At 41.9% G+C, this 144,179-nt stretch overlaps 1 protein-coding gene across 1 annotated transcript; it reads right to left on the reverse strand.

Annotated features, from left to right (window-relative positions):
- Positions 1-30,255: 30,255 nt before the first annotated feature.
- LOC142141169 (glycoprotein-N-acetylgalactosamine 3-beta-galactosyltransferase 1-like) lies at positions 30,256-86,119 on the reverse strand. Its single transcript, XM_075199340.1, has 5 exons — positions 86,043-86,119; positions 61,481-61,630; positions 41,317-41,511; positions 34,662-35,323; positions 30,256-33,200 (listed from the first exon to the last, which is right to left on the reverse strand). The coding sequence occupies exons 3-5, from the start codon at positions 41,507-41,509 to the stop codon at positions 32,982-32,984; spliced, it is 1,074 nt and encodes a 357-aa protein (XP_075055441.1). The 5' UTR covers positions 41,510-41,511; positions 61,481-61,630; positions 86,043-86,119; the 3' UTR covers positions 30,256-32,981.
- Positions 86,120-144,179: the final 58,060 nt, after the last annotated feature.

Raw genomic sequence — 144,179 nt, forward strand, 5'->3', positions numbered from 1 at the left:
TTGTTTTACATCAAGTAAGACTTGCCTGCTTCTGTGCAGTGTTCAACTGTGATGATGCATTTTACCTTTCTCCTTCTTATATCCTACATTCTTATATCCAAACTCTCTCTCCTACACCAGCTATTTGGACTGATAATTTATGGGCAGCATGGTGGTGTAGTGGTTAGCACTTCTGCCTTACAGCACTGGGATCATGAGTTCAATTCCCAACCATGGTCTTATCTGTGAGGAGTTTGTATGTTCTCACCGTGTTTGCGTGGGTTTCCTCCGGGTGCTCTGGTCTCCTCCCACACTCCAAAAACATACTGGTAGGTTAATTGGCTGCTAACAAATTGACCTTAGTGTGTGTGTGTGTGTGTGTGTTAGGGAATTTAGACTGTGAGCCCCAATGGGGCAGGGACTGATGTGAGTGAGTTCTCTGTACAGCGCTGCGGAATTAGTGGCGCTATATAAATAAATGTTGATGATGATAACACTTGGCTCATATCAGCTAAGCATTTCAAAAGAATACATGCTCCAAACTTCTAATTTTGTGTAATGTTGCTGAATTAATCATCATCATCATATGTCTCCTGTCAGTTATATATGCATCTGTGTCCAGGTCTATCTCATTCACAAATACATGACTATGTCCTTACTATACTATGTCTATGCTTGCCTGCCCCTTCCCTCCCCTATTCTGCCTGTTCAGTCATAAGGAGTCATAAGTGTAAAATCGGTCAAAATCTGTATGTGACATTTGCACACTTTTTTTTGTACGCATGCGCAGTAAGAATATGTATATTAGACTCCTAGTGGGCAAGGCATCTATGTTGGCTACGGTTTAACACTGTAACGTGTCTGCAACCTCCATCGGTTACCATCCAGACCATTTCTGCTTCTTATTTTACCATCTGCTGTTTGCTTCCTTTGTGGAGTGTTTTGCAGAACTTCTGCGGCTGTTGATTTGTTGACACGGATGCAGGCGCGGGCTGGGAGAGGGAAGCCAGGGGAGCACACAGACGGCCACATCACATGACACGGGATGCGGCTGCGTCATTGATGATGCGGCCGCATCGCCTGTCATGTGATGCGGCCGCATCTCCTGCTGGGACGCCCAGGAGAAATTCTGCCCTACCAAGTGATTTTTCTCTCTCTCCTCAATAACTGCCTACTCCGCACTCAGTTACTGGGCCAGCGGTTTTGTGGACCTGCTAGCCATCTTCCCAGGACTCACCCCATCTTCACTGTTATAAGGGCACTTGGTGGGAATCACTTTGTATATAGCTGCCTAATCTTTCTGAAGCAGCCCTGTTGCTTATTAGAAAGCTAGGGGTGCATTGAGCTGCATTGAGGGGTACAAGCTGCTATTTTGCCTGCCCCCCCTAACTTAGAACCCAATAGCTCTTCATATTGCAATATATTATGGCTTGTGTATTTGCACCATGGAATGGTCCTTTATCAACTTGATTATTACTGAAGGGCCTCCCACCCATAAGCTAATTCACATCAGCATTATGCTCCTATTTTGTGGCCATTTTCCTGTATGATCTGAGTCCTATAGCTTCATAAAGAAACTTCCTTGCTAGAATCACATAACGCCTTAAATTTGTTCTACATATGTTTTTTCAACGAACAAGGTACTGCTATTCCACATAACAGTTACTGCTATGCAGCATACCATATAGCTTCACCTTGACTTTCTTTGATGTCTGGTGGCAACATTTGGAAGTGCATTATTATTAAGCCTGCTATTGCTCTCGGTTTATGACTGCAGTGGTGCTCTGCTACCTGTATCCAGCGTGTGCTCTATTTTTACCTTTGCACATTGGAAGTGTTCTCTTGCCTTGTTCACTCTTATTCCATCTGCTGGTGCCCATATTTCCTCACTGCAGTGGTGCTCTATTATCTGAATTCAATGTGCATTCTATTTCTACCTCTGCATGTTGGAATTGCTCTGTGGACTAGAGCCGCAATGGATGAACCATGTATCCTTACTTTCTCTATCAGTGGATGTGTGTTATTCTTCTATGGTGTTGAAGCATAATATGCTTTTCATTGTTGTACTTATCGTATCTACATCTGTGGCACTTAACTGCATAATACCTCAATACTTTGCTATAGTTGCTGTTACTTAGATTAAGCTAGTTCTGAGATTTAAACCTGCCTCTCCCCTTACTTTGATTTGCTTGATGAATAACTTGTATTCATCATGTTGGTGCCTTGTTTCTCCCTGCACTCTTCGGGAGGGGTTTGTTGACAGGTTACCTGTCCCCCACATTTATGTAGTTATCCCTTGTTTACTATTAGTACTGAATACACTGATAACTAGCTAAACATAATGTAAATCTTGTAGAGTACTATCTCTCTATGCCAACTATGTAATTCCTCCACTATTGTGGGAAGAGCCTGCATCACCTGTGTTTTTTCTCTTTTTCGTTTCTCCAATTATTGTCATTTAATTGTTTGTCTCTCAATCACTATATATCCTACCAGGTGGCCTGATAGGGCATGGATAGGTTTCTCAACAAGCAATCTGTGACAAGAGCCTCAGCTAAACTAGACACTGCAAAAATGGGCAAACAGAAACAAGGTTCTGGGACCAAAGGAAACCCTTACCCTGTCCCCTCACAGACCTTACCCCTATACCTGGTGCTGACTTCCCCCAACCCCCCCAAGCCAATTGGGCCCCTCCCTGACAGCTGAAACATCAAAGGAAATCTCCATCATCATAATCACCCTGATTGATACCAAATTGGAATCTCTCCAGAATTCCTTTGATTCTGTACTCCAGAAACTTTCTGAACACTCTACCAGGCTCTCAACTCTAGCGCAACACACTAGTGATGTGGAGGATGAGGCTCATTCCAAACATTCGCTAGTTCTCTGAAAAAATAGGCAATTTGGAAAACAGGAACCCGAGGAATTGCCTTTGGTACATAGGTATTCCAAACCATATTACGTGTAAAGACCTGTCCCAATTTTTGTGTCATGACTTAATACCAGCCCTCTATTTGCAGGGGGAGCTAGAGTTGCCCCAGATTGAAAGAGTTACGCATGGGGCCTGAGAGAGACACTATTTGGTATTTATGCAATTATAATTTTTTTCAATACAATTTTGTAAAACATTTATTTTTTATATGTACTGTACATATTTTTATATTTTTTTCATATAAATTTTATTTATTATATTAATTATTATATATGATCACTGTGAGGATACGTGTTTCTCAAATCACTAAGACACGGTATTAGAGAAAAATTGAAGAATGATTTATTCTGCAGAACAGGATTAAATACCGCACGGCACCCTAAACAATAGCAGGAACAGCAAGTGAGGAAATCGGTTCAAATAAATCCAGTGGGATATGTTGCACAATGAATCTCTGACAGAGCATCACCTCTTGGCCAAAGTCAGTCACACTCTTGTCCAGCTCTCAGGATAGCCTCTTTTATCACCTCATAATCCAACCTTGGGAGCTGCCTGACCAGGGAAGTTGCAAAAGGTCTCGATTGGTGGGCTTCTCACCCTATTCAGTCCCCTCACCTACCTCCCCCACGTGTCTTCCTCCATGTGACCGCTGTAGAATCCAGCTCCTGGCTGTCTGTAGAGCTCACTAGGGGACAATAGGGAGCAAACAGAAGGAACAATGTTATCTTAATTCACTCAACTCCTAAGTGTTCCCTGTGGAGGTGGAATTTAACCCCTGAAGTGCTTTTCCAAGTAGATGTTACATTTTCATCACTAGTACTTCCTGAGAACAACAGAGCTAAAAGTGCTGCCCGGGTATGGATTAGAATAAGGACTTGTAACTCTGGTTCCATACACCCTGTCCATTTCTTTACAATCACTTTCAGTGCTGTCTGCTTCAGTTTTTTGGCTTTTTGTCTGAGAGAGATTCTACCCCAAACAGATCGTGTTCTGTGACTGCAAAATTTATGAACTTTAGAAATAAAGAAAAAATCCTATCCGCCTATAGAAAATTGAAAACCTTAGTTATAGACGAACACAGGATTCTGATTTTTCAGGATTGCTCTCTCCATGTCATGCAGAAATAGAAGGAATTCCAGCCCATCTGCAAGTATCTACCTGATAAAGGCAACCGCTTTGCACTTATGAATCGGGCAAAGCTGCTCATCATAGAGAATGGCTGCATTTACATTTTTGATGATCCCCAGGCAACTAGACTACACTTGCAGACCCCTTCTCCCTTGCCAGGTTCTCCACTGGCTCAATCTAGGTCCCTTACACTACTCTAACTTTCCCTACAATTGAATCTAGAACAACTCACTAAGGAATAGAGAGAATACTAAGGAATATTTACACTTGCCATTGTTTTTTTCTTTTCCTGCTCTCCCCAATTTCGTACTTAAAATTACTTTATTTCTTGTTCTTATACTGTTATTGTTTGTTTTATTGTTTATAGGGGTCCCTGGTATACAACCCAGGATTCACCCTCAACATTGTTTGGTTTTGGAATATTTTGAAATTGAGTAAAGCATGTCTGTTCACTGTTCTTCTATTTATGTTTGCTGATTCTATTGAGTCAATATGTAGACTTTAATGAAAGTCACCCTAGTTTATCTCTGCAGAGGTCCTCACTCGATAGCTGGGATGAGTGGGACCTTACATTTGTAGTTATTGATTCTTCGACTAAACATACACTGAAGGGGGTAGATTAGCGTTGCCATTCACTGCTGACACTCACCTACACACTAACTCCACTCCTCAGTTCACATTATCTTCATGGAATGTGGATGAGTTATACACGCCTGTTAAGAGGACATGGGTAGTAACCCACCTCAAACACTCTAGCAGTTATATAGCATTTCTGCAGGAGACCCATTGGAGAGATGGATATGATTTACTCCTAAAGCAAGATGGATAGGGGATTGTAAATCGGCCCGCTTTTGAACCCCGGGGGGGTGGCAATTGTGCTAGCCCGCCATTTACAACAAAGCATCTTGGATAAAGAAAAGATGATGAATATAGGACCAGCGCTAATGACTGACATCAATCCATATAGTATGTAGAGAAACAGAAAACATTCGTATATAAGCGATTTTCTTAATTCAACGTCTCTCATATGTATTTTCTCTTTCACAGCACAGTTAAAAAAGTTTAAAAGAACGATCTCTGATGATATGTTGTTCCCCTTCTTATATATTCTCAGGAAGATATGTGATATAAAAACAGAAAAAAAGAGATCATATTGCAATCTCGTATGGGCAAACTTATCCAATCCAGACACCTTGTGTATTAAAACATGCAACACCGAACCTCACCAAGTGAATATTTCCAAAGTGTCCCCCTAAGTATATGCTTTTATAGGGACTTTTCAGTATTTAACGCATACCATGGTGTCTTGTTCTAAAGATTAGCCTCACTTCAGACTAACACTGTTAGCTGCGAAAAAATGCACTTTCAAAGCATCTGTTTGAGCCGAAAAGGACAGGAGTGAGTGAACTACACACGCACCAATATTTATATAACTTCCGTTAATGGAAAAGGGTTGGCCAAGGAGATGGAAAAGCTGAATGAACATTTTAAAGAATTGAGGGGTAACATCAATGACGTGAAGAAAAAGTTAAAAAAACTGGAGAAAATTACCAGGACTTGTTTTACATGTAAGAGAAAGTAATGCTTGAAACCTGTAGCCAGATTAAACTTTAAAATAATTATTATTACTACAGAAGTTTTAAATATTTTATTTAGTGCATTAAGATGTTCTGCAATTTCTACATCCTGTTTTTTGTGGATCATGTTTACAAATATTGCCCGAAATAAAGGCAAAAGCAGTTTGCAGACACAGGGTGGATGCAGTGGTAATCGTTAATATGATTACCGCTATTCCGATAACCTCTTCACCTACAAAGAAAACCTGACATTTTTAAAAAGCGATGTTAATATTTATAGACTTACCTTTAAAGCGACTCTGCAGATCACTGATGGACCCGAATGCTGACCGGAAGTGATTTAAATTACTGTCATCGCGACTTGTATTCATCTGAATTTAAAGTGGCAATGTCTGGCCCCTGCAGGTTAAGTGTTTAATCACTTAACCCGCCATTGGTGGGAGAGTATTCCCTAAGGCAGTTCAGGCTAAGAAGGGGGGGGGGACAGGTTGCAGTGTCGGAGAAGCCTTATACAGACATACACAGAGTGTAAAATAAACTCACACCTGGCACCCAATAGTATTGTTATTGCACCACATGTATCTGGGAGGTTTCCTCTGGTATTGGTCGCCCGCACCCACCAGCTAGCCAGGGCAGAAAGTAATTGCTGCTAAGGCCACTAGAGGCACTCTTCACAGTCACATTTTTACCAAACTCTCTAGCACTTACTACCCTCTCCAGGGAACCAGTGGTTAATTGGGCTGGTAAATAGAAAACAAGTGCCCAAGTACATCAGTAGATAAGAGGGCAGGAAAGAAGCAGAGTAGTGCCCGGCTTCCTGGCTCCTACCCTAGATCCTGTGACATTAAGGACTCCCAGTGTGGACCCAGCAAAGATGGTGATTAGTGCCTTATGAGAGATCTAGTGCTTGAGAAGGAATAACAGCAGCCACTGCCACTTACTACAATTAACTATAATTCCCGCATTAAACCCAGCGCTGGAATCTGACCGCTATCAGTATAAATAAATGTTGGGAGAAAGTAAGACCAATTTTACTGGGTATAAGCGGCTAGTAATCTATTTTACAGATTTATAATCTTAAGAAAAATCATAACACATAAATCACAAATCATAACACTTTGAAGTAGGAGTGAAACGTGTCTTTCTATTTGTGTAGCAGAAAGAGTAGATTTCATATTCCAACTACTGGCAACACATCATGCAAGCCACAAGTAGAGTAAATGTTATTCAAATCATAACACTGATGTTGACGCTAACGTAATAACCTGGCAAAGAAAGAGTTAATATTGTTTCTCATCCTGCAATATCACAAAGAACCACTGGAGGGCAGTAGGACTCTATTCTTTATTCTTGCTTAGCAATAGTTTCAATAAGTGATTTAGTGCTTTTTCTCCTTGATAAACTGCTACCAATTTCTTCTGGTGAGCCTTTCTTTGATTCGCACAGCCATGAAAAAATATGTAGATAAGCAGCACTCAAGGACCACTCAAGGAGTTAAGTAAAGCAAAACTAAAATAAGGCATATTGCCCCAAATAAGGAAACTGCTTACGGATTAAATATTTAACGCTACATTGACATAAATTGAGTCTGCTGCTTGGTCCTCCTTCAAGGCTGCTGTGTGTGGATTCTTAGGGAACAGAAAGGAGGCCAACTACGTGTCCATTGTGAATGAACTATTGGACAACTATTAGAATAAGGGTTGTAGAATGTGACTTAAAATTCACTTTTTTACATTCCTGTGACAGGATGGACCTCCTATGCCACCCTACCTTGTTGTTGGGGATTGGCTGGGCTTGCATTGCCACCATCAAATTTCTTTATCCCAATTGCGCCTCCCTAAATGCAGTAGGATGGGCTTTACTGCCACCATTAGACTCCTTCACCGGCACCTAGAACCACTTCTTTCTGGGTAACTCTCGCTGCTAGTGTACCCCCTTTCTGGGTACCTGGGCTGGTACACCTGACCTCTTCCTTTTAGATCAGGGTTGCTGTGGAGGGTTCCCCTGACTTCTCACAATAACTGCAAAAGCACAATAGCGGACAGAGCGTTGTTATTAGATGCTGGATCTCAACCTCGGAACAGACAGATAATGGATTCGATTGGTCTAATCTGTAGGTCACAGGAATTGATACAGGTAAATATTTGTCAAACCAGGATTTTGAAGCAGTGTTATTTTATTAGCTCAAAGAGTCCTGATAAGGACAGTTACATGCTAGTTTAAAGTACTTGTGATTTCCAGAAACTCCAATGGTATAATATAATAATAATAATAAACATGGTCAAACAGGACTCTTTTTATACAGATTCTGACACACATGTTAGCAGGGGGTAACCTAGCCCCCTGATCCTAGATGGCAACACAACATCTGAGATATTACATTTAAAGTTTACCATCAGGATCTAATATATTCTCTAATCTTATATTTAGATACAATTTAAATTTAACAACATTAATCTGTGATTTTCTAAAGTACTTGCTGGTTGCACTATTCATGTAGTTCATCAATTTTTTAAACAAGACAGTATAAAAGAGGTGATGCCCCCCTCCTGTTCAGGCTCAAAGAGGTCTTGGTCACTCAAAAAGGAAAGGCCTGATTAGCATGATCTTAACATGGCATTGCCCACCTTTAGAAGCTACAATACAGATTTCCTCCAACATATGGCTACTGCATCAGAAATCAATAAATTTCCAATACAGAAATACAGCATAATATCAAAAATCAGTACATTTGCAATGATATACAGTAATGCAGTGCGCTATTAATTAAAATAAATTTATATAATAAGTTATTTCTACGTGATCCATCCACAATTCCCATCTAGACTCTTACCTGAGAACCTAGGTAGTGTGAAGTGATGAACACGGGGAACGTTTTCACCAAGACATTCTGACAATTGGGCATCACTACCAAGGATGCTGGGACCCTGCAATCATGGGGGACTACTGCTAGTTCCTTTTTAGAGAGACCTGCAAAACACTGTACAGATGGAAAGTGTAAACATCCCATTTCCCGAAAGCAGAATGACTTTACTTGTTATTTTTTATATACAATTACAATATGGCTAGTTTGGATTGTCATCAGTTTCTGAAGTTTAGTTTCTGCAGTTTTTAAGCGTTTCTGTAGTTTTAGTAATATTTTATAAATAAATGTGATAAGAATAATTTAATTCTATAGAGATTAATTGAAATTTTCACTTATCTTACTTTTTTCTAGAGATGGGCGGGCTCGGTTCCCCGAGATCCGAATCCATCCGAATTTCGCCTATCCGAGTACCCAGCCGAGCACGCTCGGTACTCTCCCGTCCATTCGGAATCGAAATCGAGGCAAAATGTCATTGTGACGTATTCGGATTTCTGAGCTCGGTTCTCGCGAGATTTGAAAAGCATAAATACCAGCCTCCACAGCAATCCATCGCCATTTGACAGAGGGAGAGAGCAGGGTTAGGTCACAGGCTATATCAGCGCAAGGACAGAGCAATAATTGGACACATTATTGTTTCTATTCTATATAATTCTAATATTAATACCAATTGTTACAGCAGTAAGAGGAGGATAGAGGAGCGTTTTTTTTTTTAATTTCTGGCACTCCAAGTGCTTTTGGGGTGTCCCTTATTCCCCATTGTTTTGCAGTAATTTTTCTGGCTGTCAAAAGTCATATTTGTCAGCAGTATCTAAAACAATATTTAGCACTACAAGTGCTTTTGGGGTGTCCCATATTCCCCAGTGTTTTCCAGTAATTTTTCTGGCTGTCAAAAGTCATATTTGTTAGCAGTATCTAAAACAATATTTAGCAGTACAAGTGATTTTGGGGTGTCCCATATTCCCCAGTGTTTTACAGTAATTTTTCTGGCTGTCAAAAGTCATATTTGTCGGCAGTATCTTAAAAAATATTTTGCACTACAGGTGCTTTTGGGGTGTCCCATATTCCCCAGTGTTTTACAGTAATTTTTCTGGCTGTCAAAAGTCATATTTGTCAGCAGTATCTAAAACAATATTTAGCACTACAAGTGCTTTTGTGGTCTCCCATATTCCCCAGTGTGAAACACTAATTATTCTGGCTGTCAAAAGTCATATTTGTCAGCAGTATCTATCTAATAAAATTTTGGCACTACAAGTGCTTTGGCCTCATTAAAATGGATTCAAAGCAGTCCACATATGAGCAGAATCAGCAACCCGGTTCTGTCACCAGTCCCGATGGTAGTGTTCCCAGTACGTCATCTGGGAAAGGCGATGTCAAAGTAAATAGTCTTTTTAAAACAGGGGAAAAAACACACACCCAAAAAAAATTTACCGTGTTGAAGCGAAAAAGAACTGTAATTGAGGAAAAGTTAAGTGCTGATAAAAAAAAATTGCCAACATGCCATTCTACACACGTAGTGGCAAAGAAAGAATGAGGACTTCGCCTTCCTCAATTAGTGGCAGATCCAAAAATGTTACTGAGCCTTTTTCTTGTACGGTCACTCTTGACCAAGCAAGACCAGGTAATTTGGAGTCTAAAAGTGGTGCATAACTATTGCTACGCGTCAAAGCCGAGCTGCAAGAAAACAGTAAGGCATTAGAGGATAATGTATGCTCTGAATCAGAAATGACACCAATCCCTGTGGAGAGTCCATCCACCAGTGGTATGTCTAATCGTGAGCATTCTGTTAGTTTACCCATAAAGAAGGGCCCTTTCAGCAGCTCTGCTGATTTGTGCCTGAACAGCCCGAGTGTGGCCGGTGATACACCAAGTGAGGAAGACAATTTGGAATTAGAAGAGGATGAGGGGGAGATTTGGGTAGCCGACGAGGGCGCTGATGAGGATGCGGTTGATTGTGTAAGTCCTGCTCCAGTGGCAGCAGGGTGGCAGCAGTTCTGGCACGTGAGGTTCTGGCACCAATTTGCACTTTTCAAACACAAGCAGAGATGACGCAGGTGGCAGACCACAACAGTTTGACATCTGGGCTGGTTTGAAGGATTTGACAAAAAAAGTGTGACCTTGCCCATAACTGCAACCAATCCTACTATTAACATGGAAAGGCTGGTGGAGGGCCTAGCAGGGATTAAACTGTATTTTTTCTAATTTGCACTAATACGGTTTGGGTGTAATATACACCCAAAGTCGAGTGCTCAATTGCTAAGAGTCATTGATGAAGAGGAAGACAAGCAGGCTTGTCTGTAAAATTTGGAGGCAAATTCTACTGCGTTATATAGGTAACACCCAAAGAGAAGAGCTCCATTGCTAATTGTACTTGCTGAAATAGAAATAATAGGGCTGACACTCTTGGTCTAAATCTGCAGTTACATTTTATTGTACGATAGCTCACTCAGAAACATGAGAGGTGGCAGGGTTCAGTGATAATCTACCTCAAACAATGCGAACTCATTTCACCATCATAGAAGTCTGTGTACTATGATGTAATTGCCGATAATGGCCTTCGAAATGGAATTAGTAGTTCATTTTAGGGCAGAGCTGTCATGATTTTTGGCCAATTCTTTTACAGCAGAGCAAATATCAAAATGTTGTGCGGAATCATCTGCATCACCACTGGGTGTCTTGGGAAAGCAATTTTTTGTACAACAACCAGTTGCCAGAAAAACTGAAGGAGAAGACATCTAAACAAGATGTTGATAGGTCTTGGATCCTTGCAGAGCAAATTAAGTATTTCGTCTACAATTTAAATATATTTAGCACATTTACTTTATTTTATGTCACACGTTAATTTTCTGTAGCTCCTTGTCAAAATGTATTATTAAGGCAATCACTTGACTCAAGCTAACCGTGTCTGCACTCTCTTCATAGGTGACTACTTCGCTGGACTAAAGTACATTCCCCTCAAATGCTAGTCTGCTTACAGCTGCTGCATTCTCCTACATGCTGTTACAGAAAACAGAAATTGACCCTAAATTTTTCCAGGCACAAACAGCATCTCCTTCATGTCATTTTTTAAAAGTTCTGTAACACCAAGTTGATTATGTGTGCAAAACAGGAAATGTGATGGAATTCAACCCCGCTGTAATGCTTGAACAATATTGGGGTCGTCATCAGAAATGACATATCCTCAGGAGAGCCCAAGCAGGATTAGACATCTTTCAATGACATCCATTAGTTTTTGGAACAGATTGTCAGCTGTATGCCTCTTAGTGAAGCTGCTGATACACAGAGTAGCCTACTACTGAAAAATGTGACATACTTGGGTACATGCTGCTGCACAGTCATATAATCTCTACTTTGCCCAGTTCCGCTTGCCCATATATCTGTGGTTAAGTGTACAGTGGGTAGAATGGCATTTTGTAGCCCAATGATTACATTTTTAAGAACTTTCTGGTAGAGGTGAGGAATAGCTTTTCTAGTAAAATAGTGTCGTGATGGAATTTGGTAATAGGGACAGAACACCTCAAGCAACTGTCTAAAACCAGCTGCATTAATAATGGACATTAGACGCAGATCTAATACTAGCATAGACCTTATGGCGTCTGTTATCCGCTTTGCGACTGTGTGACAGATTTCATACTTGCTTCCTCTTGCAAAGGATTGTTTAACTGTAAATTATTGGTTATGGGGATATTGATGAAGGTGTTAGGGGGGAAGATTGCTGGTGCTGGGATGTAGATGAGAGAATGGAGGTAGATTATGCTGGACTGCTTGTTGTTATTTTTTTAACCTAAGTTTCTGATTTTCCCAACAGCTTTCCAAGAACTCGCTGCAAAATGACGTAACATGGATGAGGATCCCAGATGGTTAAGGTCCCTACCTCTACTGAGTATGGCTTTAAAAATGCTACAAATGGATAGACAACTGTTGTCATTATTTGTGTAAAAATAATTCCACACTTAAGAGAAGGATTTTTGGTCTTATGCCCAGGCATGACAATGGCCTTTTTCTTATCACTGGCAAGAACTGCAGCAATTTCTCTTTGAAAGTGTATGAAAATCATATTGTGACCTAGGAGGTGGTCAAAATTGAATGGAAATGACTGGAAATTAGTGTTAGTGAGGTTAATAATAATGTAGGTACAAAATAATACCTAAATTATGTTATTTTAGGCCAAATTTTTTTTTTTAACAAATTGCAAAACAAAACCAAACAATACCAAAACCAAAACACGCAATGGCGGTTTGGCAAAACCAAAACCAAAACACAACGGTAATCCAGATCCAAAACCAAAACCAAAACACGGGGGTCAGTGAGCATCTCTACTTTTTTCACATATAACTATTAACGCTTTTCTTATTTGTATGTATCTAACAAATGGGACATTATAGAGACAATCTTATTTTTCCCATAAATTCAGTATTCCTAAATTGGACGAAAACACGTATTCACATGCCAGATGCAGAGAATATTGTGTTGTCACTATGGGAATAGATTGGCCACATAGCCATAGTGCTTGCTAAAGAGAAGCAGCTCCTCAAACATTGAGGAATGGGCCTGTATGGTTTTGTTTATCTGCAGGTGGATGTAGGACCATGAGGATTTCATAACTGGTCATTGTACTGCAGCAAAGTATTTTACCTTTAATGCAACTTATATTTACAGAAAATAAATGCACACGCTTTGGAAATTTTCCATTACCAGATTCTGCTAGGGTTCTCTAAGAAACAATTGTTAGGATACTACAAGCTACTGCCATTTTCTCTTATTTGGCTAGTTATGGCGGATGACCTTATCTATTTCACATCACCAATAAAAGTAGAACTTTAATATGATGATCATCATCATCATCATCAACATTAATTTATATAGCGCCAGCAAATTCCGTAGCGCTTTACAATTGGGAACAAACATTAATAAGACAATACTGGGTAATACATACAGACAGAGAGGTAAGAGAACCCTGCTCGCAAGCATACAATCTATAGGACAATGGGAGTTTGAAACATAAGGGCATGTGCTACATCATATTGCACACTGAATCAGCTAGATTGCAAAGGTAAAAGTATTGAGTGGGCTGTGTGTGTAGCAATGTTGGTCAGAGGGTTGTTATCTTGTGTTAGCTGTGTAGAGCCTTGTAATAGGGTAACCTAGGGAGATTAAGATGATGGTTGAGGAATATCATAAGCTTGTCTAAAGAGGTGGGTTTTCAGAGAATACTTCAAGGTTTGAAGACTAGAGGAAAGTCTTACTGTGCGAGGGAGGGAATTCCACAAAGTGGGTGCAGCCCAAAAAAAGTCCTGTAACCGAGAGTGGGAGGATGTGATGAGAGTGGAAGAGAGACGCAGATCTTGTGCAGAATGGAGTTGTCGAGTTGGGAGATATTTTGAGACAAGCGAGGTATGTCTGTGCAATTTTGTTGATGGCCCTGTATGTTAATAGAAAAATTTTATATTGGATTCGTTGAAATACAGGCAACCAATGTAGAGACTGACAGAGTGGCTGAGCAGAGGAAGAACGGTTTGCAAGGAAAATCAATCTAGCCGCTGCGTGCAAAATAGATTGTAGGGGTCCAAGTCTGATTTAGGGAAGACCAGTAAGGAGGGAATTGCAATAGTCGATGCGGGAGATGATAAGTGCATGAATTCAAGGTTTTTGCGGTGTCTTGTGTGAGATATGTGCGTATTCTGCAAATGTTCTTTAGATGTATGTAACATGATTTATAGAGTCAATGTGGGGAACAAAGGATAGGTGTGAGTCAAGGATTACACCTAGACAGCAAGCTTGCGGGGTGGGATTTATGGTCATGTTATCAACAGAAATAGAAATGTCAGGCAGGAAGCTTCTTGTTTTGTGGGTGGGAATATTATTAATTCAGTTTTTGAAAGATTGAGTTTGAGTTGGCGAGAAGACATCCAAGATGAAATGGCAGAAAGACAGTTAGTAATGCGAGACAACACAGATGGAGAAAGTTCAGGAGAGGATAGATCGATATGTGTGTCATTCGCATAGAGATGATACTGAAATCCAAAGGAGCTTATTAGTTTTCCAAGAGAAGTGATGTAGATAGAGAATAGCAGAGGACCTAGGACTGAGCCTTGTGGTACTCCAACTGATAAAAGAAGCGGAGCAGAGGTGGATCCAGAGAAATGAACACTGAAAGAGCGACTAGATGGGTAGGATGAGAACCAGGATAGGACAGTGCTTTCAAGACCTAGGGATTGTAGCGTTTGTATGAGGAGAGAGTGGTCAACAGTGTCAAATGCAGCAGAGAGATCCAGGAGAATTAGAAGCGAGTAATGGTGTTTAGTTTTTGCTGTGATCAAATCATTGACAACCTTTGTCAGCACAGTCTCTGTGGAGTGTTGAGAGCGAAAGCCTTGCTGAAGAGGATCCAATAGGTTGTTTGCTGTAAGAAAGTGTGTGAGGTGAGTGTAGGCAATTCTCTTGAGAAGCTTGGAGGGGCATGGGAGCTGAAAGATGGGGCGGTAATTTGCAAGAGAGTTTGGGTCAGAATTTAGTTTTTTTTAAAATGGAAGTAATCACTGCATGCTTGAATAGTGATAGAATAATACCAGTAGAAAGAGATAGATTACAGATTTTAGTTAGGGGGGAATGAGCACAGGAGACAGGGACCTACTTATTTGTGAGGGAATGGGATTAAGAAGACAGGAGGTAGAGTAGGAAGATGAGAAGAGAATAGAAAGTAGAAACTTCCACTTCATTTGTGGGATCAAATGAAGAGAGAGTGTCAGAGGATGCTACAAAGTAATTGAACTGATTGCTTGTCGAGGGAGATGATACCATTTCAAGTCTGATCTTATCTATTTTGTCCTTGAAATAGGAAGCAAAATCCTTGGCACTGATGGTAGTCGGAGGATTTGAGGCGGGAGGATTCAGAAAAGATTTAAATGTGTTAAAAAGGGGTTTGGGGTTAGAAGCCTGAGCATAGATGAGAGATTGGAAGTATGTTTGTTTTGCAGTGTCCAGAGCATTTCTATAGGAGTGGTAGATACCAGTATATGTGATGAAATCATCAGAGGTACAAGATTTCGGCCAGTGACGTTCTGCTTTACGAGAAAGTTTTTGTAGATTTCATGCTACTTTAGTGTGCCACGATTGGCAACGAAGTCTACGCAGAGTAAGTAGTGTCGCTGGAGTCACTTGATCAAGGGCAGTTGCTAGGGTTTGGTGAACATGGGATACTGCCCGATCAGGGGAGGAGAATGTAGAAATTGGGGAGAGAAGGAGTTGGAGAGAGGTGGAAAACTGTTGAAGATCAATAGAGTTGATATTTCTGCGGTTGTGAGGAGGCTTGGAAAAGTTTGACACTAGGGAGGGTAAAGAACTGGGGGTGAGCGAGTAGCTAATAAGGTGATGATCAGAGAGGGGGAAAGGAGTTTTAAGGAAATCAGAAACTGAGCATAGTCTAGAGAAAACAAGATCTAGACAGTGGCCATCCTGATGAGTAGTGGATTCAATCCACTGGGAGAGGTCAAGTGTGGAGATTAGAGAGAGAAGTTTGGAAGCAGCATTGGAACGTGGATTAGAAATAGGGATGTTGAAATCACCCATGATGATGGTGGGGATGTCAGAGGATAATAAGTAAGGTAGCCACGCAGAGAAGTGTTCAAGAAATTGTTGGTGTGATCCAGGGGGGCGATAGATGACAGCAACACGCATAGAGAACGGGTTTAAAATCCTAACAGCATGTACTTAAAAAGATGTGAACATGAGTGATAGGACATTTGGTAGATCTGTCAATGTGCACTGTGGGGACAGAAGTACTCCAACCCCCCCTCCTTGTCTGCCTCCTGGTCTGAGGGTGTGGGTGAAATGAAGACCACCATGTGAAAAGCCTGCAGGTGAGGCAGTGTCTGATTGCGTGAGCCATGTTTCTGTTATTGCTAGAAGGTTGAGGTTGTTCGAGGAAGAGATCGTCTACGGAGGTAAGTTTGTTACAAACAGAGCATGCATTCCACAGGGCACATTTAAAGGACTTTGGAAGAGAGGGGGGATAGGTGAGGCGCTTGAGGTTTGCTGGATTTCTGTATTGTTCAGATATATGCGTGTGGGAGAATTGAAGGGGACCTGGATTAGGTGATATATCACCAGCTAATAGAAGCAGGGAGGAAGAAAGGTAGGAAATATGGTTGTAAGATGTGTGTCTTTTAAAGTTATTGAATTTAAATGGGAAAAGAGTTCATGAGTGTTCACTAGAGGTGAGTGAAGTAATGAAGGGGCAATGTGGACAGAGGTGTGTGTTGCAGGACGGATGAGGGATGATATAGTCCTAAAGATAATGCCATGAAAAGGGAAAAATAATAATATTTTGGCAAGCATTGGGATTTATGAGTCAAATAGCAAAAATGAGGGAATTAAAGGAATTACCTATTTGCAATGTCCTGTGTAATCAGAGAAGTAGTGCAGAGCTAGGCTGCAGCAAATGTAGTTTATTCATGGATGTCTGGATAGTATAGAGTAATGATGTGGGGAGCCATGTGGGGTAGTGGGTGGAAGTGTTGAATGGAAAGTGATATAGAGCAGGTGATTGAGTGGCTGAGTTTTTGCAGAGTCATGAGAGAGGAGAGTGGCTCAAAGTCAGTATCATTTCTTCCTACTTGTGATGGCAGAGAAAACCTTAAGTAGAATTGAAAGTACAATGATGAAAAAGGGGACTGAAATAGCTGTAGTGTGGATAGGGAGTGGCTGAGAAAGTAGTAGAGCAGGCTGATTAGATAGAGGGGATTTTGCAAGGGAATTAAAATGACAGATAAAACAAACATTCATTAGCTGAGTAGACAATAAGGTCAGAGTCCAAAATAGTCCTCATGTTGTGTGAAGCTTGTAGCCAGGGAGAGAAGGACATATCAGGAGTAGATTATGGAGTTTCAGATGAATACTGACTGCTGTCCTTGTGTAGCTATGATGATAGACAGAATGTTCTTCCCCTGTTTCTTCTTGTTTACCTCCAGTATAACTCCAATCTTTGCTATTTAAATTTTTTACACTTGTAACTATACACGTACAGCTTTACACACTAACTATGCAGCCATTCTACAATGAATATTTCTGGTTAACAAACACATGTGATCAGTGTTCTTCAATCAAGCCCTCAATAAACTCCCCCAACAAACACTAGCAATAAAAGGTTTAAACAAACAAAGAGTGAAAGGACAGCATACCATTAGAAATAAAAATGCACTTTGATAATTCAGCCCAAACACTGGTGCAATAAGATTGAAGTAATTTTCTGTTAATGAAAGAGAGGAAGCAGAGATAAGACACTTCTCATAGCCTGGTATAGAGGAAACTGATAACTAATAATAACTAATAAGAAGTCCAGCATAACTCCAATTCATGCTATTTAAACTTTTTACACTTGTAACTATACACTTAGAGCTATACACACTATGCAGCTATCACTGGCTTGCAGCCATTCTACAATGACATATAGCTTGGTGGTCCTGTGTTATTTAACTTTTAATACCTACAACGGGCATCAAAAAGTCCAACTGGAGGGTGCAAATTTGAGCCTGCTTAGAGCCGTGTTGTGCGGCAGCTGGAGGGTGTGATTTTTAGCCTGGTCAGAGCCGTGTTGTGCGGCAGAGGGGGTTCATTTTAGAAATGCGTAACTTATGTGAAGATAAGAGCAGGTTGTGACTTTGTTTACCTCTATATTGCAATGTTTAAATCAAGCTGACAAATATTAGTGTGTTTCACGCAAGCGCGACTGTATTTTCCCTGCATGTACAAAAGATTGCATTTACACCCCTTGCATGTTGATATGGTTTGTCCGGGTGTAGTTTTGCTCTTTTAGTTGTCCTTGCTCCTAAATCTATTAAAGTAAAGTGTTTTGTCGGAAATTGCAGGAGGCGGTGGCCGGTGTGACTAGTCTGTTAGTGCTAGATCTTTTCCCCGTTGAAGTGGCTATGAAGCATCTTTTTCTGGTGTCACAATTAAGGGGCTGTCCTGTCTATCAATTAGGAAAAGGCCACGTATTCCCCTGCTATTAGGCTTAATAGAAATTTAGTTTTGCGCTGGGTTCTGGGCTAAGTGAGTGCCGGTTATTGGGAATGCTTAAGCTGATGACTTGACCATCTTTAACTGGGAGATATTTAGGAAACTTGCTCCTCGTGCTGATCTTAATGGTACCCCTTATTGCCTCAGCTGAATGATGTGGTTCGGGGGGTGACTGCTACTGTTTATGAAGCCTTATTATTCAGTACAGATTTTTTGCTGGCCTTTTGAGGCACTTAGATTTAGTACTAACTCTAACCTGCTTCTGGGCTATTGTCTAAAAATGTTATTGTAAGAGATGCATCCCTGATTTGCAAGTTGCACAAACCTAAAAGAGATGAATTTGGCGGGTGGCGCTGGGTCTCAATGAAGACACACCCGGATCCTGTCATCTGCCCAGTAGCACTGACTACTTACTCGTTGGCTAGACCTAATGTTGGACAAGTTTGGTTATAGGGCTGAAAACAGCCGATTCTGGCACCCATTCTTTTAGTAACAGGGTCCTCCGTGAAGAGCATCAAATAATTAGACACATTAGACCCACTAAATTGTAGTAATCATTCTCCCATTTTGCCAACCCAGACCGTGTTCATTCCTCACTTTTAGAGGTGATGGCATGAAGGGATTTACCTTCTTATGGGTTGCCTATCCCCCTTCTCCCTTAAGCGTTTAAATACTGGTACATAGATGCATCTCAATTTTTATTAATTTTGTGGTGATTGATTACTGGTGCTTAATTTGCCATTATGCATTGAATTGACCCTTGGGCCGTTATTCTAATTTACAGATCATTTCCCGAAGCCCCTTTAAAGTTTTAATGGTTGGCCACTTTTTCATTTTCTGGGCTACCAGACATTCCTCGGCATGGGATAATATGGCTGCCAGAGGTCAAGCTCTAGATTTCTTAGTGATTGATTTAGGGGGTAATGATTTGGGTAAGGGTAAAGCTGTTCGTCTCATTTGACATATCATAGCTGATTTTCAGCTCATAGCCAATAGCTGTCCGGCAGTTAAGATTTGTGGTCCAATATCATCCCTAGATTAACTTCTAGGGGTGCCCGTAGTGGACATGTCATAGATAAAGTTAGACGACAAGTTAACCGGTCTGTCTCAAATTTTATGAGTAGCTCAGGGGAAGTGGTAATCCAACACTCTTATTATATTCACCCTCATCTTTATAGATCCGATGAGGTGCATTTCACTGACTAGGGTTTAAGTGTTTTTGGTAGAGTTTCTATGGTCAGGTGGAGGAGGGCAATTTGTCCCTTAAAGGAACACAGCTTTTGGCGGGTAAGCAGTGCAGTCAGCAGTTAATACATGGGGCAAAAGTTCATATTTGGCTGCAGGATTCTTTCCTCTTTGATCAATGTTTCTGTTAGGGTCATTTGTGCAAATGCCCTGGGTATCGTTTGCGCGAACGTACCCTCTGTCTGTTTAGTATTAGCTAGTTAGCTGAACTTGAGTCTGCTTTTGTTGCCACCATCATTTATACAAATAAAACTGTGACCTTAGTGTGCCAAAATTCAAACCCCTGTCTGTTTCTTATTTCAGGTATTAAGTAGTTTGACAGAATCAAGTGAATTGTAACAGGTATGTTCCACCTAGATTTTTATCATACTGCTTTTAAAACCCCCAGAAGAATGTGTATTTGTAGTAGCTGTAAGCTGCTGCAAGACTAAAGGCTTGTGGAAAAGCCAGAAAGGGTCCTGGGGTTTTATGAGGGAAAGAGTTGGGTATGTTCCATCAGCCTGTAGCCGGGTCTTTCAGGTGACCTACTAACCTGCTGCTAATTAGGAGGTGCACCTGAGCAGTGCAGGTAAAAAGCTGCTTCTCAGCACAGTCTCTCTCGCTGCCTGGGGACTGAGGCTGGTGAGTCTCAGTGAGAGAAAACCTTGCTACTTTGCCTGTGACTGACCCACACTGCTCTGTTTATGTTTTGCTTTAGTTTGGTAGCAAGATTTGACATATGTTTAGTTAGAGCCGGACAGCAAGGTCTTTATTTTGAAGTTATCTTTTATTTTTGTTGCTTAATAAAACTTAAGTCTTAAGTCTAGTTGTACTAAAATCCCTGGACTTATGTGACATCATTGCTCCTGTTTAGCTCCATCTATCCTAGGAGATGGTATCTGATCCCTTCACACTGTCACAACTTGATGCAGAATTATCTTGCAAGATCTTGCAAGATCTGCTGCACACCGCGTAGTGCTGGCACATAAAATTTGTACAACCGAAAACATTTTGTGCGGCACAAAAAAAAAATTGTACGACCACACCCACTAAAAATTTGTATGACCACACCCACAAAAATGTGGGTGTAGTCATAGAATTAGGGGCGTGGCTATGAATCACTTGGCATGCTCAGGAAATCATCTTACAGAAAAAAACTTGCATTGTTGTGTACACCATTGAACGGTCACCAAAAAATTGGGATTGTCCCACTAGAATCACAACATTCTCCTGCTCTCTCCTACCTGTTCTTCTCACTTTCACCACCTGTGGCTGCAGGTTTCATTAGTTGCGGCTTATCTGGATCCTGGAATGTTGGGGGCCCTATTTGGAAAAAAAATTGGGTACAATTAGAAAATTACAGCCAGCCCTGGCGTTAAATCAATAGCACCCACGATTAATAATTAGGCCTTCCTCCAGCCCCAACATTAAAATAATAGTATTCACATTTAAGAAATAAACCTATTTCCCTCCCTACAAACAGCCCCAGCAATAAATTATTAGTATTTACAGTTCAAAAATATACCTTTTCCCGCAACCATCACTGACATTAAATAATTTATAGACACATTTAATAAAGAGACCACATTCTCCCCCACATTCAGTAGCCCCCAAACCACCCCATCTTAAATTAATAGTCCGCACTATAAAATTGCCCAACCATTACCCCACAAACAAAATTGCACCCATTAATTAGCCACCACCCACCTCACACTACATTGCCACAAGCCCCTTGTGCCATCACACACACATTACTGTGCCCCTTCATCACCATGTTGTGCCCCCTTATGATCACACTGTGCCCTCCATGCTGCTTTTCCCCCTTCAACTGGCCCCCATCATCACACTGTGCCATGTAGCTCCCCCTCTCCTTCAACACTGTGCCATGCTGCCCTCCCTCTCTGTCATTACTGTGCCATCTCTCCCTTTTTCTTCATACTGTGCCTCTCTCTCCCCCACTTTTTCTTCATACTGTGCTTCTCTCTCTCCCCCCTTTTTCCTCATGGTGTGCCTTTCTCTTCCCCCCTTTTTCTTCATACTGTGCCTCTCCCCCCCTTTTTCTTCCTACTGTGCCTCTCTCTCTCCCCTTTTTCTTCATACTGTGCCTCTCTCTCCCCCCTTTTTCTTCATGGTGTGCCTCTCTCTCCCCCCTTTTTCCTCATGGTGCGCCTTTCTCCCCCCCCGTTGTTCCTCACACTGTGCTTTTCTCCCTTTTTTTTTTACTTACCTTTGTATTAGCTGTTTTCCTCTTTTCACTTTTCTTCTGTCTTCTCTCTTCTTGCTTCTTTCTTGGTCCTCTCTGCTCTGCTCCTCACTGACTATTGGGCGTGACTTTATGACATCACGCCCGGCATTCAGGGTAAACAGAGCAGAGAGGAAGAAGGAGGGACGCCGGCACCGCGATCACGTAAGTATCTATTTTTATTTTTACTACCCTGCTCCCCCCACCAATGAAGGGGTGGATTTCATGTGACCTGTGTCCCATGTACTCTCATTCCTCAAGAAACAAAATCTATGTTTAACACACAGCAAAGGGTTAAGCTGCTATTCTACTACACATTTACGGTCCTGTTAATGACTCATTTGTGTAAATCCAATTAGCGACATAATTTCAGAACCAATAGCTCAGACCTGCTGGAGTCTCCTCCACACTGGACTGTGGGAAGAACCAAGTGGAATTTTTCTTCTAATTGGGCCTTTGGTGCCAGTGTGTTCACACCAGTTGGAGAACATCCAGGTGTCTGGGGTGGTTTGACTGAAAGTGGGGAACGTCTGCTTTAAGTGGCAGAAGAGGTAAGTCTGACCCTATGACTTGCAATTAGCAAAGAGCCCCTCACGGGATTACTGCAAGGGTGCTCACTAACCAGCAAACTGGGAGGGGACGTGCTGCAATGATGTATGCTGAGGACACATATTGCAATACAAAGCTTTTTCATTTTTCTCCAGTAGCTAGGGAAAATTGGACAAAAAAATCACAAAAATATAATTTTCCAGATTCTTAGTTTTACAATTATATAGAAATCCCAGAAAATGATCCTAAAAAAATATAAAATGTAACCATCAACTACTCCTGAGGATAAGGTTACTAAAGATATGGAGTTATAGAAATAGGGAAGTGTTTTATTTTGTTTTAATTTTATTATTCATTTTTAACCAGGAGAAATATTTGGGAGCAATCAGAGACCCCAATAGGCCTACCTTTATTTTTATTATTAACAGATCCAATGCATACTGAATATATTAGTAACTACAGTACAATAAGTTATTATTAGATTTATGCCATAATGGAATTAATATTAATGTCTCACATGGGATAACTGATTCAGCTATCCCAAGTTTGGACCCAGGCCTGTCAAAATCCTTAGTGACATCATGTAATCACATGGAGACGTTACTGGGATTTCCCAGTACAATGGTAAGCACTCTAGCGCTATTGCACAAACCGGGTAATGGCCCTATTGAGCCCCAGGGCTATAATTGGTAGCCACAGATAAATATAATGGTGAGTCACACAAAAGTTATATACCCTCATCTTCATTTTGATGTTTAAAAACGTCAATCTGCCGCATGACAGGACATGACGTTAAGGGCTTAATGCAAGGAAATATATTGGCTTGAAACAGTTTTATGTTATCCATTATCCATTAATGCAGGTATCAGCAAATTTAGAGGCTTATGCCTGCTACCTCTTTACCTGTCCTGTATAATTCCAGTCCTTTCTGGACTGGCCATAATTACATTATGCCCTGTCAATAATGATGTCACACACATCCCTTGCCACATCCTCAAACTATTATATTGTGATATTGTGTTATTTTTTCAGGTCATGGTACTTCACCCATTTATATACAGTATATAGATATGTTTTTTATCTTTCTAGCGTATAATAAATTGTAATGTATTGATTTTAAGTTTGCGCTTTTTCTGTTTTTTTTTATTATATTGTGAGATGATTATAACATCTCAACTTCTCATCTGTTACTATTTCATGACCTTTGTACTTACTAAAGAACCGGACGCACCTAGCATAGTACACGCAGAAGTTTAGGTGTGTCCTTATCCTCAGTGATTATGTAGGTTGTGTTTAGTATAGAGATCAATGATATCTACAGTGACAGGCTTTTATCTCTGTGTGGGTGAAGCGAACTGCACATGACGCAATAGTTTGGCCAAACGTGTACATGATCTGCCCTTTCAAGTCCTGATGTGATTTTTCATTTTTCATCTTTTTATATAGAGATAAAAAATATGTGCACTCTTAATAAAGTCTTTAGGGAGTTTTATATGGACAAAAAGAGGGAGGCATTTTTTTCTGGTTTTTCTTTCTTTTTAAGTTAATTTTACTTTTTTCACATTTTTTTTTAACCAGGAGAGAGCACTGGGAGCCTACACCTTTCTCAAATTTTGTTATAGGGTCTGGCATTCCACCCCTGCTACTAATAGTTTTTCCTGATTTAAAAAAATAATTTGTGAAAAAATAAAAGCAGATTGAGGCCTTGCAGGGGGTAATTCAGCATTTCTAGGTCCCTTTCACTTTCTGGCTCCTTATCCTTGTTCTACCTATTTCAGAAGCATTTATGTCCTATTAACACCACCTTTTTGCCCCTCACTTGTTGTTTCTCCCCATTGTTTTCGCTTATCTCCATGGTTCTTTACAGCCCATCCCCGTCTCTCTTTTCTCCCTTGGTACTCTTCCAATTCCTTTCTCCGACATTTTTTCCCCTCTCTATCCTTCCATGTCCTTTCCTGCAACTTCACCAGTTCTCTCCCCCCCCCCCCCCCCATGGTTCTTACCATATCTGTCTCTTTTCTGTCCTTTCACTAACATTTTCATGTTACCTTTAGTAGATGAGTGTTTTCATCCCCATTGCCAATTCCTTCCAGCCCTTCCCTGGTTCCCCTCTTCCCCTTATACTTCGTATTCTATCATGTTTCCAAACTTCTCCATGTTATTCATAGTAGAGGAGTGCTTTCCTTCCACCACTAAGGTTTTCTCACTATCTTTTCCCACATACATTTTTTATGTTATTCATAGTACATGAGTGTTTCCCCCACCTCAATTTTTCCTACTTCTTTCTCTATCCTGTCTCCCAACTTTTCCATGATATCCATAATTTCTCCTACCACTTTCATGTTATTCATAGTAAATGAGTGTCATCCATTTTTGTCTGCGGTATTACTAAATAAGTATTCCTATAATAATCATTATACCCTAGTGTCAATGGGGAAAATAGATAAACATTCATATTTTTATTTAGCTAATTATTTTCAAATTAAAAGGTGGTGTCCCGTTGGCGCTCTCAAAACGGAATGTGATGATTCTATAGATATTTAAACCTTTTATTGTTTAGGTATCATGAATCAAATGCATAGACAGTAGGTTGCAACCTAGATATGCATACACAAGGTGGTAAACACTGCAACAGGTGTATCAATGGTAAAATACATCCATAACAGGATAAATATGCATGCATCAATATGGGTTCAAACCCTTGATTAGCTGGGCTAGGAAAGCTGGATATGCAGAGTCCAATATTATAAAGTCAATCTCTGAGCAAATAAACACTGCAACTTTATAATATTGACTCTATAATATTGGACTCTGCATATCCAGCTTTCCTAGCCCAGCTAATCAAGGGTTTATGAACCTATATTGATGCATTCATATTTATCCTGTTATGGATGTATTTTAACATTGATACACTTGTTGCAGTGTTTACCACGTTGTGTATGCATATCTAGGTGGCAACCTACTGTTCATGCATTTGATTCATGATACCTAAACAATAAAAGGTTTAAATATATATAGAATCATCACATTCCGTTTTGTGAGCGCCAAGGGGACACCATCTTTTGTTATACATAGACCTTAAATGTTGGAACTTCCCTTATTCCTCACGGTCCCTCTAGGCTGCTATCCCTACATCCTTAAAGGGAGTGCTGACCACACCTCTATCTCCTTTGACCTAATTCTTTTCAAAAGCAAAATAACTTAATGGTTACTTTTAATCCCTGGCGGTACACAGCACTCCTCTGAGCTATTAATTCATAAATTCATTCACAAACCCATATTTGCAGTTTTATTTGACTAGTAATTAGCTTGCATATAACAATATTCATAAACAGAAAACAAAAAATAACCATGAACATTTGGTTTTATTATAAGGTACTACTAATAAGTAAAGTAAAATGTAGTATACAGTTAAAGTTCAAATAAATCGAAAAAAATCAAATATCAGGGAGAATATCAGCGTCTGCTGTTTATAGTCTATTGTTGGAACACCACTACTCTACCATTATTATCCTACTATAGATGGCTTTGGAGGACTGACACTATTTGAAGTGCAGTATATAAATTGTTTCATTGCTGAAAAGTTGCACTACGTTATGTCAAAGTTGACTAATTGGATGAAAGAAAGTATATTGATTAATATTGTTTTACTGTGCGATTGTGATCAGTACACCATGGGTAATGTCGTAATTGCACGATAAATAACGCACGCATACACTTACACATTCACTTGTATATGGTTCATTTTTATAATGGTACCAATCCACAGTCGTTTATGAACAAATGTAGCAGAGTTTATAATGAAATATTATAATGTTATATACACGTTAATGAGATCTAAGGTTCAGGTCACAGGAAACATAGCATGTCTGGTACCATTCTAATCCACTATTTGTCCGCAGACATCCAGTTCAATCACCGAAAGGATCGCACCTTGCGTATGCTAGTTATGAATGATAGGGAATAAACGATTAGAATGGTATTGTCTGTGTAATGCAAATAGACCAGTTTGAACTAGTTCTTGTGGGAAGATTAAGTATGCATCTTCTGGAGAGCTGACCCTCACCCTTGGATGGCATTGTTTGAACTGGCCAAAGACCTGCATTACACTGAACCTTCCTGAAGCCTGAACCTATGGAAACATGCAAAATCATCTGTATTGCTTTCACTGTATCACTGACTGTATAGAAGCAGGGGCTCTGGGACCAGCATGCAGTCACTTTGACCACAGACTTCAGGACTGAATGACTGTATAGCTGGATCCAGCAGTGTGCAGCACCGAGCAGTGTATGCATCGACTGTATTTATTTATTGAACTTATTCTTTTGCTTTTGCTAATAAATCGCTTTGTGCTTTGGAACCACACAAATCGCATAGACAAGTGGATAAAATAACTTTAATAGTTAATAATCATAACTACTGTAGTCACTTACCTTATACAAACTGTCAGTACTGGTCTGATGTTGAGATTTATTTATGTTAGTTATTTGGCTTTTCCCCAAAATGATGGCAGTTTTAAATCTGTAAGACACAAATATGGTACAAACCCAGTAACTGTAGGATAAAGGCTGTCTTTTCCAAATGTGGGGCCGTGAGCAATATCTATTGCATGGTGCATGTCTTCATACCACTGGAGGGGGTTTTCCTGTTGGTACTTCCATTGTTTCCCCTCATGCCCCCTACACCCCCACCTTGGTTCTATCTTTATCCTTTCTCCCAATTTTTTCACATTATTTATAGCAGATGAGTGCTTTCTCTCCTTCCACCCCCAAATGCTTCTTTTACCCCAATGGTACTCTCTCTATCCTTTCTCCCAACATGTTCCATGTTATTCATTCCCATTTCCTTCCAGCCCCTCCTCATTTCTCTCCACCCCACGTGCTACTCTGTCCTTTTTTCATTTTCATGTTATTTGATAGTATTTTTTTCTCTCCCTCCCATCCTGATTCTTTCTTACTCTCATGCTTCCCTGTCTATTTTTTCTCCAAACATTTCCATGTTGTTCATTCTAGAATAATGTTTTCTCCTCCTTCCCATATATTTTCATAGCAGTCAAGTGTTTTCTCCTCCCTACCCATTCTATCATTTCCCACAGTATTTTCATGTTATCTATGGAAGAACTTGTTTTCTTCCCACCCCTGGTTCTTTCCAGCCCCTCCTCGGTTCTCTTTTCTTCTTGTTTGTTTCTTGATCCTTTTCCCCAACATTTTTATGTTGTTATTTCCCACATGCATCCCACCCTGGTTTTCTCTACCCCGTATGCTTCTCTCTCAATCCTTTCTCACAACTTTTCCATAGTAGAGGAGTTGTTCCATCCCCACCTCCTATGGTTTGCTCTCTAGCCTTTCCTGCTACATTTTCTTTTTATTCATAGTGTTTCTACCCCACTTTCAGCTGCTCCCTGTTTATCTATTTAATAATATTTTAATAGTTTTTAATATTCCCACATGCCTCCCATCCTGGTTTTTTCTACCCCTTATGCTTCTCTCTATCCTTTCTCCCAACTTTTCCATGTTATTCTTAAGAGATGAATGTTATTTTCCTCCCGCCCCATCCCCATTCTTTCTCTATACTTTTTCCTACCATTTATTATTATTATTATCATTTATTTGTTAGGCGTCACAAGGTATCCGCAGCGCCGTACATGGTACAAACAGTAGACTATACAGGGTAAAACAATACAGAACAATAAACACAAAGTACCAGAACTTCAGAAACTCCAGGCAGGCAAATACTGTAAAGATGGAGCGGAAGAACAGGTGTGGAGACAGGAGGGGAGAGGGGCCCTGCTCATACGAGCTTACATCCTAAGGGAGGGTAGACAAAATCAGGCACAAGAGGGAGCCAGTGAAGCAAAGGGGAGAGTAAAAAGGAGCCAGGGAGAAACAGAAGAGGTGAGAGGTTAAGTGGATGGTTGGTAGGCTTTAAGGAACAGGTGAGTTTTAAGTGCCCGCTTGAAGGAGCACAGATTGGGTGAAAGATGGATGGAGTGAGGGAGGTCGTTCCAGTGAAGGGGGCAGCTCGGGAGAAGTCTTGTATTCTAGAGTGGGAAGATGTAATCAGAGTGGAGGAGAGGCGGCGATCATTGGCTGAGCGCAGGGAGCGGGCGGGAGTGTGAATGGAGAGGAGGTTAGAGATATAAGGGGCAGTAGACTGGGAGAGAGCCTTGTAAGTGGTGGTGAGGAGTTTAAAAAGGATTCTGTAGGGGAAGGGGAGCCAGTGTAAGGCAAGACAGAGAGGGGAGGCAGAGGAGTGGCGTGAGAGGAAGATGAGTCTCGCAGCCGCATTAAGTATAGAGCGGAGGGGGGCGAGGTGGGAGCAGGGGAGGCCAGTAAGGAGGAGGTTGCAGTAGTCGAGGCGGGAGATGATGAGAGCATGGATGACAGTTTTGGTGGCATCCTGAGAGAGGAAAGGACGGATGCGGGCAATGTTACAGAGTTGGAAGCGACAGGCTTGGGCAAGGGATTGAATGTGGGGGGGCAAAAGAGAGAGGAGTCAAGAGTGACTCCTAGGCAGCGGAGTTGGGTGACAGAGGAGATAGTGGAGTTGTTAACAATAATAAAGAGGTCATGGTGGGAAGGGAGTCTGGGTGGGGGAAAGACAATGAGTTCAGTTTTGTAGATGTTCATTTTAAGAAAGCGTGAAGACATCCAGGAGGAGGTGGCTGAGAGGCAGTCAGTTACACAAGAGAGGAGGGAGGGAGGAGGAAAGATCAGGAGAAGAGATGTAGAGTTGAATATCATCAGCATATAGGTTATACTGAAGACCGAACGAAGAGATGAGAGCTCCAAGAGAGGAAGTATAGAGCGAAAAGAGTAAAGGGCCAAGAACAGAGCCCTGAGGGACTCCAACAGGGAGAGGGGAGGGGGTGGAGGAAGAACCAGACGTGGATACAGAGAAGGAGCGGTTAGCAAGGTATGAGGTGAACCAGGCATGAACAGAGCCAGAGAGGCCGAGAGAGAGAAGAGTATGCAGCAGGAGGGGGTGGTCCACGGTGTCGAAGGCCGCGGAGAGGTCGAGGAGGATGAGTATGGAGTAGTGACCCTTGGATTTGGCTGATAGGAGATCATTAGTAACTTTAGCCAGGACTGTTGAAATTTAGGAAGCAAGACTAAGAGCTTCTCTGCTCACTCTGCAGGACGTCTCCACCATGATGGATGTCAGCAGCACAACTACAACATAGGTAAGTACAGTGGGTCGGGGGTGACAGTGTGTCTGGGGACAGGGGGCCATATTGGGCCTGCGGAGGGGGTGTCATAATGTGTCTCGAGACAAGGTGTTATAATGTGTCTGGGGAGGGGGTGGCATAATTTGTCTACGGAGGGGGTTTCATAATGTGGCTGGAGGGTTGCGTGATGCGGCTGGTGTGATGTGCTTGGGTGGTAGAGTGATGTGGCTTGGGGAGGGGGCATGATGTGATTGGGGAGGGCGTGATAGAAAAATCCAGTACCAGATTGTGAAAGCTGCAGTAAATGGTAGGTGGCAGCAATACCATTTTCATACATAGTACATCATGTCTAAAGAGGCGCAGCCATACTCCATGTGGTCACTCTCCCAACACCGTTACTATGCCTCTTCATCTGCGCCACTGATCTGTGAAGGGGGTCCACAAAGTTGCTGTATCAGGGACCCAAATTCCTCTTGGCAGCCCTATGCATGCCATTTCCCCAAAAACTGGCCCTGTGCAGGAATACATACAATATATTTCCGTGTGCTAGTTAAACAAAGTGCACACAGATCTTGGTGTAAACAAAATCACTCCTTAAGGAGTGTAGTTTATTCTGGAAAAATTAGTATACACACATTTTCGTGGGGTGTGGCTTCTTCATCCGGTGTTGACAGTTAACAGGGATATGTACATATTTACATGTTGTTATGTATACAATTAATAAATTAATTGATAATAAAGTATTTCAAAATAAAATTTAAATAATGGAACCATTAAAAAAATGCATATAAAAAACACTACACATTAGTGCATTGTTATAACACATAATAAGAGTTGGCACAATTATAAATTGATTATAGTTGTTACAAGTACTGCTAGGAAAAATCATATGATGTCAAAATATCAAATATCAACATGTCATTAAAAAATAATTAAATTTAATTGATTAGTAGGTACAGATATTTGGGAGCTGATAATTCCAAAACTTTTTCAGAATGATTTCTTGAATAACAACTTGTGAACATTTACAACAGTATTCATAAAAAGATTCATTATACAGACTTGTAATTATAATGGTACCACATGAAATTGTACATATATATACTGACATATTTAATTAAATTAAAAAAATAATTTCCCAGCTAAGATTACTTAACTACATCACTTGCTATCTGGCAACTTTATATTTATGTCCTGTAGGTGGCGCACTCAACTTGTATAAATATGTAAACTGTCAAGGACAACCAGTGGTTTCAGTGCTGTGACTGGGATAAACTTGGTCTGGTCCCCTGCCACAGGTAGAACAAAGCACTCAATCTGACTGTGGTCCCCAATGTCATGGAACAGACTTCCTCCAAGAGGGGCTAGCTATATTGGAGCAGATGAGACATGATATTTCTCTTTCCTGCCTCCCAGTAGCAATAGATCACTGTGTGATGTTAAGTGATCTATCATTGCAGAGAGGCAAGGGAATCATGGGTATATTGCTTCCTGCATCTCTGTGCCCCCAGTATTTAATTAAAATAATAAAATCTAATGAAAAAAAAAGATTAAAAGCTAAACAAATGTTTCGGTCACCCATTTAATTCCTTTCCAAGCCCATCAAAACAGTAACAACAAATCTTGTTTGACACATTGCATTTTTCTTGGCTGTTATACAGTAATGCAGCACTGCACTGGTGTCACACAAAATGTATGTATGTTATCCTAAACCCACAAAATATTTCCATGTTCTCAATCTGTGATTTCCTACTGGGTCTATATTTTCAATAATTTACTGTATTATTATTATTATTATCATAGATTTGTAAGGTGCCACAGTGCTCCGCATTGCCGTGCAGTAGGGAAAACAGGACATACAAGGCAGACAAAACAACATTAGAGAGCTTATATTCTAAATGGAAGAGATCACATCTGAAACAAGAGGAGCGAGTGTGGCTTAGAGAGGGAGATTGGGACAGCTGTGAGGGTGTATTAATGTGAATAGTATCATCAAGGAAAAAGTCAGCTTTAAAAAAGAGATGTTTTTTTTTAAACCGTCTTAAGATTTGAAGGCTGTGGTATTGCATCTGGAGAACAAGCCTATCTTTTCCTGTTACGACAAGGAGATGCTTTGAAAATTAAAGAATTCAAGTTTGATACCAAAAGAACGCCTTATCTGCCCCAGATAAAAGAAATATAAAACTTATCTGCATAAACAAAGAAATAAGAAAGTTATTTCCATTTAAACTAAAGCATATAAAATTACTTAAACAATAATTTGCAATTATATTTGCCTATTAAGCATTTATACATTTTAAGAAGCCAAAAAAACATTCTCACAATTTTTGGAAGCCTGTAACGTAAACATATTTAGCACTGCATGTAACTGTTTAAAATGTTGACACTAATGCTTTGTACACAGGCATTATAAATCAAGTGCTTAAAGTGCATTTAATGTGCATCAAGGGGCCCCAAAAAATAATGTAAGCCAATGGCCCTGTACACACATGCTTCCTGACTACCTTTCATTTCAGTGTTAACACTTGGTAAAATATAATGTAGTTCTATAGAAATGCCCTATGTAAAGTACATATACTACACCATAAGTTTTGAGTTTTGTTAATAAATTAATTTCATATCACTATTTTCACTATGCTTCAATGAGCGTTCTTTTTCAACACCCATGTGTGTGTGTACATATATTTATATATATATATATATATATATATATATATATATATATATATATATATACACACTCTAATTTTTCCCACCTGAACTACTGCAGCAATTCAAGAGATGTGCACTAACTAGAAAACATCAATCACTGACAGTATGAAATGAGTTACATTTACAATCTATAATAAGGCACATTTTGGGTTTTAAGTTTAAACGCCCTAACTGGTTATTCATCATTCTCTACAACTATTGTTACAGTGTCAAATAACATCAAATCTGTACTTCTATTTGCTGTATATTCATGTTAGAAGTGGTCTAGGTTCATTCTCATGGATATGAAAAACATACTGCACATATATCAAAGCTACCTGGCCATATTATTCCAGTATCTCTATATGTTTAAAAGCAAATCACAAAAATAAGTAAAATGTATTTCACATATTGAGCCTGTGATCTCTTTAGTTTTAGCAACAAAGTGTCCAATAATAATTGTCCTAAAAGAGTCATGTTTACATTCTTCAGTACTTGATTCACATATCGTTAAAGTATGTCCAAAAATGTTTTTTAGAAGGATAAAGGACACTATTTTCTTTATTAATAGTTTTCAAGTTGATCTTTATATGGGAGACACAGTCATTCCATTAAGAGGTAGTATCATTTGAATGCAGAATTTTCACTTTCACTGTAGTCTTCTCTTCATAATGTACTGGCAGTCTTTCTGCAGTCTCTGGCAATGGGGGCTGGTAACGATACTGGTATCCATATGCCCTCAGGTGGTAGACAAAGTATTCTAGTATGTGCATGAGTGGCGGATCAACATAATGAAAGGATATAGCCAGGTCTGAACAGCACTGGGGACCCTGCAAGACAATAATGTATAAGAAATTCATATGTATAATTCATGGTACTAAAAAAACAAAAAACAAACATTAATTCAAAGAACAATGTAACCTAAAATAAAGGTAGCACATACAAAAGAGCTACTACTAACATTCCATACAATTATCAGAACTGAAGATATCTGAAATAAAGTTGTCATAACGGAGGAAGACATTTTTCTAATGTACAACAGACTTTTAGGCTTTAAGTCAGTTAAAAACACACTGCGTGGAGCCTCTCTGTATGAAATGTCTGGTGAGAAAGATCAATAGTTGGTACTTAGTTGCATAGCAGGTGTAAATACAATGCCAAATATTTACACTTACATAATGCATAATTTGCACCAAATGTTGCTCCAGTGCTTAAGGCACATCCATGCTGTTAGAGTGAAAAATCAGAAATAAATAACTGTGAGGAAAGAGGACCTAAAAGCAACACACTCTATGAAATACATATATTACAAAACACATATTTTCTAAAATAGTTACTTCCCTTGTATAGTAAATTCTGCAATCTATCTTTAGTGCTCTCTCTTAACATCCAAAACTGTAAGCACTCAAAAATATAATGGGGGAGGGGGAAAGGGAGATTATTTAGAGCACTAGGTGTACACAGTGCATAATGCTTTGATTCTGCACTGGTGCTCTTGGATGGTCTGCCCAGCACACATCAAGGTGCATGCCTACCCACAGCTCTACGGAGATGCCTCTGCAACCCAGGAGTGCACCAGTGCAGAGAGATGAAAATGTCTCCAGTGTAGTGCTGTGCAAAAGTGTAAATGTCACATCACAGTTCAGCGGCCTACCACTGTCATACCACTCCTTTTTAGATAAAATAAACTTTTCAGCTTTTCGTCTAAAATTTTGTTTGGCTGGCTAAGCTTTACACTGCCTACATTAATCATGAGCGTCTATGGAATTCTTTATTACATGTGACAATTTTGCGAGTGTGCAGCTTTTTATTATATAGCACGGAGTGTGTCTGCAAATGTGCTTCTCCACCAATGGGCACTGTGGAGGCAAAAATCGACTCCCAATAAAAGTATCGGACAGAACCTGGCCTCTGCCAGCTCTGAGAAAGTCCTTTTGTGGAGTGAGAATGGCCGTGCTCCCATCCACAAAGCAAGTAACGTCTGCTCCACACATTTATCTGATTTCAATAATCTCTCTCCGCAGAAGAGAATGAGGCACACTGGCTCCTTACTTCATTAGATAACCTTCACTCTTCCCCTCACGTTCTGCAATCACTGCCATCTTGCTTTGTAAGCCCATGCACCAAGTCTAGATGCACAGTGTGTTCAAAGATGTCATGGATGTTTTGAATTCATCAATGACCTCAATGAATGCACATGTGAGTTGAACCAGAACATACACCTAGTGAGAGATATATTCATTTTTAGTGTTTTATTCCTCCAGTCCTAGCAATATACTTCATTCACTTACCTCCACTATAGGATATAAACAGTAACTCCAATACCAAAAGCTCTTATCAAAATGTCCTGTAAGATGGTAGTCCGGTGTAAATGGGTGGAAAGTTTCTCTTTTTTCAGTGTCTCTAGAGTCCCCCGCTATTACACCCATTTTCTCCATACACTGCCCCAGTGCTAAATCCTCCACAGATGTGGTGTGTTCGCAAACTCCAGTGCGGAATCCCTCCACAAAGCGATTCACAGCTTCCTTGCTAAGTACATAACCAGCTCCACCACTCATGTAGCCCTGCTTGGCAAATGGTTTGAAGCGCTTCCCAAAGTAGATAGGCTGATCAGGTGTATAATTAGAGAGCATCCAACGCAAATTTTCCACCACAACATACGTGTCATCATCTGCTTTTAAAAACCAGTCTGCTTTGTCTTGGTAGTTCTTATGCACATATTGAAAAGCTCTAATGGTCTTCCAGTAAAGCTGATCCCGTCCTTCCTTGGTATCCAAACCAACCGTTGGGAAGCTATTGTTGTTATTGGAACTCATGAATAGAGCCACATTGCAGTGACGAGTCCAGGAGTACTTTAAATGAATAGCTTTTGTGTCCAAGTTATTTGGTCCAGTCATGATCCAGCAAAGTATTCTGACTTTGTGTGATAGCTCATCACTTACTATTTGGTTACCTATAAAAGCCAAATATAAATTAATAAGAGACTTGGATTGCCTTAGTAGTCTGCTAAGAACCAAAATGCCAAGATCAATTGTCACATTTTACAATTATTAGAGCCTATGTATGTCTTGAAAATTGTCAAAGCAATAAATGAAATTCCTCAAATAACTCAATTACTTAAAAGGAACCCATTTGCGACCATACCATTCAGACTACTCTAACTAATATGTTTATAGTAGCTAAAGTGGAAGTACAACTGCAATAATTTCCAAGACAGTTTTCTTGCTTCTTGCTGTTTCCACCAACACGATGCAGATTGTTCATATTTTAATAGAACAGAAGACATATAGATTATAGAGTAGCAAGTGTTAAAAATGGCATAGATACAATCTTGTACAAGAAAAAATATATTTGGAACTAGGAAATGACAGACCAGTGAGTCTGACTGGTCATGCTAAACAAATATGATTAATTTTTAAGGGGAGATAAGTTTCAAACTGGATCTTGGTAGTGCAACTGATATGATATATTTGGATTTTTCAAAAGCACACGTTATTGTTCCGTATATAACAGCATGGTGCATAAATGACAATAGCAGGTCTTGGTATGCTCATGCGTAGAAAAATGGCAGAAGGATAAAAGATAAAGTAGTTAGAAATGGAACATATTCAGGATGGGCTAAAATTCTAAGTGGTGTACCACAGGGAAAGTCCCTTTCCTTTCAAATCATTTTATTAATGACCTTGTAAATACTACTGGGAACAATTTAAATGGAAAAAGATTTACAGATGACAGAAAGCTGAGTGGCAGTACAATGCTAGTCAGCAGCTGCAAGGCAAATAAAGTCCTGGGATGCATAAAAAGGGGGATAAATGCATGTGATCATGTACAGCGCTGCGGAATCAGTGGCGCTATATAAATAAATGGTGATGATGATGATGTGATCACTGCTATCACATCTTAAATATGGGATAGAATTTTGGGCTCATCGTTGTAAGAAGGACACAGGAGAACTGGAGCAGATAGAGGGGTGAACAACCTCCTTAATAAAGGGAAGGGTTAAACTATAAAGAGAGGTTAGAAAAACTTGGTTTATTTACTTTGGAAAAAAGCACCTTAGAGGTGACATATTGGGTATATACAGTGTCGGACTGGGGCATGAAGGGCCCACCGGGGGACTGCAACACTAGGGGCCCACCAGAGGGGGTGTGGTCAGCCATCATAGAGGCGGGACCTGACACTAGAGGGGGAATGGTCAGTCCACGAAGGACAGCTAGCACCTTACTGTAGTATATAAAGCATACAGTGTGTGTATAAAGAATATAGTCTTGACCTGCCCCTTAGATTGGGCAGAACAGTCACTAAAAAGCAGGATTGTCCCACTAGACCAGGCTTGGTTAACCTGTGGTACTCCAGGTGTTGTGAAACTACAAGCCCCAGCATGCTTTGCCAATATATAGCAGCTTATTGCTGTAAGGGTATGCTGGGACTTGTAGTTTCACAACACCTGGAGTACCACAAGTTAGCCAAGCCTGCACTAGACTCAGAACATTTGACAGACTGTCCTACCTGTTGTTGTCACTTTTACCACCTGTGGCTGCTGGTTTCTTTAGTTGCGGCTTGTCTGGATCCAGGAATGTTGAGGGCCCTATTTGGAAAAAATAATGGGTACATTTAGAAACGCCAACCAACCCTGCCATTAAATCAACAGCACCCACATTCAATTATAGACCCAAACCACCTCAGCATTAAAGGTCCCATCACCCCCTCCCTATAGTGTTCTCTGTGCAGCCCCCCCTCACTATAGTTTAGTATAGTCAGCCCCACTATAGTTTAGTATAGATAGGCAGCCCCCCTATACCACATAGTAGTGCCCCCAAAACAATGTTATGCCACACAGTAATGCCCCAAAGTTATGCCACCCAGTAGTGCTCCAAATGTTATGCCACGCAAGTGACCACAATACACACACACACACACACTATAGTATGAATAAATGGTTAAAAAATATACTGAACTTACCTATATGTTGATATTGCTGCAGGGCAGGCTCTGCTCCTTCTCCCTTCTTCATACAGCGGGAAGATCAGCTGACAGGGGGAGGGGGAGGGGGCGGGTCACATGATCGCAGCTGCGATCGCAATTGAGCAGTGGGGACGCCGGGTCCGTCCACTGGTAAAACGGGGTGTGGCTGTATGGTATTTGGTGGTTTAACCGGTAGTCCGCTGGGCCAGTCCGACACTGCTAATAAGGATGCATGGAAACAATAACAGTTCCAAAATCAGGGGAGGGCCCCCTCCTGTTGCTGCAGCAAACCTTTTTTTTTTTCAGATATTTTCCTTTCAGTCACCTGTTTAAAGCACAGTGCAATAAACATTATTCTGATATAATGGGCCTACTGCATTACAGCATTGCAGACACCATTCCACTACTGGTGTTTGTGACTCAGCGGTGTCTGCTGCGTCACTACCAAAAATCTGTGTATAACAGGCTACTATACTATTTATGAGAGCACAAGTCTCATCATGGGAGAAATGAATATCGCAGCCAGACTTTATTATAACCTGGCCATTGTTATCACCCTGCTTCCTCCAGCACCTTCTCTACGACATCCTCTTCTACTTTCCTTTCTTTGGTTCTCCACACTCTCACCGGGAGCACTCTGACTCCCCCAACTTGTCCTAGCCCCCACACTCCTTCCTCTCTCTATAGCCTCATTCCAACACAAAAAAAAAAAAGATAAAACTAACTATAACACCAGTCACATAAAACACAGAAATAACACAGACAGGACTTAACGTTTTTTTTGTTTTTTTTTAAAAAGAAAACCCCTGTAAGGATAGCAAACAATCATGGGCTGGCAACATAAAACTTACATAATGGCGATGCTCCTCTGTGCGGCCGTGGGTACTGACAGCTCCTCTTCCCCTGCTGAAGTTCACAACACACTACCGCGCAGGTGCAGAGAGCCGTGTCTGGGCAGAGATCCCAGACACGGCTCTCTGCGCCTGCGCGGTAGTGTGTTTCTTACACTGCCGCCGCAGACGACCGTCTACGAGGTGCTCCCTGCAAGCTCCGCCTCAATGTCGGAGGGGGCGGGGCTTAATCGCGCCCGGGCCTACCGGTCTATAGCCCGGCTGGCCCGGCAGGCCAGTCCGAGGCTGGGTATATATAAATATATTTGCGGTTAAATGATTTATTTAACAAACTTTTCACACCACCAATGGAAAAACAAACAGGTTCATCATGAGCACACGAAGGGGATCTTTACTTTAAGGGTAGATAAGCTGTGGACACAAGGTGGTAATGGCAAAGCCACAGTGTGTATATATGGATTGGATGCCTTTCCTATAAAAAAATGGTAACTGTAGTCGAGAAGAATTTGTGTCTACCCTGTGAAGTTAAATTAAGTTGTAGTTCAGCCTTTAAATAAATCAAGCTATGCAATTCACACCAAAAACATTGCAGCCAAACAGGAATCATCATCAATATTTATTTATATAAAATAATTAATACATTATGTCTGAAGAAACACCTGCTACTTTTCTCATTTTATATCACTGAGAATACGAACACTGCAATATTTAAGTTTTTAGTCAAATGTAGATAATAGTCTAGTCTTTTTCATTCTGTGGTAGGAAGGTGGTTCCGACGGGTTGGGTACGAAATGATGATGCTGATTGCAGTGACGACAAAAATACCGACGTAAAAATTCCTATTTCCATAATGACTATAAAAAGCAAAGACAGCATTTTCTATGCATGTCAGTTGGCATATCGACTTGAACTTTTCTGCATTTAAAACGGCAATGCCAACAGCCGTTTGGAATGTGAAACTGTCTACTATGTTAAATTACCTAGTAGTGCTTAGCTGTTGGCATTGCCGTTTTAAATACAGAAAATTTCAATTCGCTATGGCAACTGACGTGCATAGAAAGTGCCGTCTTTGCCACCGTTCGGAATGTAACATAGCAGGTCGGCGATTTCTCTTCTCAGTTTTCTGGTAAGCCTGCATTTGCTTTTTAAAGTCATTATGGAAATCTGAATTTTTACGTCGGTGTTCTCGTTGTCGTAGTGATCAGCATCATTCTGATGATTACCAACGGTTCAGACAAAGTGCCGCAACAGCAACTTTAGCACTGGTTTAATGAACATTCAAACAATAGGATTGGGAGTTAAAAGAAGCTACCAGTTCACCTTCTGTAATGCAGTCTTCTTATTTCACATATATCCTGTGTATTATGGTTAAGCTTAACAGCTTTGTACAGTAGCTATGATTTACGTTAAATTGCATCTGAAAGTTTCCCATATCCATTTAATTGTCTTGAAATGCAAGCAAACATGTATGTGTTTACAGTCATGGCCAAAGGTTTTGAGAATGACACAAGTATTGGTTTTCACAATGTTTGCTGCTTCATTGTTTTTAGACCTTTTGTCAGATGTTGCTATGGTATACTGAAGTAAAATTACAACCATTTCATAACTGTCAAAGGTTTTTATTGACAATTACATTAAGTTGATGCAAAGAGTCAATATTTACAGTGTTCACCCTTCTTTTTGAAGACCTCTGCAATTCGCCCTGGCATGCTGTCAATCAACTTCTGGGCCACATACTGACTGATGGCCGGCCATTCTTGTCTAATCAATGCTTAGAGTTGCCAGAATTTGTGGGTTTTTGTTTGTCTACACGCCTCTTGAGGATTGACCAAATTCTCAATGGGATTAAGGTCTGGGGTGTTTCCTGGCCGTGGACCCAAAATTTCGATGTTTGATCCCTGAGCCACTTAGTTATCACTTTTGCCTTATGCAAAGGTGCTCCATCATGCTGTAAAAGGCATTGTTCCTCACCAAACTGTTCTTGGATGATTGGGAGAAGTTGCTTTCTGAGGATGTTTTGGTACCATTCTTTATTTATGGCTGTGTTCTTAAGCAAAATTGTGAGTGAGCCCACTCCCTTGGCTGAGAAGCAACCCCCCACATGAATGGTCTCAGGATGCTTTAATGTTGGCATGACACAGGACTGATGGTAGTGCTCATCTTTCCTTCTCAGGACAAGCCTTTTTTCCAGATGTCTCAAATAATCTGAAAGGGGATTCATCAGAGAAAATTACTTTACCCCAGTCCTCAGCAGTTCAATATTTGTACCTTTTGTAGAATATCAGTCTGTCCCTTATGTTTTTCCTGGAGAGAAGTGGCTTCTTTGCTGGCCTTCTTGATACCAGGCCACCCTCCAAAAGTATTCGCTTCACTGTGCATGCAGATCCACTCATGTCTGCCTGCTGCCATTCCTGAGCAAGTTCTGCACTTGCAGTGCCTCGATCCTGCAGCTAAATCAACTTTAGGAGACAGTCCTGGCACTTGCTGGACGTTCTTGGGCGCCCTGAAGCATTCTTCACAACTATTGAAGCTCTCTCCTTGAAGTTCTTGAAGATCCGATAAATGGTTGATTTAGGTGCAATCTTACTAGCAGCAATATCCTTGCCTGTGAAGCCCTTTTTGTGCAAAGCAATGATGACTGCACGTGTTTCCTTGCAGATAACCATGGTTAACAGGGAAAGAACAATTATTTCAAGCACCACCCTCCTTTTAAAGCTTCCAGTCTGTTATTCTAACTCAATCAGCATGATAGAGTGATTTCCAGCCTTGTCCTCGTCAACACTCTCACCTATGTTAAGGAAAGAATCAGTGACCTGATGTCAGCTGGTCCTTTTGTGGCAGGGCTGAAATGCAGTGGAAATGTTGCTTTTGGGATGAAGTTCATTGTCATGGCAAAGAGGGACTTTGAAATTAATTGCAATTCATCGGATCACTCTTCATGACATTCTGGAGTATATGCAAAGTGAAATCATAAAAACTGAGGCAGCAGATTTTGTGAAAAATAATATTTGTGTAATTTTCAAAACTTTTGGCCATGACTGTACACTATTCTTCGGTCACTCTCGCCATTTGAAACCTATGGGTTATAATAGATTAATTTGATTAGTTATTGATGATATCATCAATTTACCTCTGAGATGAGTATGAGGGATTTCATCTAGTATATGTAGGTCGTCCATAGATTTCCATGCGCGAATTACTAAAGGTGGCTCTGTCTTGGAGCTGTTTAGGGTGGTTTGCACCAATAGCAAAACTGTGAAAAAGCCCACCATGATACCAAGACTGAATGCCATCAATGAAATCTTCCCGGAAAAGTATGCCATTGCTGTAAAGGAAAACAAAGCAACACAATACAGGTCAGAAATAATGTTGACATAATGAAATTGATTGGTAAAACTAAAGAGAGCCATGTTAGAATTGTTAGACAAATTTTTGTATTGGCCTGAATTAAATTTATACATATTACTGTAATTAGGTCACTTCTAAGGTGCATTTTTTCAAAGTAAACTATAAGCTATGGGAATGTAACTAGCTAGCTCAAATGAACACATATCCATTAGCATTTGTGCTGGAGGTTGTGAATGTTTATGGTACAGCTGCATTTGTTTACATGCTGTCTGCCCTGTTTACTCATGTTCACTGCAAGTGAATGCACTGAGATCAATGATCACTTTCCTCAACTCAACCACAAATTTTAGCACTCATTGTCTTGTCAGACATTTTTTCTAGTTGATAGCTGGTTTGAACTTAATAATTTTGCTTTTCTCTTTTACTCTCACTTTTATAATAGCAAACTTCTCTCATCACAGGCCCAGAAGAGATAGACAAGCCAACAATGTTTTCTTGAAAGATACTGGGAATTTCCTGGGAACTGTCGGTGTCTTGCATTGACAAGTCCCTAATACACAAAATTTGCAATGGAACCTGAATCAATTAAAGCTGGAGCAGTAACTTCTTAATCAGCCCAAGACAGATGAAATCATATGGAGATATAACACTCAGGAATTAATTGAGAAAACTCTACAGATCTGAAAATGGGGCTTTTCTCGACCCAGCCAACTTTACAGTGCCTAAGTCCAGAAATTTTCAACTTGTTTGTTAGGCTTTTTTTGCATGGGCATTCTGGTAAGACATGTTCTATGTGGGCAGCAGGGTGGGCACATCTGCCTCACAGCATTGGGGTCATGAGTTCAATTCCCAACCATGGCCTTGTCTGTGTGGAGTTTGTACGTTCTCTCCATGTTAATGTGGCGAGATCTCATGGGACGTGGGGTGGCTGATTAGCATGTAAAGGGCATGTGGGGAGGCTGATGGTTATGTAAGAAACATGTGGGAAGGTCTGATGGCATTTAAGGTGCATGTGGTGGGGTCTGGTGGCATGTGGGAAGGCTGATGGGTATGTAAGGGGCATGTGGGGAGTTCTGATGGCAGGTGGAGAGGTCTGATGGGCATATGGGAATATCTGACAGGTATTTCTGGGGCATGTGGATAGATTTGATGGCATGTTGAGAGGTCTGATGACTTATGGCGAGGCTGATGTGTATGTAAGGGTAATGTGGGGAGATCTGATGGGAATGTGAAGAGGTTTGAGGGGCATGTTGGCTATTTTTCACTTTTTTTATCCCCACTTCAACAATTCCTTCGATAGCAACTGTGAAGCACTGTGAACAACAGTGAAGAGACTGTAAATAACCCTTTGAACCCAATTCCGTTGGACAAAGCAGCAAGGTTGAGTTAATTATTATTCTGAACATTTCGGCAATGTTGCATATCTTCTTTATAACTTAGCAAGATATTGTAAATTATGTTATATGTTCAATCAATGGTGTGTGGTATTTATGCACAAGTTTATAAAGTGTATATGTATATGCACACATATATAAAAGGTAAAGTTGGCCTTTCGACGTATCTATTGATATTTTTTGGCTCTTAGGCTTCGAATGGTTGGTCACCCCTGGTCTATATGTTCATAATGTCAACACAGTTAAAATATCGAAATATGTAGTGTCTACACATTTTAAATGTCGACATGAACAAGTAGATGTAAACAAAAAATGGCAATACATATAAAAAAATAAAACAAAACCAAAAGAAAACACGTCAATAAATGTAAAAAAAAGTGGTGTAGCAGGGAAACCCACAACGTGGGGTCCCCCTGCCATAATACCAAACCAGCCCCAGGCTGGTGAGCATGGGAATAGATTACCTACGGAGATCAGGTCCACAAGGGAAAAAAAGCGCCCCTCTTTCCCTGCAGGTTTAACCAGCCCTGTGCCATTCTGATGCTTCTCTTTTTTTTAAAACTTTTTTTCTTTTTCTCTCCCTTACAAATCACAAGAAAACAAACAAACAAATACATTAAAAGAAGGACTCACCACAGAGTAACAAATTTTGATGATATATTCATAGGTTATTTATTATATAAAGATATTAACAATATGTGCACAAGACCGAGTACCCCCCACCCCCCTTCCTATAATAATAATATGTATTTTCGGATGACCTGATGTTCCCTGAATAATTATTATAATATCTAGAAGAGTACCATCTGAACCATATTTTACGATACTTTGATTTAGCATTCCTGCAAGTATAGTACACATGTTAGGCTGCCGGTTTGATAACTAACTTGCAGATAAGATGACAGAGGTCTTCCCCTATAGCAGCCACCTTTCCCATAGAGCTTTATGTGCTCACAGGTACTCGGATGCCCCCAGAACTTAACTCTTAGCATAGTGCAAGTTCAATATTCCTTACCACAGCAGGCCAGGGGAGGAAGAGTAGATGGTAACGGATGGTCAGACGTAAGCAGAGGTCAGGGGTCACAAGCAAGGTAGAATGGTCAGATAACTCGCCAAGGGTCAGGGTCACAGGAAAAACAGCGGAGTCCAAGATACAGGCCAAAGAGTAAGGGTCACAGGCAAGCTGGCAGGATCCAAGGTACAGGCAAAGGGTCACAACAGCAGGTCCAATAGAAAACAGGCAGAGTATCCACAGGAACTGGGACAAGCAGGAACAGGACAAGGGCAGGTCAGCAACAGGGTAACTCCATGCTATAACCAGCAGGGAGGCTAAGCCCTCCCTGTAATAAATACTGGAACCAGCCAATCAGGGCTTTTCCCTGTAATCACCCCCAGACAGAGACTAATTAAATAACGAAAACCTAATTAGCCCGCAGCCTTGCTGTCCCTGCGCATGCACCCGGCTGCCCTGAGTGCCGGGGCGTGCTAACTTGCAAGAACGGCACCTGGCCATTGCCTTAGCAATGGTTGGAGCTGAAAAACAGGATGTGACATCACGGTCTTCATGGAGACGGCCGGGACGCCAGAGCCAGCAGGACAATTCCTATATATCTTTTGTGTTGCACAGTGATAATAACAAGCACTTTCCATTTATAAAATTCTATCGGGCCAGGGACAAGCCAGGCCTGAGTTATCACCACCTTGGCCAACGCCATAAGATTAAAGATATACCTAGCTATATACTCGTTTGCAATATCATCTAAAGAAAAACCATAAAGGCACCATTTAGCGCCCATTGGGCCAAGGGAACGGTACTAAGAACAAAGTCCCACACCTCCGACCAAAATCTGTTTACTACTGGGCAATCCCACATCAAATGCCAAAAATCTGCCACCGTGGAACAACATTTGGGACAAGATGAGCTACTACTCTCTCTACCTTATGTAATATATAAAAAAGAATCTGTTGATAACAAAGACAGGATGTAGCATTGTAGAGACTTTTAAGCAAATGATACCTCTCCTCATCCTGAAGAGCACACAAATCTACTTCCCATTTAGATCTGTCTAAACCATCAGGGGCCATTGAAGAGTTAAGCTTTGCATAAAGGATCAATATAGTATTTCATGTGCTCACCATATGTAGGAGGCTCTTAAGAGGAGATGGGTGTTTCAACTTGGAGGGGGTGGACTGGAAGTCAAAAGCGTGTTTTAATTAAAGGTAGCAATAAAATGTAGAATTGGGGATTCCCTTTTTCTGAGATAATTGTGCAAAATTTTTCAAGCATCCAGATTCATACAATTGCCCCATAATCGAAATATCATATCTACGCCATAAATTATGCTCTTGTAGTTTGTGAAGTTAAGGGAGAGAAGAGTTATTCCGTAAAAGAGTGGAAGGATCATAACCTTGGCCTCCAAGTATATGATGGGAGAGGCGCCAAATATGCACAGCTTGATTAATGGTGCATCCTGACGGGAACATTTACCCACCAGTAATACCCCTAAGGGAGACAAAGGCATAGCCCCAATCCCAAAGGACCCCACTTGCTCACCTAGAAAACCCAAGAAAGCTACTCGAATCTGCGTCCTCACCAAACTAATCAAATAGATAAGCTGGGCTGCATTATAATATAATCAAAGATTTGGAAGGACCAAGCCTTAGACCTACACTGAGTAAACAAACAAATCCGGGCCCTACCACCCCCCAACACAAACGAGAACATAAGCCTATCTACATTCCGAAATACTGATTTCGGGAGATACACTGGTGAGTGTTGGAGAATATATAATTATTTTGGCAACACAAACATTTTGAATAAATTACTCCTGCCCATAACAGTAAGGGGAAGTTTTTTCCAAAAGCGTGATTTAACTTTAAAATATTCTGAAACTGGATCAAAGTTCAAAGAAACATATCTGGTTGAAAATCTAGTTATCCATATACCAAGATATCTGAAACAAAGAGTTCATTTCAAGGAGTGTCTATTAGAAATGTCGGGGGTATAACACCATGAAGCGGAAAAATATATGACTTGTTCCAATTAATCAATAGGCCAGAAAAACGCCCAAATCTGTTAACTGAACTAAGAAGATGGTCAAGGGAGACATTCGAATCAGACAAAAATAAAACCATATCTTCAGTGTAAAGAGCTATAGAGTCCCAAGCACTTCCGACCGGGAGCCCAATAATATGCGGGTGAGCTCGAATTAAACATGCCAGGGGCTCTGTGACAGACTCGGGCCTTATATTGAGAATATCCTGCCAACCCGGTCTGTCCTCAGTGGGCCAACTGAACAACCATGGCCCACTCTGTTATTAAATGCCGCCCAATGGCCAGATCTCTTATTGCTGTGGTGTTCAGAGAGGGAGGGGAGAGGCAGCTCACAGGAAGTGGGAATCAGCTGTGGACCCTGTGACATCAAAAAGTAGTAGAACGGGTTAAAAAGAGGAGGGTCAGGACCTTATCTAAAATCAGGAGGGGGTCTCTCCCTGTTTGCTAACTATTGTTCTAGCAAGTCTGCAACACAGTCCGAATGGCACCAGCACCGCAGGGGGGAGACCACTGATGTCATGCACTATTTCCACCCCTGTTACCACCCAAACTTTCCACACCACCAATCAGAAGAGGACAATGAGTGGGGGGTTGTGGAAGGGACAAAAGGGGAGCTGTCTGGGGGAGGGAGGGAGTTGTTGGAGAATCTTAAGAGAGTGAGGACTTGGACTGTTGGAGTGTAACCGTATTCTCGCAGGGCCTTAAAGGAATGCTTAAGGCAGGAGCTTCTTGACAGAGATCGGACAGTGTACCTCTAGGACTGATTCTGTTACCACTCCATCAGGAGACACTCGCAGATTCTGGGGAATTGGTGAGCCTACATCGGTAGGGAGACTATACCCAGGGTCCCACCAAGCTGGTGGAGAGTTGGCCGAGCGGCTGGGATCAGCAAGATACACAGACCCACCTTAAGGATCAGAAACCGTGGCCCACTTGGATTGTCAGCTGTGGATTTTATTACCAGGAGTTTGGGCCTGCTAGGAATCTGTGCTTGGAGGTAACCTGCTGGGGACTTTGTTGGGGAGTTTTTACTTGCACTGGTGATTTTCTGACACTTGATATATTTGGTGGGGGAACAAGTTTCTCCTTGGGGAGCACTGTTGTATTTTACTAAGTGTGTACACTTTGTTTAATAAAAGGGATTATTATTTCTTTCCTGTCTCCTTACCTGTGTGACCTGTGAGCCTAGAGGACAGGGTATCTAGTGAGCTTTGGTTCTAACCCCGGTGTCCTCACAATTTTGGTGGCAAGCAGTGGGGTCACACAGTCCCAACATTTGGGTAGAGCGCAGGAACTCGTATCCAGATACGGTCAGGCTCTGTAAGGACACAAGGCAACAGTCTGTCAGCACCTGTGTTAGTAAAAAAAAGAACCTAGCTGGGAAGTCAGCAGGAATGGCCACAGAAGCAGAGCAGATCAGTTTAAAAGCCACAGAGAGATTCTATATGAAATCAAGGAAACAACACTTGCAGGGGTTCTGCAGAACCAAAGGGGTGGACTTTGATGACACAGATGTGCGTGAAGTTCTGGTGGCCAAACTAATGGAATGGGAAAGGGCTCACCCTGAGGAGATGGAAGAGTCAGAGGTGGAGGAGGAGGAGGAGGCCAAAGGCCAGCCACAGAGACCCCCCAGTGGAACACAACCCAGACCACCGTCCGGCACTCCAGCAGTGCTTCAAGATTGGCTGACAGCACTGGGGAAAAGGGCAACCCTGCATGAAAGGGCAGCCGTACTCCAAGCAATGTTGGGGGTAGCAATTGAGGTACCCCAGATGCAGAGAAAAGAAGGTCGGGGAGAGGCCCGGTTGAGACCTCAGCTGGGATATAGTGGAGTCCCAATTTTTAAAGAGGCAGATGCAGACATTGATACCCATCTCCAGGTTTTTGAAAACTTGATGGGAGTCCATGGGATTGAGGAGGAAGAGTGGTCCAAATATCTGGGACCCAGCCTGACTGGGAGAGCGCTGGAAGCTTACCAGGCTCTAAGCCCTCAAGAATGTGGGGATTATGGTACGGTGAAAAAGGCGCTGATGGTAAAATTCCAGTTAAATGCAGAGACCTACAGATACAAGTTCAGGACTTTAAATAAAGGAGGGTCACAGTCGCACCAGGAATTTGCCAGCCAGCTACAGAGGGCCTGTGAGAAATGGTTGGAAGGTAAAGGGGCTTGCTCCACTAAGCAAATTAAAGAGCTCATTATGCTGGAGCAGCTGACTCTAAAAATGGCCCCAGAGATCCGGGAATGGCTGGCGGACAGAAAACCTGAGACCATGGAGGAGGCAGCAGGGCTAGCTGATGAGTATGTGGTGAGTCGACCCAGGTGGAGAGCCCCTAGTATGCCTAGTCAAGCAGCTGCAGGGAGGGGGAGCCGACCAATTCCAGCAAGTCTAGCGACACCTGGAGGCCCCTTTATTAGAGAGAACTCTGCCCGGAATCCAAGAGATGAACCAGTCCGATCCAGACCCTGGGACCTGAATCCAAAGAGGTGCTATCGGTGCAACCAGGTGGGGCACTTCCAGAGAGATTGTCCCCGTACCAAAGGTCCGATGCCAGGAGCCAGAGCTGCACCAGTGGCCGCTGTACAGTATGCTCCAGGAGATTTTGAAATCGGCATTGAGGCCGAGCCACCCTGTCCTGATGTGCCAGAGGCAAGGGACGGGGTGTATGTGGTGAACCTGATTTTGGGGGAGGGGAGGCAGAGCCCTAGGAATATGCAGGGTCGTCTACAGGATGTGTGGGTGGAGGACTGCAAGGTCCAGGGGTTGAGAGACTCAGGAGCATCCCTGACCCTGGTGGAGCCTGATATAATTAAAAGATCCCAAGTTATGGAGGGACAGCAGGTCCGGATTTCCACGGTGGGGGGCCATATTGCAGATATTCAAGTGGCCCGGGTACATTTGGATTGGGGGGCGGGATTTGAATGGTGGAGGTGGGCATCCTGGATGGACTACCAGCAAAAGTGATTTTGGGGAATAATTTGGGCCAGGGATTGGTCACTCACTTTGTGCAAGCTGTGACCCGCAGCCAGAGCCGAGTGCAAGCCACAGCTGCACAAGAAGCCGCAACGCCAAGGAGACCACCAAGACTAACCCCAGAAACCAGAACCAAGGAGCCAGAGGCAGCACCGTTGGTGAGTAACCCTAAAAGATCTGATGTTGTACCAGAAATTGATTTGGGGGAGGAGGACAGAAGGGAATTTAGGAAGGCCCAACAGACTGACCCATCCCTATCCAAACTGAGGAGTGCAGCAGACGCTGGGGGAGGGGAAGTGGCAGGCAGTAAAGTAGTGTGGGACAAAGGGCTGTTATATAGGGTAGTCACCCCCACCCTAGATCAAGACCCAGGGACAGAAGTGAAGCAGTTGGTAGTACCCTGGGCTTACCGGACCCATTTATTAGCGCTGGCCCATGACATTCCAGCAGCGGGGCACTTTGGCACCAGAAAAACGTTGGCCCGGGTGTTGCCGTCTTTTTTCTGGTCTCAAGTCACCCAGGATGTGAAACGGTACAAAGCCTCCTGTGACACCTGCCAGAGAATAGGGAGAGCCCCTAAGAAAGTCCCACTACAATCCCTGCCTATAATTGAGGAGCCCTTTGCACGGGTGGCTATAGATATCGTAGGTCCATTAGCCATCCCCAGTTACACCGGAAAAAGATTCATCCTCACCCTGGTGGACTTTGCCACCAGATACCCAGAGGCAGTAGCCCTGTCGTCCATAGACGCAGAGCATGTGGCCCAGGCTCTGGTGGACATTTTCAGCCGGGTAGGATATCCCAGGGAAGTGGTTACTGACCAGGGGACCCAATTCCAAGGGGACCTAGTCCAGACCCTATGGAAAAAGTGGGGCATTAAGCCCCTGCGAACCACTCCGTACCATCCCCAGACCAATGGGTTATGGGAGCGTTTCAATGGAACGCTGAAACACCTCCTGAAGGCATATGTACAGTCTGAAGGGAGAGACTGGGACAGGGCCCTGCAGCAGCTCCTGTTTGCATACAGAGAAGTGCCCCAGGAGTCCACCGGATACTCTCCTTTCGAACTTTTGTATGGCCGGAGGGTACGAGGCCCCCTAGACCTGGTTAGAGAGAGCTGGGAAGGAACGTTCCAGGCTAATGAGCAGCCTATCCTTAAATATGTAGAGAAGATGATGGAGAGGATGAAGAGGGTAGCGCAGCTGGCGCAAGGCCATTTAAAAGGAGCCCAGGCAAGACAGAAAGAGTGGTACGATGCCCACGCTCAGGATAGGAAGCTGAACGCAGGACAGAAGGTGATGGTGTTAGTCCCAATGAGACGGAATAAACTTCAAGCCACCTGGGATGGCCCATACAAAGTGGTGAGGCAGGTAGGGCCGGTCAACTATGTAGTTGATGATGAGGAAACCTGGCTGAAAACCTTCCACATCAATCGACTAAAAGGTTATGTGGAATGGCAGATGGCAGCAATGGTGGTGTATTGTCCCCCCATGGGTCCCACAGAGGTTGACCCCCTACTGGAGATGATAGGGGAGATGAGAAAGGAAAAGGGGGTGGAAACAGTGACAGTGGGGACGCAGCTAGGAGAGGGACAGAGGCAGGAAATGAGGGAGGTGCTGGAGAAGGAGCAGGCCCAATTTACCTGTAAGCCCGGGCATACCCACCTAGCCACCCACCATGTAGACACGGGGGAGGAGAAGCCCATAAGGCAGGTAGCATACCGCATGACCCCCACAGTACTGGCCCAAGTACGGAAGGAGATAGAGGAAATGCTGGCCTTAGGAGTAATTAAGAAGTCAAATAATCCATGGGCTGCAGGGGTGGAATTGGTCCCGAAGAAGGATGGGACCACCCGCTTCTGCGTGGACTACCGTAAACTAAATGAGGTCACCACCACTGATGCTTATCCCATGGCCCGAATAGATGAGCTACTAGACAGGCTAGGGGCAGCGAAGTTTGTGTCCACTTTGGATCTGAGCAAGGGCTATTGGCAAATTCCCCTCACCCCCAAAGCTCAGGAGCGGTCAGCCTTTATAACCCCACTGGGATTGTTTGAATGTACGACCATGCCCTTTGGGATGAAAAATGCTCCAGCCACATTCCAACGGATGATTGATGACCTGTTGGGGGGGTGTCAGGAATTTGCCCAGGCTTACTTAGATGACATTGCCATCTTCAGCCAGACGTGGGAGGATCACTTAGTGCAAGTGTCAGAGGTCCTGAGGAGAATCAGGCAGGCAGGGTTGACCATTCGCCCAGACAAATGCTTCATGGGCATGGCAGAAGTGCAATACTTGGGGCACCGTGTTGGTGGGGGAATCATACGCCCTGAACCGGCAAAAGTAGAAGCCATTGTTCAGTGGCCCCGACCCACCAACCAAAAGCAGGTACGAGCGTTCCTCGGGATCGCAGGGTACTACAGAAAATTCGTGCCTCAGTATAGCACTGTTGCCAGGCCCCTGACTGACTTGACAAAGAAAAAATACTCCAGACATATAGAATGGACCCCAGAGTGCGAGGGAGCCTTTGACGCTCTGAAGGCAGCATTGACCCAGTCCCCAGTGTTAGCAGCCCCAGACTTCAAGAAACGATTTCTGGTACAGACAGATGCTTCAGGGTGTGGACTCGGTGCTGTGCTCAGCCAAGTGGGGGGGGGGGGGGGGTGGGCATGAGCACCCAGTGGTTTATTTATCCCGAAAGCTGGTGGATAGAGAGGTAGCCTATGCCACAATTGAAAAAGAATGCCTGGCCATAGTGTGGGCCCTAAAGAAATTACAACCCTACATTTATGGGCAAGAGTTCACAGTAATTACAGACCACAACCCCCTTTACTGGTTACAAAGATCTTCTGGGGAAAATGGGAGGTTATTACGGTGGAGTTTAGCATTACAAGGTTATAACTTTACTATCTCGCACAAAAAGGGGAAAGACCACTCAAATGCGGACGGACTCTCCAGAAGAGAGGAAGAGAACCCTTCATTAAGGAACCCACCGTGCCAAGGAGAACATCTGGAGCCCGACCACCAGACTCCAACTGTCCCCTTGATTTAATAAGGGGGAGGTATGTGACAGACCCGGGCCTTATATTGAGAATATCCTGCCAACCCGGTCTGTCCTCAGTGGGCCAACTGAACAACCATGGCCCACTCTGTTATTAAATGCCGCCAGGTGGCCAGATCCCTTATTGCTGTGGTGTCCAGAGAGGGAGGGGAGAGGCAGCTCACAGGAAGTGGGAATCAGCTGTGGACCCTGTGACATCAAAAAGTAGTAGAACGGGTTAAAAAGAGGAGGGTCAGGGCCTTATCTAAAATCAGGAGGGGGTCTCTCCATGTTTGCTAACTATTGTTCTAGCAAGTCTGCAACACAGTCCGAATGGCACCATCACCGCAGGGGGGAGACCACTGATGTCATGCACTATTTCCACCCCTGTTACCACCCAAATTCTCCACACCACCAATTAGAAGAGGACAATGAGTGGGGGGTTGTGGAAGGGACAAAAGGGGAGCTGTCTGGGGGAGGGAGGGAGTTGTTGGAGAATCTTGAGAGAGTGAGGACTTGGACTGTTGGAGAGTAACCGTATTCTCGCAGGGCCTTAAAGGAATGCTTAAGGCAGGAGCTTCTTGACAGAGATCGGACAGTGTACCTCTAGGACTGATTCTGTTACCACTCCATCGGGAGACACTCGCAGATTCTGGGGAATTTTTGAGCCTACATCAGTAGGGAGACTATACCCAGGGTCCCACCAAGCTGGTGGAGAGTTGGCCGAGCGGCTGGGATCAGCAAGATACACAGACCCACCTTAAGGATCAGAAACCGTGGCCCACTTGGATTGTCAGCTGTGGATTTTATTACCAGGAGTTTGGGCCTGCTAGGACTCTGTGCTTGGAGGTAACCTGCTGGGGACTTTGTTGGGGAGTTTTTACTTGCACTGGTGATTTTCTGACACCGTGGCCCACTTGGATTGTCAGCTGTGGATTTTATTACCAGGAGTTTGGGCCTGCTAGGACTCTGTGCTTGGAGGTAACCTGCTGGGGACTTTGTTGGGGAGTTTTTACTTGCACTGGTGATTTTCTGACACTTGATATATTTGGTGGGGGAACAAGTTTCTCCTTGGGGAGCACTGTTGTATTTTACTAAGTGTGTACACTTTGTTTAATAAAAGGGATTATTATTTCTTTCCTGTCTCCTTACCTGTGTGACCTGTGAGCCTAGAGGACAGGGTATCTAGTGAGCTTTGGTTCTAACCCCGGTGTCCTCACAGGCTCTATAACTAATGCATCCAATGTGTAGGGTAGAGCGCACCCCCGCATGATCAGACCAAACAGGGAAGATGTGTGGCCATTAACCGAATATATTAATTCACATACAATCGAGGATCAACTCCAGATTACAGACTAGAGGAACTTTTTTTATCTTTTTGATAGGTCTAAGTGCCGCCTGTTATGGCTGACGGCAAGTGTCATAAACTTGTAGAACAGGTCACAGAGGTCTTCGCCTATAGGAGCCGCCTTTCCCGTAGAGTTGAACATGCTCACAAGTACTCGGATGCCCCCAGGTCTTAAGCTCAAAGTAGTACAAGTTTATAACCCTACCTCAGTGCAGGCAGGGCCAGGTGGAAGAATAGCAAAGTCCACACGGGCCGAGGTCAAGGGGTACAGCGGGCAGCGGTGGTGTAGTCCAGGCACAAGGTCAGGGCTGGCGGCAAACAACAAATCCAGGTAACAGGCAGAGATCAAGGTCACAGGCAATATAGCAGAGTCCAGTACACGGTCCAAGGTCATACACTGCAAGATCAATCCAATGGCAGAGAAGAGGAACAGAGCAGGGAGCGGGTAAGTTTGCACAGAGCAGGAACTATAACCGGCAGTGAGGCCCAGTCCTCACTGCCTTAAATACTATGATGGACAAATCAGAAAGGAGGAGGACAGGGCTGACAATCACCCTCAGGACTGGCTTAGAACTAGCATAGGTCATATCACAAACCAGGAACATGTATAAATGACAAATAGAATCATGCGAGAGCTCCCCCTGGAGTTGGAGGATGTCCCTACTCCCTCCTACTCTATGCCACAAAGGTAACAGTGCATTGTAACTAATGCACATGCTCGGCTGCTACCTCACGCCAGGATGCGGCGTACCGCCGCGGCTCATAACTCCGCCTTCTTTTTTTAAAGCAACGCCAATATTTCCAAGCTGACATGGGCGGGAGTTATTTAGCATATTTGTCTATGGACCAGTTGACCAGTAGGACTGTCCCAGCGATTTATAATGATCACCACATTCAAGTCTTCAAGGGTAGTGAAATTGCCGTTACATTTTTCCAATACTATAGACATTTGAACACCTCTAGGGTGCAATATTCGCCCACTCAGTTTGCTGTATATTTAGACTCCATTAAACTTCCTAGACTTTCTCAGGATTCGGTATCCCTCTTGAAAGCGCCTCTTACATTGGAAGAAATAGAAGCTGCTATATCTTCGTTCCATAACCATAAGGTGCAGGGAATAGATGAACTTCCTATAGAGCTATATAAAAAATATAGAATTTCCTTTGTTCCACAACTGCTGGACACTTTTGAATATCTTTTTGAGCTGGGCAGTCTTCTGCTTTCAATGTCTGAGGTGGTGATAATGGTTTTACCTAAGTCTGGGAAAGATCCTTTATACCCTGAATCCTATTGGCCTATTTCTCTACTGTGTACGGATGTAAACATTTTAGCCAAGATTCTCTCTTTTAGGCTGAATTCTGTCATTACTGTGATAGTTCACTATTCCCAATATTCAACGACTTTATACTCATATTCAGCTACCCCATGCAACCAAGAAGGGAGCAGTGGTGGTGTCTCTTGATACCACCAGGGCCTTCGACTCAGTGGAATTGGTGTACTTATTAGAGGTATTGCATCGATTTGGGTTGGGGGATGGGTTCATTAAATGGGGCTATCTATTACACTCCGCTCCTGTTGGAGGAGTATTGGTTAATTTTGGCGCTTCTAGTACTACAAGCACCAGCATACTCATGGCTTCCAGGACATGCTAACACTTGTCACCCAGGGCCTAATGGGTCCTGTAGTGCACAAGGAAAAACGTAAATAAAATAGACAATGTAAAAATTATTTTATTTGAACTAAAAGTACCCCAAAACATTCCTCATTTACCCTCTTTATTTCTCACCCAGATCAAGGCTCTTCATCTATAAATCCAGTAATCCTTGGCTTGGCAAAATAAAAAACCCTCATACATGACGCAATACTAGCTCCTACTAGCTCCCGGTGCAAAAGTGCTCTTTCCGGTGGATCAATCCTATACATACCATGGGGATTTCCCATGGCTTGAACCCTGGACTTGAGATCAAGCGAAGGCTCGGTGGATAAATTGCTGTTGTACGCCTGTTTTATTCAGCATCTTTTTTATATTGTCAGTGAAAGGTAAGAGCTGAGGCATGTTCTATTTCAACTCTTTTCGAGTTTTTAAGGCAGCCAATGAGATCAGCTAGTTCCATCTTAGATCTTCCTGAAGTTGCATGCATTTTCCACTATAGTAATGCAGCCCTTTATCATTGCTCTGCATTCCACAATGCTTGAAATCTTTTGCAAGCCATGGCAAGACCTTCAATGCCAGCGAGGTGATCTTGAATGTATTAGTTTCATCACCTGAGTCAGCTACTAGCTTCACAGCATCTACTACATGCAGAAAGTTTGATGTAATAGTAAAGTCTTCCATCTTCTCTAAAGTGGTATCTCTTTTGGCATGTAACAGTAGTCTTCCCATTTTTTGAATTTTCTGAGGTATGTACCCATGTTTGCTGACATCTGATCTGACCAAGTTGTTGAGATGCTGCCCCTTCTACATGATGCATCTGTCATTCTAAATGGTGAATAAAATTTCATCTTGGGTCGTGTCACTCAAAAGCTTCCAAAAACAACCGTTGATGTAGGCTGAGCAGAAGCACATAGAGACTGGACACTGTTTTTACCAGGATTGTTTATGTCACATCTTTGGTTTAGCTTACATCTGCTTCAGCTATTTTCTTTTTTTCTTTTTTTTATAAACATTTTATTTTTGCAAGGTCACATGTGAAGTAGTTTAGAATTGACATTATCAGTACACAAATTGAAAATAACAAGATAAGCAAACGGGGTCTATGACCAGCGTAAAGATAGAACTCAACACATCAACCATACATTTATAGATGAAAAGAGAGTGACCAATAGATTTCCATACAGAGGGAAGAGAAGAAGAAAAAGGGAGAGAATGAATAGGATATATAGAGAGAGGGGTAAGGAAGGGTAGCGGTAAAGGGAAAAAGTGGCTAGATCCAATGTGAGGGACGTGAAGAGCTAGGGAGGAGAGAGAGATAGTAATACTCAGTTATGTGAAAGGTGAGCGAGCCTGCAAAAGAGGAATGCCACCGATCCCAAACCCTGATGAAGGCTCTGGAAGAGTTGCGGATGATACTGGTCATGTACTCCATTTGTTGTGTTTACCAAACTCTAGGGGGGGATGCTGCTGTCGCCAATCCACTGCTATTTTGCATGTAGCCGCCGAGAGAATGTGTCTAATTGGTTTATTCTTCCCCCAGAGCAGGAAGAAAAAATTTGGGCTCCAGGGGTATATCCACCTGAAGAATTGATTGGATCAATTGTCTGATCTCAGTTCAAAAGCTTGATGGTTTTGGGAAATGGCACCAAAAATGAAGGAATGTGCCGTCATGGGAGCAGCCCCGCCATCACCGATCAGAAGAGTCAGGAAGGATTCAACAAAGTCCCAAAGGCAAATAATACCATCAGTGTCATGACCTGCGTCATTCAGCTCCTGTCTGCAGGTACTTTCTTGGATCTTTGTATTAATTTGTATCCTGTAATTTGTATCCTGCCTGTAGTACCACTGTCCACCAAAGGGGCCACTGTGGTACTTAGACTGCTCTTACCTGCCTTGTTATTGCTGGAAGCTTAAACACCTATTTCTGGCCTATATAAGCCTGCCTGTCCCAAGCAACCTTTGCCAGATCATCTGTTGCATTTACCTGTGTTGCTGTTCCTGTTCCCTGGCTCCTGTTCTCTGAGTTTCCAGCACGTCTATCCGCAGATCATCTCAGCCACTGTGTCTACTCCAGTATCATGTGGTAACGCTCTGCAGATTATTGATACCTGTTGTCTGAAGTTCCCAGCACATCTATCCGCAGATCATCTCAGCCACTGTGTCTACTCCACTATCCTGTGATAACGCTTTGCATATTATTGCTACCTGTTCTCTGAATCTTCAGTGCCTTGCTCCGCAGACCGTCGCACCTTGTGTACCATCGCCACTACTTCATGGTAAAGTCCTGCGGACCACCACATTCTGCATCTGTTATCCACTGTGTTCATTAGCTATTTCTGCCATACCCTACCGTACTGCAACCTGAAACTTGTGTAACCAGTGTTAATAAAAACCACTTCATTTCACTACATTCTCTCTGTGGTTTTTATTGGGAATACTGACAATCAGTATAGCACCTTATAGCTATTCTCCTTAATTCTAACAGATAGAACTGGAGGCAGCACTTTCATGGATCTCACACCATTCCTCCTCTAGAAACACGTCACGAAGGTCCCGTTCCAAGGCTAGTTCGTGGGGTTCCCGAGGGCCCAAAGTAGAGGGAGCAAGCTTTTCTGCAAAGTGTTTGGATGGACACTGCATCAGATTTTTAGCCTTCTGTGTTTAAAACACCACTGACATTGGGTGGATAATTGTTGTATATAGAACAAGTCTCAATCTTTCTTTTTGTTCTGTTACCCTGCAATGGTACATCACTGCTGCTGTTGCTGATGTCTGAACCACTCTCTGTGAAGGGTCAGACACATACCCATCTCCACTGCTCTCCAGGCTACAATAGGAGCCACCTCCACCTGGCTGTGTCATACTCCACTGTCCCTACCTTCCTTGCAGCAGGAGAAGGCTGCGATAATCACTCTCTCTGATTCCCGTTATGAGTAAGAAAGAGGGAAAGCTGTTATCCCCTTTTCTTCTGGTGAACCGAGGACCCTGGTGATCCTATGAAGCGTAATCGAATGTCAACTTAGCTTTATAACTTAGCCCAATTAGCAATGGTCACATGACCAAGTACAAGAGAAATAATTAAGATATTCACAAGTTAAGTTTGTCCCATGTACCGGGATACAGTAGAGGTACTCATATGACTGGGATCTAATAGCAATTAGTAGTGCTACAAATGAATTCTGCACAGAGCGGAACTCCAATAAAGATTAAATCCTCAGTAGTAAATACAAGAGATAGCCGATTGTTCACAGAGCAGCTGGCACATTTCAACTGTGGTTCCAACGGCCAATTTACTTACAGGAACAATGCTTTATCAATTTTTCCACAGACTCTTTATGTCAGCTCCTGCACTTGTAAGTTATCCGATCCAATCACAGTATTTCAAAGTATTCACTATGCAGTGAGCGGCATAAGATCAAAGGGTCCTCTAATTGTATTCAATAGTTGCATATTTGATCAAAGTCCAGTTAAATGTAACAATTTGTATCAATACATGATTCACACTATGCTAACGCATTTCTTCACTAACATACAATGATTTCCTTAAAAAGCACTCTACTTACCTACAGTGAATTTCCTTAAAAGCCCTGCAGTATCTCACTAAACTGAGTAGGTATTTCCACGCCTCTTGAGTCTCTTTTAAATATCTCAGCCAGCAAAATAAAATCATGATTTTAAATGTGAGTGCTATAAGAGACACATACTTACACTCAGTCTGCACTCAGCAAGGAATGCACCAACCCTCCAAGCTTCTCCCATCAATAAATGCAATACCTCATCAGATGCTGCTATCCCATTGGAAGAACCCATGCTCTTTCCGTATAAGTGGGCACATTCACACAAAAATAGGCACCTGACATCATAAAACAGCATTATCATTATGGGTCCACATTTTTATGATTTAGAAAGGAACTTTACTTTTTATTCTGCCCTTAGTCTTCCTAGAAATACTTGTTTTAGGCGAGTTTGGCACCAACAATGAGGTTTTCATTCTACCTTCAAAGCAAATTAACACTGGATGCTGCCTCCTTCTCACTCACAATGTTTGGATATGGGTTGGAGCCTTATTTATTCAGAATTATGTATTTGTAATTATGTTATTTGCCAATGCCCCAAAAGTAGTTTTAAGTATTACAAACTATATATTGTTTACTTTTTACATGTATTTATATAGCACCAACATAATGCACAGTGCTTTACAGTTGGGAAACAATTAATAAAACAAGACAGGGCATTGCATTAACAAACCGACAAAATGGTAAGAGGGTCTTGCAGGTTTACACACTATCCATCAGCACCATCAAGTCCTGAACAACCCAATGTCAGGATGATATATTTCCAACCCAACCCCAAATATCACATTATTATCCATTTCTGTTAATGGAACACCCTGGTATGCAACTCAATTTATCAATTTTCCTTTTTTTCTCCTTTACATAGCTAACATATAGGCCATGCCACATTATATCAAACTGTGATATAATGTAATACTGACATTACTATAAATATAACAATTCTATACCGTTATCATGTACATCTTATAGAACTTAATTATTTTACATTTATTGTATTACACCATTTCTAATTCATCATAATTCCTGATTGGCGTGTTTTGTGCAAATCAGGTGCTACACCCAGGGCCACACCCATTTTGGCCAAGATGACGCCTATTCCCGTTGTACAAGCCCCCACCTAGAGCTATGAATCTGGGTTGTTCTACGATAATAAAGCTTTTGGCGGATATGCATTATGTCACAAATCAAAAAAGTTATGTTTAGATTTCAAACTTTATTCCATCTTTTAACAGAGATCCGAAGCAAAACAAGTTAAGAAACCCTGATATAAACGATGAGTCACTTGAAACTTTGTGTCGTAAGAATATACTACTATAGTACACAATTGTTTGCATTTGTCTTTCTATTATGGAAACTGCAGTTATTTTTCCTGAGTTTCCTAAAACTTCCAAAAACATAGCACATCCCTTGGTCAAATCCCATCCTTGCTATTTCAACAGAAATGATTTACAAACGATATTGTCTGTCTTATTTGTTCTGCCTATTTAGCCTTCCTCATAGTTGGAGACACAGTTATGTGTTCTTTGATCTATTCTGGTTGCTCAAACACAATATTTCCTTGAACTACGGGACATGCTTAGTTTGTACAAAGTGCATCATTAACATTGACCTACTGATTATCTTTAGAAACTGAAAGTACTATGTTCTAATGTATTATTTGTTTTAGAATGTGTATCTTATAGTATATTCCATAATACATTTTTAAACACACAGTTTAATTCTGTAAGCTTTCAATTCCATTGCCTGAGATTCAAACTACTCAGCTTTTCTTATAAATTTAAAATATACCTATTGACATGGGCTGGTTAGCAAATATTAGCCCAGGGTACTTTACTCTCTATTACAACATAATGAAAACTTTTGTTAGGTTTATTAATATATTTCCCAGATACTGCTAGCTGGAAGGAAATGATCTGGAAACTATCTCCATATTGGTAATTAATTCCAACAATGCAGTCAGCCTAATTAATACTGACATTATCCAGCATCTGACCTCGTCCAAATCAAATGCACATATATTTATTAAATCTATTATTCTATACTATAACATGCCAATTTTTCTATATCCTACCAAGACCCCACTTCTTGTCCCCCATTTCACGCTACTGATAAGCCACTAAACAGTTGCAAAGCCTGCTTCTCTCCTAATGCACCAGATCATTTTTACTGTCTTCTAATGAGAAGCTACAATTGGTCTTGAGGCTGTCTCAAGTATCACAAATCCTGTAGGATGCACTAACACTATCTGAAGCAAAATGCAAGTCAAATAATCAATTTAAATTCCTGCTTTTATCAATCCTATGGAAATCAAAATGGATAAAACATTTTTTTTTAAAAAAAAAATAAACAACTTAGGCAAAGGGGCATATTCAATTGTTGGCATTACTGGCCAAAGCAACGTGGCACGCGCACTATTACCATCATTACGGTAATAGTACGCATAAATACCGTTATTACGGTACCTTTCACGCTGGATTTCAGCTCGCGGCTCAGGGAGCTGCAAGCTGAAATCCGTCTAAGTATTACCGTAATAACGGTAATACTTTTTACGCCGCGGAAAACTGGAACAATTGAATATGCCCCAAAGTGTCTGATCTAAATTACTGTCCTGTTTTTGCTCAAATGCATTTTAATAAATCAGTCACTTACACTTACTTAGTTCACGTGCTACTCAAGTCTTAAAATCACAATTCTTTGGTTTATGATTTATCCAGCAGTTTAATTGACTTTAACACAGACAGGGGCTTGATAGATACAGATGTAACACCATTGCAGTCTTCATATATACACTGAGTCTATTAAGTTATCTCTGGAAGTAATACAAGTTCCAAGAGTATTTATGTAACATATCTGTATACAGTGAGTAAACTATTCTACAAGCTTTGCCTGTATACAATAATTGTAATTACCTTATGTATGCAGTTACAGATGAATTAAAAACGTTCCAATGGTTCAACCTCTCAATAATTATCTTTGCAGTAAATGAGCAAAGGTTTAATGCCCCTGTTGAATATCTTGATAGACTGAGATGGATGTGAGGATACCAGTTCTTGAAATTGCTGTAGAAGAAAAAAGGATAAGAAAGGTACATGAAAAAAGAGTCACATCACAATATACTGTTCCAGAAAACAGTAGTGTGTAAGTATATAATAACATTTTGCACAGCACACTGCAAATCTGCTAACTAAAGACTGACACATCTATACTCACATATTAGCTACATACAGTAGAGTGACTGCAGTTTAAACCACTGCACAGTTACACTCAGTGTCCTCTGGTTTAGAGCAATTATACAACTGCTTCCTACTGGTGGACGTCAGAGGTCTTTTGTGAAGAGACAGCAGTAGAACCAATCAGATAGCCAGACCTTGCATTCCATGGTGTCACTACAGGCTCGCCCAGTGCATGGGAAGCAGGAGCTTTTATTGTCATTATGAGCGTAAAATCCCTCAACAACGTGTTGCTGGCAGGTGATTGTGCAATATGAGTGTGACAAAAAATTAACATGTGGCAGACTGCAGCGTTCTATATTTTGTCCATTGTTTTACAAGTTTTGGCAGTGCAGGGACTCTTGCATTTGCTATTCATAGGGTGTGGGTGACAACCGTAATTGCCGGAATGCCGGAAAAATTTGGCTCCCTGCAGCGCCCTCTGCTGCTTGGTGTCTTGAGTGAAGCTTTCTGTGTTTTCTCTCACTATATAGTACACATAGGGCCTTCTGTTCTGCTACACAGATATGTTCTCTGCAATATGTGGAACAACTATTCCACACATTATACACACACACACACACACACACACACACACACACACACACACACACACACACACACACACACACACACACACACACACACACACACACACACACACACACATCCATTCTACCTGCCTGAATATATGTCGGAATGGAGCGCTGAGTGCATTATCCATCCATTCCGGCTGCCTGAATGGAGCTCCGAGGACCTTAACCATTTATTCTGGGTGCTATAGCTATCCATTCCGGGTGCCGGAATGAGTCTGTGAGTATCATAGCTATTCATTCTGGGTCCCGGAATGGGGTGCTAAGTACCTTACCCCAGTGGTGGATCCAAGGGGGGGGCGATCGGGGCAATCGCCCCCCCTAGCAGGGACTTGCTGCCGGCGGCTGCACACTATGTGCAGGTCCGCTCGGCAGTGACAGTGTGCTGCCCGGCTGCTCTGATTGTGTTTTAAACACAATCAGAGCAGCCAGGCAGCACATTGTCACTGCCGAGCGGACCTGCACATACTGTGCAGCTACCGGCAGCCTTAAAAGGCAGAAAGGGGGCGGGGCCTAAATCGCCCGGGGTAGAAAATCTTTCTAGATCCGCCCCTGCCTTACCCATCCCTTCTGGCTACCAGAATGGGTCTCCAAGTACATTACACATGCATTCCGGCTGCCGGAATGGAGCTCCGAGGACCTTAACCATTCATTCCAGCTGCCGGAATGGAGGTCTGAGTACATTAAAAGCCCATTATGGGTGCCGAAATGGATGATTAATATAAACAAAGCCTTATTCTGACATTCGGAATGGTTCGCTTAAATACTCAGACATCTATTCCGGCACCTGGAATGGTTGGCTAAGATGTTGAGACATCCATTCCAGTATCTGGAATAGATATCTAAGGTACTCATACATTCATTGCGGCAGCCGGAATAGATGGCTAAGGTACTCTGAGCCCCATTCTGGCAGCCAGAATGGATGGTTAGGGTACTCTGAGCTCCATTACGACTACCAGAATGGATGAATAATGTACTGAGAGCCCCATTCCGGTACCTTGAATAATTGTCTAAGATACCAATTCTGGCACCCAGAATGGATGGCTAAGGTGTTCAGAGCCCCATTGCGGCAGCCAAAATGAATGATTAAGGTCCTCTGAGTTCCATTCCAGCAGCCGGAATGGATGGTTAAGGTAGTCAGAGCCCCATTCCGGCAGCCGGAATTAATGGTTAGAGTACTCTGAGACCCATTTCAGCACTTGGAATAGTTGTCTAAGATACTCAGAGCCCAATTCTGGTAGCCGCGATGGTTAACTATGGTACTCAGGCATTCCTTCCAGCACCTGGAATGAGTGGTTAAGGTACTAAGACATCCATTCTGGCAACCGGAATGTATGGCTAAGAAATCGAGACATCTATTCCGGTAGCCGGAATGGATGGCTAAGGTACTCGGAGCCCCATTCTGGCAGAGGGAATGGATGGTTAGGGTACTCTGAACCCCATTCTGGCAGCCGGAATGGATGGTTAGGGTACTCTGAGCCCAATTACGACTGCCGGAATGAATGCTTTAGGTCCTTGTAGCTCCATGGTGGCAGCCGGAATGGATGGTTAGGGTACTCTGAGCCCCATTGCGACTGCCGGAATGGATGAATAATGTACTCAGAGCTCCATTCCGGCACCTGGAATAATTGTCTAAGATACTGAGAGGCCACTTCTGGCAGCTGGAATGGATGGCTACGGTATTCAGAGCCCCATTCCGGCTGCCGGAATGGATGGTTTAGGTCCTTGGAGATCCATGCTGGCAGCCGGGATGGATGGCTAAGATCCTCGGAGCTCCATTCCGGTAGGTGTAATGGATGGATAATGCACTCTGAACATACATTCAGGCAGGCAGAACGTATAACTAAAATATATCGCTATGATATACAGAAATATATATAAATATATCATATATATATATATATATATATATATATATATATATATATATATTTAATATATTTTTTCACATACACACTATACAATATATATGTAATATAATATGTGTAATAGTTGTTCCACGCTTATTACATGGAACATATCTGTGTAGCAGAGCAGAATGCCCTATAGAGGCAGAGAAAACACGACAAGCTTCACTCAAGACACCAAGCAGTAGAGGGCTCTCTAGTAAGCTGACTTATTCCGGCGTTCCTGCATTTCCGGCTAATCCCCTATTCATATTTTACGAGGTGTAGAGTCAGCTGAAAGTCCCAAACTGTAACTAATAATCCATAGTTCTATTGTATCCAAACAGGATCACTTGTGGTCCTCTCACATTGCTCTAACCACTTACGTTATTACACTGTCCTGCAAAATGTAAATATTTATTTTATTAAGAATGGAAATATTACTAATTTGGAATTGGTAAATCATGCAAAATAGCAGTCCCCATAGAACCTATGGGGACTGCTTTTGCGTACATAACAGTGGCACAGCAATCCTATATTTATTAATAACTTCTATACTTAATAATGCGGTTGGATTATCAGCTCAAAGGAAATTGTTTAATAAGACTTTTAATTATAATATTCCACTAGTGTCTGTTTACTAATGTAAAACACATTTTGTCTTTTTCTTAGAGTACATTTCCTTTCCCATAAGGAAAATTGCAAAGTAATTGTACTTGTGATTGTATGAAATACTTAGTAGTGTTGATGTGGAGGGAGCATATGAATTTGCTGCATTTTAATGAGTTTTTACACAAGTATTATCACTCAGCTGTCCCATCAACCTTTTATTGAAAAATTGTGAGTGAACATGTTCTGTCGCTGCAATAGGTAGGTAATCTTCAAAACCACTTGGTCTTGATAAATAGACCTCAAAATATTATAGCCTACTATGATCATCACAGACATGGTAACATCTCGCACATCTGATCTAGCAGTTCCTGCACATCTGACACTGCAGCACTCTCATTGTTAGAACCAACCGTGCTCATGTCAGACCTGAGGCGCCAGAGAAGAAATATTAGTTTGCATGAATCTATGACCTGTAAACTGGAATTGTTCTAGGGAACATGATTGCCACCTAGCAACAGCAGGTGGGTTAGACAGCAAGCCTCTATGCTGAGACAGGGAAAGTGAAAGAATTTTCACTACCCCTGCTTGAAACATAGTGGTGCGAGCGCTCCCACAGATCGCGGTCATGTGAGAGTGCGCCAGGGCACAGCTGGTCAGGTTTTCTGGAAGCTTCTTTAACCAAAAGCAACAATTTATTGAACTTTAACTGACAACTTATAATAAACTTGGAAAAACTCCAAAAATGAAAAGGCTCCAAAAATTAGGAAATAATTCTAATGCCGGGTAGTAGGTTACTTCTGCTCCCTATTGGTGGCTACATGAGGCTTCTTTTGGTCCCTTACTGCGACCATAGATTCTCCAGAGGAAACAACAGTCATAGGAAAAGGAGAAAGGGTGGGAGATATTGCTAGGTGGCAAATCTATTTCCTAGAACAAATCTAGTTTGCAGGTCATAGATTCCTGCAAACTACTGTTTTGTTCATCGGGGGGCTTGCCACCTATCAACAGTAGTTGGGCAGACTACCACATACCTGGTGGTTGCTCTGAGAAGCTCGATTTTATGTAGAGTGGTTGGTCTCCAATAATGTCTGCAATGATATGTCTTTAGCCGTCACTTCTGTGGCTCTAAACTGGATTGTATCTATTCCTGCATCTTTCATGGTCGCCACAATCCATCCTCTGATAGTAGAGGATCTTGTCAGGCAAAAAGGTTTCATACAGGTAAGGAAAAGCTAGGTGATATTTTCTCTCATGGGAGCTGTCAGAGCCAGGTAGGTGAGCAGGCACAAAGCCACACAAAGGTTAGGCTCTGAACAGTCATATATAACATGAAATTCAACTATGGGTTTATTGAATGAGGAATTCATACAGGTACATTTTTCAAGCTGCGGATTGAAAAAGTGGAGATGTTGCCTACAGCAACCAATCAGATTCTAGTTATCATTTATTTAGTACATTCTACAAAATGACACCCTATAGGCTAAAGCCATTAAAGATGCCAACTTACAGGATAATTGGCCAGTGTTGGATTCCTTCTCCCATGAAGCTAGGAAGGAGAGGAAATACAAATGGAGAAATAGTTTGCTGTCTGTTAAGCTTTGGGATCATGATAGCTAAAGCAGAACCATATGATTTTATGGTAGCTGACACTAGACCTGACTCATATTTAGAAGATAAAAGTCCAATATTAAATGGAGTAATAATGCCCTGTGAAAGGGATTCCCTTCAGATCGCCAGAGGTTGAATTCCTTAATAATTGCACAGCATCTAGCTCATGTTCTGAGCCTAAAGGAGGCATTAAGTAGTGCTTTTATGGTGGATGCAAGGACTACATTTGTTAACTGTCGCATAATATTGCCATCCACATAGATTGGTGAAGTGTCTCCAGTATGTCTAGGGTTCCCTGGAAGCAGTCTCTGGATAACCCTAGGGATTCTTCAGCCCTATGCATAAATGGCTGATCAGAGGGAACCAGACTCTGGATAGCCATGTGGGGTACACCACCACTATTTGACATACCCAGTCCACCCTTTTTTTCTGCAGAACCTTTAGGAGAAGGGCATGGGGATGGAATGCATAGAAGTGAGTCATATTCATCCTCTATACTCCTTTCATCCATATTCTGGATACAAAGCATGGGATCTGAGTGTTCATGGGGCTGGCAAAGAGGTCTATATTTAGGTTCCTGGAGGTGTGAACTATTTTCTGGAAGATTTGACTATTCAGTGCCACTGAGTTTAGGGAATTCTTCTGCGGGATAGAGAATCTGCTAGTTCAGTTCCCCTGAAATGTAAGTTGCAGTCAGGATTATGTCTATCTGAACTGCCCAGTGCCAGGTTTCTAATGCTTCTTTGCATAAGTATATTGACTTGGTTCCCCTCATATGATATTGCGGTCGTGTTGTTCAAACACAGCTTGACATAGACACTTTATGTGACTGGGACTAGAGCTGTCTGAGCACGTAGTTCTCTGCACGTAGTTCAGTACATTTATGAACAACTGGGATTTTTCAGTTGACCAGATGCCCCTTACTGCCCCTTACTGCTTTAAGCATCCCCTGCCTCAGCGTATTCGGGAGGCTTGTTGCCTAAGCCACCTGCTGTTGCTAGGTGACAAGTCTCCCGACAAACAAAGACACTGTTCAATAACTACCCAATACCCAGTGCTTTCTTAGGGCCTGATTCATTATTGTAGGCAAAATGAACGTATTGTGCATTTTTTTAAAAACGAATGTAAATCGGGCATACGCACACCCATATACGACTACAAGCGGATGTGGAGAAACATCTCTCTTGTTGATTATGGGTGTACGTACGGCACTTGCCATGTAGAGACACACAGCACTGTGTGTGTCTCAATGTGGACTAGTCTGTGCACTGTATAGTCCACACAGAAAAATATTCAATTATAGCCACCTGTTAACAATATAGTCATTAATGAAAAAAAATATTTTAAAAATTGTTTTTTTTTACTTGCCCCCCCCATGAATTATTTTTATCAGGAGGTTATTAATGTCTACTATTCATAAAATGCATTTTTACAGTTGCTACTGATTGCAAACACAATCTTGCATGCACAATCTTTTGCGCAGCAGGGGGGGGGGGTTTGCTCCGGCGCCGCGATCCTGTGAATGTACGAGTACTCTCATGATCGCGGCCACCGGCGTCCATCTCCCCCCCTTCCTGTTTGCGTCACCCAACATTCAGCGAGAAGCGACGCACGGAAGAGAGAAGGAAGAAGAGTGAAAAGAGAAGAAAATAAAATAAGAATAACAGAAGGCAATACAGAGGTAAGTTAAAGAGTGGAGGAACGCAGAGAAACACAGGGGGATGAAGAAGGGGGGAGATACAAGGCACAGGGGGATGAAGAAAGGGGAGGGGAGATACAAGACACAGTGGGATGAAGAAGAGGGGGAGCAGCATGGCACAGGGTGATGAAGAGGGGCAAAAGCAGCATGGCAGAGTGTGAAGAGAGGTAAAAGCAGCATGGAGGGCACTGTGCAATCATAAGGGGCATAGCATGGTTGTGATGAAGGGGCACAGTAATGTGTGTGATGGTACAGGGAGCTTTTGGCAACGTAGTGTGTGTGAGGTAGATGGTGGCTAATTAATGGGTGATATTTTGTTTGCGGGGTAATGAAGGGGCAATGTAATAGTGGGGACTATTAATTTAAGATGGGGTGGTTTGGGGTCTATTGAATATGGGGGTGAGTTTGGGGAGAATGAGGTCTCTTTACTAAATGTGACTATGAATTTATGGCAGTCATGGTTCCAGGAAATAGGTAAATTTATGAAATGTAAATACTATTAATTTATTGCTGGGGCTGTATGTAGGGAGGGAAATAGGTTTATTTATTAAATGTGAATACTATTATTTTAATGTTGGGGCTGGAGTGAGGCCTAATTTTAAAACGTGGGTGCTGTATTGATTTAACAGTAGTGCTGGTTGGAGTTTTCTAAATTTCATGTACCCATTTTTTTACCAAATAGGGCTCCCAACATTCCAGGATCCAGACAAACAGCAACTGATCTAAAGACACCAGCAGCCACAAGTGGTGACAATGACAAGACAGGTAGGAGAGAACAGGACAGTCTGCCAACTGTCCTGAATTTGGTGTGTGACTGTCCCGCTTAGTCAGGATTTGGTCTGACTGCAACGATAGTTGGGAGGTATGTCCTACTTCACATTGTACTGTTTGTGAAGGCAGAACTGTGTGCACCTAATAGTAGTGCTCACAGAATTGACTGTGTAATTGTTGAAAATGTGTCTAATAACCATATTACATCATAGGAGTCCCCCCTGTCCTAAGTGCCTAGGGTCAACCCCGAGCTTTTTAATCAAGCTCTGGTTAGCATGAGGAATTTGGTAGTTGCCCCCAGTACCTGGACAGGACACAGCCTGCAGAGCAAGCCGAGGAGTTCTAAGTCTCATGAGATTTAGAATCTTGTGAGACTAAGAGCTTCCCTGCTCACTCTACAGGAAGTTCCCACCCTGATGGATGTCAACAGCATCAGAATCATAGATAAGTACAGTGGACTTGGGTGTTTTAATGTGTTTCTGGGGTGGGGGGTGGCGGGATGTGGATGAGGAGGGCCTGATAAATGTAATGTTTTATTACAATGTATGTATCAATGCCCCATGTTGACCAAGCCCCCAACATAATGCGGCCACGCCCTTGGCGGTGCCACCGCTGCGCAGCGGCACACAGTTTTGTCCTGCTCATCAACAGTGATGGGCCTGTATGCTTCAAATGTCAGGGCTGGTTTTTAGTCCCAGTCCGGCCCTGCGGTCCAACATTTATGTTCCTTAATGAATAGGGGCCCTTAGTGTACATTTCTCTGTCTCAATGGTGTATGAGTCTTAGTCCCCTTATCAACTGACTTAAAAAAATCATGCCTTCACTGGCATTTTATTAATGTTTTTTCTCTTCTACCCTAAGCTATCTTTTGTCCTCCAACTACTCTCTCTTATCTCCATGTGATAGCTCTGCCTTCTCCCTCTTTACCTAAACTCAGCAGCACTTAACATTAGAATGGCTAAACATGTGACATCATTAGGAATTTTACTATCTGAAGGGAGACCAAGGAGATGAAGGGGAGACCTGTGTCAAGACTTTACTGCAAATCAGATCATATAGATCCATGTGAAATGCCCATTCTATGTTAATAGATCAATTTTATACTGGGATTAGATCTTGTGAATAGCTCAAACTTATAGACCTTTCTCATGAGTAAGAACAGGATATTCACAGGGGGATACCAGCTAAAACTATTACTTTTCTATATATACAGGCAATACAAATAGTATGTGCATTATTAGTGCTTATAACTATCCCTATCATTATTAACCAACTGTAATTTGCCATTTGGATGCATTTCTCACTATCTGCTTGAAATACATTTTTAGCCTTCTCTGAAGGCTTGACCAACTGATTATATGTTGTCAATCATGAACCAGCTGCACTAATCTCAATATACATAATTTTCATATATCAGGACTGTGTACCCCTCTGCTGTGACATAGAAAGTACCGAATGGTTAGATATCTGAGCATTAAACTGTTATGAATTCCAGTGCATTCACAAAGAGCAACGGAAGTGTAAAGCAAAGTGTCTTTATTCAGGTAAATAAAGAAAGATAACTCAGATCCACTGATAAGAATAGGTTCCTAAGGAGACTGTATAGTATAAATGGCAGGAACAGGTATTATAAGTTTTACCCCAGTCCAGAAGACACAAGGCTGTCCAGGAAAGCAGACAGAGTCCAGGGATCAAACAGAGATCAGACAAACAAATCCAAATAGCCAGGCAGAGATCAAGCGAATAAGCGAGGTCCAGAAGTCAGGCCAAAAGATTAGGACAACAGGCAAAATAGCGTGGTCCAAGGTTTAGGCAAATGAATCAGGGTCTCAGGCAAGCAGGCAAGGTACAGGCAGGGGTCATACACAGAAGTTCAATCCAGAAGGTAAATAACAAACAGAACAGGAGCAGGTTAGCAGCAGCCAGGAACAAACGGGATGAACTGCACATAGCACAGCTTGAGGCAGGTATTTGAAGCAGTGCGACAGGTACAGTTCTAATTAGCATCAGACAAGGAGATTAACTCCTTCAGGCATGTTGCAGCGTTCAGGAGCAGGACAGCACCACCTCTGATGGATTATAGGTACTGCTGCCAGATGCAAAACAAAGGCAGTCGTAACATAGCCCCCCCTTTAAGGAGCGGATTCCAGATGCTCCATACATGCTCCCTTCAGGTTTTTCTCCTCTTCTTTTTCTTTTTATAAGATCTCCCTGGAGACACAATTGGGCTCTTCTCTAATGGAGTACAGAGAAGACCCAATTCTTCAGAAGCAGAAGAATAGGCAAGTTCGTCCACTAACTCTCTAGTATCCTCCACAAATTCACTTTCAGAGTCTGAGTCCCAGCCTAGAGTTGGGAAAGGACCTTTTATTTAATCACCAGATGATGATATACCCAAAAAGCCAGTCACCAAGGTTGGTGTTTGTTGTGAATGAAGTGGCAAAGCAAGGGTTTTTCCATTTTTGTTAACCTTCTCCCTAGGTGACCTAGACCGTCTGATGGAAGACACATTCATAGAGGTCTTATGGACAAGTGCAGGAACTGATACACAGGCTGGAATGGCCACAGAAAAATCGTGATCAGATGACTTGACTGTGGATTGAGTGTACTTCTGACAAACAGCATTAACAAAGTCCATGGTATTATGAATAATGGGGTAATCGGAATTTAGTAATGAGAAGGCCCAGGTTTGTGGCTCCCCTCTAAAACACATAATAATTGAACCCACTTGGTTAAATTGATCAACAAAATTATCCGGACATTCTTGAAACTGTTTCATGGAAAGTTCAAGTACCATAACAAACTGTTTGATGTCTCCATCAAAGAAAACTGGAGGAGGATCTGATGACTCGGAAGTCGCTTTTGGGCGTTCAGGCTCAATAGCAGACTCCAGGGAGTACCTAGCTTGTGCAGCAGTCTCTGGAAAGTCCTCGGCTGGGACGGCAGAGCAGGCGTCCCTGGCTGGGACGGCAGAGCAGGAGTCCCCGTCTGGGACTGCAAGTTTGGCACACCTGACGGGAAGCCCGGACTTAGGTTAGCAGCAGCCAGGAACAAACGGGATGAACTGCACAAAGCACAGCTTGAGGCAGGTATTTGAAGCAGTGCGACAGGTGCAGTTCTAATTAGCATCAGACAAGGAGATTAACTCCTTCAGGCATGTTGCAGCGTTCAGGAGCAGGACAGCACCACCTCTGATGGATTATAGGTACTGCTGCCAGATGCAAAACAAAAGCAGTCGTAACATAAACTATTTATTTCTGAGTTTGTTTTGGGTAATCAAAGTTGGGGAAAGTCCGGCTCTGTACTTATGAGCAGTCAGTGGACCGGTGATTTAGCATACTGCCTGGGCTCTTACTACAGCATTGGACAGCAGGTGAACAGTATTCTGCTCCCCATTGATTGGAAGCCCCTGATAAAGATCCTATGTTAAGAAGGATTAAAACAGGCGCAGACTTTCTATCTTATCAACTGTGGGCTACATAAAATATTTTGTATATCTTTTTTAAACTGGGTATTGACTTCTCCATTTCTTGGATATTTTACCTGCTGCCCTGTACCAACCTTTGAATTCTATATTCCCTAGCACACACACATACACTAGGGCTTTTTTCTTGCCAGAACCTAATGAAGCTACCAGTATGGAGTGTGGGAGAAAACTTACATATACCAATTACGCTTACATATACTAATATAATAATAGGTTTTAATGTATTTTGACACTTTGCAAATTTTATTACACATGTACAAATGTGTGAATAGGCCTTATTAGGCTATGTGCACATAGATGTTTTTGTGCAATTTCAAATTGATTGTGGGTGTGTGTTGGTTCATGCCATTGTTGGTTTGGAAAATGATTTGGTGAAAATATACGCAATGATGAGGACTTTCAACGACACAATCTAGCCCCTTCTGATTGGCTGTATAACGTTTGACCATGAGCTGACACTACTACATTCATTAGCATCATGGCTACACTAGATAAGTTAGTGTCTGTTTATTCTTATTACTTGTCATTTCCATATGGTTTACTGCAGGACAACCAATTCCCATTTAATTATAAAAGGGATAAACAATGGATATATATTTTTTTTTATATATATAACTATGAATAAGACATTATTCTCACCTGTATATCTGACCACATTACCCTGTTTGTGCACAACATATAACTTATAAAATGTGTTTTTATTACATTATTAGGTTATGTTCAAATGGGGTACTACCAACATATACCTAATGCTTGCATTAGAACTACATGCAATGGTTCATGTGGCAAGAGTACTACTCTATTTGAGTTGCTCGCACCACAAGATGTGTCTGACTGTTTTACATCCGTGATCAAAAGGTCATAACCACTGGTGATTGATGTGTTAGTAAAAGCATTGCTTTTAATGCAATGTTGTATCTTTTTTTTTTTGTAGAATATCATAATGGAAACATTTCATACATGTATCTTTTACCAACATGCACAAACATGTGAATTGTTCCTTGTATAAAAGCAAGACCAAAATATTGGTGAAAAATAGCAACATTATTACACATTGCATGTCATTAATTTTTTGTAAAAATAAAAGCAATTAGACATTATGCTAAGAAATTGTTTGTAATACACAGCTTCCCAACCTTGGACAACCACAATAGCAGGACATTAGCATTATCTTTCAGATCATCCATCCCATTTATAATACCACTGGACTACTCAGTTTAAGAGATTTCCATTTTAATTGATTATTGGGTCATTTTAATCCAATGTGAGGCTTACTAGTAGTTTTAAACTGAACTGCTTAACTTGAAAATCTGCTATTTGGATTAGATAAATAGGATTAGAGTATTTAAATTTATGCCACATGGATTATAGATCTTGCACAGAGTATTTGATCTCACCCAGAATCATTAACTCCAAAGTGCTTATTTAGCCTTAATTCAGAATCCCGGTGCACCTAAATTAATAGAAGAAGTGTTTATTTCTTTACTTAGCATAAAAATGTGCATTTTCCAGTTTAAACCAATTCTCCCAGTTGAAACTTTGCCTAGCCATTAGAGACTATGGGTCTAATGCAGAGTTGAACATATAGCGCTCCTATCGAAATGCTCTGGATACTGCAAAATAAACATACTTCCAAACTGTTATCTATGCTCAGGCTTCTAACCCCAAACACCTTTTTAACACATTTAAATCTCTTCTCAATCCTCCCACACCAAACCCTCAGTCTACTATCAGTGCCCAGGATCTTGCTTCCTACTTCAAGGACAAGATTGATAAGATCAGACTAGAAATGGTATCCTCTTCCTCGACAAGCAATCAGCTCAATTCCTTCCCACCACCCTCTGACAGCCTCTCTTCATTTGACCCCACAAATGAAGAGGAAATTTCTACTCTCTTCATATCTTCCTACTCTACCTCCTGTCCTCTTGATCCTATTCCCTTGCAAATTGGTAGATCCCTGTCTCCTGTGCTAATTTCATGTCTAACTAAAATCTGTAACCTCTCGTTCTCTACCGGTATCTTTCCATCACTATACAAGCACGCAGTAATTACTCCTATTCTGAAAAAACAAGATTCCGACCCAAACTCTCTCTCAAGTTACCATCCCATCTCTCAGCTCCCGTGCCCCTCCAAACTTCTAGAGAGACTTGTCTACACTCACCTCACACGCTTCCTTTCCGCAAACAATTGGATCCTCTTCAGTCTGGATTTCGTTCTCAACACTCCACAGAGTCTGCGTTGACTAAGGTTGTCAATGATCTGATCACTGCTAAAACTAAACTCCATTACTCTCTTCTAATTCTCCTGGATCTCTCGGCTGCATTTGACACCGTTGACCACTCTCTTCTCATACAAACACTGCAATCCCTAGGTCTTCAAGACACTTATCTGGTTCTCATCCTACATTTCTAATCGCTCTTTCACTGTTAATTTCTCTGGGGCCGCTTCCTTTATCAGTTGGAGTACCTCAAGGCTCAGTGCTAGGTCCTCTGATGTTCTCTATCTATACCGCCTCTCTTGGAAATCTAATAAGCTCCTTTGGATTTCAGTATCATCACTATGTGGATGATACCCAAATTTATCTATCCTCTCCTGATCTCTCGATATCTGTGTTGTCCCGTGTAACTGACTGTCTTCCTGCCATTTCATCTTGGATGTCTTTGAACCAACTGAAACTCAATCTTTCTAAAACAGAGCTAATAAAATTTGCATCCACCAACAAGGACATACCTGACATTTCTATCTCTGTTGATAACATGACCTCAAACCCTACCTTCACGCTCGTTGTCTAGCTGTGATCTTTGACTCAGAACTATCCATTGTTTCTCACATCAACTCTATATCTAAATCATGTTACATACATCTAAAAAACATTTGCAGAATATGCACATATCTTACACAAGATACTGCAAAAACCTTAATTCATGCACTTCTCATCTCCCACATTGACTATTGCAATTCCCTCCTTACTGGTCTTCCCCAAAACAAACTCAAACCCCTACATCTATTTTTCACGCAGCAGCAAGATTGATTTTCCATGCAAATAGTTTTTCCTCTGCAGAATCACTCTGTATGTCTCTAAACTGGTTGCCTGTTTTCTACCGAATCCAATATAGAATACTTTTACTAACCTACAAGGCCCTCAACAAAGCTGCACCAACATACATCTCCTCTCTTGTCTCAAAATATCTCCCAACTCGGGTACTCCGTTCTGCACAAGATCTGCGTCTCTCATCCACCTTCATTACATCCTCCCATTTCCGGTTCCAGGACTTTTTTCGGGCTGCACCCACTCTATGGAATTCACTCCCTCGCACAATAAGACTCTCCTCTGGTTTACAAATTTTCGAGCTTCAAACAAGCTTATATTATTCCTCAACCACCCTCTTAACCTCACTAGATTACCTTATTACCACCCGTTACACAATTTCACACAAGACAACTACCCCGGTGACCAACATTCTTGTGTGACGGGATCATTTAGCTTACAAATCACTTTTACCTTTGCAGTCTGGCTCGACCAAAATGCAAAATGTAGACTTAACCTCATGTATCAAACTCCCATTGGCCCATAGATTGTAAGCTTGCGAGCAGGGCCTTCTTACCCCTTTGTCTGTTTTACCCAGGTTGTTTATTAGTTTACTGTGTTTGTCCCCAATTGTAAAGCGCTACGGAATATGTTGGCACTATATAAATAAATGATGATGATAATGATGATGATGTCCATTTGCATAGTTTAAATTGCTTGGATTTGCACAGGAGAGGAAAGGGGCATTCTGACCTAGGCTGAGTACGTTAAGGGTGTTTGCAGAATTTGTGAATGAATGCTGACCTGAATGTACAGTCATGGCCAAAAGTTTTGAGAATGACACAAGTATTGGTTTTCACAAAGTTTGCTGCTTCAGTGTTTTTAAACCTTTTGTCAGATGTTGCTATGGTATACTGAAGTAAAATTATAAGCATTTCATAAGTGTCAAAAGCTTTTATTGACAACTATATTAAGTTTATGCAAAGAGTCAATATTTGTAGTGTTGACTCTTCTTGAAGACCTCTGCAATTCGCCCTGGCTTGCTGTCAATCAACTTCTGGGGCAACATACTGACTGATGGCCCCCCATTCTTGCCTAATCAATGCTTGGAGTTTGTCAGAATTTCTGGGATTTTGTTTGTCCATCCGCCTCTTGAGGATTGATCATAAGTTCTCAATGGGATTAAGGTCTGATGAGTTTTCTGGCCATGGACCCAAAATTTCGATGTTTTCATCCCAAGCCACTTAGTTATCACTTTTGCCTTATGGTAAGGTGCTCCATCATGCTGGAAAAGGCATTGTTCGTCACCAAACTGTTCTTGGATGGTTGGGAGAAGTTGTTCTTGGAAGATGTTTTGGTACCATTCTTTATTCATGGCCATGTTCTTAGGTAAAATTGTGAGTGAGCCCACTCCCTTGGCTGAGAAGCAACCCCACACATGAATGGTCATAGTGTGCTTTACTGTTGTCATGACACAGGACTGATGGTAGCACTCATCTTTCCTTCTCTGGACAAGCGCTTTTCCAGATGCCCCAAACAATCTGAAAGGGCATTAATCAGAGAAAATGACTTTACCCCAGTCCTCAGCAGTCCAAACCCTGTACCTTTTGCAAAATATCATTCTGTCCTTGGTGTTTTTCCTGGAGAGAAGTGGCTTCTTTGCTGGCCTTCTTGACACCAGGCCATGCTCCAAAAGTCTTCGCCTCACTCTGCATGCACTCACACCTGCCTGCTGCCACTCTTGAGCACGTTCTGCAATGTGGCGCCCCATTTCCGCAGCTGAATCAACTTTAGGAGACGGTCCTGGCACTGGCTGGACGTTCTTGGGCGCCCTAAAGCCTTCTTTACAACTATTGAACCTCTCTCCTTGAAGTTCTTAATGATCCAATAAATGATTGATTTAGGTGCAATCTTACCAGCAGCAATATCCTTGTCTGGGAAGCCCTTTTTGTGCAAAGCAATAATTACTGCACGTGTTTCCTTGCAGATAACCATGGTTAACAGAGGAAAAACAATGATTTCAAGCACCATCCCCCTTTTAAAGCATCCAGTCTATTATTCTAACTCAATTAGCATGATAGAGTGATCTCCAGCCATGTCCTCATCAACACTCTCACCTGTGTTAACGAGAGAACCACTGATCTGATGTCAGCTGGTTCTTTTGTGGAAGGACTGAAATGCAATGGAAATTTTGTTTTTGGGATAAAGTTCATTGTCATGGCAAAGAGGTAATTTTCATCTGATCATCTGATCACTCTTCATGACCTTCTGGAGTATATGCAAATTGCAATCATAAAAACTGAGGCACCAAACTTTGAAAAATAATCTTTGTGTCATTCTCAAAACTTTTGGCTGCGACTGTAGATGCAGATACACCTTTTACTGCTTACCATTTGCACCAGCCTAGGGGTTGGTGCAAATACATGATGGTGGCGATCGCCAGCACTAGCTAACCGCTTCTTATTGGCTGATTGCTAATTCACCTCTGAAGCTCCGGGGTGCTTCATTCATTGCTCAATAATATGATATAGGATTTTGTGTACGAATTTAATAAAAAAGTTTCTACTTTCTTGCTTCCGCAAGAAGGAAAGTTATATCTGTTGTATTATATGAAGTCTGTTAGCGAATTCATTTTTCACTATGAAAACAAATGTTTACAAAGTTTTATTGCACTTATGACCTCGTCCTGCATTTGCTTATGTGAGTGTAAGTACATAAACATGGCACATATGATACAGATGTAGAGCTGTACGCCTCTTGAGATGTGTGTGACTCAGCATATATGATGAGATTCTAGATTTGCGTGCAAATTTTTGTCAATGCCGCTCAACTTACGTTCAACTCTGCATTAGGCCCTATGTTGGAAAAACAAGAGATTTTGCTGAACCTTTTATTTACATACTGAAACAAAATGTCACGCAAAGGATTCACTGTCCAGCGGGGTCCGGTGCTCTCAAATGCCTCTCTCAATACTGTTCTCCTCTCCTGTCAGACACCGTGGCTCTCTTGCCAGGGACGCTGTCTTGCTGGCTCTCCTGCACATGCGCAAAACCAGTTTTTTTTAAACCCCCTTCATTCCATTGGCTAATCAGCAGTTCGGATTCCTTATTTAAGGCACCTCCTACATACCTTAGGTGCTAGATCTTCAGGTCTCCCTACCTGTTTGGACATTCTCCATTATGGCTCCAGTTTTACCGACTGCTACACCTTCTGTGGCTGGATCACATAGAAATAATTTATTGTATACATTTATTTGAATTAGTGGTGCAGGTGCCAATTTACATAATTGCAAATGTACTTAATTTTTATATTGGTATGTGTTTTGTATGGAAATGTATTCATTTTGGAGACAATATGTTTGGGTTTTGTACCTTTGGAAGTCCCAAGTAAGCATATAAAAAGGGAGTGGGGGGATGTGCTTTTGATACTGGCTGGAGACAGGTAATCTCATGTCAAATAAATCTTTTTATCACTAAATGACAGGGTCGGAGGAACACGGTAAGTGGTGTAAGCAAGGTGGGTGGGAATGCCATGCCTGTGAGGCGCTCCCCACTGCTTGCCATTTCCGCTTGTACGCCAGCACAAACTAAAGAAAAAATAGAAAAAAAAAACCTGCCGGTGCCCTCCTCCCCCTCCGCTTCTCACTGACATTGTCAGGAGTGACATTGTCACATCCCGACATTGTCAGTAAGGAGCGCGCAAAGAGGAGCAGTAAGATGAAAGAAGAGAAGACTGAAGAGAATACTGAAGATAAGAAGACAGAAGAAGAGGAAGAGAAGAAAAGATAAGTAAGAAAAGAACAAAGGGAGCGCTGGATAAAAAAAAACAGTTCTAAAAATAATAATTCACTCTTCTACCAGTGTGGGTGACATGGTACTATAGAAAGCTCTGCATAAAACATGGTGCTAATATCACAAAGATGTTGTAACTATTTACATATTTTTTTATTCTGGTGGCTGATGACAGCTTATATCTGATGGTTTCTACAGGTTACAGTACATTTGTTCTAATTGCACCACGGTACCACATGAGCCCACAGGTACACACTGATTTCTGTAATCTAAAATAACAACATTGATCACTGTAAATGCAGCTTAACCGTAGTTTCTGAAGTTGTCAATAGCAGAAATTGTCCCTCATAATATTTCTGATTTGTGATAGTAACCAGCCACACAGTGCTATTGATATTTTCACACAACACACAATTAAAGTTATGGAATTCTACCCCTATTTGTCTCCTGAGACGTCTTACAAAAATAGGTACATGTAGAGGTATGGCCCACCTATGCTGGTATTAATGTTTATGTGTGTGGTGTGTTTATGGGGCGGGGGTTTCCGTCCACTTTTTTTTAGATTTTATTCTCCACTTCATGGGAACTAAAATATTTTTATTTATTATAGTAACAAAAGAGTTCACATGCAAAAATATAAGCTTACATTGGTGATATCCATGGTCATCTGTTGGGGGCCACCAAGCAGGACCGACAGAATGCGGTAAGCATGGTGGGGGGGCACCATTCCTATGAGACACTCCCCCTGCCTGCTATCCCCACTTGTCTGCCGGCACAAACAAAAAAAAAAAAAAACAGTGATGACCTCCTCCCCCTCTCCTCTGCTCCCTCCTTACTGACAGTGTCGGGCGTGACGTCATCACGTCCCGACACTGTCAGTGAGTAGAGGCGCAGAGAGGAGTCGCACACTGACAGAACAAGAAGAGAAGACTGAAGAAAAGACAGAAGAAGAGGTAAGTAAAGAACAGAGAGGGCACTGAATTAAAAAAATAAATAAAAAAGAACAGAGGGGGCAGCAATATGATGCAGGGGACAGCTATGAAGGACGCACAATGTGATGAATGGGACAGCAATGGAGGGCGCACAATGTGGTGAAGGAGGGGGAGACAGTGATGATTGAGAGGGCACAGTGTGATGAGGAGGGGGCACAGTGAAGCAGATGGCATAGTGGGGTAAGTAGGGGGTATAGTGTGAAGCAGGGGCACAGTGGGATAAGCAGGGGGTTTAATGAAGGGGGGGACAGTGATTATGAAGGGACACGGTGTGATAAGGATGCACAGCGTGATGAGAAAGGGACTGTGATAAAGATAGCACAGTGTGACTTTAAAGGGGGCACAATATGATATTGAAGGGCACCGTGTGATGATGAAGGGGTAGTGTTATAAAGATGACACCATGGCACAGTGTGATGAGTGTGATAAAGGTGCATTGTGTGATGTTGATATTGAAGGGGCACAGTGGGATCTTAAGGGGGCACAGTGTGATGTTGAAGGGGGATCCAGAATGATGATTGAGAGGGCACAGTATGGATGGAGGGGACAAAAAGTGTGATGAAAGAGGGGGCACAACCAACTAATTTGCCAGAATTGTAAAATCTTATTATAAAGAATATATATTTTTCATTTATATTATTCATATAGCAATTCATGTTTGCTGTTTAAATTATTTATTTGTATTACTCTCTTTAGCAAAGTTTATTATATGATTGTTTTAAAAGAAAAAGAAGTATTGAATGAACAAAGAGTTCATAAAAGAGGTGGATGCAAAAGTTAAAATGCGTTAAAAGTAAGACTAGAGAAAATTTTATATCCTGATGGTAAACATTCAATATAAAACCTTAGACGTTGTGGTGCTGCTAGCAGCAATGTAAAAAGGTGTTAAACCCTTCCAGCCTGAGTTATGTACAGGCTGAATGAAGCACTTGGATTGGTTAGAAGCAACTGGATTGGTTAGAGGGGTAGGAGTCTGGATTACCTCCTGCCAGGGTATCTGTGTAAATCTGTATAAAAAGCAGACTGTTTAGCCATGTAATTTATTATTATACTATCTGCAACTTCTGGAGAGATCGCTAGTACAACAACTGGCGTGTAACTTTCCTTACTAGAACTACATGAGCTAATAAAACATCACTGCTGCAATCCTGCTTTGACGACTACTTAACTGTGCTGTAATTCCTCTGACCTACAGATTAGACCAATCTAATCCGTTATCCTGCTGTTCTGATGTTGGAACCCTGCATTCAGTACCAATGCTCTGCCAGCTACCTGCAGCTCTGGCCAATTTGATAGGCCAGGGGGAACCATCCCCAGCAACCCTGATCTGAAGGCGATACGTCAGGTGTACCAGCCAGGTGCCCAGCAAGGGGGTACACTAGCAGTGAGAGTTACCCACAAGGACGCGGTTCTAGGTGCTGGTGAAGGAGCCTAGTCGTGGCAGCAGCAATAGACTGCAGTTAGAGGGTGCATTTGGGACAAAGAAAAGTGGACAGTGGCAAGGCAAGCACAGCAGGTCCCCAGCAACACAGGACAGGGTGGCATAGGAGATACATCCTGTCACACCTTCCCTCTGGCATTGTCATCTGGATTCTGTGCAACTGTTCCTTACAAACCATCTCAGTGTGTTTCTGTTACCATACACCTGTGTATCGGGTCTCCTGCATTCCCGGTATCCTGCAGATTATTACACCTCTTGCCATTCCTGTCTCTGAGCCTCTCTTCCTTCCAAGATCTATTGTGTTTAACTCTTCTGCAGATCTCCTCTTCGCATTGTTATTTAGCTACTTCAGGACTCCAGTGTCACCTCTGCCTGAAGACCATTGCAGTCCTAAGTGGTCCTAACTCAGGGCCTCCAGCTCCCTGGACCTCAGTGCATTTCTACTCGCAGAGCATTGCACCTACAAGTGTTCTGATATTACTCACCGGCAAACCTGCCTTCCTGCTCCTTCTGTATCCTGCAGACTGTTATATCATTTACCAATCCTGTCTCTGGGCCTCCCGGCTCCCCAGGACCTATTGTGCATCAATCACCTGCAGACTGCCTCACCAGGTTCCATTACACCAGGACCCCAGTGCACACCGCACCTTGCTGAACCACTCATCTTTGTGTATCCCAGTACCACTTAGCTGTATCTGGTGCATCCCTCTTCGGACCACCATCTCTCGGGTTATCCTCTAGATCTCGCTTGTTACCCCCTTAGAGGGTCACAACCTGCGGAGTGGGAGCCACGAAGTCCATACCTCCTTGGGGAGTCCCTGGCAAACACCACCGCTTTGTGAGACTCTGCACTGCCCTGTCTGAGGGTAGTGTCAATTAAAGCAGATTCCGCGTTCCTTAGTAGCCTTCGGATTGTGACATAAAACCAGTCACTTATTAATATGAGTAAATCTAGAAAAACTAGAAAAAGGTAGCCATTGACTTCGCTCTAAAATATAGTGAAGATAGAGATGATCAAGGAGGGCTTGATTCATTAAGGTATGCATACTGAACATAATGTGAGTTTTTAAAAAATGCATGTGAATCAGGTATATGCACGTTCGAATTCAACAAGAAATGGATGTGAAGATACGTGTACTGATGAATACGGGTGTCGGTCTGCTCTGCTCTACTAGACAGCCAGTGCAGGAAACGTCACTATACATATGAGGAATATAAACTCACAAAACAATGCGCAGAAAATTTAAAAAAACTATACAATTAAAGTTCCACGTTAACCATATATTAAAACTTTTTTGTTTTTTCTTAAATTTTTGTCTACAAAATACATTTATTAGGATGTTATTAATGTCTACTGTACTTAAAATACATTTTTATAGTTGCTTCTGATTGCAAACACATGTTGTAGCATGCATAAATATCTGTCATCACTAGTAATTGATACTTAGACTAGAACTGGAGCAAGAGATACGGCTAAAGTACAAGGACTTTTGCGGTGCCCAGAGCTTGAATCGGACGCTGCTGTGTGCACTCAAGATTGACACGCCCCTTACTGTACATCAACTACGGGCAAATGCCCATTCCCTGCTATGTTCCCTCACTGAAATCGTAAGTTGTAATAAGGGTCCTTTGCACTCGGAGGTAAATTGCGCATTGCTGTGTTCTGTGGCGTATGGTCCGATTCTGGGCATGAGCAGAGTAATTGTGCGGATTTTACGCACAAAATCGTTTATGTTCCTTGATGAATCAAGGCCCGGAAACTTTTATGGTAAAGTTAACATTAAGCTTTATCAATTCTGCCAATTTTAAAATCAGATCTCCAGCAATTGAATATTATCTTGTAGATTCTTATCCAAATAAATAAGTCTGATAATAATGTTCCTCTCTACTGGTCACTGTAAAATAGATTCACAATAAAATATAAATTTTTACATAGTAATTGTTGGCGCCATAAATGTACCCTCAGTGATCGATGTTTGAACTGAAGTTACAGATATTTCAACTATTGTTCATTCTCACAATTCTTTATAAGGTATTTTATATTATAAGGTCAATTTGATTAAATAAATTGTCCATGATGCAATATATTCCAAAAATTCCTGACCTTAAAGTTAACCCCCTCACCGTTAGATGCATAATAGAAACACATTGGACCATAGTATTACAAGGCTCACAGTGGATACATGGATGCCCTGACACCCACTCCTGGTGTTCCCCAACTCATAGGCAAACTGAGGGGGGGGGGGGGGGGGTCAGTGTGCCTGGATACCCCCTCCAAGCCTGGGGCACTGTATAATTGAGGTGGCTGGACCCTGCCCCCGCTTTACACGGCTCTGCTCGAAAAGAGAGAGCTGCGTGCACCTAACAGTAGTGCATGCAGCCAAGCACTGTCTAACATTATAGCCACGTCCCCATGAATGCTGGTCACGCCCACTGGTGGTGTAGTGTGGAAACCCCTCTCTACAAATCCTGCGTTTGCCCCTGCAACTCTTATCTGTTTTATCTTCCCTCTCATGTCCGACCTAACTGGGCTTAGACATAGGACTTTCCAGTAGCAGGATTGCTGTGAAGTGTCGGGTAGCTTATCATATATTTGCACATGTGTGTAACTAAGACCTCAGCATTTTATTTACAAATGAAAGGCAGTGTTATTTGGTATTTTCTACTGGATGACAGAAGTATGCTGGGGGGTTGTGTGTTTCTTTTCTACATAATTCCTCCTTTTCTAGCACTTGCTGTTACTTATAAATTGATTAAACAACTTCTATTTTGTGTCTAACAATGCTTGCAACAGACATAATGGATTATTGTTTTATTTTTATAAAATGTGTGCCCAAAACAAGGTCATGTGATCAGAGCTTCTATCACAAATTGCGGGGCTCCATATAAATGAAACAAGCAGCGTCACACCATCACTTGGCTGCAACTGTCACTCACTGTGGTGTGGGAGAGGAATCTGTCACTGGTGCTGGTGGAGGGGATTTAACCCACTGGGCCAGTGAAGAGAAACTTGCTGCCACAGAGATCTTCGGTGAGCAGCGGGCCCCTTACATTATTATCCCTATACCCCCCCTGATGGTGACCAGGGCCGGTGCTTGGGTTCTCAGCGCCCTAGGCAAAATTTCAAACCCCCTTTCGCCCCCCTCCACCATAGTTTGAAAATAAAATATAGAGCATGAGGTGGCAAACGGTATAAAAATGACTATTTGCCACCTCATGCTCTATATTTTATTTTCAAACTATGGTGGAAAAAAATGACAATTTTATTGGCACCTCATGCTCTATATTTGACTTGCGAACTATGGGGTAGAAATTCTACCCCATAGTTTGCAAGTCAAATATAGAGCATGAGGTGCCAAAAAAGTCATATTACCCACCCTTTTTTGTTTTACCTCCCTACTTGCTAGATTGTACTTTGGGCACCCTCTTTTTAAAAAATAATAAATTATAAATAAATAATTAGATTTTATTTACTTACTCTTTTTTCTCCTGAAGACTGGTCAGTAGATGCAGGAGAACTCTTCAAACCTGTTCTCTCTTCTCTTTTCTCTCTTCTCTTTTCTCTCTTCTCTTTTTTGTCTTGTCTTGTCTTCTTTTCTTTTCAATGCCTGCTCCACAGGAGGCGGAGCGATGCATGCTGGAAGGAGAGTGGGCGTCTGAAAGAACTTTATTCACACTGTCTGTCACTGACAGAAAGTGTGAAACTTACTTCTCCGAGGCACCGCCGGACATACTGTCAGATGAAAAGAAGAAGAGGACCGCGGACACTGACAGACAGCGGCGGCACCCTGTCGCCGCTGCACTTTTCTCCCAAGCCGCTGACTAGATTAGAAAATCTAGTCAGCAGCGCCCTGCAGGTCCCGGTGCGCTAGGCAACTGCCTAAGGTTGCCTAATGGGTGACGCTGCTTGTGATGTTGGAGGTGGATCTAGTGTTTTCTAGTGTCTGTGAAAGACATTCTATTGTTTTATAAATGAGTCTTAAAACATTGCTGTTTATATTGCTCTAGTCTTGCACTAGTCTTAATATTCTGCTCATAAACATTGTTATTAAAAATAAGTAAATTTAAATTGCTTATGTCTCAAACCAGCTAGTTTTGAAACATTTCTTGGGGTAGAGTGCAATTCTGTCTAGCTGTCTCAGGCACAGAAATGCCTTCTCCTGACTGACTACACCTTCATTTTCTAACTATACCTTCTAGGGTAGGTATCATGTGCTATTTCTATTACTTGTATGACAATCAAGCAAAAACAGCTACAAAAAAACAAATAATCAAATTACACTACAAATCAAATATGCTAACAAAAATCTAAATGTGTTACGGACATTCTCCTGAAAAAGTTTGTGGTTGTTACCTTGTAATCCACAAGCATCCTATATCTGCAGGACAGAACTTTGCACTTGCTTCTGAGCCTTTAAGAATCCAATGTCAGGAAGTACACATCCTATGTAAAGTAGACACCCATAAAATGTAAAAAAAAAAAAAAAATGCTGAACTTTAATGCGCGTTTCCTGTTTTCAGCTACTGAAACAAGCCAAAAGTTTGTGAGAATGGAAGTGAAATCTTGGTTCATTTCAAAAATACAAGAAGGTAAACGTATCATATGGTGATTTGCAGCTTTTTTATAGACGGGTTTTAAACCCAAAAGCTGCAGTTTCATCCAGCAAAGCGTTCAACATCACCGTTCCGATTTTTTATTTTAACTACATACAAACCATTGATCCGACAACGCAACAATAATGTTTTGCCTCGATGCAGATCCAAGGACGCGCGAAAGTAAGGAGCCGGCTTGCGAGCCTACTCGGATCCTTAAGATCGGGTGGGCTCGGTTTTCAGAAAACTGAGCCTGAGCATCTCTAGTTAGCACACATTTGTATTTGTATGAAATTGTATTAAACATTTGAAACACAATATCAATTAATATTTATTCCCTTCTTTTAGCCATTGATGCCTCTACCTCACCACTATGTCCTCTAGCTCATCCACATCCGCACCGCATCTCATTGGTGTGTTTGGGCCTGAACTAGCAGCGGTGCTACCAATACTGTTTTCCCCAGAGGTAGATGTTACGGGTATACATGACATAAGTGTTGCATTTGGGCACTCATGCCGATTACATTTCTAATGATTTCTCTTAAGGTTCCATTAATATAATTTAAAATGGCATGCGTCTGGACATTATTCATGGTGCTTGATTCAAAACATTGGCTAAACGATTTAATACACTGTTACTAATATGTTGGTATAAAATCAAGCACCTATCCATACAGTCTCCATTTGCAAACATTTGTGATACAAAATGGGTCGGTCTGAAGAGCTTAGTGGCTTCAAGCGCAGTACTGTGTTAGGATGCTACCTTTGCAATAAGACGGTTTGTGAAATTTCATGCCTGCTGGATATTCCACAGTCAACTGCAAGTGATATTATTAGAAAGTGGAAGCATTTAGGAACAACAGCAACTCAGTCATGAAGTGTAAGACCACGTAAAATCATAAACCGGGGTCAATGACTGCTAAGGTTCATGGTGTGTAAAAGTCACCAACGCTCTGCTGATTCCATAGCTGAAGAGTTCCACTGGCATTAATGTAAGGACAAAAACTGTGTGACAGGAGCTTAATGAGTGAGAATAGGTTTCCATGGCCAAGCAGCTGCATGCAAGCCTCACATCACCAAGACCAATGCCAAGAGTCAGATTCGGTGGTGTAAAGCACACTGATACTGGACTGTGGAGTCATGAATCACGCTTCTCTGTTTGGCAGTGAGATGGGCGAGTCTAGGTTTCGCAGATGCCGGGAGAACGTTACCTGCCTGACTGCATTATGCCAGCTGTGAGGTTTGGTGGAGGAAGAATAATGATATGGGGCTGTTTTTCAGATTTTGGGCTAGTCCCCTTATTTCCAGTGAAGGGTAATCTCAATGCTTCAGCATAGCAAGTCATTTTGGACAATGCTATGCTTCCAACTTTGTGGCAACAGAGTAGGGAAGGCCTTTTTCTATTCCAACATTACTATGCCCCAGTGCACAAAGCAAGGACTACAAAGACATGGTTTGATGAGTTCAGTGTGGAAGAACTTGACTGGCCCGTACAGAACCCTGACCTCAACCCCATCAAACACCTTTGGGATGAACTGGAACAGAGATTGCGAGCCAGGCCTTCTCGTCCAACATCAGTGCCAGGAATAGACGGTGATGTGTAATGGATTATAACACCTCACAAAACGCCATTTGATACATATACCCCAAAATTATTAACTAATGTAATTTAATAATGTTTACACTTTTGCACAGAGCAAGTGTTCCTCCTTCCCGCAAACACACATAAAGGCACACTTTGATTTTCCAAAGTGTCTAGAGTAGGTGTACACCATTTGGCTGACCAGTTAAGAACACTGCGCATCTAGTGCACTTCGTAACTGTCACTTTATATTACCCAGTTCTTGTGAAAATATATGGTGCTAATGGTTTAACTTAAAATGGTATTTTAAAGTAAGTGATTTAATCCTCCCAAGTTGTTCCACTTCAACTATTATCCACCTAAATTTTAGATATAGTGTAATTATCTCTCTGTCCACAGCTCAATCTATTAGATAGTCCACTGTGGTAGGTTGGCTGTTAGGGAGAAGGAATCCCCTCTTCTGTTTTTCAATGCAGCCTTAGTTGCAGTAATTCCAAAAATGAAAGTGTAATGTTTCTCATACAAGTCTAATAGATCCTTTTGCACTGTTTAACACGGTAGCTATAAGGGAAAGGAAATCCCCTCTTCCGATTAGCAATTCAGTAATGGTTTCATAGCAGGGACTAGGAGTCCTCATACAAATACAATGAATGCTGTTAGACTATCCAAAAAAAGACAAAAAAGGTGGGCACCATAGGAATCCTAATAAGTCCTGGTTCATCTCAGTTGTACAGATATCAGTAGCAAATGCTGGAAACAAAGTATAGTGACGCGTTTCGTTAGTCAGCAGCTGACTTTCTCAACGATGCTTTAGCTTCTCATTAGTAGTCTACTTATACCAGTGTTCATTCTCAATTAGCACTTGCACCTGCTGTGTCAATCAATGCATCACTATAGTATCAACACAGGTAACAGGATTTTTTTCCTTAAATCTGGTTATTTTCGACAACAACAGGAACATAAAGAGAAAAACAATTTGCATTAGACATTTGACTTCTAAATTAAAATGAGATTATTGCATATCATTTTTATAGCTAGAAAATAGAGTTTATACATGTGTTACTAAATATATTCGTAGAGTAGGGAGCATGTTCTAAAATAACTTATTGCAATAGTGAAATACAGTAAACTGGTGTCTGACAGATAATGCCTGGATCTGAATCTAATCCTGAAATCCAGGCTGGGAAAAGTACAATGTTGTTGGATTTTTCTGTATAAATGTAGGAAAGGGGAAGGGACCAGGGAAGGGAAAGGGGGTGGTAAGGGAAGATAAGATATATGTCCATCTAGGGCAGGGTGATTTACACTGCTATCGCCCTAGGGGGTAAATACTTTGGGAGAAAGAAGAAAAGAGAAAAATATTTAAATGTCGAGAAGTGAGGAAGTGGCTCATATAGTACCAGGTAATGGAGTATGATAAAAATGTGTACTATAACCATGTCTTGTGAAAGTTTAAAACCTTATCCTTTAAAAGGCTTGTGAAGTACTCCATTGACACTATATACCACACCCGAGAGATCACCGCCTGGAGACATGGAGGGGATGAGGATTTCCAGTGTGAAACAATTTGTAAGCGGGTAGCTGCACAGGCATGTTGTACAAGTTTATCCCTATATTTATCAATGGTTTTCATCGGAGAGCAAAGTAGCATGACCAAGGGGTCGAGGATTATGTCACTGTCTAGGATTTGAGTAAGTAGCTCAGTCACCTGTCACCACAAATTTGAGATGTGAGGGCATTGCCACCAAATATGGTAAAAAGTCCCCACTCCCCCGCATTCTCTCCAGCAGAAATCGGACGTGCCCGTATAAAGTCTATGTAATCGTGTGGGAACTAGATACCAACGTGTGGAAACTTTGAATGCATTTTCCCTGATTGAGGTGTCAATTGATACCTTAGATATCCTGAGCCTCAGCTTGGACCAACCCTCCTTGTCCAAAGTCTTCTGAGTGTCACGCTCCCATGTTGTCTCAAACGGTTCGAAGGTCTCACTGGTCGGTGATAAGATATCCTGGTATATGAGGGACACCAATCCTAGGAAACCCACTCGGTGCATGCAAAATTTCTCAAAGGAGGTAGGTTTCCGTAATTTGGAGGATTTGCATTGGATCAGAAAGTGTGCCTGGCGCATATTCCCCCCCGAGATGTGATCGAATTGGGTTATGCCTGCTCTCTGCCAGGGTGTGATATATGAGATTGAATTCCGTGGAGGGAATGCCGGATGGTGCCAAAGTGGAGTAGGAGGTGAAGGGAATGTAGAGATGTCCGTCTTCTTCCTGATAAGTTTGACCCATATGTTTAGCGTGAATTGTATAGTGGGGTGACAGTATACCGAGGCTGGTCTCTGGGTACGTGGGAGTCAAGGAAGGTATTGTAGAATGTGGTCGGGTGTTAGTGCATTCTCTAAGTCTACCCATCTCTTTTTTCCTGGGGTCGTATGCCAGGAGATAATGTGGCTGAGGATGACTGCCTGGTAGTAGTGTTCAAAAATCGGTAGCCCGTACCCCCCAGATACAGCCGGTTTGGCTAAGCAGGAGCGCCGCACAAATTCTTCACATATCTGTTGTAGGGAGGACAAGAAAGTCCTCGGAACATTGGGGAGGACATTCATTTTTATCACATTTATTCTACCAAACCACAAGATGTAGAGGGGATCCCATTTGATTAAGTCCCTTTTGATTGTGTCTAAAAGTGGGATATAGTTAGTTTGGAAAAGTGTGTTGTATTCCTTGATGATGAGTATCCCTAGATAAGGTAGAGATTTGGGGCCCCATTGAAATGTGAATTTAGTCTTGAGTATCGAGTTTATTGCATCCGATCCCTGGAGAACAAGGGCCTCCGACTTAGCGTTATTGATTTTATAATTTGAGACTGAGCCATATTCCGCCAGCTTCTTAAGCAAGTTGGGAAGTGAGATTATGGGGTTGGAGAGCGTTAACAAGACATCATCATCAAATAAGGACAGTTGGCGAGGTCCTATTTAAATCCCCAGAATATCTGGATTCCGTAGATTAGAGGCAGGCGCGGGCTGGGAGAGGGAAGCCCGGGGGCCACACAGGCGGCCGCATCACATGAAAAGGGATGCGGCCGCGTCATTGATGCGGCCGCCTGTGCGCTGATGCGGCCGCATCTGATGTCATCAGATGCGGCCGCAGGGGAAAGTGTTGTATTTTGCATCCAGGGGGGCGGCCGGTTGGCCTACCCCTCTGGCCCGAGTAGCGGTCTGACCGAGCGGCCCGGGGGGGGCGCTGCCCCCCTGTCCCCCGGGCCAGCCCACCCCTGATTAGAGGTGATAGAGGGCATTCCTGTCTTGTACCATTTTTTAAGGTGAAGGCAGAAGACAGTAACCCATTGGTCAGAACAGATGAAGAGGGGCGATGATAGAGAGCTTGAATAGCGGTGAGAAAGGCTCCTTGGAAGCCAAAGTGTCTAAGTGTATGGAATATGAAGGACCACAAAAGCCTGTCAAAGGCCTTCTCCGCATCTAGAGCTAGGATGACCAAGGAAACTTTCTTTTTATTGATGTGTGCGATGATGGCTATAGTTTTCCTTGTGTTGTCCAGTGTTTGTCTGGTGGGAACAAAGCCTACCTGATCGGGAAATATTAAAGATGTTAGGTGGGAGTTTATATGAGTAGCTAACACCTTGGCAAATAGTTTTATATCCGCATTGAGAAGTGAATTTGGACGATAATTGGTGCAATACGTCGGGTCCTTGTTTGGTTTTGGGATTACAACTATAGTAGAACGTGTTGTTTTGTTATGAAATGTCCCTCCCTGCATTATGTGGTTATACATCGAAGTAAGTTGGGGCATTAGTTCTTTGGAAAAGATCTTATAATGTGACATCATAAATCCATCAGGGCCTGGGGCCTTAGAGCTCATCTAAGATTTGAGGGCCAATGTTACTTCCTCTTCTGTTAATTCACTGTTTAGGGCGTCTATCTGCAGTGTGGAAAGCGTGGGTAGGGAGCATTTATCCAGATAGGTGTTTATCGTCTGGGTTTCTGGGTCCGGGGTAGAGGTGTAGGGTGAAGGTTGTACAGCACCTCGTAATAGGATCGGAATGTGTTGTTGATAACTCTTGGGTCAAAAGACAAGGCTCCTTTTTTATCCCTAATTGAGGGAATAGCCTTCGAGGCGTTTTGCCCTAAGCCTGTTGGCCAGTATTCTGTCCGCCTTGTCTCCCCGTTCATAAAATGTCTGCTTTGACCATCTAAGTTGGCGTTCCGTTCACTTTGATTGCATAGTTTAGATCTCTCCCCTCATTTTTTGTATACTTTGGAATAACATGTGTCAATGAGTCTGCTTGTGTAGATTTTTAGATCTCTGAGTTGGTCAGACAATTTATGGAGTGTCATAGAGCGTTCTTTTTTCCGCCTGGTAGCAAACTGAATAATCTCCCCCGTATAACTGCCTTATGAGCCTCCCAAATTGTGGGCATAGGGACCTCCAGATTAGAATTTAACGTGAAGTACTGTATAATGGAGGCCGAAACGGTCTCCTTGAAGTGGGGTAGTATAAGGAGTGTCTCATTCAGTTTCCACGAGGTCCATCCCTGAGGATTTTGAAGGAGGATGCTCATCAGTGATAGAATGGAATGGTCAGCAAACATATTTGGTATGATGTTTCCACCACCTGGATCATTGTTAACTGCCTGGACACTCCCTGCTGAACTGTTTCTCACACTTATTCAGGCCTGCTACAGTATTATGATTTGGTGTTTCCTCTTATGCTGCTTGGATTCCCACTTTTAATCCACACTGTTGCTCCACTTAGCTTCAACTTTGAACTGGCTCCCTCTTGTCCTGTGGACTTGTATAACCAGCTCAGTGCACCTTGTATTATGCCTTATGTTATACTATTGCCTTCCAATCATGCCTGATGTCACTGTCTCATGTAAAAGTTTTTTCTAAACACACCCTTTTGGTATCTCTGCTGTCCTTACTGCTTCCTATTCCCTGACTCATACTGTACATCTCCTCTTCCTCTTTTCTCTCCTTCTACCATTGCACTCTTTCATTTTACTCACCTCTGGTGCTCTCACCATTTCCTCTCTCCACTTGTAAGCCATTACCATTCTTGATTTCTGATTTCTTTCAACTGTCTATTCCACACCTTCTCTAGCTTTATCATGATTTGCTCTTATCTCACTTCTGTCCTCTCCCTCTATCCCCCTACTTCACATGTCCAATCTTTCCATATTCTTCCTCCTCCTCACTCCCCCCTCTCACTTCCCATCCCCCTCCCTATTTCACTCCTCTCTTCTCTTCTGTGCCTCTGGGCCCCTGATCTAACATGGTGCCCCCTCTTCCATCTTTTCCTCTCTCCTCCCTTTCCCCACTCACACCCTTTCCCTCTTGTCCCCTTCACTGCTCTTCTCTCAGCGTCAGTCTGCTCCTACCTACCACCTCCCTCTCTTTCCCCCAGCTTATCTTCTCCCTCACGTCACTCCTACCTTCTGCCTCTCCCATTCATAAACCCCCTTATCTGCCCCATCTCCACTACTCCTCCACCTCTTCCTCCCCTGCCCCTCCTGACTGCTGACAAATACTCTCTTATTTCTGCTTCTCGTCCAATTCCAACCCTCTCTTCCTGTCATTCCCCTCGCTCCATATCATACTCACCCTTGCAGATGAGCAACCCCAACAATCTCATCCACATCTCTCCTCTTCCCTCTCTTCCACTATCCTGTAGTCTCTGGAATGCCAGATCAGTCTGTAATAAATCGACCTCTATCTATGACTTATTTATCTCTAGATCCTTCAACCTGCTTGCCATCACTGAAACCTGGCTATCCCCTGAGGACACTATCTCTCCAGCTGCTCTCTCTTTCGGGGGCTTGTCCTTCTCCCACACACCCAGATCTGGGGACCGGCAAGGTGGTGGCTTCGGCATACTTCTCTCCTCCTGCTGTTCTTTTCGGGTTCTTCCCCCTGAAGCCTCCCTCTCTTTTTCCTCCTTTGAGGTACACTCTATCCGCCTATTCCACCCAGCCCACATCCGTGTTGCTGTCATATACTGTCATCCCTGTCCTGTCTCCCTATTTCTTGATCACTTTGTCACCTGGCTCCCTCACTATCTTTCCTCTGACCTTCCCTCCCTCATCTTGAAGGACTTTAATATCCCTATAGACAATCCCTCAGACCCTGCTGCCTCCAAACTTTTCTCCCTCTCCTCCTTCCTTGGTCTCTCTCAATGGACCTCCTCTCCCTCCCACCGCAGTGGCCACTCCCTAGATCTGTTTTTTTTACACCTCGGTACTGTCTCTGTCCTCAATTATTCACCATCTCCTCTCTTTTAGCATCTCTCCACCCCTCTTATCGTCCCCGTCCACCAAGGTTACTCTCATCAGGCGTAATCTTGACACAGTTGATCCTACAACTTTCTCTTCCTCCCTGGGCTCGCTTCTCTCCCCCATCATCACGCTTTCTTGCCCCAATAAGGCTGTCTCCTTTTACAATCGCACTCATACTGCTGCACTTGACTCTGTCGCCCCGGCTGTCACGTTAAGCTTCGTCGGCCCCCGCCGCAACCGTGGTACACTAATCTTACCCGCTATCTTCAAAAATGCTCCTCATTTTTCTCTCCCGCCGCACTATATCTGCAGTCTCCCTCCAACAGTTACTACATTGGCTCCCCATACCCTACAGAATTGCATTCAAACTCCTCACCCTCACCTTTAAAGCTCTTAGTCAATGTTCCCCTCCATACATCTCCAATCTCATCTCTACCTATAATCATACCCACCACCTCCGCTCTGCCTGTGACCGCCGCCTCACTACTTCACTGATCACCTCCTCTCACTCTCGTCTTCAGGACTTTGTCCGGACTGCTCCCCTACTGTGGAATGATCTTCCATGTTCCATCAGGTTAGCATCTACTCTCAAAGGCTTCAAGACTTAAGACTCATTTCTTTATTCATGTCTATCAGTCCTCCTCCTAACTTCCTTGTCCTGGCTCTCTCACCCAGTTAGTACCAACCTCTTTGTGTCTCCCCCTTCCCTTTAGGATGTAAGCTCTCATGAGCAGGGCTCTCTTTCCTTGTGTGCTCCTTCTACTGTACCTTCACCCTCTGTACCTCTTGGCCTGCTTCGCTAGCCTTGTTTTCCCTTTTTTCTTAAGCTTTGGCTTTCTTCTCGGTGATTTCTACCATCCCTTTCACTATCTGTCCCAGATACAGGGGCACATTTATCATTCATCGGCAAAAATGAGAAATAGTTATCAATCCTTATCGCATAAATAAGGATTGAACTATTTCTCAAATTTATAAAAAATGGATCACAGAAACAGCAGTTCCGAAAAACTGCTGTTTCTGTGATAAAAAAAATCACACCTACCGTGCCTCTTCGGAATGCTCTGTCTCAGGATTTCCTTCAGGTGTTCTTCGCTCCTCTTCATTCTTCAATTGCGCATGTGCAGTTCGAAGATCCCTGCTCTGTGTCTGCAACTATCATTGCAGATAGAGAGCTGTGAGTGACAGGGAGAGATCACATGATCCCTCCACACATGCGCTGCCCAGCTCTGCTCTTCGGAGCAGAGCTGACAGCATTGAATTTTTTTAATTATGAAGCTGAAGCTGGCGTACATTATCAAGACAAAGTTTTTTCGGAACTTGTGAGATTGTGGTTGGGAGCAGTCACCATACTGTAGAATGGTGACTGCTCCCAAAAACGAAGAGGAGTGCAAAGCAGCAGATATCCATGATATCTGCTGCGATGCACCTTTCATAAATATGCGGGGGACACTGTGGGACCTTAATTGAACGGTAAGTACACGATAGCGCACTACCGTGGTCTCTTAAATATGCCCCTTAATCTGATTTGCTTTACCCTGTCATCTGTGTTTGTATATATTTTTGTATCATGTTGTGTCTTGGTTCTGTTTTATGTATATGTAATGTACGGCGCTGCGGACCCTTTGTGGCGCCTTATAAGTCAAACATAATCATAATAATTATAAAATGTTCGCCGAAGTAATGTGCCAAAACGTTTGTGCGAAGTTCAAAAACATATTGATACGCAAGTAGGATTTATGTGGGAAGGAATAAAATGTGTAATCCCGGGAGGTTGGATAAAGTGCACGCCAGATATCAAAGACACCAGTCATCTTTGTTTGAACGGTTTTTGTATGGGGTGGTGTCTTGGGGGTAGGTCTGGAAGCCGACTTGTCCAGGGAAGGTGACATAACCATCTTAAAATCACCTCCCAGCAGAAGGCCCTCTGCGTATGTGATGTAGTGTAGAAAAAAAGTGGAGAAAAAAGGCTGACTGACCTGTGTTGGTGACATAGATTTTGGTGAATGTTATGTCTAAGTGTCCGATCTTCCCTGTGAGTATGAGGAAGTGGCCCTCTGGGTCCCCCTTGATTTCTAATAAGACGAAGGGAATAGAGCTGCGAAACATAAATGCCACTCCGCTTTTCTTGGAAGAGTGAGAGGCGTAGTACACCATGGAGAAGCGTTGTTAGGACAAGGAGGGGTGGTCTCCAGCTTTGAAATGAGATTCCTGTAAAAAGATAACATCACCGTTAAGCTTGTGAATGGTGTTAAATAACATAGATCATTTTTGGGGGGTTTTGAGTCCCTTGACATTTAGTGATGACTGTAATTGTCATGACTGGTGTGTAAGAATGTCTTTATGAAAATAAAGTGAATAGTGGAGAGGTGGAGTGTGATGACAGCTAAGTATGGAAATGTTGAGAGAGTGAAATAGATTGGCAGAGAGAATAATATAGGGAAGTTTTTATTCATAATAATACTAAAGGGAACTTTGAGCCTTCCTAAAACATAACATTTTAAAAACTAAAGCAGTTTTAAAAGATTGAAGAGGAGAGAAGGCTTGAGTATATACACTCCTTCACAGGACTCAGTTTAACCCCAAAAATGCATATCTAATAGCAATATTTAGCCAGATGAGAGAAAATACTGTTCTATAATACATAAATACTGACACGACTGAGTATAGCGTACCTGCTATCGTTGGCACTACTCAAAGGAAGTTGCGGAGTCTAACGTGTTCACCAGGGACCCCCGCAAGGAGGTATGGACTCAGCTGCAGGGAACACGCAGGTCGCGGTCCCTCCACTAGTCAGATAGCGAAGCACGAGAGAAATGTCAGACAGGAAGGTTCAGCAATGGTGCGGGCAAGGCAGGTACACGGGGAGAATCCAAAGGGGTGGTGAGTCAAGCCGGGTCGGTAGTGTTCTGGCAGTGAGGTACAGAAGGGAGATCCAAAAGAGTAGTCAAGGCAATCCGGGTCATAAGGGTCACAGGCAAACGGCAGATAATTAGGAGGCAGGCAAAGGTCAGGAGACAAGTTATCACAGGTACACAGGAAAAGCTGGAGGACAGGTAGACCTGAAACTCTGGCACTGGAGGTGGGGTCAAGAGAGGCTTAAATAACACAGGTGCACAATCAGCTTCAGCGCCGCAGCGCCATTCTATTATTAGCGCCGTAGCGCTTCCTAGATGTGGCGTCCCGTTGCCTAGCAACGGGAACGCTTCCTGCACTGTAGCCGAGCGGGGAGGAAGTGACGCGTCTGGTTGCTAGGCCGGGATCCAGGCGGCGCCTGACAAATACTAATTAAACAAAATATTTTTAGTATAATTTAAAATATAAAACAGTGTTTGAGATCATTCACACTATAAATATTAATAGGATAATTATAAAATGTGAAAGAAATAAAAGACTTATTCACCCCCTGGGGCACCTAATCCAATTCGCCCAAAAATGGGTCATGAACCCAGAACAACCAGCCCAGAGGGGTGTGCACTAGAGTATTGAACCACAGTTCAATCTATTAAATAGTCTATAAAACAGGAATATATTGGAAACCACAGAAACTAAAAAAGAGAAAATAAAACTTTAGTCTGTGCACTTTTTCACAAACTCAATTTAACCACAAAGCTACATGTCGCATCTAATTACAGTGCATAGCCCAATGACGGAGGATGCTGTTCTATAATACATAAATACTAGTTAAATGCGAGTATTTTTAATGCAGTTAAAAATATATAAAACAGTATTAAAGCTATTTCATAATATAAATAAAATTTTAATTTTTTTTTTAAAAAAAAAAGTTACTTTTTATCGGACACCTAATCCAACTCACTCAAGGCAGGCTTTGAACTCAAAGTCACAAACCATTTAAACCATCTGGGGCTAATGTGTGTAATTTGAATATCCAAAACATTTCTCTCTCACAGAGGAACCTAAATCTGTCCCCGCCCCTTGCTGTAGGTGTTATAGATTCCACAATTACAACATTTAAGCCTCCAGGGTTTTTATGATCATTTTCCTTAAAATGACTAGACACACTGTGGGTTTCCAAACCATTTACAATATTCCGCCTATGCTCCATAAATCTGGTGCGTAAATGTCTAGTTGTCCTCCCTACATAATACAGTCCACAAGGGCACTGCAATACGTAGATTACAAAAGTTGTGTCACAGTTATAAAAACCTTTAATAGAAAAGCTTTCTTTAGATACTTGGGACATGACCATCTTATCTCTATTTTTCATGTGTTTACATGTTGTGCATAGTTTGCTGCACTTAAAATTACCGTTTATGTTTTCCAAGACACTATTAGTTTTTTCTTCCTTCATATTCTCCTTTTTGATGTTAAGGTAGCTGGGAACTAGTAGGTTTTATAGACTCTTAGGGCTATATTTACTAAGCTGCAGGTTTGAAAAAGTGGGGATGTTGCCTATAGCAACCAATCAGATTCGAGCTATCATTTTGTAGAAGGTACTAAATAAATGAAAGCTAAAATCTGATTGGTTGCTATAGGCAACATCCACACTTTATTACAAACTCGCAGCTTAGTAAATCTAGCCCTTATTCTTTTTAAATACAATGGTGGGCTTTTCAGAAATAAATGTATTGAGAATTCTTATTTACATTACACATGAATGCCCCTGACCCAAGTGCAAGTGAATACAAATATTGTCAAAATATGGAATGTTTTGATTATTTCTGAAGTCAAACTGACCTTCTCCAAGCTAAGCCAGGTATCACAGCTGAAAAAAAAAAGATGGCAACAAATACTTTTGAATAGAATTTTATTTTGTGCAAAAAATAATCTTATTCCCATACTTTAAATGTTTGCAAGTCGAGATACTGGTATATTTCTAAATTTAAGTATAAAATAAAAATAAATATTATGAATCATCAAAAGGGAACTGTTAATTATTTATCCAATAAAACCAAAAATTCATTCATATGTTTACTATAGAAGGCAGTTTATACTGAAATCACAGCAAGAATACAAAGAGCAAAATACTATTTGCTGTTTGATTGCACACAATGCTTTACATTATGAACGAATGTGCCAGATAATTCGATATGTGCATATCAGTGAAGGAAAGTTTTAGTGATATCATTCATACAGACTGGTTACAGGACATTTTCAACAAATTGAAGAAGGATTACATTAAAATAAAATACATGGATATAGTAACAGGGCCAATATGGCTGGTAAATACAAAGGTGTAATCAGCAAAGGATGGCAATTTGCAACACTTGAACATTGAGCCTCATAAAAGTCTGCAATGATTGTTTTTTTGGCATAGTTCAAAGATAATTTACCTTCTTTCCTAGTTCTAACACCCAATGAGAAATGTTAATGATTACAATAAAAGTGTCTCTAAAAGGCAAAACCAATCAAGCATGGCATTTATAAATTGTGGAAGTAAATGAAGTCTTACATGATTTTGTAGAGATGTCAGCAAAGCCAGAATCATTGACAACTGGGCAATGTCTGATTTCACAAACTTTCAGTTTCAATTCACATTACTAATATTCTAAATGATAGGATCGCATCAATCAAAGTTTGTGAACTAAAATTGTGCCCATAAGAGAAGCTTCTTAGGTGCGGACGCTTTGTGGCACCTTATAAATAAAAATTAATAATAATAATAATATATGGATTAAAAAGTTGCTTACAAGACATATGTGGAAATTATGCTATTTTTATTATCTTTTATTTATAAGGTACCAAAATGGGTACACAGCACCATACTTAGGGAATTGAACAGACTGCAAAATTGCGTAATTACCAGTGGTGGAAGTGGAGGTGTATACGGTGGTATGCCATACCGCCACTTCTCCTACTGCCTTCATTGTAACACTATCACATTCTAGTCACTTACATTATACATATATACAGTGGTAGAAGTGGAGGTGTATATGGTGGTATGTCATACCGCCACTTCTCCTACTGCCTTCACTGTAACACTATCACATTCTAGTCACTTACATTATACCTATATACAGTGGTAGAAGTGGGGGTGTATACAGTGGTATGTCATACCGCCACTTCTCCTACTGCCTTCACTGTAACACTATCACATTCTAGTCACTTACATTATACCTATATACAGTGGTAGAAGTGGAGGTATATACAGTAGTATGCCATACCGCCACTTCTCCTACTGCCTTCACTGCAAAACTATCTAATTCCATTCACTTACATTCCCATTACATTTTTCATACCATCACTTCTAAATTTCCACTTCGACCACTGAATTACACAATGAACTAACAGCTATGTATTAATAAAAAACATAGTACATAGTAGGGCTAAACAACTACAGACTAAACACTGAGCACAAAGTGATGACTTGTATAGTAAAAAACAAGGAGCGTACCAGCGTGGAGCAAGTGTTTGCCAAGGAGACTGGGCTCAAGAAACAGAGCTAGAGATGCTGAGCACTGAGGCTTAAGGACTGGGTAGAGGGTGCATAAGGTATATAGGATAGTGTGCAGGTTAAGCGGTGGTCATTGGCAAATGTAGAGGGCGGGAGGTAATAAGGGACACTAGTGCTGAAAGCACTGGAAACTCCTTCTATAGCTATCTGTCACGTTCCTGTGCTAATAGTTGGAATAGTAATGACAGCTATGGAGCCCGGAGTATGATAAAAAAAAATAACAGTTTTATTGAACAAATATAATCCAAAATAATGCAGGAAAGGTACAGACCAGGTATAGCTGAGTATGAACAACACATATCCGAGTGTGACTGGAAACAGGTAAGTAGCAGAAAATAGAGCAGGTACAGGTGAACTCAATGGGTGAGATGAATAGCCAGGAACATAGATGACAATTAGCAGCTTACAGTAAGTCCAAGGGAAAGAAGAACAGTAACAACAATGACCAGCAAGGTGAACTGTATAAAGCAAGCATAAATAGGCAGACACAGGTGCAGCAATTAGCAAAAGCAGTAGGTTAACTCCAGCTAGTGAGGGAAAAAGTCAAAATTACAATAGCAATCTTATCATATATTCACACAGTCAAACAATATATGATCTCTTGTTTGTCAGGAAGTCTCTCCTGACCCCCTTTATCTGTCACAAACCGCACTCATGACTTGGAAGCTTACTGTAAGGGAACACACAGGATTTCGGACTAAACCTCACTATTGCCTATCTCTTAGGCTACAAATTTAGCTGGTCCCTTTTCCAACACAGACACATGCATCCACACTTCTATACAACTGCCACCAGCTATGTATAAGGCCCGTAGCAAACCTATGTCTTATTCACTCAATTGCGCACACTCTGTGCTCTGGTAGCTAAATAGTTAACCCTTCACACACTGGTATCTAAAGAATTAACCCAGCAAAGCAATCTCTCTCAATCTCTCTCTTCTAAACAGGCAGTGAATTTGTTTAGAGCAATAAGGACATCACAATTATATTTTTAGATTTACTATACAAAAAGTACAATGTTTACAGGTTAAGACAGGTTAAACAACTAAGATGACATGACATATATATAACAAAACATAATTCTATTCAGTGTATAACTTACAGATAAGTGGTACATTCTGCGCCAAGGGAAATTAGCTTAAAGTTGGACAGTTTATCAATGATGTCTGATTTCACAAAAGACTGACCATTTTTCCCTTCGCAACACAGGTTTTTAAGCAAAATCAAATGGAACGGCATTCACAGGGGCAGTGTGGATGCTAATGTGGTGGTAGAAATATCCCTTGGTGTCACCTAGGGTTTGTTCAAAACTATTCCTAAGTTTTGACCTGTCGTTTCCAGATATATCCCAGAAACATAGCTCCACCGTCAATAAACCGGTCATAATCTCCTGCACATTTAAATACCAAACATAATGGAATTATAACAATATGACATACCTTTCCCAAAGACATGTGGCTACAGCTGTTCCCTGGTACTGCTACTACCAGAAATCCACAAACACTGGACTAATGGCAAACGTAGCCCCTGTCATGGTAAATCTAAAAAGTGGTAGGATAGCTCCAAAAATCCCACAGTATCCATTAAAACCGGAGGTGGAATTGGGGGTATGTCCTGTTATTGAGAGGCTGTTGCAACAAGGGATTTTACTTCGTACATCCAGCACAGCAAATAGTCCCATTTTCCCTGTGAAGAAGAGTGGGGGGAGAGGCTATAGATTAGTCCAGGACTTAAGGGGAATTAATAAAGTTGTTGAGAGCCAATTCCCCGTAGTGCCGAATCCATCTGTCATCCTCATGCAGATTCCACCGTCTGCTAGTCATTTTACTGTCATTGACCTATGTTCTGCTTTCTTCTCAGTCCCTCTTCACCCTGACTGCCAATACCTTTTTGCATTGTCCTACCGGGGAGTGCAATACACATGGACCAGGCTTCCCCAGGGGTTCATTGACAGCCCCAGTATTTTCTTCTAAGCCTTACATGACTGTTTGCAATCCTTTCAACCCTGCAATGGGTCTGTTCTAATTCAATATGTGGACGATTTGTTGCTGTGCTCTGATTCTTTAATGTCATGTTTACATGATACTAAATTGTTGTTGCTCCATCTCTCACAAACAGGGCACAAGGTGGCAAAGGACAAGTTACAGCCATGTCAGACTAAGGTCAAATACTTAGAGCACTGTCTCACCCAGGGGCTAAAACATCTGACGACTGACAGAATAAAGGCCATACAACACATGACTCTGCAGCAGAGCACGAGGCAAATTTGTACCTTCTAGGGGATGTGTGGATATGGTAGATCCTGGATCCCAGGTTTTTCTATTCTGGCATTACCATTGCAGGAGCTAGTCTCTTCCTCAAAACCAGAACGTGTCGTACACACAGAAGAGTCAGAGCAAGCGTTCTTTAATCTCAAAGATATTCTGACTAGAGCACCTGTATTGGGAATACCTGATTATGAAAAGCCTTTTAAACTATACTGTACGGAAGCTGATGGTTGTGCAGCAGGTGTCCTCACTCAGAAACATGGTGACGCTAGCAGACCGGTAGCATACTACAGTGCACAATTGGACACTGTGGCAAGATCACTCCCAACATGTCTCAGAAGTGTAGCAGCAACTGCTCTTCAGGTAAGTAAGAGAGAGGACGTAGTATTAGGACATAATTCAACTGTCTATACACCCTATGCTGTATCAGCTCTGTTAAATTCAGCTCAAACCAGACATGTTTCTTCAGCTAGATTCACAAAGTGGGAACTAGCTCTGATGGCACCCTCAAACATCACCATCAAACGATGTAGCACCTTAAATCCAGCTACATACCTTCCATATGTGTCTCTAGAGACACAAAGGTTGGGAGGTGAGTAGACCCTGGTTGATGATGAGTTAGACAAGAGTACTGAGACGCATGATTGTATGGAACACCTGAACCAGACCTTTACTGCAAGGCCCGACATACCTGACACCCCTTTAGAAAATGTCGATTTTACGTTTTATACAGATGGGAGTTGTCATAGACAGACAGAGACGGGAGAACTATGTACTGGTTACGCTGTTGTAGACGATCAGGGTGTGGTAGAAGCTGAACCCCTTGGCCCACCTCACTCAGCCCAAGTGGCGGAACTAGTAGCATTAAGGAGTGCGTGTGAGTTGGCAGAAGGTAAATCAGCTAATATATATACTGACTCTAGGTACGCCTTCGGGGTAGTGCATGATTTTGGGGCCCTTTGGCGTCTTAGAAACTTTACGACAGCAGCAGGTACGCCAGTGGCACACTCACAACACATAAAAGGACTTTTGACAGTGATACAGTTACCCAAGACGGTAGCCGTCATAAAGTGCAAAGCCCATACCTCTGAAGAAGACCCAGTGTCATTGGGCAATAATAGGGCGGACAAAGTTGCTAAATGGGCAGCAGGGCAACCTATGACTGTATTGACCGAGACTATGATGGTTTTTCAGACATTAGACATGCAGAAATTAATTGAAATGCAAGATTTGTGTTTCCTGCAGGAAAAGGCGGTCTGGAAGGCGAAGGGATGTGGTCAAGAGTCCTCAGGACTCTGGAGGGATGGACAAGGTAAGCCTGTAGCTCCCCAAACATATTATCCAAGCCTGGCTGAAGCAGCACACGGTCTGACTCACCTGGGTAAAGAAGGTATGTGCAAACTAGTGAGAGCATACTGGTGTGCTCTTGGATTTTCCTCTCAGGCTGGTAAGAAAGCAATGTCATGTCTTACTTGTTTGAGGAAAAATGTCGGGAAAACTATTCCAACTGAGCCATCCCACATCCCTCCTACAGACGGACCTTTTCAGGTAATACAAATTGACTATATCCAATTACCACCTTGCAGGAATCTAAAGTATGTGTTAGTATGTATTGATGTGTTTTCCGGTTGGGTAGAAGCATATCCAGCAGCCACTAATACTGCTGTGTTCACTGCAAAGAAAATTGTACAAGAGTTTGTGTGTAGGTTCGGTATCCCTAGAATCATTGAAAGTGATAGGGGTACCCACTTTACTGGTGATATCTTCCAAAATATGCGTAAGCTCATGGGAATCAGTAGCAGACTTCACACACCTTACCGACCACAAGCCAGTGGTAAGGTGGAAAGAGTAAATGGTACTATAAAGAACAAGCTTGGTAAGATAATGTCTGAAACTGGGTTGGCATGGCCTGAAGCTTTGCCACTAGTCCTCCATAGCATTCGAACCACTCCTAGACCTCCTCTTAATCTGTCCCCCTTTGAGATACTGTTCGGCCGACAACCTTATTTGATCGTGAGTCCACAAGACGACTTGAAGTGTAATAATGAAGTGACTGTCAATATCTTATGTCTTATGTCAATATTGCTTATAAAAATGAGCAGACAGCTAAAGCAACAACAACAAAAACTAAAAATGCTGTCACCTGGTATGCCAGAAACGAACTGTCATGATGTTGAACCTGGGGACTATGTTATGATCTGCAATTTCTTCCGTTCAGGTTGTTTAACAGACCATTGGGAAGGCCTGTGCCAAGTGCTGCTGACCAGTACTACATCACTGAAGGTTGCAGAGAGAGACACTTGGGTCCATTCCACCCACTGCAGGAGAGTCCATAATCCGGAGAAAGTGCAAGATAAAACTAAGACCGACGACATAGAGCTGTCACTTGTGAGCCTGTTTCGGGAGACCTAAAGCCTGCAGTCGAGACACCTGGACCAGAGACGTTGCCTCAGAACTATCTTTCCAGCGATGGAGTGGCGGTTTTTGTTTTTCTTTTGTTCCAGAATTTTCCTTGTTTTTACTTTTTCTAGGATACTAGATTTTTGTGAAGGAGGATGGAGGACAGAGGCAGGTTCTGGTAGTGATACGGATGAGATGGAGTTATTACAATACCCAGAGCAGCCCATTATCAAGCTTGGTCCAGTGGTTATGAAAAGGTCTGCTAGCTCGGGAACTCGGAGACAGTGTGAGGGGCTATTATCTGATGAGTACTGTATCTGTAAGTTCTGTGATTCCCTAGTTGAAGAAACGTGCATCCAGCGATGCCAGTCCACCAGTACCCTGGACATGGGCGGGCATCCTCTGGAGGATTATCACTCCTTAGTGGGTAAGGTTCTAAATCAAACTGAGTGCTGGGTGTGCTCACATGTGCCTCAGGGACAGCATAACATAGGACTAGTACCATTCCCACTAAACATCTCTGAGGTACTAGAATTGAAGGGAGGGAGGCCCATAGAAGGGTGGTACAATAACACTAGGTCCCCTAGTCTGAAGCTTCGACAATACTCCTTAGACAGATCTTTACTGTGCCTAAACATCTCTCATGCAAAGCGTCTGGAGAATTGGGAAGCTGACCTATCCGATCAGACAATGGCTCACCACACTCATTTTGGAAGGAGACTTGTAAGGTCACCCATAGGCAGGACTGTTGATGGACACCACAAATTAGGGCGTGTAACTAAACATAAGAAAGTATCCAATGGAAAGGTCTCTATAGGTAATTGTAAGAATGTCATCCATGCTGACACGTGTCTCGAACAAATGGAGGCACTAGGCATGGGTAGTTTTGTCAAAACCTTATGTGATATAATTAATGGGCATACTGTTCCTTATGTTCTCCCTGATGATGTGTACTTTGTTTGTGGGAGAAAAGCTTATTCCTGGGTGACTCCGAGTTCCAAGGGTTTGTGTTTCTTAGCTAAACTGGTTCCTGAAATCATGACTATTACTCATGATGAAATGGTTGGTATTCACAAGACTACATCACCACCATACATACACACATAGTATGAACACAGTGGCAAGAGAAATATGATTCCTGGTGAGGAACCCATAGCTACAAAATTGATTAGTGAAACTGCAGGTTTCCAAGTTATGGTTGCTCTAGATCTCACCAGGACCGCTCGGGGAACATTAAACTTTAAATATATACAAGACCTAGCTAAATTGATAGACAATATCACCGAGATGTATGATGACACTTTCAAGTATACTGGAAGGGAGCTACAAGCGTTCAAAAAGGAGTTTGGTGCAACATAGACTGGTACTAAATTATCTCACCTCTATTACTGGTGGGTACTGTGTGACACTGGCCATCTAGTTCAGTGTCAAATGTTGCACGTGCATCACCAATAATACGGATGACCCTAAGGAGGTTATAGACCGGAAGATGGATAAAAATTCTGCAACTGAAATGGGAATTTCGAAGGAACCATAATTCTTCGTTATATGAGATCGGGGAAAAGGTGGCAGGATGGTTCTCTGGTCTGGGGGAATGGGTACAGGAAATGGTTGCTAGTGTAGGTAAGCTCCTTCTCCTTATACTGGGTGTCATCTTAGCAATTGGTTTATGTGTGAAATGTGTTCCTACTGTGTTGAAGTGTGCAAAACAGTCTTCTAGAAGAAATACTGAGAACGAGATTGAAAGGGAGGTGAGAGATACAGAGATCATGGTCTGTGAAGAGGTGTTGTATAATCCTGAACTTGAGACAGTTATTAGGTGATAATTCATAACACTATCAAAGGGTGGAGCTGTCGAAGTCAGCAAATTGGATAAAGTCATTTCAATTGATATCGAGCAAACTTGATTGTCCTTGTCTGAATTATGCGTAGAGCACGCTACGGCGTGGAAGGGCGTATCCAGCCGCAACACATGGCAATAACAGTTTTTACACTTTAGTATACATTCGCACCAACACACACATTTGTAAATAGTACACATTAATCGTAGTTGCAACACATAGTTATTTATGTCGAAATATAGTAGTGTTTATGTGTAATATTATAAGTTATATGCATATTAGTGATACATATGGTTCAGGTTAAAAGAAATGTGTTGTGTCTAATATCATAGTAATCCCCTTTATATCAGCAGCTGTTCGGTGCATTCGGCGAAGAGATCGCACATTGCATACTCTAGTTATTGATGTCAGAGAATAAACCTTTAATATGATATTAACTGTCAAATGCTAATAGACTGATTGTAATTTTAAGTGTGGCAGGAAGAACAGAGCAGTTTGGCGGGAAGAACAGAGCTCATCCCCTGGAGAGACCCCCACCTTTGGATTCCTTAGATTGAATCAGCCTATGATGTGTAACCCCCTTGACCCTCCTGATGCCTGGACCAATAGAAGCAAGCTATACCACCTGCATTGTTTCACTGTATCTCTGTTTGCATATAAGCAGTAGCTCTCATGTAGTGTTGAGTCACCTTGACCACAGACTTCAGGACTGAAAGACTGTTCACTGGATCCAGAGTGCCTGCGATAAGTAACGGCTGTACTTATTATTATTTCGCTTGAATATATTCTGCTACTTTTTGAGAATAAATCTTTGTGCATTGGAAACACAAATCGAGATTTGACAATCGTTATTGGATAGCGACAAAACCCTCATAACATACTGCCTGTCAGTTACAGTCAGTATTAACTGTGAGCAACTGTATATATGTATATATCATCTGTTACAACAAGTTCTAAAAAAAAAATAAAACAAATTGGTTAAGTCTAAAAAGCTAATTGTGGTTAAAAATCTACCACCAACGCCACTAACGCCCATTACATATAACAGCACAAGTGCCCTGAACAGGAGAAGAGGTGCACCCTGGAAGAATTGGAAACAAAGGAAATGGCGGGGTGGAGATTGCTTTCATGTGCAGAGCAGGTAAGTATGTTTGACATACCTTTCCCATGCCACTGTCACCAATTTGGGGCACCAGGCCCGTAGACACAAATTCGGGCACTAGGTCAGAGCAGCATGTAGTTGGTCACAAGGCCCGTGGTTCCCATTAGTTTCATTTCAGGTTCTTTATTATCATAGTATTATTTGTGGCACATTTGTGTTGCATGTGAATCAGACTAGGCTCAGATTCTAGATAAAGGGGACACAAAGTCAAGCATAGCCTGCGATTACAATGTAATTCAGGCACTAGGCCTGTGTGGATAGTCTAGTGCTACGCCTGCCAGCACTGGGAGTTCAGCCCCAGTCAGAGAGACTGCGTCCACTCTGGCACCGCCATTTTGAACTGCTCTGGCTTTAAAACTGCTGGAGTGAAATTCGGCTTGGAGGTGATGCTAGACCGCATGGACAAAATCCTGGATGTAACTTTATGTGGAATATTTAGAGATTATATTCCCCAGTACAGACTTAGAAGTACCAAAGCTGAGATGGGTCTTTCTGCACATGGACAGGGAACAGACACTCACCTGTCATTAATGTAATGCGACAAGGCTAACCATCAAGTACATATAAGGGAGTCCGTTTCGGCAGCGCTGTCCTATACAGCAGCCGCGGCGCTGCCAAAGAAGCGTCCGCGGCGGTGCTGTATACAATGTATAGGACAGTGACGATATGGTGGGCACTGAGTTAGCGCAGGGGGGGGGGGTTTCTGGAGACTCAGAAACCCCCCCTGCGTGCTCCACTACTTTCTGTACATTGACTACATGCATACATCTATTCCTCTCCCCGTTCCGCCCATGAAATCATAAGATGACGTAAGATGACTTGAATGTTCTGGCGACCACTGGCATATGGTCTGGGTCTGTGCATGCGCATAGCAATTTTATGCAAAACACAGCACATAATGGTATTTATGTCCTTAATAAATCATGCCCTGTCTGTTTAACTATTGTCTCCCTCTTGTGATTTTCTCATATTTTATGCCACAATTTTCAAAACTCAGTTTGGATGGAAATTTATTTTATAGCAATCAAAAAGTAAATATATTTGTAATATTTTGATGATAATGTGGATTTATAGAGTATGAAAATCTCCTGCAGCGCTGTACAATGTAAGCAGCAGATACAGGACAGTAAAAATAAATATGGAAATTAACATTTACACAGGTATGAAGACACACTAATAATGAGACCCTGTTGTAAAAAGCTACAATTTAAATAGAAAAAGATAGAAATAAGATGTGAGGGAGAATATAAAAGGGCAGAATGCATTGTAAATTATCTTTGGTAAAACAAATGGTTAGTCCGGCGGTTCCCAAAGTGTGCGCCGCGGCTCCCAGGGGTGCCGCGGCGCTGTCACTGGGGTGCCGCGGGCCAGCCATAGAAAAAGAAAGAACACAGAAATTTACCAATCCGCGCGGCGCCGGGACCCAGCAGCCTTCTCTCTAACGCAGCTGTCACTGAATATTGACGTCAGTGACAGCTGCGGGAGAGAGGAGGCTGCTGGGTCCCGGCGCCACGCGGATTGGTAAGTTTCTGTGTTCTTTCTTTTTTTTTATGGCTGGCGCGGGGCAGAGTGAGAGGGATTGTGACAGCGGAGGGGGCAGAGCAGAGGAGGGGGACAGCGAGCAGAGGAGGGGGACAGCGTGGCAGAGGAGGGGGACAGAGAGCAGAGGAGGGGGACAGTGTGACAGAGAACAGAGAAGGGGGAGAGCGTGACAGAGGGCAGAGGAGGGGGACAGTGTGACAGAGGGCAGAGGAGGGGGCCAGCGTGAGAGAGGGCAGAGGAGGGGACAGCGTGACAGAGAGCAGTGTACCTGGATGCAGAGGGGGCAGTGTGCCTGGATGCAGAGGGGGCAGTGTGCCTGGATGCAGAGGGGGCAGTGTGCCTGGATGCAAAGGGGGCAGAGTGTCTGGATGCAGAGGGGCATTTCTGCATACAACTAAATAAGTATTTCTGTCGTGACCTAAATACTTATTACAATTTTTTGACCCAACTACTTCTAAAACCGGACTGCTCAGTAATTATTTTGGAGGGGTGCCTTGAAATAATTTGGAGACTCTAAGGGTGCCGCGAACTGCAAAAGTTTGGGAACCACTGGGTTAGTCCATGGAATTAGTAAAAGTGAGTTACACAAAACACAATACACAATTTTGACAAAACTTTTATTATGAGAGAAATCATCCTTATATAAGATGGTTCTTATAGATAAATAGTTTGACTTGCCACATGAAGCATCAACTGCACCATTGTGTAATCAGGCGCATCAATTTAGCTTAGAGGTGATCGATTGCGTAGTTTATTCACCAATTGTGCTTCATCTGTGTGCACAATTTTTTTAAGAATATTTGTTATAAACAAGAGACACCACTTCTGACATTTTGTTAACATGATTACACAGAAAAATAACATTATTTAATACAAAGTGGAATTAATGTGAGCTAATAATTTTAGCCAATTTTTGCCATTACAAATAGTAATAATAATCAATTTTAGTTATCAACATAGAATAATATATATTTTAAAGAGAATCAGCTAGAAGGTCTTGGTATGTTCTTATCTCAAAAAGCAATTACGCCCTATTGTATATTTTATTTCCTACTTGATGTTAACGTCAAGTTTTGATGTAGCATCTCATTGAATTGAATTATAACTCTGTTTGACTTAGGTCACTGTGTTCTTTTATTTATTAATGTTTAACCAGGAAAAAATACAGTACAATCCTGTAAATATTCTCTTGATCACAGTGCATACAGGTATGACCCAGAAGCAGATGGTTATCCAACAGTAAGCATTGCTTTTAATAGTCAATAAATCAAATATACAATAATCTTGAAACGTTTACAGATATATAGGTAAAAATCCATATAGTTTAATAACTCTTGAGACATCCGACCTCTTATGTATGGATCAGTTTATATAACATTTCAAAATATACTGTATATGTGACGCTGGCACTGAGATATTTGACCAATAGGATGAAGAATCTGTAACTGGGACAAAGAGGGGAATAGTGGGTATCCATTTTGGTTGTCTGAAAAGCTGTATTTGGACTGAGAAAGCATTTAGGATGGAGGAGTAGGACCTAGAAAGAAGTTGTTAAATATATATATATATATATATATATATATATATATATATATTTACTGACAAAGTGATGCCCAAATACTTTTACGTGTAAAAGCCGGGCTGGAAGAAAACAATAAGGCATTAGAGGAAAATGTATGTTCAGATTCAGAAATGACACAAATCCCTGAGGAGAGTCTATCCACGAGTGCTATGTGAAAACCTGACCTTTCTGATAGTGTACCCATAAAGAAGGCCCCTTTCAGCATTTCTGCAGTTGTGTGCATGGACAGTCCAAGTGTAGCCGGTGATACACAAATTGAGGCTGCCCCTTTTGGAATTGCAAAAGAATGAGGGGGATATTTGTGTAGCTGACAGTGGGCGCTAGTGAGGATGTTGATGAGGATGATGTTGTTTGAGTAAGTCATGCACCAGTGGAAGCAGTGCTTGCACGTGATAAAAAAAAAAGTCCATTTTTAATGCCTGGACATAAGACCAAAAAATCCACCTCTTATGTGTGGAATTATTTTTATCCAAATCCTGACAACAGTTGTCTAGCCATTTGTAGCTTTTGTAAAGCCACAGTCAGTAAAGGTAGGGACCTTAACCATCTAGGAGCCTCATCCAGGTTTCGCAATTTGAAGCGAGTTCATGGCAAGCTGTTGGGAAAATTGGAAACTTATGCTAAAAAGAAAACAACAAGCAGTCCAGCATCAGCTAGGTCCCTTCTCTTAGCTAGATCCCGACACCTGCAATCTACACCCACAACACCGTCCTCATCAATATCCTCAGTAGCAATCGGAGTTAGTCCTGCATCCAAGTTGCTAAGGCTAGATGACTTTTCCACTATCCTGGATTCCTCAGAAGAATTCTTGAGCGTTAGTCCCACTGCTGCTGCCGCTGCCGCAGGGGGTGGATCTTCATCCCAGAAGCAGACCAGGAAGAAGACTACTAGTAATTTACAACAATTGACTGTTAAACAATCCTTTGTGAGAGGAAGCAAGTATGAAAGCTGTCACCCAGTCACAAAGCGGATCACAGACACCATGGCAACTATGCTAGTATTAGATCTGCGTCCAATATCCATTATTAATGCAACTGATTTTAGATAGTTACTTGAGGTCTTCTGTCCCCGTTACCAAATTCCATCACGACACCATTTTACTAAAAAAGCTATTCCTCACCTCTACCAGAAGGTTCGTAAAAATGTAATTATTGGGCTACAAAATGCTATTCTACCCACTGTACACTTAACCACAGATATGAGGACAAGCAGAACTGGGCAAACTAAAGATTATTTGACTGTGACAGCCCACTGGGTTGGTGATTCGCCTTCACCAGCAGGAACAGCAACAGCATGTACCCAAGTACTTCACATTTTTAGAGGCAGGCTACTCTGTGTATCAGCGGCTTCACTAAGAGGCATACAGCTGACAATCTGTTACAAAAACTAAGAGATGTCATTGCCACATGGCTTATCCCGCTTGGACTCTCCTCAGGATATGTCATTTCTGATAACGCCACCAATATTGTGAGAACATTACAGCTGAGTGAATTCCATCAAATTCCTTGTTTTGCTCACATAATAAACTTTGTGGTGCAGAGCTTTTTTTAAAAAAAAAATGACAGGGACGTGCAGGAGATGCTGTCTGTTTCCCGCAAAATATCTGGACAATTCCGGCATTCAGCAACAGCATGTAGGAGATTGCAGCAGCTACAAGAGCAATTTAATTTGCCCTGCCACCAACTGAAGCAAGAGGTGGTAACAAGGTGGAATTTCATCCTGTACATGCTTCTGAGGATGGAGAAACAGCGAAAATCCATCCACGCTTACTCCACAAGCCATGACATCGGGAAAGGAGGGGGGATGTATTTTAATCAAGTGCAGTGGAGAATACCTTCCGTGTTGTGCAAGGTGCTGAAGCCATTCGAAGATGATGGTCATAAAAATGAACTACAACGACGTACATTCATTGATATACATCTAACCTCTCCTTTGGTCACTTTCTGTGATCTTCGCTCATCTTCCAGGGGTTTGATCTCTAAATTTTACCGCCTTATGGTAAAACACAAATGCCACCCTAAGGATCCCCACGAACTTAAATGGGAGGAGGACATGGGGGAATCGCTTCCTCCTGAGGAATGGGCTAAGATTTGCCTGAACCTCTCAAAGACCTCTATCTGCGTTAAGATAAGCGAAAATTGTCGCAACATTTTTTACCGTCGGTATTTAGTACCACACCGTCTTCATATAATATATCCAGGCTCCTCATCGCTGTGCTGGCGTCATTGTGGTCAAGAGGGTACCCTGTCTCATATATGGTGGAACTGCACAAAACTACTTCCTTTCTGGAAATCGATCCACCGGTTCATTTTCAGTATCACTCAGGTTTCGCTTCCTCCATCTTATTCGTATTGTCTACTCCCTCGCTCTACTCCTAAGATATCGAAATCAACTCAGAAACTTATTACACATATTCTTAGTGTCGTTAGATGCCAAATTGCCCTTTTTTGGAAAAATCTAAGTCCACCCTCCCTGCCCTCTGTTATCAACTGTATCTGGCAAGTCTATCATATGGAATATATTACTAGCATTCTTTGCCACACCCCTGTCCAATATAATAAGGTCTGGAGTCCTTGGACTGAATATCATGGAGCCTTTGCTCCGTTTGGTTTTTAAGGCCTGTGAGCCCTAACTATTAATTTTTAGTCCTGTCATGGATCCTCATCTTCATTTCACTTTTGTTCTCACCTCGTTGGCTAGGGATTTCCCCCTTCCCTCTTACTCCTATTATTTTCTCTTTCCCTTCCCTTCTCTCATCTCTCCCTGAATTTTCTTTTGTCTCCTCATATCAGTAACAATATGCTGTTTATATTACGGGGAAACTACATTATGGTTTTGCTTCACTGCCTGTTTCCCTCATTCTCTGTTTTGTAAAATGTAATAAAATATCTTTTTCAGAAAAAAAAAAAGAACTACAATTTCCATGAGGAAGGCATTTACCGCCAATTATATCAAAGTACAGAGACTTCTGTAATGGTGGATTCCTGCGGGGATGAATGAATAATGTGTGAGGATGATGTACAAACTGATGAGGGTGAGGATGAGGCTGAGGATTATGACAACAACATCTTGCCACAGTGGAGTTCATTAACAGCACTGTTACCTTAGGTGCCTTAAGCCCATTGTTAGCTTGTTTTGTGGGGGCCCAAACAAACCAAGCATATGAGCCTCAAAAGTGGCACTCCTTGTGTCCTTGACACCTCTGCTGTTACTCCACCTGATCCTACTATCAACTATCAACATCCACAGATTGGTGGATGATTATTTAAAAAATATTTGAACGGTATAAAGACAACAGTTCTATTAACAGTTCTATTGTTTGTACTGTGTTCAGCGCTGCGGAAACCTCGTGGCGCCTTATAAATAAATAATAATAATAATAATAACAAAGAACAACATTGCTTGCAGAAGTAATGTCTAAATAGACGTGTATATGTATTACTCAAACCTTCCACTTTTCTGCTCTTTCATCCGTATTGCATATGAGGCCCCTTCATCAGACAAGTTTACAAATGAATGCCTGAGAAAAGGCACATAATTTAAGAGCTGATACATCAAGAAATTTGCAACAAAAATGCAAAACCTGCACCCATGTCCTAACAACAAACACAGTCCACATACCCAACACACAATGGGACTATAAAATCACTGACACATTCTCATGTACATCCTCCAATGTGGTGTACATGATACAGTGTACAAGGTGCCCTGAGTTAATTTACATTGGAGATACCAAGCAACAACTGCAATCCAGGATGAATCTACACAGACACACAATAAAGAAGACTCTGGACACCCCCCTGGGTAAACACTTCTCTGGATCAGGACACAGTATGACAGATTTAAAAGTCCTAATGCTGAAAGGTATTTTTTTAAAAAGACAGGGAGAGAAAAATATATGAATTCAAGCTGATAAGAACAGTCCAGTCATTGACTAAAGGACTCAATCAGACATCTGGATTTATGACCAACTACATGGACACACTTCACACCCCACAGCAGAGTGACTCCAGACGTCTGAACTCGTAGGATTTTTACTCTTTTACATTTCCATCCTTTTTATTACTTTACCTTATCTTAATGATGTATTCCCTCCCCCCTGTACAAATGTCTTGATGTAACAGCTCTTAAATGTTGTGCCTTTTTCTCAGTCATTGATTTGTTAACTTGCCTGATGAAGGGGCCTCGATGCAAATACAATAATTTTTTTTTGTTAGCCAATAAAGGTATCACTCCTATAATACTTTTGTCTTTTTTGACACAAAAGTATTTAACATCACATAGATTTTTCTGGTTAACATGGTACTGCAATAATAATCAAAAAAATATTGATTATTATTGCACAAAGTGTTTTTAATCTGCACTTTACTTCAATAGTACCCAACTATATTAGAACTTTTTTTGGGAATTGGCTGAATTGAAGCTCAGGGGTGAACTTGTTTTTTGCTGTGAATTTTAATGGCTCTTTTTAGTGCACTGTCTGGCACCCTGGATTGGTCTTGGTCTGATAAAAGCACGCATCCCGAGGGGGTCAGCGCTCGTCGCCATGTATCAGCTGTAGAATTACCACAGTTATCCAAGGAACGGGTGGAGTGATCAAATGAACCATAACTGATTTTATGATTCATTCTCAGTTTCACTGTACCGGCCATGTGCCCAGGGTGACGGGGATCTCCTCATCTTCATCTTCCAAAGCTTAGTCTGCAGGGGCCAATGACACACCCATTTGTTTTCTCAGGCCTCTTAGCTGTTCTTTAAACTGGACATATTTATCTTCCTGCCTCAGGGCCTCCTCTGTATTATTCTTCTGAAGCGCAGTGTATCTCTCGTGTACAAGCTCCCTTAAATCCAGGATCTCATCCGGTGGGTCACGTTTTAACTTAAGTACAGTCTCCTCAACTGCATCTATATATTGGTTTAAATCTCTGTTCAATGCAGAGTATTCCAACGTGACAGATTCCATGCTGCCTACATGTTCCGTGTCACAGTCTGTCTGAAGCAGATCTAATGCCACTCCAGTTGTAATATCCATTCCTGTGTCAACATAAGTTTGGTAGTTCTTCAGGGATGAGAGGGAGGTATTCACAGAGGAGAATCATCATCATCATCATCAGGTATTTATATAGCGCTACTAATTCCGCAGCACTGTACAGAGAACTCACTCACATCGGTCCCTGTCCCATTGGAGCTTACAGTCTAAATTCCCTAACATACACAAACACAGACAGAGAGAGAGAGACTAGGGACAATTTTTGATAGCAGCCAATTACCCTACTAGTATGTTTTTGGAATGTGGGAGGAAACCAGAGCACCCGGAGGAAACCCACGCATTTTGGAAAGGAAACCCATCCATTTCTGGAAAGGTTACACCCCTCCCAGAAAAACACGTGCTGCAGGTCTAATATTTTATGCTTCTATATGCTTTTCTATTAAGCCATTAAAAACAGTTGAGTTTTCCACCAGCTCTGAACTGGAACAGATCGTCTTATACTTTTAATGGAAAGCATTTTGTGCCTTCCAGTTTCACTTTGGTGGGGAAGCACTTTCCTATGCCCAATGCACAGACGTTTAAGGAGATTAAAGATGCAGCACGAGTATACATGGTTTAATAATGTAGAGTTCATTAACAGCACTGTTAGGCTTAAGGCAGCTAAGCTATTGGTAGTTTGTTTTGTGGGGACCCAAACAAACCATGCACTTCAGCCACAAAAGTGGCACTGCTTGTCACTGGAGTGCTTGCTTTGTTAAACTGTACATGTTCTTTTCAGTATCTTACATAAGGGTGGGTGGAAGGGCCCAAGGACAATTCCAACTTGCACCACTTTTCTTTTATGCCACTGCTGTGTGGCAATATTTCCTAGATGTGCTGTGAACTGCCATGTGTTTGTGTCATTGCTATGTCGCATAGCATCCAACCAGGTCGCTGCAGTCTTTGTTTGAAAGTGTATGAAAATAATATTGTAACCTGTGAGGTGGTCAAAACGGACTGCAAATTACTTGAAATTAGTGTTAATGAGATTAATATTAATGTAGGGTAAATAAAGAGCAAAATTATGTGATTTTAGAAAAAAAAATAGGGGTTTTAGAAAAAAAACAAAACCAAAACACGCAAGGGCGGTTATTTCAAAACCAAAACACGAAGTTAAACCAGATCCAAAACCAAAATCAGAGCACGGGGGGCAGTGATCATCTCTAGTTAATATTTATATATATATATATATATATATATATATATATATATTATATATTACACACACACACACACAGATCAGCCATGACTTGAAAACCACTGAAACATGATGTGCATAACATTGATTATCTTGTTACAATTGCACCTATCAAGGGGTAGGATATATTAGGCAGCAAGTGAACGGTCAGTTCTTAAAGTTAATGAGTTGGAAGCAGGAAAATTGGGCAAGTGTAAGGATCGGGGCAACTTTGACAAGGGCCAAATTGTGATCACTAGATTGCTGGGACAGAGCATCTCCAAATCGACAAGTCTTGTGGGGTGTTCCCAAAAGTGGTTGAAGAAAGAACAACCGATAAACTGGTGACAGGGGCATGGGCAAGCATTCCCATCTGGTCCAATTCTACAAAAGAGCTCACAGACAGTTAAGAGTGCCAATGCTGATCCCTGTCCACCGCCGACAGCACCTACGATGGACATGTCAGCACCAGAACTGGACCATGGAGCGATAGAAGAAAGTGGCCTGGTCTGATGAATCACATGGGAAGAAGGCAAGCCGGCAAAGGCCATGTGATGTTCTGGGCAATGTTCTGCTGGGAAACCTTAGGTCCCGGCATTCATGTGGATGTTACTTACACATGTACAAACTTCCTAGACATTGTTGCAGTCCACCCCTTCTTGGCAGTGGTATTCCCTGATAGCAGTGGCCTCTTTCAGCAGGATAATGTGCCCTGCCACTCTGCAAAAATTGTTCAGGAATGGTTTGAGGAACATAACAAAGAGTTCAATGGGTTGACTTGGCCTCCAAATTTCCCAGATCTCAATCAAATTGAGCATCTGTGGGATGCTAGATACCACAGGACACCTCCAAAGGTCTTGTGGAGTCCATGCATTGATAAGAATAGTTTGTAAGAGCTGTTTTTGCCACACAAGAGGGACCTGCATAATATTAGCAAGGTGGTTTTAATGTTGTGGCTGATCGGTGATAATAGGTCTATGATGAGCTTAGGGAACTTATACCATTTGGAGTTTCCACCTTTTTTGCCACTATGGTAGTTTTAGAAGTTATGTTTGAGAAGATTGAAGCTAGTTTGTAGAGAAGAAATAATAGCTATACTATAACTCTGAAAGAGTTCCTCAAGCTTCTGAAAACCTAGCCAATTCTCACTTTGTGCCATATAATACCCAGATTTAATTTGTCAAAGAGTGTGGGGGAAAGGTAAACATTAGGTTACTAGGGCAGAGATCCCAGTGAAAACTTTATAGGTAGGCACTTATCATTCCATACCCATATGTGTTTACTCTCCAGCTAGGAGGGGCCAATGGTGAATTGATCCAAAACACATGCAGCGTGTAAGGTCTCAATTTTGTCTAACTTTGAGAGGGAAGACTCTGGATAAAGACCATCCATTCAACTGGTGCAATCGGGTCTAGTCAGGAGACTTCATAAGTATGCCATGACTGCAAAGTGTGTTGTTTTATTGGGAAATTATGGGTAAGTAATTAAATTCATATAGGACATTGTCCTTACTAGAATTTTAATTGCCAGATATTTGAATTTATATTGCCATGAGTACAAAAAGCATAATTGTATTACTACGAGGGCAGAAGATGATAAGAAAATGGAAGGGGCCTCTGTCTTTGCTGAGTTTAATTTGTAGCAAGAGACAACACTTTATTGGTCAAGGATCACATAAAGTGCAGACAATGATCTCTCTAGACTAGTGATGGCAAGCAAGACATAATCACATCAGGTAAAGAAGGGTCCTAAACAAACTTGGAATTCCTAATCATCTTGACATGGGGGTTCATCGATACAGAAGAGATTAGAGGGAAGAGTGGACAAGCCTGACTGATACCAATAGAGATTGAAAATGGATGAAATATAAAAAAATTATTGAAAATTGTGGTTGAAGAACAAGTATAGCAAGCGAGTCTAGCCCAGTGGTTAGTCAGGCTTTGTAGAGCACTGTGGATTACAACTAACTGGTATTCGCGCCACTGAACCAGGAGGTGCAGAGTCTAATGTACCCCTGGTGATCAGCAGGGACCACTGCAAAGAGGTTTGTGCTTAGCTGCACAGGGAATGCAGGTCGCGGTCCTCCTAGATAGTTACCAGAGTACTGTTAGAGAGTGGTCAGGACGGTCTTGGTCAAAACCAAAGAGGTGCAGGCGGTACCGAAGGGATATCCACAGAGAAGTCAGACAGGCCAAGGTCACAAGGATAGGACTAATAGCGGAATCCAGAAGAATGGTCAACAAGCCGGGGTCACAACAGAGGCAAACAGGCACAATCCAGAAGAGAAGTCAGGGATAGCCGGGTCAGAACCAAAAAAGAACAGGAACATACAATAATACCGGAGAACAGGAGACTTGATAATCTGGCACCCTAATGGTGCCAGAGCAGGTTTTAAATAGAGGCAGTCGAGCTGCAATAGGAGGAGGAGAGTGGGGGTCAGACATGGTGACCACCGAAACAAGCAATGGGATGTGTCGGTGCGCATGCGCCCGAAGGTGTGAGGATGGCCAGGGATGCTGCGAGCCTGATGCTTAGCAGCAGGATACCCCGGCCGGAACCATCAGGCAGCTATCCCCTTCTCTCCCCCAAAGAAGGATTGTTCTTATTCAGGAGCTCAGCAAGGAGACAAGGAGCATGGAGGTCAACTTCATCTATCCAAGATCTTTCCTCTGGGCTGTAGCCCTTCCAATGTTCAAGGAATTGGGTCTTGCCATGAAGAGAACAAACCTCCAAGATTCTTTACACCTCATATTCATCTACAAGAGAACTCTTGTGGGGGGGAGGGGTGACCAGTTCTTTGAAGAATTTGTCGAGGACCGGAGGTTTTAGCAATGAGATGTGGAAGAAGTTATGGATCTTGAGGGAAGGCGATAAGGAAAGTTTGTAAGAGACGAGATTAATAATTACAGAAATGGAAAAGGGACCAATAAAACATGGAGTTATTTCCATCGAGGTGACACGGAGTCTGAGGTTGTGACTGGATAACCATACTCGTTCTCACGTGTTAGAGAGTCCGCAGCTGGAACGGACGAGACAGGAGCTTCTTGCAAGGAGGGAGGTATAGAATGCCTACTATAGACTGCAAAGAATGGAGAAAAGCCTATAGAAGAATGTACTAGATTATTGTGTGTAAACACAGAAGGTCACTCCAAGAAGATTGATGCTCAGATGAGAAGCATCACAAAAAACACTCCAGGTCCTGATTAACACATTCGGTCTGACCATTAGTCTGGGGGTGATACCCGGAGGAGAATTTGAGCTTGACTCCGAGGTTCCACAGAAAGCTCTCCAAAACTTTGCCACAAATATAACTCCATGATCAGAGATTATTTTGTGTGGACAGCTGTGGAGACAAAAGATGTTCTTTAAAAATAGTTGCTCAGGTTCAGTGGCCCAAATTAGTCCTTTACAAGGAGTAAAATTAGCCATTATAGAAAATCTACAACAACCCAGATAGTGTTGTAGCTATGACTTTGAGGTAAATCAGTAGTAAAGTACATGGTGACACTCGTCCAGGGGGAGTCTGGGATTGGAAGAGGGAAAAGAAGACCAGGAGGACATTGTCTGGGAATCTTGTGACGTGTACATGTGCTGCAGGCCTGTGCATATTTGCGGACATCCAAAACCAAGAGAAGGCCACCAATTGTATCTGGAGAGGAAAGTCATGGTCTTCTTGTAGCCTGAGTGACCCACAAATTTGGAATCGTGAGCCCAGCTTAACAGTTTGGAACAAAGATGAGGGCTCACGAAAGAGCGCCGAGGAGGAGGAAACTTCACAGAAGAGTTAGAAGCAGGAAGCCCACGGCCGGAACTATCAGACAGCCGTCCCCACTTTATAGAGGAACAGTGGGGATGGCGCCTGACATGAATATGACTCTGGAATCCTCACTTAGCACTTTTAGGGCCAATGTAAGTGTCCGAACGCATTTTTTGCATAAATCGACAAAAAAATCATAATTTGCTCTCGTTCAAAGGAGAGGAAATCAAGTTAATTTTGTTGGGAGCGTTTCTCCCTGGTCAAAACTCACTTGATGTAAACTTAATGAGGAAATGAAGAATAGAATTTGTCTGTGTCTCACCACCTGGGGAGATAAGTTTATGCTGAGAGAGACAAATGGGACAAACTTACTGTGCCCTGTTGAATTCTTGTGCAATGCTGCTCTGTAAAGCCCTACTAAACAGGATGCTGCAGGTAAGTATGTACCTGTCAGCGCCTGAAGTAGCCTGGGGGTCCGGCAGAATTACAGCCACCAGACCTGCAGGCTCTATACAGTGTAAAAAAATATATTTAAAATAAAATGTGTGGGGTCCCTCCTCCTAATGATATTAACCCTAGTGCTGGCATGAGAGTGTGGGAAATCCCCTAGCATATAAATAGACCTTGCATCTGTTAATATTTCATCCTGCGCTGGTTGATTTTCCATGGAGGATTATAGTTAACATCGTCTTGTTTATGGGTTTTTTATTTTGCCAAGCCAGATCTTGTGGATTATTTAGGCTTCAAGAAATAAAAAAGAAGACTTCTTTTAACTTCTTTTGGAATATATTTTGGTTTTTTTTTGTTCTCAACATCTACAGGACATTGGAATGTGATTTTCTTTGAACACCTTTAGGACCTGGGAATATTATAGTTTTTTTTATTGGTTAAAGCATTATGGATTAAAAGCTTGCAAGATTGGATCACTTACATATGAAGACATCATAATACGGGGTTTTATTAATTTTAACAAAAGTAGGTGGTGTAAACAAGGTGTCTCGTTTATTAACACGTTGGTTTAGGGGAGGGGTAATATTTTTATTAAACTAATGTGGTTTAAAAGTGGGATACGTTTAATTTAAATTTAACTTTGGCTCAGTGGGCCCTGGGTGTCAGGGCATGCTGTCACTTGCTGATAGACTAAGGCCAAAATGTAAAATAGTGCAAGATGGAATTGTCCTTGGGCCCACCCACCAACCCATATGCTAAAAAGGATATGCACATAGTTTAACAAACCAAGCACTTCAGCGACAGGGGTTGCCACTTTTGTGGCCGAAGTGCTTGATTAGTTTTGGCCCCCACAAAAGAGAACATTTTGTTTGTTGGTCGATGAACTGGACAGAATAGATAGCAATTTATTTTTTTTGTTTACAAATTAGTAATGGTCATTTGGCTAAGAGTGGTCATCTTCTTGTATGTTGATGACCCTGTCATCACCCTTATCATCATCCTCATCAATGATGTCATAATCATCATCAGCACACAATAATACTTCAACACAGTTATCATCATCCTCCTCATTATCTCGTCCACATACAAAACATCTCCCGTGCCGCCCCCCTCCACTGGAACGACCTCCCTCGCTCCATCCGTCTCTCTCCTAATCTGTGCTCCTTCAAACGAGCACTCAAAACTCACCTGTTCCTTAAAGCCTACCAACCTTCTACCTAACCCGCATCTCCTCCAAACGTTCTACTCTCTCTCCTCCCGGTCCCTCTCCCCACACTTCAAATTCCTCCAATTGTGTCTGTTCGTTCACCCACCCTTAGGATGTAAGCTCGAATGAGCAGGGCCTTCTTCCCTCTTGTCTCCACACCTGTTCTTCTACTTCGCCTCTACTGCATTGACCTAACTGGAGTTTCTGAAGCATTGGTATTTTTGTTTATTGTTCTGTATTGTTATACCCTGTATAGTCTACTGTTTGCTTTGTGTACGGCGCTGCGGAAATCTTGTGGCGCCTAACAAATAAATGATAATAATAATAATAATAATTCATTTTCAGATCCACAATTATCCCCCTCATCCTCTTGCACATTTGCAACTTCCAAAACAGCGGCCTCAATTTCAATGGGTAAATCATCATCAACACTAATACTACTACCCATCCTCACATTTCCAAAAGGTTGAGGACTTTCCGAAGGAGGCTGCTCTATTATTACAGTTTCTCAATCTGAAACCTCAGACTTACGTGTAGCACTCAGGGATACCCTCCTTAGACTCTCCTCTGGACTCTGTGAGTGCCTAAATTGTTTTTCAACCTCAGTGTTATCCTCAGGAACTGATTTGTCTGTTTTGGAGGTGTCAGTAACAGACGTACACTCTGAGCGACAAGGTGGTGCATGTAAATTTGAGGAAGATGCACGACCACATTGGGCATGCTGTTTTGGAATGGCTTTCTAGTGTGTATACCAGTACCAGCAGTGGCAGGACCCCTACTAGCAAAAAGTAGACATAGTCTGAGCCTTGTCTTGCTACTGCGGGTGGTGCATGGAATGTTACCTATTTTCCTTTTTTTGGACAAATCACCACATTCATCAGAAAATTTCCTCTTAATCCTCCTCCTTACATCAAAAGTCAATGTTTTCTTTTAGATTGAATTTGACAAATAGTGTTTGGATTTTGAGGACGCTTTTGTCAATTTTCGTCCCACATTACCTTTTTTACTAGTAGAGGTTGTAACAGTAGTACTACTGCCAGTACTGGTACTGGACTGCTCCTGATCTCTAGAGTAATCCATGGTTGAGAGGAATAATGCTACTTGAACAAATTGTAGCTACTTGTAGGTGCCTGCCACAACACCAGGGGGATGCCCAATGACAAAGGGAAAGAAAAGAATGTTATCAAACAATTCTGATGGCACTGCTACATAATATACTTCTAACAAACAAATTGTATGTTTTATGGGGGGTTGTGCTGGTCAAAGACAAGAGCAACCTGTTTACTTTAATGGGGTGTACATCTACTGCTGACACCTATATATAGATTTCACTGAATGACCCTTCCAAAATAGACAAGTATTAAAATAGAAAAGTTTACAATAGATATAGTTTTTGGTGGGGTGCAGCTGCGTACTGCCCCTCGCAAACAGCCTTTTTTAAATATAGATTTCACTGAATGACCCTTCCAAAATAGACAAGTATTGAAAAATATAACAAATTAGAATATATAGTATTTTTTTGGGTGTGCTGCTGTGTGCTGACCCTTACAAACAGCCTTTTTTAAATATAGATTTCACTGAATGATCCTTCCAAAATAGACAAGTATTGAATAATATAAAAGATTAGAACATAGTAATATATAGCCTTTTTTAGAGTGTGCAACTGCTGATGAATTTCACAAGCAAACAGCCATTTGTTTTCAAAATTATTTACTTTCACTAGAAAAACTTTCAATTTTAAGAGAAATAAATCTATTTTTTGGGGATTCTGCTGCTAATAATCTGACAGCAAAAGCACACTATTTTTCTTAAAGAATATAGTAGTTAGTTCAGAAGGATATCTGTCTAACTCAGTCTGTATATACTGTCTAGTACTATTATATATATATATATATATATATATATATATATATATATATATATATATATGCAATGCCTTAACAAACCAGTAGCCACTAGTCTGTGTAAAGTGTATTTTAGATTGAAATTAAAAGCAATTGATCAGCAAACTATTGTAGCTGACTATTCTTTACAGAACTGCTTTACAATAATGACAAGATTCCACTGCTTTCTTATGTCCCTGGTTCACCCTGAATGCTTTTTATGAGCATTGCACTGCAGTTAACCTCCTCCCTACACGCTGTCTGTTCTAAAATAGCACTTGAGAGAATGAAGGTGAATTATACATACAAAGATCGGGATACAAAACTCGCAAGAGTTTTGCACAAAAAAAAATCACGGAAATGATGTTTCGCCTCAATTTGAGATCCGAGTTTGGCAGGAGAAACAAGTCACTACTCAGTTTCACTCGGATCCCCAACGTCAGATTTCATCAGTAGCTCATCTCTACTAAATATATCAATTGACACACTTATCATTTGGAGACAGTTCTACGTGTGGATTACTGTAGGTCAGCCTAGTGACTCAGAGAATGTGTAGGATCAGCCTAGAGAGTCAACATTGCTTAATACTCAAGTAACATAACAGAATTGTTGTTGCTGAGAATTAAACAAGTTATTGTGTAATATTTAGGCAGACCCACATTAAGGAGTTATTACCATGGCTGCCAATTGGGGAAGTTCAGACCAGCGAAGTGACCATCTCAGTTATAATGAATGTGGGAGAGTTATTGATTTAGTGTGTTGTAAGTAACCTGTAGTGTTGATGTCTTTGCGTATATTACAGACACTGATTAAGATAATATCTATTGCACCGAACAGTACTTCTATTTTACCTTGATAGTAGGCATAGTTGCCTAGTTTCTGGAATGTCCAAGAGACTCCAGAGTATCTAGGAGATCTCCTAGACTTCCAGGAGAGCAGTGCAACCTCCTGTTTCCTGCCTACTTCCCTAATGAAGTAGGTGGGGGTGTTGCTTAATGTCACAATTCGCATGGCCATGTCCATAGACTTGGCAGCTGGATCTCATCTCTACGATCCCTCGGAGCAGAGATAAAAATGTTGCCAAGATTCTAGTTTTGCTTGTTTGTTAATTTTCCAACGTATGATGTATATATATGTCACAGGTCAACGATGAAGTGGGACCCTCAGGGTCTGCTTGGTTTAGAGTCACATAGAGGGAGGTGCAGAGTCTAATGGAACAGAAGGGGTTCACCAGTGACACCTGCAAGGCATTGTGGTCTTAGCGGCTTTTGTCCACATGTCTCGTTTCTCCCAGTAGGCAACAAGCGGGGCCCTGTAGAGTGTGCTTACTGAATGGAGATGAAATATGTAGTAATAATGGGAAGGCAGAAACACTGGAGTCCAAGTAAATTAGGCAGCAGGATATCTGTTTAGCTGGAGCGGTGAAAGTCAAGACAGCAATGCACAATGGTCCAGGTGATGCTGAGAAGCATGGTAAATGGAACAGGTAAGTGTAGAGTTCTGCAGCAAGGATACACTGAGATCCAGTTATGCTGGGCAGCAGGGCGGTTGGATCAATGGTGATGTGAGAGGTAGCAACAGAAATACACGGTGGACCAGGTGATGCTGGAAAGCATGGTAACTGGAACTGGTAAGTGTAGAGCTCTGCAGCAAGGATACAGAGGGGTCCAGGTATGCTGGGCAGCAGGGTGACTGGATCAGCAACATTGGTAAGGACCCAGGAGTAGACACAAACTTTAAGGTAGAGAGACTCAAGGAATTGGCACAGGATAAATTAACCAGGTGCTCTAAGTAGTATGGGCATTAGAGAGCAGTGTCCAATAAGCAGCAATGGAACTGTTTAAAAACATAGGTCTGCACATGTGCAGAACTGATTTCAAACATGGCGCGTCAAGAAGTAGCTGCATTGTTCCCACACCGAGGAGGAGTCGAGGAGGGAGCCGCAGGTAAGAGAATCAAAGTCGGACCAAGCGATCGGTGGCTCCAGTACGTGATAGTATCCAGCCAAAGTGAAAAATGTTAAAAAGAAAATACCAAAACTTTATTACTGCATAGTGCATCCATACACAGAGTTAAAAAATGTTTATCCCATGGATTTCGTGAAAGTGATTCCACCTAATAACTGTTTTGCACAATGAGGTATGTGTAATGCCGAATGGGATGTGGAGGGACCATGGTTAAAGAGTTGTGACCCTGGGTTTTGGGGCCACTACAACACTTGAATGCAGGCTCAGGGTCATGCTAACAGACAGCTTCAGGTATTGAAAGTTGAGCAAATCTCAAGCTGGCAAGTCAAATATGATTGTGTCCTGATTCAATTGTGGCTGAAATTAGAGAGACATGTTCAAGAACAGAGAGTATGACAGCCCAGAAGTTGAGTCAGAGGTCTTGAGGAGACAAGCTGTAGTGTGAGGTTAGAACTGAATACCGTTCCCACTACCTACGAGTAAGTCCAGTGGGATAGGGTAGTTCATTTTTGAAAGACACTCCTGTACTGCATTACCTGTTTCCCTGGATGCAGTTGTGGCAGAAACAAGTTTGAGTTATTGACTATGAGCATGTGAGCCATGGGAGTGGAGGATACAGTGTAGAAGGAGTGGAGAGATGTGATCATGAGTCCAGAGAGGCAAAACAACCTGTTAGATGAACCAGTGAGTACTACTTTCATTTGTTGAAATGAAACATGTGTACTGATATGTAAAGTAATTCAAGTGTGAACTAGAACAATCTAAGTTATATATGCTGAAGATGAAATGGGAAATACTATTTCAAAAATATTCTTGTTGTTTATAAAGTCAGAAAAGGCCCCAAGGTTACTACAGGGTAGGAACAAGGCCAGTGTAAGTTTATTTTTCACCCTAGCTACCCCCTCCCCCCTGCAGATACCCCATATACTCAGATGCAAGGCAGAGGAGGGGAAGTCAGTGTCAGTGACTCACATCCAGCTTATCATTGACATGGAGGCAAAACCCACCCACATCATTATGGCAGGTAAGAAGGACACAGGACATGCTCAAATGAATTTCAATGATTAAATTCCCCTCCCCCTTATCATCCAATGAGGAAAGGGCAAAGTTTAATTAAAATCTGCATTGAGGCTGGCACTCAGTGCAGCGGCACTAGGAAAAAGAAAAACACTAATTGAGTAACATAATGTCCCTTATTCAGTGGTATAGACACTCTAGATGGCCATCTTAGTCTGCCTAATGGTAGCACTGACCCTGGGTAGGAATTGAGTATAACACTCTACCACTACTCTCCAGGAAAACAGGGATTACAAACACAGAACATAAATTATGATGAAGAGGAACAGTGAAAGCTATAGAAGTACTTCATAGTGACTTACTTCCAAAACAGATAGCTTCTTTTTTGTTTTTTATGTTCATGCTTGCCATTAACGTCAATATCTAATTGAGTTGAATCATATCTCTGAGTTACTCAGATTAATGTATTTTTGTACTTACTAATATTTAACCAGGAAAGATATAGTACTATTGGTTAAATATAATTTTGGCAGCAGTGTGTACAGGTATGAGCCAGAAGCAGATAGTAGCCTACTGTTGGATGAATTACTAATCCAAAACTACAAGGTGATTCAACAATATAAGGCAGAGGTGCTCAAACCCAGTCCTCAAGAGCTACCAACAGTTCATATTTTCAGGATTTCTGTCTGTAGAAACATGTGGGATTATTACTGACCCAGACAAATATATTAACTCACCTGTGCATGATTAAAGAAATCCTGAAAACATGAACTGTTGGTAACTCCTGAGGACTGAGTTTGGGCACCTCTGATATAAGGCATCTTTAAATATTCACAAATTTATATATAAAAACCACCATAGTTTATTAGATCTTGATATAGCCTGTATAGTTTTTAAATTTGCCATGTAGCTGACTACAAGCTAATGTACATTCCATCAGCAGCAGCAACAATTTATATAGAGCCATTAATTCTGCAGCGCTTTACAGAGAACTTACTCACATCACTCCCTGCCCCATTGGAGCTTACAGGCTAAATTCCCTAACATACGCACTTGCAGACCAAGAGAGACTAAGGTCAATTTAATAACCAATTAGCCTACTAGTATGTTTTTGGAGTGGAGTGTACATTCTATAGATCCATTTATATAACATTACAATGTGATTCCTACATCTTGACAATTTGAATATGTTTATATACATGGCATGGAAGAGCATTCCTCGTGATCTAGAGTGAGTGTAAGCTATTGGTAGCATCTCATTTCTTCAAGGTAAAAATTTGTGGCTGTGTACAATCATGGCCAAAAGTTTTGAGGATGACACAAATATTATTTCTCACAAAGTCTGCTGCCTTAGTTTTTATGATGACAATTTGCATATACTCCAGAATGTCATGAAGAGTGATTAGATGAATTGCAGTTAATTTCAAAAGTCCCTCTTTGCCATGACAATAAACTTTATTCAAAAAACAACATTTCCACTGTATTTCAGCCCTGCCACAAAAGGACCATCTGACATCAGGTCAGTGATTCTCTCATTAACACAGGTGAGAGTGTTGACGAGGACAAGGCTGGAGATCACTCTGTCATGCTGATTGAGTTAGAATAACACACTGGAAGCTTTGAAAGGAGGGTGGGGCTTGAAATCATTGTTCTTCCTCTGTTAACCATGGTTATCTGCAAGGAAACACGTACAGTCATTATTGCTTTGCACAAAAGTGCTTCAAAGGCAAGGGTATTGCTGCTAGTAAGTTTGCAACCTAAATCAGCCATTTATAGGATCATCAAGAACTTCAAGGAGAAGTTCAATAGTTGTGAAGAAGGCTTCAGGGCACCCAAGAACATCCTGTAAGCACCAGGAACGTCTCCTAAAGTTGATTTAGCTGCGGGATCGGGGCACCACCAGTGCAGGGCTTGGTCAGGAATGGCAGCAGGCAGGTATGAGTGCATTGGCATGCACAGTGAGGCAAACAATTTTGTAGGATGGCCTGGTGTCAAGAAGGCCAGCAAAGAAGCCAATTCTCTCCAGGAAAAACATCAGGGACAGACTGATATTTTGCAAAAGGTACAGGAACTGGACTGCTGAGGACTGGGGTAAAGTAATTTTCTCTGATGAATCCCCTATCAGATTGTTTGGGGCATCTGGAAAAACATTTGTCCGGAGAAGAAAAGATGAGCGCTACTATCAGTCCTGTGTCATGCCAACAGTAAAGCATCCTGAGACCTTTCATGTGTGGGGTTGCTTCTCAGCCAAGGGAGTGGGCTCAGCCATGAATAAAGAATGGTAGCAATTATCCTCCAAGGACAACTTCTCCCAACCATCCAAGAACAGTTTGGTGACAAACAATTCCTTTTCCAGCATGATTGAGCACCTTGCCATAAGGCAAAAGTAATAATTAAGTGGCTCGGGGATCAAAATATTGAAATTTTGGGTCCATGGTCAGGAAACTCCCCAGACCTTAATCTTATTGAGAACTTGTGGTCAATCCTCAAGAGGCGGGTGGACAAACCAAAAACCCACGAATTCTGAAAAACAAGCATAGATTAGACAAGAATGGGTGGCCATCAGTCAGTATGGTGCCCAGAAGTTGATTGACAGCATGCCAGGGCGAATTTCAGAGGTCTTCAAAAAGAAGGGTCAATATTGCAAATATTGATTCTAAGCAAAAACTTAATGTAATTGTCAATAAAATCCTTTGACACTTATGAAATGCTTGTCATTTTACTTCAGTATACAATAGCAACATCTGACAAAAAGGTCTAAAAACACTGAAGCAGCAAACTTTGTGAAAACCAATACTTGTGTCATTCTCAAAACTTTTGGCCATGACTATCAATGAACTATAAGTTAATTCAACAATAAAAGGCATCTTGCAATTTTTACAGATATACCACTCCCGGATTTAATATCATATATTCACACAGTCAATATATCTGCTCTATTTTGTCAGGAGAGTTCTCCTCACTATGTCTACCAGTCACAAACCGCACTCTGCGCACTTGGAAGCTTATTGCAAGGGAAGACAGAGGATTCCAGCTTAAACCTCACACTTACCTCTCTTTCAGGCTACCGTTTTCTTTCCTGTGAAGTGTCACACAGACCCAATTTATTATTAATAGGTCCACTATGAATTTACCAATTTACTGATACCAAACAGGCCTAGGTCCAGCACATTAGTTGAGCTTGTACTCATTTCCTCAACTTCTCTGTGTGACAGAATGCTTTATTTGACAAATGGGCTGCCCTTCATCATGCTATTGAGCAATATGTGGGTGATCACTACTTTTATAGATTTTAAGTTGATTTTGGAAACTGAATTATATTTGTTTATATAAGATATAGCAAACCATCTTCTTTATGTAAGACCACAAGCTGTGAATGGCTCCTTAGAGTCTCTCTCAGGGTCAAAAAAACTCATCCCTTAGATGTAACTCACCCCAGGAGCCTTTGAAGCTGCCCAGCTTCTCCTGAAGTGATGCAGTTATCTTTTAACATAGAGGTTGGCGGAACAACCAATAAAAACACAAACCCCACCCTCTGACTACACATTTTACACTTTAGTAGCTCAATTTATTAATGGATTCATTTGATATAGCGTATTTACACTGCAGTTATGATTGGGGGTAAATGTATCAATCTCCGGTTTTGTCAACTAGCGGGAGTTCGGCTAGATGACAGCTAAAATTTAAAGCGGCGCTGCCTTGTAAAGCGAAGTTTCCCTTTACAAGGCAGCACCGCTTTAAATTTAAGCTGTCATCTCGCCGAACTCCCGCGAGTTGACAAAACCGGAGATTGATACATTTACCCCTAGTTCTTATTCCCAACAATTATGTTATGTTTTAATCCCTATAACTATAATTGTTTACTACATCTACCATTTAAGAACTATGGTTCCAGCTGCTCCCTTGCCGCACAATCCTGACTGTAAATAACAATTGTTTCTAAAAGAATTCTGGGTGAGGTAGTACCGACCATGGAACTCAAACATACTATACTTTGTTTTTCATGGTGAAGAAGCTTCAATTCCCAGAGTGTCATGTGAAATAATCACACCATTTGCCTGTTGAAGGTTACCATCTCCAAAATTCAAATAATTAGGGTACGGAAAGGGTAAACCCACTATATGCTTGTTTTACGTTTGATTATGTTCTTTTATTTTATTGAATTGTGAATCCATTAGATTTTTGGGAAATTTTCTTCCTGGTCCGCTGCCTTTTGCAACACATGGTAAATCTCAATGTGGCAGTGCTGGTCCTTCTCCTGTTGGAATTACCATAATAGTAAAAGTTAAGAATAGCTCCTGATTACTGGAATCTCCATAGTACCCATAATCTTTAAGTCATTTTGTGTCAGGATCTGCCTGTACTTATACTGCAGCTGTCTTTGCCGCTCCTGTCTTTGGACTATTCTGGACTTGTTACTTTGACTGTATCATGCAGTACCTCTAATCGACCAGAGGTGCTGCTATTGTGTCTTGTCACTAATCTCTACCAGGGGTTACCTTGCTGCACTACCTAATCATCTGCACCTGTTATCTCCTTATTTATACCTGCCTCTCCCAGTTACCTTGCTGGTCATTGTTGTTTATTTTGGTGTGCCTGACATTGTTGTACTTACTTGTTTCTCCTGTTCCCTGTAACTTCTACAAGCTGCTGCCAACATGTCTTTACCTGGTTTCTCTCTACAGCCTGTTTACCTGCACCAGCCTTGTTCCTTATTGTTTGCTTTCAGCCTCTCTCAGCAATCCTTGTTCAGTATCTGCAATACTCGGTTTGTACCATTCTGCATTATCTGAATCCTATCTGTTCAATAAATTTCATGTGCTTTCACCATATTCTGGGCTCCATAGCTGTCATTTCCAGCTTTCAGCATTAAAGTGTGACATTTTGGCAGGGAGGACAATGCTAACAGGGAATACCTCCCTAAGTGCTCCTACTCCAACCTTTGATCTCATTTAAATAAAAAGCTCCTCTAATCAGCATACCTCTCAACTGTCCTGATTTGGGGGGGGAGTCAGTCACGACTTTAGGGATCTGTCTTGCTGTACTACATGCTAGGCCTGGTACTAGAGTGTTGGGAGGTATGCATCACTAGAAGCAATCTTTCGATTTTGCAATTTCATTAATTACCTTTAAAGATAATAACAACAGTGTCTTTTGATATACATCAAAGAAAGTCTGCTGTGCTTTTGGAAAAATCTACCCCCCTAATAATTGTTTTATTTCAGATATTTTCAGTTATGATAATCACTTGAAACTATAACTAACACAAATATATTTGTAAGTGTTACTTATAGCTCTTTTATATAATGTGAGTTTATAGTTAAGTTAAGTGGTATTATAAAGATTTGGTCAGGAATCAAAGTAATTATTTCTTAAGAATAGGTCAGTATTTTTCTTTGTATATTAAAAAAGACAACAGTTTGCATATAATGATTTCTTAGCAGAACAACCAATTTTGTGAAGCTGAGAATCTGTCACGGAGCCTGAGTTTCGAATAGACCTCAAAGCCCTGCTCTAGATAGACTTGCCCCCAGAGAGGTGTGGAGTCTAACGGTAGAGAGGTATTCACCAGGGATCCCCACAAGGGACTATGTACTTAGCTTCTCTCTAGCCGCAGGTCACAGTCCTTTAAGGGAGATTAGAGCAGGGTGAGGTGGGACCGTGGAGTGGAGCAGGAGTGCTGGACGGTAAATGCAGAGGTTCAGGTGAACGGTAGTGAACCGAAGCGTTGAGGTCTTTAGAAAGCAAATAGCTGAGAACAGGACTTAATATGAGGCACGAGGTTCCTTCAACAATACCACAGATCTTGATCGTGGACCAGGTAACACAGGATACCAACTGAGAGGTGGTGAACTGCAGAGAACTGATGCACTGAGATCCCTGGATAGAAAATCACTTGAGGATGGGACTGATGATGAGGCAGGAGGTTCTTGCAATAATACCACAGGTCTTTATCGTGGAACAGGTAACACAGGATACCGATGTGCAGACAGAAATCAGAGAGAACAGCGTCCTAACAGGTAAGGAGACCTGAAGATCTGGCAAGTTAGTAGAGAAGCAGGTGCTTTAAATAGACAGAGATGACAGGCAATTAGCCAATCAAGAGAATGCAGGAAGTTTTGCAAAAGACCAGGGGGTAAATGTATTAAGGTCCGATTTTTTCAGCGTGTTAAAATTGTGGGAAATCGCGGGTGATAACCCGCGATTTTAGTCAAAATTTTCTCAAATGTATCAAGCTGCGATTTTGACCCTGATATTCAAAATCGCTGGTCATCTGTGGTGATTTGCTGCTATGTAAAACACTCCAGTGTTAGCTAACTCTCCTGTGTTGTAGCAGCGAGTTGTATAAACCTATCACTGTTACACTGTCCTGTCATACAGCTGCCGGCGGCAGCTGTCAGGAATGTAAAGAATTCCTACACACCTGGGCGGTGGGTGTAGGGTAATAACGGCGATTTAATTGTTAAAAAAACAAACATTTTGTTTTGTGGAACTACAAGTCCCAGCCAGCCAGGTTGCCCTAAATAGTGTGGGCATGCTGCAACTTGTATAACTACAAGCACCAGCATACCCACGGCAGCCAGGGCATGTTGGCACTTGGAGAACCACAAGTGCCAACATGCCCTGACACCCACGGCTGGCTGGGACCTGAAGTTCCACAAACCAAAATGTTAACAAAATCACAACACCTGGTTAAAACCACTAATATTTATTACAAATAATAAACCCACAATAATGACAGTAAACACCCTCATTTACACCACATATTTTTATTAAAAATAATACATCCCCAAAATACTCACCAATGAAGTTTTCATCTGTTGTCAGCAACTTTTAATCCCAAAATGGCTGTCATCAAAGTCCAAAATAAATTTGTATCCAAAGTCCATGCTTGACCATGTACCAAAAAAATGTGTAATTCCAAAAGTCCTGCTTGTAATGTCTTCTGTTCTTCTGCCCAGGGGGGCCCATTGTTGATTGCAGTCTTCTGTTCTTCTGCCCAGGGGGGGCCCTTTGTTGCTTGCAGTCTTCTGTTCTTCGGCCAGGGGGGCCCCATATTTGTAAGATCCCGAATCTTCTTGCTTGAAGAAAAATAAAAAAAGGGAGGAGCTGCCGCAAACAGGAGCTCCGATACGTAATGAGCTTATCTCATTGCACTAGGTCTATTTATAGTTTTAGGGGATTTTCCCATGCTAGTGGGAAAATCCCTAATACTATAAATAGACCTAATGCAATGAACTAAGTTCATTGCATAGCGGAGCTTATACACAGTAGAAGCTCCGTTGCGCAATGAGCTTAGCTCATTGCAGTACTTCTGTTTATAGTATTAGGTGATTTTCCCATGCTAGTGGGAAAATCCCCTAATACTATAAATAGACCTAGCGCAATGAGCTAAGCTCATTGTGTTTCGGAGCTCCTACTGTGTAGAAGCCCCGGCAGTATGACAGGCAGTGTAACAGTGATGTGTTTTCACAACACGCTGCTAGAATGCAGCGTGTTGTATCTAGCGTGTTTGAAAGCAAACTCTCCTGAGTTTGCTTAATCGCAGCTTCATACATTTGAGACGTGTATAGCTGCAGTGGCAAACAGTCGGAAGTTTGATCTCCAGCGATTTTATAAATAGCGATTTTGACAGAAGCACAACTCTGGTGATTTTGCATGAAATCTCAGCTTCATAAATCTGTGAGTTTCAACTCTCCTGAGAAAATTGCTGATTGTGCAAAATCGCACCTTCATACATTTACCCTCAGTTGTGCGCATACCCAGTTCAGACCAGCAAGTGAATGCAGGGAATAAGAACCAACGGAAACACATAAGAACAGAGACCAAAATGCAGGTTATCTGGTGCAATGTGTGACAGAATCAAGCTAATAAGAAGTTTTCATCATATTGGATGATAGTTTCTAATCTGTCTTTACACACCTATGACAGTGAGCTAAGCATAAATTATGATAACAAGGCTGAATGTAGAGCCCTAAGCAAGATACTGCACCACTCCCTCCCCTTCCATATACATACGACTTCAAGCATGGTACTGTGATAGGATACCTTTGCAAGGCGGTTTGTTAATTTTCATCCTTGCTGGATATTCCACGGTCAACTGTAAGTGATATTATAAGAAAGTGAAAGTGTTAGGAACAGCAACAACTCAGCCACGAAGCGGAAGATCATGTAAAATCACAGAGCAGGGTCAACGACTGCAAAGGCGCATGGTGCGTAAAAGTCACCAACACTCTGCTGATTCCAGAGCTGAAGAGTTACGAACTTCCACTGGCATTAATGTAAGAACAAAAACTGTGCAGTATGAGCTTAGTGGAATGGGTTTCCATGGCCGAGCAGCTGCATCCAAGCCTCTCATTACCAAAACCAAGTGTTGAGTGGTGTAAAGCACACAGACACTGCAGTGTGGTGCAGTGTATATGTGTTCTGTGTAGTGACAAATCATCCTTCTCTGGTTAGCAGTCAAATGGGCTAGTCTGGGTTTGGTGGATTCCGGGAGAACGTTACCTGCCTGATTGCATTATGCCAACTTTGAAGATTGGTGGAGGAGGGATAATGGTATGGGGCTTTTTTCAGGGTTTTGGCAAGGCCCCTTATCTCCAGTGAAAGGCAATCTTAATGCTTCAGCATTCCAAGTCATTTTGGACAATGCTATGCTTCCAACTTTAAGGCAACAGGTTTGGAAAGGCCCTTTTCTATTCCATCATTACTGTTCCCCAGTGCACAAAGCAAGGACTACAAATGATTTGATGAGTTCGATGTGGAAGAACTTGACTGGCCCACACAGAGCCCTGATCTCAACCCCATTGAACACCTTTGGGATAAACTGGAACGGAGATTGCGAGCCAGGCCTTCTCGTCCAACATCAGTGCCTTGTATCATAAATGCTCTACAGAATGAATGGGCCTTTCAAGAAGAGTGGAAGCTGTCATCACTGCAAAAGGGAACCAACTCCATAATAAAGCATATGTATGTGAACACAACGGCATCACAGTACCTGTTGGTGTAATGGTCAAGCTCTACTTTTGTCCATGTACAGTGTATGTATATATATATATATATATATATATATATATATTGTGGCAAGAGCCCGCTGCTGCAGAGGCACACGCGAACAACTTCTTCCTTTTTATGTAGTTTTATTGTCAGGATGGTAAATGTTTTGACACCGTATACTTGCACAGCAATCATGGAGACCCTAAACGCTATCTATACATAGACCAGCTCTCTCTCAGGACCAGCCAGCTTTACCAGCATTGGTCTCAGTGAACAAATGGCACAAACAAGCTTTTATACATGATACTCCTCACCCAGCCTTAGCTTGATGGACAGGCAACACACCCACCTTCTCTTTAAGAGAAAACGCCCATCACTGGCTCTGTTTCAACTAACAGACACACCCTGTCTGTTTGCTGAGAGGAAGCAGCTTTTAAATAATGTAAGTTAACCAACTTTAAACTACACATAAGTCTTTACTTGGTTTAATCTGAATCTAGGTGCATAACTGCGCCAATGTCTTACTTTGCTTGTATGTTTTCTTTGCATATTGTCAGATAAATGCCTCCCTTTGTCACATATCCCTCCCCCTAGCGTCTCCAAGTAGGGGGACGCGGACTTCGCGAGCAGCGCATATTTTCGTGACAATGCATCTGCATTCTTGTGCAGAATCCCAGGTCTATGTTCTACTGAGAACTTGAAAGGTTGTAGTGCCAAGAACCAGCGGATTAACTTGGCATTTACCTCCCAAATGCTCTGCATCCATCTCAATGGTGCATGGTCTGTTATTAAGGTGAACTCTCTGCCTAGGAGATAATAGCGCAGAGCTTCTGTAGCCCATTTTATGGCGAGACATTCTTTCTCCACAGTGGCATATTTTTGTTCCCTTGGAAGCAACTTACGACTTAGGTACAGGACAGTATTTTCTACTCCATTCTTTTCCTGTGAAAAGACTGCACCTAAGCCAACACCAGAAGCATCAGTTTGGAGGAAGAACCTCCAGGTAAAATCCGGTGCTTGTAGAACTGGGGAGGAACAAAAAGCTAACCGAAGATCAGACCAGGCGGTTTCTGCAGAATCAGACAAAGTTAATCTATCTGGACAACTTTTTTTTAACATGTCCGTAAGTGGAGCAGCCCTAGTGGCGAAGTGGCTTACAAACCGCCTGTAGTAACCTACTAAGCCTAAAAAGGTTCTTAACTGCGACTTTTCTTCTGGTCTTACCCAATTTTTGACTGCCTCCACTTTGTCTAGCTGGGATTTTACACGCCCTCGACCAACAACGTACCCCAAATATTTGGCTTCTCTCATGGCTATGGCACATTTCTCTGGGTTAGCTGCTAACCCTGCTGACCTTAATGAAGCTAAGACCGCCTCAACTTTGGCTAAATGTGATCCCCAGTCTGGGGTATTAATCACTATATCGTCCAAGTAAGCGGCTGCATAAGCTGTGTGAGGTCGTAGCAATTTATTTATGGCCCTTTGGAAGGTGGCAGGTGCCCCATGCAACCCAAAGGGTAGGACTTTATAATGATAGAGACCATCAGGGGTGGAAAATGCAGTCTTTGGCTTGGCCGTCGAAGTCAGGGGAACTTGCCAATAACCCTTTGTTAGATCAAGGGTTGTTAAATAATTGCTACCAGCAAGATTTTCCACTAGTTCATCCACACGTGGCATCGGATATGCATCAAATTGTGACACACTGTTTAGGCGCCTAAAGTCATTGCAGAACCTATTTGTCCCATTGGGTTTCGGGACAAGCACAATGGGACTATTCCACTCACTAGTGGACTCTTCAATCACATCTAACTGGAGCATCTTCTCAACCTCCTTTCTCACGTCCACCCGTATGGCTTCTGGAATACGATACGTCTTCTGCTTTACAATGACTCCTGGCGCAGTGACAATGTTGTGTTCGATTAAGGTAGTGTGCCCAGGAATGGAAGAGAAGACATCCCTATTCCGGCGAATCATTTCTTCAGTCTGTTGTCTCTGCTGAATGGACAAAGCTGGCTCTATGGGCACTTCAGACTTTTCAATGGCAGTACTCACTACCTGAGGAGAGGTATCCCCATCATACCAAGGTTTAAGGAGGTTAACATGATATATTTGCTCCTCCCTTCTCCTACCTAACTGGTGGACTCTGTAATTGACAGTACCGACAGCCTCTAGAACTTCATATGGACCCTGCCAATGGGCAAAAAATTTGCTTTCCTGGGTGGGAACCAGGACTAGGACCTTGTCCCCAGGCTTGAAAGATCGAACAACAGCACTTTTATCATAACTTTTTCTCTGTTGTTCCTGAGCCTCTTTTACATGTTGCTGCACAATGGGCCCTATCTTTCCTAGCCTCTCATACATTTGGGACACAAAGTGGACCAGATTTGGCTCCCTGGGACCTTGCTGCTCCCACCCTTCTTTTAACATATCCAAGATACCCCTGGGCTGTCTCCCAAACAATAACTCAAAAGGACTAAACCCTGTTGAATCTTGAGGTACCTCACGGATGGCAAATATCAAATAGGGAATAAGAGTGTCCCAATCTTTTTTCTCTTGAGCCACTGCTTTTCTGAGCATGTGCTTTAATGTGCGGTTAAAGCGTTCCACCAAGCCATCTGTTTGTGGATGGTATACAGAGGTGTGAAGCGCCATAACCCCTAGCAAATGGCACATGTCCTTCATCAGTTTAGACATGAATGGAGTACCCTGATCTGTGAGAATTTCTTTGGGTATTCCCAAACGTGTAAACATCAATACAAGTTCCTTAGCTATGGTGCTGGACTTTATGTTTCGTAGGGGAATTGCCTCTGGATACCTGGTTGCATAGTCAAGCACCACTAGTATATATTGGTGCCCACATGCAGATTTTTCCAGTGGCCCCACAAGGTCCATAGCTATCTGTTCAAAGGGAACTTGTACTATTGGTATTGGAATGAGAGGTGCCCTGTACATGGGTTTGGGACAGATTCTCTGACAAATGGGACAGGACCGGCAATACTTTTTCACTGCCATGTGTACACCGGGCCAGTAAAACCTAAGCAGAAATCGTTCCCGTGTTTTATCCTCCCCTAGGTGTCCCCCACAGACATGTCTATGTGCTGCTTTTAACACTAGAGGTACATGGACCTGAGGAACCATTAATTGTTCTACTTTTTCCCCCTGTACAGTAGCAACTCTATACAGGAAATTATTTTTAACAATAAAATATGGTATACCTTCTGCAGGCTGGGCGGCTTTTGCTACCCCATTTACCTCAGTCACACTTTTAAAGGCATGTTCCAAAGTAGCATCATTAAGTTGGTCTCGAGCAAAGTCCTGCAGAGGAAACAAAATTGGTATTGCGGACCAGTCCGTATCCTCACTGACAGGCGGGGTGGGCTCATCTGCGACATCACCGACCAATGCTAGTTTGGACTGTCCATGTTTCCCCGCAGGTGGATGCTTTTGTGGAACTCCTGCTGTGACTTCCAGGATGGCATTCCGGTTTGGCGATTCCCAAAGATCGATGCCCAGATGTTGTGGATTCTTAGGCGGTTCCTTCAAGACCGGGCTTCCGACCGTTGCATCAATTGCCAGCATGTCCAGCTGGATCTGCTCACCGAGGACATCATTAAACAGTGGGAAGTTTCGCCCCAAAATGAGTGGATATGGGAGTTTAGGTGCTATGGCAGCTACCACCATAACAGTTTTGTCTTTGAGTGTGACTGGTAGTATTGTTCTTTCATACTCCTCTGTCGTGCCATGTACGCAAAGAACCTTCACCTTGGGCAACCGAGAAGTTATGGTTTCGGGTAAGGCAGAGCTGGAAACCAATGAGCGTTCACTCCCCGAGTCAACCAAGGCCAGAACAAGGTTTTGGTTGATTAGCACAGTCACCCGGAAACAAACAAGGACTTCCTGAGGTGGGACTCATGGTAAAACAGCTTGGAAAAGCAGGCCCAATATGTGCCACGGAACAGTCCGTGGGTTCCGGGAGTTTAGGACACTCTGCCTTAAAGTGGCCTGGCTCACCACATTCAAAACACTTCAGATTAGACAGCTTTGCACCTGGCCCTCTGTCCGTAGCAGTTTTGCCATTGGGCCCTGTAGCAAGTATTGTCAAGCCTGGCTTCTGCTGTGGCAGCGGCTTTGGCACAAATGCAGGCTCTTTAGTTATTTGCTGTAGCGCACAACACCTTTCTACCACGATGGCAAGCTCTTCATAAGTTTGTGGGTCTGATTGCAGAACCCACCTTTGCAAATCGCGGTTCAGCCCCCGGATGCAGTGATCTATCGCCAGAACTTCAATAATCCGAGAAGGCGAATTCTCCTCAGGCTGCAGCCATTTCTTTAAAATTTTAGAAAGCTCAGCCACTTGCGCTCTGACCGGTTTTTCTTTAACATAGTGCCATTGGTGATTTTATATATATATATATATATATATATATATATATATATATATATATATATCTATAGGTATAGATATATATAGATATAGATATATATAGCTATAGATACATGTATATATATAACTTAATTTAAAAATAAAAAGGGTTGTCAAAATCTGTCGCAAGATTCTTTGCATGCAAGCATTTTGGATATACTGTCAAGATTAAATGTTTCAAAGACAGATATCACTGAAAACATGTAATTAAAACTTTCATGAATTGTTATACCCTGGGAGTGATATATTGTTTAAACTGTACATGCAATCTCAAATATGTAGGCATGACTAGCAGAACCCTTAAGCAGAGGTTACTAGAACATGTCGGTAATATCCAAAATGCAAGACCCGATGTATCAAAGATGAAACCACTGACTACTGTAGCCAGACACCTCCTTAAAAAATATAACTGCAATTCTGAAGATATCACAGCTTTTGCTATGGAAAAGATATCCTTAAATATAAGAGGCAGCAATATTAAGAATTAATTAAAAAAGAAAGAAGCTAAATATATATTTTTTATTGAATATTACCAGTCTTAATGGACTAAATGAAAATAATAACTTTACAGTATTCATCTAAAATAATACCCTACATTTTAATAAACCACTTACCCTAAGGTCCGTAAAACGTTTTTTGAGTATTTCTCCTGGTGATGGGTAGTGATAACCAAGACACCTAGGGGTAGAAAAACTTTATATAATAAGTATATTCAAAAAGTTTTCATAATAAATATAATAACAAACAAATAATAAATTACAAACAGCAATTAATTAAAAATAACAATATTCACTTTATATCACTATTACTGTTAAGATAAATAAAAAGGCAAAAATTGAGTTATCACAATAATTTCAAATAGTTTCACATTCTCTCGGTTAAGGTATTAATCACTATTTGATGCATATAATGCAGTAAATTGAGGAGCCCTCACCATAAAATAAAAATAAAAAACAAAACAAAAAAAATAATAATAAAAAGTATCTAATATTCACATAATCACTTTTTTTTATTGAAGAACTTCAGACATGTACATATCAAAAAGCATTTGTAATCAAAAAGATATATATATTCAGGATTCGAAATCAACAACATTAAAGGCAATATTAATAACGTTCAAGGCACAGAAACAAAGAGAGAACGTGGGTCTGAGAGCAATCAGTCACTGAGAGAGATAGGTAGATGTTGCAAAACTATTCGTCTCATACCAAAGAGATTGGCAAAAACATTTCTGCAATTGTTCTCTCATAGGAATAGGCAAGCTGTAAATAAAACTTTCACAAATGTAAAAAAAATCTACCTGTGAGTTTTGTGTTTTGCAGGGAGGCCTCCAGCCATTCTCATAACAACAAATAGTTTCTCCTTAAAAAGGTCAAGAGTGGGGGGCAGCCCTGAATCCACATGTGGAGAATGTATTTTCTCGCAACAGCCGAAATAACCAAGAATTTTTTTTACTGCCTTTAGCAGTACGTGTTTTTGGCGGCAGCATGCCCAAAATAACCCACTCTGGTGTAAATGAAAGATAATTCATTAATTCCACCATAGCAAATCTTCACAGATGGATCCAGAAACTCCTGATGACCGTACAGCCCCAAAAACAATGAAAGAACACTTATGATTGTCCGGCAAGCCCATAGCTAATCAACGATGTGGGGATATATAATCCTTATGGGATATATTATGGAACATCTCCACATATGTAGAGGCCGGGAGTAATCTGACAGAATTACTGAGGTTTTAAAGTTAAATTTCATTACTTAAGTGTGGAAATTGTTGTGACTATTGAGTAAGGCCAGTACGGACAGAAGAGTAGTCTAATTAATTTCTCAAAAGCCTACAGTGACATGAGATGGCTTTTTATTTGGGGGGGGCAGGATGTCAGGAGGATATCAAAAGGGTTTTCCCAATATTAGAACCCTTATTTAAATACACAAATTTAACATAACCAATGACTGGCTTTTATAAGTCGGTGGTAATCATTTTCACGATTACCACCATTCCGACACCGAGGAGTAGTACAATTAAATTCAAAATGTGGAAAAAAATGATTGTAATATAAGCAGATTTACCACCAAACTGATGCTGTAGATCTCCTATCGCAGTAGGATTTCGGCTTAAGTGTTTAAATACTTAACCTGCGGGGTCCTGACATTGCCGCTTTTTATTAAAAGTGATACAGGTCGCGATGACCTGAAAATCTACTGACAGACACCTGACTCGTCGGAATAATTTCCAGTCACCAGCCTGCTGCGATCGGAGATCTACAGCGTCGGTTTGGTGGTAAGTCTGCTTATATTACAATCGCTTTTTCACATATTCGGAATTTAAGTGTAGTACTCCTCGGTGTCGGAATTATCCACACCGTTAAAGAGTACCCAAACAGTTTTAAGTGATTGTATTAATAAAGGTTCATTTAAACACAAACATACGGACAAGACAATAATTTAAATACACTCAATTTATGATGAGATTCACAGTAAATAATGAGAATCATAAAGAGATAAGTATATCTAAGTGTCCAATTAATATGATTCTGGAACTTAGATGCAGGGTCATGTGAGTCACTATAAAAGCAAAGTGAAGGATTTACATGCGCAATAATGGATTGTCAATTACTTTGAGATTTAAAATCTAAAATACATCATACTAAGTTCCTAAATAGCATATTTGATAGTCTGGGTTCAACAGATGAAATGCGTCAGTTATACTACACAGGGATTGCTGTTTCACTTATCTGATATTGGACTCATTTTATATTTACACTGGCACCAGTTTTTTCCCTCCAGGATTTATGTTCCCTAATTTATCTAATTGGAACTTGCTACCAAAATAATCTCTACAGTTCTTTGCATGTGAAGACCTACTCACCTTTGTTATTACTGTCAGGCCCGAATAGAGGGGAACACT

The sequence above is a fragment of the Mixophyes fleayi genome, chromosome 2, assembly GCF_038048845.1.
Source record: "Mixophyes fleayi isolate aMixFle1 chromosome 2, aMixFle1.hap1, whole genome shotgun sequence".
Taxonomy (NCBI): domain Eukaryota; kingdom Metazoa; phylum Chordata; class Amphibia; order Anura; family Limnodynastidae; genus Mixophyes; species Mixophyes fleayi.

Excerpts from the sequence above, each read along its gene's own strand:
- LOC142141169 (XM_075199340.1), bottom strand. The coding sequence starts at position 41,509 with ATGGCATACTTTTCCGGGAAGATTTCATTGATGGCATTCAGTCTTGGT. Across the intron at positions 35,324-41,316 it reads CCCTCATACTCATCTCAGAG|GTAACCAAATAGTAAGTGAT; the intron begins GTAAATTGATGA and ends TGGCTTTTATAG. Across the intron at positions 33,201-34,661 it reads GTTTATATCCTATAGTGGAG|GGTCCCCAGTGCTGTTCAGA; the intron begins GTAAGTGAATGA and ends ATTGTCTTGCAG.